The following is a 144,179-nucleotide window of genomic DNA, read 5'->3' as shown; positions in this document are numbered from 1 at the left end:
GCATCTGGGAGGAGAGCCAATTTGAATTATTTTTTCGCGGATGATGCAGTCCTGATCAACAAAACTTAAAAAGGCCTCCAATTAGTATTACAACCTTTGCCACTCATTGTGAACAGATGGAATTGGAGATAAATATCTCCAAAACCAAACACCTGATGTGCAAAAAGTGCAATGAGAAATATCAGTCACAATTAAAGCACTCGGATGTTCTCGGAGTGCGTATCAGTCAGAAAGGCTTATTGTCACATAAACACAAGCTGACACTGTCCAGATATGGATTCTCAGTTAATTCCTTCACTAAGTATTATAGTGGAAAAAAACATGATTGAAGCCCTAGAAATATATTAATGCAAAGGCCGCCCAGTCTGTGGCACTATATGGAGCCGGAATTTGGGTCCATGGTAGCTAATTTCCATTGGAGAGAAGCAAATTTAGAATATTGACAGCACTTTTAATCTCCCAATGACTACGCCAAACTTGCCACTCCTGCTGGAAATAGGAATGCATTCAACAATTTATGAAGCAAAACTAAGGCCTTTACTCTTTTGAAGCAGGTTCTTGACCAGACAATGGCCTGGTCCATTTAGGAAGGCCTGCACTGACTTGCTGTCGCAACCTGGTGCAAACAATTTCTTTTGGTTTGTGTACATATGAAAATTATTTATAGTTATGGACACAGGGGCCGATCTTTGATTTGCAGCCCTCAGAGTCTTATGATTTCAAAAGCAGTGGGGGTAGGTGTCAGCGTTACCAAAATATATGACCAATCCTGCTTAGGTATATGGGAGGTGAAGTTGAGGTGGTGCTGGGTTAGGGTCTGGCGACCAGATGTGTTCAAAGGGAACAGGGGTCATAGGTTCAGGGGACAGCGGCCTGGCAGGAGGGGGTTGCAGCAGGGCTTGCTCTGACATTCTGGTACGAGCACATTTTGTCAGGGCTTGAGACTCGCTACTTGTGAAAAATGTTTACGTGAATTGCCGTGTGGACAGGAGACGGGCTGAGCTGACAGGTGGTGTGGGCTAGCTGTGCGAGTCGCTGGGAGAGTGCGACGTTCTACAGAGGGATATTATAAATAAGGCATTTGGAAGTAAACTAACTGTAACTGTTTTCATTAAAAAAAGTAAATCACTAGAAAGTTTGCGCAGCATTTGTGGATGGCAGCAAACAATTCATTTGCCTTTCAAAAATATTTCAGATGCCACTGTTGTCTGAAGGGCTGTTCGCTCCCATTGGGAGAGAAGGTCAGCGCCTTTAAATTTTGCTTGTGAGCTGAGCACACCCACGCATCATACACAGTATAAGGTTCGATTGTTTTTTGTCCTTGGAAGAAAAGGAGGAATCCGAATGGAATGAATGAAGGGAGGTGTGTAATACCGTCAAATATGATACGGTTCACCATTCCAAAACTGGACAAAGGAACATGTAATTTCATGTTATGAAAATTCGTTGATCTGAACGGACACTCTGCGTTACACTGAGAGAATGGAAATGCTGAATATTTTTTTTTTAAACATTTTTTATTATTTTATAACAACACACCAAACATTACAATAATTAGGACTTCCATGTTCAGGTCTAACAACATAACATTACAAACTGCTTTCTTCAGTCCCGCTCCCTCCCGCCCCCTTAACTTGAGCCATAATGTCCGTATCATCAGCCTGTACGTCCTCAGGCGGGTCCATTGTCCTCATCTTGTCCGTATCATCATCACTGTGATCGGGCTGGGGGGGGCCCACCATGGTGGCCACTAATTGCCTCCATTCGATTCGGGGTCCTACCTCCTCCTCACCTCCCCTGCTGACCGCTTCGAACCAAGCAGCCGTTTCCGCCTCTGCCCACTTCAAGGGGTCAGCCCACCACAACTCAATCCTAGGCATGTGGGCTGCCTTCCAGCACATTGCAATCCTCCTTTTAGCCAGGATGTATGCCAGGTCTTTCATCTTGCTAATGTGCCTCAGATGACGTGGCCTAGGGATACCCCCTAGCATGCATGCCCAGGCTGACTCCACCTCCAGCGTAATGTTTTTTTCTGCCAGGCGTATCTTCAGTTCAGACCAAAACCTACCCACCTCCGGACAAGCCCAGAACATGTGTAACATCCCGGCTTCCTCCTCCCCGCACCTGGGGCATCTCTGAATCGTCTTGCCCCCAAACATAGCAATCTTACTGGGGGTCACATATGCCCTATGTGTGACATATAATTGGATCTGTTCGAGCCTCGCATTCCGGGACACATTCTTATGATATCTCTGGGCTCTATCCCATAACCCATCCGACATAGGCTCTCCCACCTCTTCCTCCCAGATCTGTCTCAATAGGGACAATTCCTTCCCCACCTTGGTGCCAGTAGCTCATATATGCAGGATATCTCGTGACCACCCTCCGAGATGTCATATATCATCTCCATGGTGGCATCCGGTAGTTCTGTGAGCACCACCGCCGGCCACTTTTCTCGCACTCGTTTAACAATTCTGGAGTAGGTTATATGTTGCCCTTTATGCACCCGGTGTCCTCTATCAGTTTCTGGAATTCTAGTGCCTCCCCTTCCTGCCATATGTCTCCCAGAGTGGCCAGGTCCATCAGTTCCCAGTATCTGCGGACCCCTTGTATCAATTGGAGGTCCTCTCTGCATAGCGCCGCCAACGGCACCTGCATAGAAAATGGAGCCGGGTATCCCACCATCTGCCATGCTCTGTGCCCCACCTCACAGCCAAGCGCCAACAGCCTCGCCATCTCTAGTACCTTTGGCTTGGACAACCACACCACCTCTCTAAGGAAGTAGGGAGCCGGTTCCATGCACAACAGCCTGGTTTCAGCTGTTTCTTCCTCAGATAGCCACCTGGCCACATATTGCAGTTGTCCCGCTAAATAATATAACTCAAAATTCGGCAGGTTTATTCTCCCCCTATCGCACGAATTCTGTAATTTCCAAAGAGCCACCTTGTTCCTGGAGTTATACCCCTGCACAAGCTGTGGAGACTAGCAAAGAAGCGCCTAGGGATCACATGCAGGATATTTATGAAGAAGTGTAACATTCTGGGCAGGACTACCATCTTGATTAGAGCAGCTCTCCCCATCATGGCCAGGGGTAGTCTGGACCAGAATCCCATGCTATTTCTGGTGCCTTCAACTGCCTTTACCGTGTTGTGTTTATGTTCTTCTCCTGTCGTGTGGTATATGTCAATTCCGAGATATCGGAACTACTTGGTTCGCCAGGGTATTGGCAATACCGGAAAACCCCTAGGTAGGACAAGTCTATATCTCCCCAGGGGGAACATGCTGGATTTCTTGGGGTTTACTGCTATGCCGGAGAGGGTAGCATATCGTTCCATTACCTCCAGGATGTATTGTATATTCTCTTCCGGGAAGCACAGATACAAGAGTATATCGTCAGCATATAATGAAATAAGATGCGGGCCGCTTGCAGTGTGTATCCCAATTTCCTCGTATTGTTGTCTAAGACAGACAGCCAATGGCTCTAACGCTAATATATACAACATGGGCGACCAGGGGCAGCCCTGTCTGGTACCCCTGCTAAGTTGCCATTTGTCTGAGATCGTGGCACCCATTTTAACCCTTGCAATTGGGGAGCTGTATACCATTTTAACCCACCTAAGATACCACAGCCCTATTCCATAGCCTTCTAAAGTCGCCAACAGCCAGGGCCATCTTACTGAGTCGAAAGCCTTAACTGCGTCAAGCGAGACGATCGCCAGCTCACCCGGGTACTCCTCTGTCTGATCGATAATGTGATGCAGTCTCCTATGGTTATCAGTTATATTCCTACCAGGAACGTAGCCTGTTTGGTCAGGATGTATCATTTTATTAATGACTCGCTTAAGACTGTTTGCCAGCACTGCCGTAAGGATTTTGCTGTCTTGGTTGAGCATCGATAGGGGTCTGTATGACCCACAGTCTCTGCTCGGCTTACTCAGCTTTAAAAGTGGAATGATCACTGCCTCTCGTAGGGACTCTGGCAACCTGCCTTGCTCATACGCCTCATTAAACATAGCCAGCAACAGGGGAAGCAGATCCTGTTTGTAGGTGTTGTAGAATTCGCTTGGGAGCCCATCTGACCACAGAGCCTTACACGTGGGCAGGTGTTGAATCACTAACTCAAGCTCTTCTAATGTGATTGGGGCATCCAGGTCTGCCCGTTCTAAATCATCTAAGGTGGGCAAGCCTATGTCTTCTAGCGTGTCCTGGATTTCTTGGTCTCTTGCTCCGCCTGGGTCCTCATAGAACCGTTTGTAGTATCCCAGGAACTCTTCATTCACTCCCTCCTGGGTATCCAGGACCCAGCCTCCCTCCCCTCTAATTTCCCTGATCGCCGGCCGCAGTTTTCTCGCTCTTATATAGCCAGGCCAGCAACCTTCCCGGTTTGTCTCCCCCCGCATGCTGTCTCCCCACATATTTCTTATAGCTTAATTTACATAACCTGTCCCAGTGTTCACAACTAGCTTGTTGTAGCTGTCTCATCCTGACTCCATCCTCCCTAGAGGTGCCTCCCCTATGCATAATGTCTTCCAACTCTTCCTCCGTTCCCCGCAGCTCTCGTTCTATGCCCCTCTGGAGACCCTCTGGATTTTGACATAGCTACCCTCCGCACTACCACTTTGAATGCCTCCCACACAGTTCCCATAGATCGAACACTGCCAGTATTAATCTCGAAGTACTCTGTGATCTCCTCCCTTAAATCCTCCCAGAATCCCGAATCCTGCAGAGCCTCGGCTCTGAGCTTCCACGTCGGAATCCGCGCTCTAAGGGTTTGGTGTTGCCACTCCAGGACCAAAGGGGAGTGGTCTGAGAGCACCCTGGCCTTATATTCCGCGCTTCTCATCCCAACTACCAGCTCGCCAGCGGTGAACACGTAGTCCAGCCTCGTGTGCAGGTCATGTTTGCCGCATAGTATGAGTATTGCCTATCTGCTGGGTGCAGCTGCCTCCAGACATCTACTAGGTCAAAATCTCTCAGGAGGGCCTTTAGCACTTTTGCAGCCGGGGTGGGTTTGTCTAGCTTACTGTCTGATCTGTCCACCTTAGGATTCAGTACACAATTAAAGTCTCCACCCCATAGGATCAAGCCACCTAATAGAGGACTAATCTTACCATACAGGGTCCGAAAGTAGGCCGCTGTATCCTGGTTGGGGGCGTATAAGTTTACAATACTCACTTCCCGGTTTTCCAGCATCCCCCTCACAACTATCAATCTGCCTTCTGGGTCTCCCGTGGACTGAAGCAATTGGAATGGTACATGAGGTGCTACTCAAGTGATAACTCCTCTTGCGTAGGCCAAGTATGTCGCACCCGCAATGCTCCCCCTCCACTTTCTCTTGACCACCTCCAATTTCTCCCTGGTGGGGTGGGTCTCCTGCAATAATGCTATGTCAATCCTCATCCTTTTCAGGCACATTATAACTTTATTGCACTTCAAGTAACTATTGAGGCCCCTAACGTTCCAGGTAACCACTCTAAGGTGCCCCGACGCCATAGATATGATATCCTGCCCTCCCTCTCCGCCCTCCCCCCTGCCTGATAAGATTTTCATATTGGCTCGTTACTCACCCGCCCCCAACAAACTCCCCCTCCACCCTTTTCCCAACAACAAACCCCCACACACCGCCCCTTCCCTCCCCCCACCGCCCCCAACCCCAACCCCAACAAATGCCCAGCTCCATCCCTGGATCTCAGGCGACCCCGCGTCTGGTTCTGCCTCGGTATGCCGAGGACAGAGGCCCGGCAGGGTGTCAGCAGACTACCGGTAACCTAACCAAGCTACTCTAGATGGGGGTATGAGGACTAGCTCTGCGAGGCTCCCTAGCTGGATAAAAAGTCTCAGTGCTCATGGATCATATCCTTTTCTAATCTGATCATGCCAGCCCATAAGCTACATCTATTGCAATAATGAAGTCCCATAGTCTTAGGCTGCAACACCCTTTAGTGCCCCCTCCACAGATTACTTATCTCTTCCTTCTCCTTCTCCCGTCTGGATGCCCGACTCCTGGGGGCAGCTTTACGTGTCGAGCCACCCCATAGCTTCTTCCGGGGTATCGAAAAACAAGATTCTGTTTTTATGGAACACCTTCAGCTTCGCCGGGTAGAGCAGCATATACTTGCGGCCTGCTTCACGCAATCTTCTCTTCACAGTCCCAAAGTTCATGCGGCTACGTTGTACCAACAGGGTATAATCTGGGTATGCTGTTATATTTGCTGTTCCTCTTTGTATTGTCCTGCCCTTACGAAAGTGTTCAAGGATTTTTTCTCGATCCCGATAGTTCAGGATCTTGGCAATCACCGGCCTAGGGGGGGTGCCTTGGCGGCGGCCTCGTCATTAGAGCACTGTGCGCCCTTTCCACTGCGAACCCCTGGGACAACACTCATCCAGTTATCTCCTGTAGTAGCATAGATTCAATGAACTCTGTAGGGTTGGGTCCCTCGGTCCCCTCCGGCTGGCCAACAATACGGATGTTATTCCTTCCGGCACGTCCCTCCGCCTCCTCCGCCCTGCACTCTAGGTTGCCCATGCGTTGCACTAGGGCGTGAAGGTCTGCTTTATATGTTGCACAGTCCGCTGTGTTCGGGCCCACCTCTTTTTACAGATTCTCTGTGCATTCTGCCAGAGACCTGACATCTTGTCGGAGAAGGTTCACTTCCTCTTGCACTGCCCTGACTTTCAACTCCAGTGCTGCTTTCAATTAGTCATAGCCAGACCTAGTTTGGTCTCCCAGGCTACTTTCAGATCCCCGATTGCCGCAAGGATCTCCTGGTTAGTGCCCAGGGTGATTGCGCTCCCAGCGGGGATTTTGTCTTTACTCTTGGCTCCTTCCGGGCCCGGCGGTGTTCTGGCGTATTCTTCCAGCATGGGTTGCTTGCTCTTCGTTCTTAGTGGTTTGCTGGACATGGCGTCGTGCCAAAGACTTGTGGACAAGCCTCACCTCTCGCCAGGCCCAGCGGGGTTAGACTGCTGTTGGCGCCTCTGCCTGGGCGGGCTGCGCAAGGGGTGTCTGGGAGCTCATTATTAGCTACAGGCGTAGATTGTGTCCCCCCACGTAACAATGTAGCTTCACTCCGATCCTGCCAGCACTCGCCCGTACTGTGGGCCAGCCGAACTAGTCTCCATGTGTCACGCTGGCTGCGGTCTCAAACAGGTCCTCCAGCTCATCTCATATGTCTCTCATGTGTCCCACTCTTTATACCAACTCTCCCGATTCATGCACGCTGGGTGGTTGCGGCTGTTTAAGGTACTTGACTCCAAGAATCAATCAATGCCTATAGACCCCGCAGCATCCTTCTTCGTTCTGGACCTGCCACCATTTTGGGCCCATCAGCTGGCCATTATACTCTCACTTCCACCATGGAGTGGGGGAGTGTGTTCAGCACTTTATTGTGGTGCTGACAGACTAGCTTAGGTGAGGGAACACTAGCAATTCACAGTTTTATCAGGTCACCTCACTGGCCTACTAGAATCCCATTTCAGAAGCTTGCCAGTCCGCTCTCTTCATTTCTCGTTTCTGTAATCACATGCCGGCTTGCTTTGCATCTATTCAGTGCTCCACAGCTGGCATCTGCCTCCGCAGCCTTCTCCCTGTGTGGGGTGCCAGGGCCACTCCTCTGTCCGGGCTGCGGAGTCCAGCTGCCCAATCCCTGCCTTGCATGCGGGCCCAGCACCGGTCGTCCGATCTTCTATCTGCTTCGGTGTTCAGTGCAACCCGGGCCCTTCTCGTGCAGCCTCTGGGCTTCAACCGAATACACGTGTCTACAGGGCCGCAAAGTTTATGGGCGGGAGCTTCGTTGTTCGGCGCCACGTCCCCGGCTCCCGGCAATCCCCTCTGGGACTGGAGTCTACCACTCGCCCCCTCCAGCCCCAGGAAGTCTTGAGTGCTTCTCCACTCGGGCCGCGAGGTCCCGCTGCTCCTGCCGCAACCCGGGTGCGGTCCTACAAACGGCCACCCCTCTGGCCCATGCGGTCTCCGACCTCTTGTTCCTCTGCAATTGGGGCCATCCGGAGCGAATATATGCTCATTCGTGACACGCCGAAGGGTATATATTCACCTTACTCGGCCTGCCCTACGGCCGTTCATGCAATGGGTGCCGCTACTGGTCTACATGTATCTTCTTTGTCCTGAACGACCGCCATTTAGCATTTTCGGGTCTCCGTCCCCGGGAACTTCGCTCGCTCTTATCTGGTGTTCCTTTGGTTGTGTGGGCTCCAGATTATCAGCATCTGCGCTATATGTGTTCATAAGCTAACGCCTATGTTTCCATCTTCCAAGGGCTAGTGCATCTGCACTTTTTCTCCGGATGAATTCAGGATCAACAGGAGCTCCTCCAAGAGCACGTTAGCTCACATGGCCTTCTAGCCACGCCCCAAATGCTGAATATTATGTAAGTTTTACTTTAGATGATTTTATAGACGAACAAGTCTAGGTTTTATTTTCTGACCGTTATTGCTGGCTTACATTGTAATGGGTTGCTGTTTGTAGCATATTGCAACAACACGCAAAAACAACCTGTGTGTACTTGTCTTTGTCCCGGACACATAGGCAGTCCAGCATCTAAATGCATGTAGTCCACATCTGGGTTCCCCCAGGTTCCACCAATGCCAAATTCTACGCTAATATTTCGTTAGAATGCCGTCTATGTTTCCATTGTTTCACGTTTGTGTTCATCATTAGTTTTCACACGGTGCTCAATTAATGGGTAAATTGATAAATGATAATAAAGAACGGCTACTGAGACACATTTCTGTTATGTTTTCCACACAGCTGCATCCTACCTTTCTGCAAATCCAGATACCAGTTGATGGCTTCTTTATCCAGCAGCTGCAGATACACTTAAATGGCTGGATAACTATGGTGCTGTTTTAGGACGATCGCCCCGGGCCGGTATGCCCTTTCGCGGTACCAGTGATCCGGAGCAACCTGACATCGTTTATGGTGACCAAGCGCCAAGCTGATGACCAACCAGTTTGCCCCTTTCACCTTCCAAAGACGTCTCTCCGTCGAATCGCCTGTGCCAAGCACCCCGGCGGCTGGATAGCCAAGCTTCACCACTTTGACTGCGAATAAAAGGAACGCGCCTTTTACCAACAAACTCTCCTGCTGGTTTCATCCCTGTGCAGTGCAACGACTCCACGTTTCCTCCTCGACGAGATCCTCTCTTCCCCTGGTCGAAACAATGAACTGCAACCACTGCCACCACTGGAGCTTCCTCTCTCTTTAAGGTACTGTGTCCTGCCTGGCCTCCCTTTCTTCGGTTTGCCCAAGGTGACCCTTAAATCCTTGGCTTTCCAACTGGGTTGGCCCCAGACCTTCTAACTTTACCTTCTTGAATCGCCCTAACCTCTTTTGAACATTCTGCAAAGACTTTTAGTGCATTTTAAACCTGGGCACATTTCTCTTTGCTCCATTTAAAGTGGGCCTGGCCTATGAACTTTGGCTCTACAGTATATACTGCCTTTATTCCCTTGCTAAGAACTCCAAAAAGTGTTGGGACTTGTTTTATTTCTATGCTCTGCCTTTTTCTCTCCCTCTAACTGAACTATTGGAGTGGCATCAGGTTACGCGCTTACCTCTGTTTTAACAAATCGTGGTGTTTAACTCTGACTTGTCTAAAAGTTATCAAGGGAGGTGTGTATACTTTACCTGACTGTTTTAACTTGCTTCTGATTTTGAGTGCTAGTATATTGCCTAAAGTGTGTTTTAAATAAATAATGATATACTTTTTATACAAAGCTCTGGTCAGTGTTTGTTTGCTCTACTGTGTTTTTAGCCTTATTGTGTATACTCTATATACTGCCCTACTCTTCTTGAGAGAAGTCTGACTGCTCAGCCACAGCTACCAGGTAAATCTGGGTGGTATAGACTGCTACCAATTGGGTTTACTGCTTACTCCTGTAGTCTAATCTTTTTGCAGTGTTCCCCAAGGGAACTGCACAGGATTCTGCCTAACAGTTTCCATCAGGAATCTACCGATTCCAATGACAGGGCCTGGGCATCCCAAAATGGAGGACGCTCAGGGCACCAGTCAATTCAGCACAGAGCTGCCATCAGCCCGTACCCTGCTCTGTGGGCCACCCACAGGTACCCAAAAACATACCCTAGGGACACAGGGTTGCACCCCTACCCATGGGTGCCGTAAGGGTATCCCAAGGGTCTGTTCACCAAACCAAAAGAGAAAGCTGCAGCGCCAGGAGTCGCACATGAACTCCTGCGCGGAAAACACGACAGAACACACGATAAAAAGCAGTAAAGGACAAGGATAAGGAGGCCCTGTCCCTCCGATGCATTTCCACCATCACAGCAACAACTTTAGAACAAAGAAGAGTTTCCGTGGAAGTTAGCAACGTAGGCCTCTCTCATCAGCGCTTGAGCCTGTTCAGATTTCCCCTTCAAACTCGCGGCCTGTGTCTGATGCACTAAATACTGCATGGCTGTGCAGCCCCCCTCCTTCGACTGTGACTGTGACAGTCACTAGACTGTGGCTACTTCATATCTGCAAAATGGCATCTGTTTAAATGCTCGTCTTAATTGAGTACAATATTATAGTTTTGTGGGGACCTTTAGAGTATCCGCCTCCCCCCTGGTGTATGACAGGTCTACCAATGGGACTTGCCTCACCCTAAAGCACCTAGGGGAGTGGGATGAATTTGCTCCCTTCCCAACAAATACAGTGTTGCAATGACAAAGACTGGCAAAGAGGTGTGTAATTTCTGTAATCACTCTATCGCTACTGGAAGTTTCCCCTCGCCCCTTAAGCACTCCCTTGTGAACCGCCCCCCCTCAAGAAGCCGTCTGCCGATCCTACCTGCCCGGCAAACTATCACACAAACTCCAACACCCCTTTCCTGGGCTAATTCTTGGAAAATCTGGCCATCTCCCAACTTACCCTCCACACTGACTATCAGTCTGGCTTCAGAGCTGCCAGAGGCATGGCAACTACTCTCCTGAACACCCGTGAAGATCTGCTTTTTAACCTTGATTCCAGCATTCCTTCTGTCCTTATGCTCCTTGATCTTTCCTCTGCTTTCGACACGGTCAACTATGCCATCCTGATAAATCGACTCTGTGAGAACCTGGGCATCACAGTTCAGGCCCTGGAGTGTCTGACCTCCTTCCTCTTGGAACGCCCCTCCCATGTCCTACCTTGTCCCTTTCTTTCTGCCTCCTCCATCTCTACCTGTAGCATTCCCCAGGGCTCTATCCTCTCACCCTGGTGTTTCAACCTCTACTTGTCCATTTTGGACCACCTGATCTCTAGCTTCTTCTCTATTTTTCAGTGTTATGCGGATGACACACAGCTTCCCTTAAGGCTCCCCACAGCCTCCTCTCCTCTCCTGCTCACTCCTGACTGTCTATCCGCTATTTAGGATTTGTGTGCCTCCAACGATCTCTGCCTTAATGCCACTAAGACAGAGATCCATCTCATTGGGACACCTGCCCTGCTTTCCCTCTCTCACCCTGACTGCCCTCCTTGGGACCTCTTCCTTCACCTTCCTGCGAGGCATAAAACCTTAGTGTCATCTTCGACTCTACTCTCGCTTTCTCTCCTCACATCTCGGACATCGCCAAGAAGTCACACTATAAGCTCACTTTCCCCCAGAAGCTCACTGTCGCCAGAGCCTTGGTTCTCCCTAGGCTGTACTACTGCAACAGCCTCTTTCTCAATCTGCCTTCCTCTACTCTCCACCCTCTGAAACTAAACCAGAACAGGACTGCAAGACCTATGCTTATCCTCAAGCCCAAGGGACCGTATCTCTCCAGCACTGAAATCTCTCCATTGGCTACCGGTGGTTGCAAGGATCAGGTTGAAGACCCTTTGCATTGCCCACAAGGCTTTCTGGGGCCTAGGCCCGCACTACATCCAATGCTCTCTTTGAAAATACATTCCTTCTTGAGCCCTTCACTCAGCTACCTCCTACTCTCTCAGTGTTATACGCTTCTCCAGGCAGGGAGTGGGGGGTAGATCTCTCTCCTCTGCAGGTGCCTCCCTCTTTAATGGCCTCCCTGCCCCTCTCAAACTTGAGCCGGACCACCTGAAGTTCCGCATGCAGCTCAAAATGTTACTCTTCTCCTCTGATTTCTCTCTCTCCCTCCCCTACCTGACCTCCCTGTCTGCTGTACCGATTGGTTGCTTGGCTACCCTGAGAGTCTCACTGGGTACCAGACTCTTTCTTGATCAGTCACCCTTGCACTCACTACCTCTGGACCACCCACGCACTTAGGGGCTGTATCTGTTACGCTCACCTGGTATCCACGGGGATGCCACCCAGCCCTGGTTGGATGATTTGCACTCTTGAACCCTCTCCCGGTCCCTTGGTAAGGCCTCTGGTTAAAGATGGGTCTGCAATATAGGAGATCTGGATTCAATACCAGATTGTCTTTATGTTTTCCCACCTCCATTGGCCTCAACTCCGTCCTCCCCCTTGGGCCTTCTCCTCACCTTAATATTGTAAAAGGTGGATTCTCCGTCCTGCTCCTCATGGCAGGGGCGCATAGATGTGGGGGCCGAGCAGCGACCAAGTTACTTCACTGGTGCAAGCCCCCTGCGGGAATCCGGGCCTGCTGCAACTACGTAGGTTTGCTGCTTTACAGTCTTTATATGCAGTTCTTATGTTCCTCTTAGTTCGAATAATAATGTCTTGCTTCTTTCCTTTTAGGTATGGAAAGGTATTTTGGTGTTGTCATGCAGTTTGAAGATGAGCATGGGCCGGTAGGTGAAAGCGCGGTGTGCGCGATGCTCTCCGGTGAATAATGCGCGATGTGCAGCACTGTTTCACCTTTTATATTGCTAACCTGTGTCTTTTCTCTCCTTGCAGGTCGCGATGTTCCTCCCCGAGCACCGTGATGTTCCAGCGATGATACTGACCTGGAGATGACTACCCAGGTAAGAATTGTGTGGCTTTCTTCGTTACGGAGGATACGTGAGTAACGCCAAAGGCGCCAGGACTGACTCCAAGAAAGTCTTTGATGAGGTTTTAAGGCCTTTGACCTGGCCCTAACTGGAAGGCTGACTAGCCAGTGAGGGTCAGGGGTAAGGGTCATGACAGTATCCCTACAGTCCTTTGTTCTCCTTGCACTACCCAGAGCTGCGCTGCCCTGGCTGCACCTACTAAGAGCATTGCTGCCCTGTTTTTCCCACCCCTCTTGCTAGCACTACTTCCTCCCTTTTCGCTTGAACCTCCCGTTCTCGCACTTGCACGATCTGAATGACACGAGGCCTAGTAAGATTGTTTGTCTTGTCCTCCGTCTGTCTTCACTCCCTTGTCTTCTTATGCCTAGGAACACTTGTGTACAGGCGCGTTATAAATGACTTATCATATCATAAGAGCAAAGCCAAAAGGATGATACAGAGAAGGTGTGAACCACTATATAAAGCCAAGAGGCCAACAAAGAGAAGCCAATTGAAGGTGAATCTGTACACATAGGGATGAATGCTGAAGAAACTGTGTGGGCTGAAGAGCCTAGGGGGTCCTGGTTGCGTGACTTGTGATGGGTGGGCCGTGTGGTTTGACAACTGCACCTAGACCAGTGAGCCCTATATTGTGAAAGCCATCAACATTGTGAAATAAATGGAGCACTGCTAGTGAATTGGTGACGCAAACCAGAAGGAGGGTCAAGTTGACCTAGAATTAAGTTACATTTTGAAAGACTGAAACATACATTGGTTTGCTACGTTGAAGTCTTGGGGAAGGGAACCCTGAGACTTGATGAACTGCAAAGTGCTGCCTTGAGGACTGAGCTTCAAGAAACCTTTTCTTTTGAACTGTGTTGCTTCGAACATGGGGAAGGGAACACCGAGGATTGTGTGGGACTGTTTGAACTTGAGAAAGGTAATCTTGAGACTTTTTATGGAACTTTCTTGAACTTGGGGAAGGGGAGCTGAAGAGGAAGCTAAGAGATGGACGAAGCTCAGAAGCTCAGAACTTCATGTTGCACACCATTTCTTTGATTATTAACATGTTGCTTAGCTTTATTTGTGAGGGCAAGCATTGGTTTTGGACACAGACAGGCCTTTAATTTGAATTCTTGGACTCAGACATTCCTTAGTTTCTTTGAGGTAGGGAAATCTCACCTTAGCATAGAGCAAGTTAGGCCTTCTACCATTCTGCAATTTTATTTAATAAACCATTTTGCTTTGAACTTTGCAACCGTTGTGCTTGTCTTGCTTCATGTTGCCTTCACAGTACCTAGGGAGAAAAGTTAGTTTAGGACAATAGAAATAGTTTTCATTGATCGATGATCTCTAAAGCAGACTGTTCTTCCTAAAATGTTGTATAGAGTTCCTACCCATAGGGCCCTTTGGAAGTGAATTGGGTGATAAAAGCAATAATGTATGCAAATCTGTCAAGACATTGAAGAGAATATGTAATGTTTTCTCCTTTTTCGCTCCCGTTACACAATATTGAGGACCAAATATCTCCTTCCAATGTTTTCATCTAGCAATACATGACATATGAAGCAAGCAATGTTATTTTGTCACCAAGCACGTAACGCTCGCAGGCTGACATTTTTGATTTTTTAAAGAGAGCATGGGGAAATTGACCTCACCTTAAAAATCAATCAGAGTTGTTCTGTTTTAATGTGAATGTATAGATCATATTATATGTTTTTAGTACATTTATGGTAGTAAGGGTAGTGAATATAGCAATGAATTTTTGTAATGCTGTACGAGATGTCTTGTAACATGTGACTTTTATGGTATCTTTTTAAATCAAAATATATTTTTGATGAGAAGGAAACAACAACTGATAGAAGCCTATGCTAGATAAAAATGTGGTGATGGAACAAGTGAGCCAATTGCATGGCGGTAGATATGCTCTGGATTGAGCTATGAGTATAGAGTTCAACTCGTGATCTGGAGGCAAGTCCACAATAAAGTTGAGTGATACTGTATACCACTGTTGAGAACAGTTTTTCTCCTTAGGTTTTTTGTTGTGCACATAAATTGCACATGTTTTTACATACGCTACGTTGTCTTGCCACCGGCACCATTTTCAGGCAGTCAGAAGGACTTTTCCATCCTGAATATAATACAAGTTTACTGTTATAAAATCAATTCAAGGCTTGAGCATGAGACACAAGATCTAGGAAAGACAAAGCAAATCAATGAAAGAGAAGACAGTACATAAAATATATTCAAACAAAAACTATATGTGGGAATCTGCACACAATCAATGCGCTAAGGCTATTTAGATAGTGTCTGCATGAGACTAGATCATAGTGAGGCGTGCATCCTGGCATTCCAAATAAATTAAAGCAATTCAGTCTCTAATGAGCTACTTGAAAGTACAATTCACATTGGCGCACATTTATTACAACCAATTTATTTGGCAAAATGAAAGTGGCAAATAATGCCATGCAATCAGATAAACTAAGAGCCGACACATGTTTCGAGAACATAATTCTCTTCCTCAGGGCTCACATCTACACATCGAAAAAATATACTTTATATTGGTTGAAAATGTCCCAAACAATTATAAGAATGTTTTCTATAAAGCTGTAATTAAGTGATGTTAGTAGTTGTGAAAAGATTATCCACAATCTCAATGTTGGCATCACCCAAATTGTGGTGATGCCAACAAGTTGCCATGTTATAAGGATATCAATAACACATCATTACATAATCCTCACATCACTATATATGTCCATGTAAACATTGAATTAAAAAAATTAAATAAAGAAAAGACACGGGAAGAAGTCAAGCAGAGACAAAGAGAAAAGAAGAAAAGGTAAACAAAGATTAATGTTATTATACTACAATTAAAAATAACTCTATTGCTAACCCGTATTATTGCTACAAATCAAAGAATAACATTTCTGTGTGACTTCCCAAAGCTTTCTTCAACAATCATGCAAGCCGCAAAAAATACCAATATAATAGTACTCATTGTGAAACGAACCCAACCCATGCAAGGTGATGCAGGTTGTGGCAACAGAAATATGACACAGATTATCAGTTCTTGAAGTGGAATGGTTCTGCAGTGCATCAGTGAGAAGGGAAAAATGGTGGGAAGGGGCATGGGTGTCAATTCAATGCTTGAGCACGAGACACAAGATCTAGGGAAGACAAAGCATATCAATGAAAGAGAAGACGAGTACAAACAATATATGATTGCCTGTCAGTTCTTGTAGGCTTCATTTGAACAGTGATGGATACCAAGAGGTTTCTAAGAGCGGACCCAAAGATCGAACCTGTGGAGCTCCATGTCGTCTTGCTTTCAAGGTGAGCACGTTGCCCCTGAGCTATCCTCCTGAGACTACATTATTAATACAGACTTGTATTAGTTTACAAGTCTCAGCAAAGAGAAGCATCTCTGATAACATCAATTAATATCGCAACTGGAGTCATACAGCCTCCTTCCACACATAAAAGCCTGCACCCGTGATAACCAGCGATGTTCCACCATACAAAATGCTCCAAAATTGGTTTTCTTTAAAGTTTCCAATCTCAATGACAAGTGAGGCATATGCCCTACCCTATTGCACCTTCGACAAAGAACATTGTATCAATATATGCCAATTTGTTTACACAGAGTTGTGACACAATATACACATTCGATCTTCATATGGGACGCCTATCCAACTACCCGTATATTTGTATGTGGGTGGAATGTTTAAACGAAGAAAGAGAATCCATTCTCTCATTCTCCCATTGCATAGCTTAAGTAGATAGGAATAGGGGCCATCTTTGGTGAAACCCTGTTGGGTATATTCAAGATACTGTCTTTCTTATTGAGTTTTTGGATCGAATATGCTCTATCCCATGCCCAGATCTTCCTCTTAAGCTGCTCCACCTAATCTGGCATTTCAAGTATCTCCTTTATTGTAAAATGTATGTTATTGCAGTGTTCACAGACATTATTTTGCAAGCACCGTAAAAACGATTAAGAGGATCTGTATGTAATCTAGATGCCATAAGGCCCATTCATGTATTATCGTCAGTCAGTCTGAGTAATAAGGAACAGTAAAGTTTGCATCGCTTTAGTAGCCAATGGGCATGAAGAGAGCAAAAGCCCAATTCGCAACGAAGGGCTTCTACCAGAGTTCCTTTAGGTACATTTAACATTGCTCTAAGGATTTTCCTTTCCAACTTGTCAGAAAATCCAACATATCTCTCTGAAAGTAATTCAAGTCCATATGTTAGTGCAAGTATAATGTTGGTTTGATATAGTTTTATAGCACCTTCCATATTTTTACAGACTGCACTAGTGATTTATCGCTTTATTAAATACCATTTCTTAATAATACGGGGGTGATATAATCACCATAATAGGAGTTGTATTGAGAGGCACTGATCGGAAAGCCTATGATTTTAATTTAGAGGAATGAATGGACAGAATATTTTTGCTAGCATACCTAGCCAATGCATCGATGGTACACTGAAGACCAATTGGTTTATTGTCCTTCAGTATCATATTGTCTGCGCACATTATCCAAGGGATTAAATGTCCTCCAATATGAGGAGGGAAATGTCTCACATAAGCCAAAAAACGAATCAAAGCCAGATGTATACATATTGTATAACAAGGGAGCAAGCACGCATCCCTGTTTTAATCCATCATTAGTCTTGCGCTGATGTGTTAGTTCCCCTTCTTGAGATAGACGTAGTGATACCACTGTATCACTATATGACGCCTTAATAAAGTGAAACAGTACAGGGTCAAGGCCCCATTTTGCAAGTTTACTCCAAAGTTTCTAGTGAGATACTGTGTCCAATGCCTTGGACAAGTCTACATATCATAAGTAAAGATTTCACTTGTGAAAGTTTGTATCCGCAAGTAGATATTGCAACACACAATTATTATGTATTGTACTATGAAACTTCCGGAAGCCAGCTTGACACTTATGCAAATGACCTGTATCTTCTGCCTATTTATTGAGTTTTTTAAAATAAGAATGTAGTAGAAATCTTCACACTGGTGTCGAGCTTCGCTAAAAGTGTATAATTAAATGGTTCATTTTCTCCACCCTTTTTATAAATAGGGTCTAAAATAGATTGCGCCCAGCTATCAGGAATCTGGCCTGATGCTAAAATCTTACCAAACCATTGGGCCAGTATACCGCTCAACAATATGGATTTGATTTAAACACTGCATTTGGCAAAGCGTCAAGGCCAGAAGCCCTAGATGTTTTTAGATTTTTGATTACCACTTCAATATCATCGGCTTCAAATCCTTCTAATATTTTCCATTCAAAGAGACAAGATAAAGATGGTAAATGCCCTATAGTGGAATCATCATATAGAGATCTCAAATGGGTTATCCAAGTTACTTCAGCATTAGGGTTAAGCTCCTGTACAGTAAACCCTGCCATGAAGGACCTTAAAAAAGATCATAACGTTTTATTATTTTTAGCATGTAGAAGATTAAATATAGATTTCCAATTTGCACTATGAAGAGAGCTATGATGTTGTCTGACACAATGTTTGTACTTAGTTGTTAATGTTGTTTAATAGGCAGTGTCTGTCGATTTTGAGAGATCATCACTTCAAAATCCTTGCCCGATCTTTTCGTAGCTCTTTCTTTCTTTGGAATATAGCTATATCAAAGGGACTATGGACTTCCCTGTTAAGTCCCTTATTCGCACAGTGCAATTTTAAGTGGACAAAAAGTTGTAAAGGTGTAATGTTCATGTCCCAATCATGGTCAGTCATCCTACTTATAATCAATGTAAAATCTTAGTGAAGATAAGAATTGAGTCTCTCTATGATAGTGTTTGTCAAACGAATGTGGTTACCCTGATTGTTAAATGCATCCCTTGACCAGTGTTTTCTATATAATTACTTTTGCGGCTTTTCTATAATATAATCCCAGGTCAATACCAAATGGTCACTGAGATTAGTCTGTATAAGGGATATGGAGCTGCAGTGGGGCCAGCTTTCATGGCTAACAAATACATAGTCAATACAAGGAGTACATTTCCGATTAGTCAAAGTATTGTCAATAGTTTGATTGGTTAACCCTTTTAAGTTCAAATATACTAAATGTTACATTTCTAAATATTGTCTCCATTCATTATTTTTCCGAGGTCTCTCTGCAGGTGTTTCTGGTAGAATGAACCATTCAATATTGTCTGAAAAAGAGACTGCTACATCTTTCATATATATATGTTCATTAAAATCCCCAGCGATAATCACTCTCCTCCGTGGGTGATAAGTATCCCAATGGACTAATATTTCTGGTTCTATTTCTCCCTAGGGGGCTTATATATATTTATGAGCAAAACCAGTATTGGAAGATAAAATCTATCATATAAAACTGCAGATAGTACATATGGAGAGGCTTTACCTACTGGCAACATTTCTAAACATAAAGAGACTTTGGCCCTTATAGCCAGGCCACCCATAGGCCGGCTACGCATATTCTGTATAGCTGCACAACAGATCATGTTTTAACCACCAATAAAAAAACTCATCAGTTCCCCAAGTTTTTTCTAACAAAAAACACATTATATGAAGTTAACACTTGTAAACCAATTGGATTTACCAAAAAGGAATTTAAATCATACGAGTTCCAAGAGAACCACCTAATTTGGGCTAATTTCCCAGTCTTTCATGCTTGATTAATATCAAAATATTCAAATGAGTCCAGCATCCAGGGTGTAATATTGCTTTCTACGTCTGTGGACCTTTATTTAGACTTAGCAACAGTTAAATTCAAGTTCAGATGATCTAAAGTGCAAACATCTAAAGAGCAAAGTCTACCGATAGGGAGCTTTTCTGCACACAAATTTAGTTCTGGCCACTGTAAATTAGCACTCTGCTTCCGACAGACTGTAAGCTGATATCCCATCTTTGCTAAATAGCTCTGATGTACACTCAACAAGGCTGCTACAGAAGGTGAGATGAACTCCGCTATGGCCCAATTGGTGGGGCTGTATATTGCAACAGATTTTATGTCACAGCATACTCCAGCCAGGGACTTCTTCCACTGACACTGAAGGTGGCACACATTCAAATGTTTTTTTATTCTTATTTGATTCCTGGATTCTTGGCTTGAGACGGCCCCAACCCGTCTCACACCCACCTTGACAAATACCCTGTGTTGCAGTGGACCAAGCACCAGGCCGGTGTGTAACAATGAATTATTTATTTATTTTTAGAATTCAATGAAACATCAGAGCAAAACACGGTGTGGCAGTACAAATGCAAAAACGTGTAACACAGTTAATTCAACTTTTACCATAAGATACATACACCTTTAATAGGAATGGAAACAAAATCACTTTTCTTCACAATCACAGATCGCACACAGACAAAGCACTCCCCCTGTAACATTTCCGCCAAACACCTGCTGGCTAAATTCTTTGTGGGTGGAAAGCAGTGGCAAGGAGTTAGAAAGAAGAGGGAAAAACCAGATTTAAGATTCAGACCACCAACACAGAATGGGAGGCCAGAAATGAAAATGAAAACCCTAAAAATGAGCAAAATGGCATACTCAGATTTTACTGGTTACTTATAGATCAGTTTACACTTGCGGGAGAATAGCTAGGACAGAGATTTGTGTGGCTGCACTAAAGAGACAAGGAAGCTTACAGGCTACGGAGCAAGGCACCAAAGCAACATGAACACAGGTGAGAAAATCGATTTTGGGAGGAAAACAATGCACACAAAAATCACGCAGCAGAATTGCAATTTCTTATTTTACACATGCTTTAGAATGACAAGCAGTTAAGAAAATGAGCTTATCTGGCAAAATCGGAAATCGTTTTTTAAGGTCAGAGATGCAGGCAAAGAACAGATAGGATGCTGAGAGGAAGGGATGACTCTTTATAGGGTGATGGTATTTTTTTATGGGAAATGCAAGTCGGATTTTTTTAAAGAAAAGCAAAATACACGGGTAAATTTGGTTTTGCTAGCGCAAGGACTAGTTCTACTGAGACTATATTTAAGGACTATAATTCTTAAAGAAAGGCACTTGTCATGAGGTGGTTGAGTTCGAATTGCAACCAGCTCACCATGATTCTCTTGTAGGGGACTTACACAGATAACTGAAAGAATTAGAAAAGAAATATGCTAACAGATATAGACTAACACAGATTCTTCTCGGGAAAGTGTGAACAGAGGATACAGGCAACTCGGAATATGAGTGGGATATTAAAGGGGTTTTAATAGGATGCAAAGGTAAAAGAGCGGGATATGCAGTTTTTGGGTACTGGGTGGTAGGATACTTACAAGGCAAGCTTGAGTTTGGTAATTTGGACAGCCAGCAAGGTCTCTGGACAGCGGGGTCAAGGATCTGGTCACTGGGCAGCGGGGTCAAGAGATCTGGTCACTGGGTCAGCTGGGCTCTCCGAAATGGGATCAGCTGGGCAAGGTCTGGTCACTGTGGACAGCAGGATGGGTCAGCTGGGCAAATGGGATCAGCTGCCTCTCCTCCTTTCTCCCTGTATTGTTGGGTATGCCTGGGTCTGGATGGTCCTGCCTGGATGGACTCAGCTGCCTCTGGATCTGGTTTTGGAGTCTTTGAATCTTGAATATTGAATATCCACGTGTCTCCCTGTCTCCCCTTTATATAGCCAGAGTGACATCATAGAATTTTACAATCTGGGGGAAGTACTCTGGAGTTACACCTATCCTAGGATAGGCCAGGCTACTGGTGTCCCCTCCTCCCTCCGGGGCTGATTAGTTCAGGGGAAGTGACATCATTTTAGGTGTGTGCATTTTATGACTTCTTTTGTCTCACAAGTCTATTTTTTTTTTTACAAAAATGAGTTATGGAGCAAAACTTCAAATCTATACTAGTCAGCATCATAAAAAGCAGATATGCAGATCCCATATTTCACAAGGAATTGGCCAGTCCTAACGCCAATTCTGTGTGATGTTGCATTGCCCTTCGGGACAATTTCGCCATTTTAAGGAGAGAAATAAAATGTAACATTCTGGAAATGGCTAAACATATGCCCAGTACCATTTCACATATTTCCATCAAGTTTGATGTCTGTGCCATGTATACTTCACCCAGAAATGCATTTTCACTGCCATTCCAGTTCCCAGGTGCCAGCAGCCTGCACCAGGTCTCATTTTACTTGTTTAAAAATCACATGAAAACTGTCATAATATCACATTGCTGCTTATTCAGATTGCGGCGATAAATGTCTTAAAGTATAAATGTCCTTTATTGTCAGTGAGGTGGATTTACCAAAGATGTGGGCGGTGCTGCCACCCCACAACCAAATTGACTTCCCCTGGGTCAGCTTAAACACAGGGTTTCCATGTTGCCCTTTGAAGCCAGGCAGTTGGGCTGGGGAAATCACACCTCTTGGTAAAAATGCTGGTTCCCCTTGGGTCCTTTGGTCCTTTTGGTTGAAATGCCGGCCAGTCCGACGAGGCTGCAAACTCCTACACTTTGGCCCTTTCATATGCCCATGGCGGCTGGTTCACTTGTGGGGGTAATTCTTTTCCCATGGAAGGTAGGGCACCTTTGAAGTAAGTGCCTGGGCTAAACTTGTTCTGCTGGATTCAAAGTTATTTTTTTTTATTTCTTTCAACAGAAAGCAAGTCTTTTTGGGAATAAATATAATGTGCATTTTAGGTAGCCATGTCCTTGCAAACCCCCCGCATGCACAATACTGTTTCAATGCGAGCAACACTGTCATTTGTCAGTTCACTTTTAAACAGCATTTTCTGGATTTTCAGAAGAGAATCTTCACATGTATGTTTATTTCAGTTCATTTTGAGTTTACCAATGCGGTTTTTGCAGCAAACAGTTTCTGGTTAATTAACCTTCTGGAGTGCTTTTACAGATGAGGTCAATTTCTGGACACAGAGAGATATATTGCCAAGCATTTCTTTGAAATTGACATGAGAAAAAGAAACACTGCTTTATTTCTTTCATTTACTGCAGTTTGTGCGCAATGGTTTATAGAAAAATAAAACACAAGTCGTGTTTAAATGGAAACCCAATTTCTTTGCCTTTCAAGTGATTTCCCAGTACATCAGCTGTTCTGGAAATGTATTGCCTCACATCTTGCTATGCAGCAGAATTAAAGCATGCCAGGTTGGGTTTCCATGAAGGGCACAACTTTGTGATGTTTTAAAATGAAATCAAGAGCAAATTGCAAAGCCGTCTTGGATGTCATGTGTGCAACTTTAGTATTCAGAGAACAGAACAGCAAATGTGGTGCCGATGTGCACAGAGGTCATTTTCAGATGATTTCAAATGGAGGTAAAACTATGCCGAGCACTTCTTTTGGTGGCATTCTTGTGTTTAGTGCCAGCCACATATAGGCGCCATGGAAAGAAAAGCGCCACCGTTTTCCCGGCTTATTTCCATGCGGTTTTTTGTTTGAAGGGGATTTCGGCAAGGGCCTTAATTGTACCCCACAATATGTCCGGTAGGATAATTTGTGTAATATCCTTTGTATTTATATTACTGAGTGAAGTAATTTCATTAAAAACGCTTGTTAAAAAATGGGGTAGTTGACAGAGGCCAGGTTTCTTCTAGTTTAATCCCTCTCCCCATCATTGGAGCCCTATTGTCTTGTTGAACTAATCTGTGCTCTTGACATTGTTCATCATGTACATTTTGTATAGGCATATTAGAGCACTTAGATAACCTTTGTGAGTTAGCATCCACCTTGTATGGACAAACCGTAGACTCACGTCTCTGCGCTATCAAGGCATTACTGGTCGCTCCCTGCAAAGAAGAGTTAATTTGATGTGGCAAGGATACACCTGCAATCTTGGGGCGCGTATTATTCTGTCCCGATTGTAGCCACCTTCCTAGTGGTCCATGGTGTTCTACTTGCCGTGTTGTACCGTCCGCCAGAATATTAGGAACAATAGTAGTCATTTTACTCATCAGACTGTGTAGTACTACACCAGGTCTCGCCACTGATGCGTTACCGCTCAGCTCATTCGAGAGATCTACTGTATTTGAATCACATACTTTTCCGGATTGTTGTTTTTCTGATATAATTTTTCTTGATGCGTAAGGTAGAGGCCACTTTTCCTCTTTTTGTTCTTTCCTCCTTTCTTAGGCTTGGCCTTGTTACATGAAATATTCAATATGCCTTCAGACTCATTGACCAGCAGTGTCAAGCTATGTGAGTCAATACATCTTTGTTCTGTCCTGTTATCTGTGTTTGATTAATAAGTTCAACGAAAAGACAAGGTACCTCTGTGTCCCAATTTTCAGGATCCATTGTCTGGCTCACAATAGTCTGATCCATTCTGGTTGTCAGTGGCACTTTTTTCCCAATAGCATTTCTGGGTCATCATGCTCAAGATTCTGTTCATAGGCAGTTAAGATGATGTCCACAACCTTAGTCAGGATTGCCTTCAATTTACGCTGTTCTGAATTCAGAGGCGTGCAAAGTATTAATAGGGAATCAATCAAAGCTGCAATCGTGTTCAGAATGGGCTGCACCCGCCTCCCTGGCTAGCGTTGTGAATTTTTAAAGGGGAAAAGTCCCTACTGCATTTATCACTCCATGGTCTACATCTGACTCGCTTTTGTACTCACTGTCACTATCATAGCAGCTGGATGAGCTAGAAGTTGAGACCAGCCTCTGCAGATCTGGAGAGGCTGAACGCTGCATGGCGATCACATTGTCAAATGTGGTAGACGAGTTTAAAATGGCATTCCATTCCACTAGTGCCAGTGAGTTTCTACTCAGACTCATGCAGAGATTAAGTAGTGAGTCGTTATTATCAAAGGTAGTAGGTAGCACGTCAACATGTTCCGTCGACAAAGGGGGAGGCAAAGTAGAAACCTGATTACTCCCTTTCTGTAACTCCTGGGCTGCAGATGGTGTCAGCAATGCTGGGGATGTTAGGGCCCTTGAGCTGTATGCCATGTTGGAATTGGATTCCTCGGGCACCGCCAGCAATTCTGCAGGGTGCCCCACCAACGACGGCGATACGTCAGCCCCGTTAATTCCATCCACCTTCTCCATCATCTGTGCAATTCCAAAATAACCTGTGATTCTGTGGGCAGAAGCACCTTATTTAGAGGTGTTCCCTTCGATTGATCTGGCGGGCTGTCCAATTACGAGGGACACTCACTGGCCCGAAGGAATGCATGGTTTCTTGCCTACTGCTGCATTGTGAAGTCCCATCCTCTGACCCCTATTGGCTACCATTGCAATAAATAGAATTTTTCAGCAATATATTTGAGCTGGTGAAGGATCCAAACTTCCACTCAACCAGTCCGGCAGTAGATATTCTCTTCTGCTCACCCAAATACGAAGCAAGTTCCAAGCTGGAGCGTTTCAATTGCTCAAGGGATCATTACAGCAGCCCCACCAGCCCAAGCAACCACAAGTAACCACTTGTGCACCACTACATGCCCTGTCCCACGCAGGTAGTGGCTATAGGTAGTCTGTGCTGCCGGCTGGATCACTGGGGTTCCTCCTTCAGGCAACACTCTTCCACAAGTACCCACTTGTGCACCACTCCGGTGATCTATTGGATGGCAAAATTGTTTGCAGATTGGGAGTTAAAACTTCTTCTGCAAAATACAGAAGACATAGGGCCTCATTACGGGTCCACGGGTAACCCTGCCCCTACTACTGGTGGGTTGCCACCGGACCCGTAAAAATTAACTGGCGCCTGAATTACCGGTGCCACCGGCTCACTACCAGTCTGGCGGACGGGAAGTCAGGTGCTTTTGCTAACAGTGCTGGTGCTTCCGTGAAGGGTTTGCCTACCGGGACCTCTGCGCCTGGCAGGGTCAGACCTGTCGACTACAGCGGCTACGTCAGGCAAACACGTAGTTTGTCGGTCCGGAAACAAGGGTGTTGGTGATCTTACCGGCACCCTTGTTTCCGGACCGGCAACAATAAAATGAGGCCCATAGTCTTTTTTTTTGTGTTGTGCCAGGACGAAACCTTACTGAAAGGTTGTAGGCAGAGAAGAAGAAGTGACAGCAGCTCTGCTGTGCGCTAGTGCATTTAACGGTGGGAGATGGAGTGGATATGAAGCTTGTGAGCTTCATGTCTGACATTCTGTAGATACTGATTAAAGAGTAGATCTGGACACATGAATTATTGAAAGTCAACTTACCCGACAGCAGAGATACTCTTTGGCTCAGTGCAATAATGAAAATTAAATGTGTCCCAGATGAAAACAGTAATTACGGAGGCCAGGTTAATCTTCTGCTTTTGGAAAGACTGTCAGGTAAGATAGTGGCTGTGTATCGCAGTGAACTCTATAGACTAGGGAGTCTAACAGAGAAAAGCCAATTCAAGATATCCCACCTGAATATCACGGTCCAAACCTTCTCCAGTCAGTAATCTTCCATAGAAAGCTGTGAGTATCTCGTATTTCCCTTTATCTGCATATTGTAAGGATCCCTGCTCATCCATTAAACATGCCATGTTTTGTCTGTTTTCAATAGGCATACGCTATTTGCTTTATTACTCTGTGCATAGTAATATTATTTGGTACGTAATAATGAATTTGCTCTATCTGTAGCTAAAGTTTTTCCCTAGCTAGTCTGAGCTCCATTTAACCTCTCTGTGAATCTTTACGCATGTTATAATTCCTCTTTTTTTGCCTGGGTTTCTAGGCACTCCCTAACATCTATTTTGCCCTTAAGTAGGATGATGGTTTGCTTTCAATTCTCCATGGAGAACCGCCTTTATATTATTCCCATGTGTTCTCCCCTCTGTGATTGTAAAGTGCTCCATTGCTTCCCAAAGCTAGGTCCATGCTCAATAAATACTCTAATAAAGGTGATAATAATAATAATAATAGCAATAATAATTATAATAATCCCACAAAATACAGAGCCAGAAGTCATGTCTGGCTATTTCCATACGAGCAACAGAATCCTTAAGAATGGGGAGGCTACAAGTTCCATTCAGGTTTAGGTTGAGATTGTGCCGTTACAATTTGCAATGAGGCTGTTACATCAGTGTGATAAGAAAACATTCTTGTTTCAATGCTAGACTCTGACGTGATGGAATTAGAGAGGAAGAAAATATGAGGAGGTCAATACAGGAAAAACCTTTGTGTACATGAAATAGTGTATGCCCTTTCGTCCTCATAAATGGCCAAGCCTCAATGAGCCCCAGCTCGCGCAAAACTCTTACAAAACCTGCAGCATTCTTAAACTCCAAAGTGGACGGAGGAATATTTTGTCTGTGGTGGGATTTCGAACTAAATTGAAATCGACACCCAATGCAACCTCCCTTGCAATAAAGGCAATTAGCACCATGAGACGTTTCGTAAAATATTTGCTGGTTACAATACGGAAGATATACAAAGAAAATGGTCCTAAGGTAGGCAAATAGGGTACCCTTCTCGGAATGGGAGAATTTTGTAAATTGAGGGTTAAAATCTTTTTAGTTTAAATTAATTTCGATATGCAGGGCACCATCTTCAATCCTGAAAACTATCGGATTAATGATCATTTTTAATGATGACCGCTTGCTCACTGTGCTTTAGAAAGGCTCATCTTCACCTTAATGAGAATGAGAAGGTCTAACAAGGCCAGAACATGTGTCTGGGGTTGCTGTTGGTACTCTTGTACAGAGGAGAATTGTCTAGCATTTTGGGGTTGGACTGCCTTTGTGGTAGGGACCAGTCTGATACGCAAATATAGATGTCTCCTCTGTAAAGGGTTCAGTGAGCTACAATGTGGTTTCAGACCCTCCTGAGCGAAAGGAATCCCATAGAACAGGGTATTTGACCCATGTTCATTCTCAATAGAGGGGCTCCCACACTCTTGTTTAGTTTGTTTTGTTGTTGTGTTGGAGGCTATACTCCATGTGTTTGGTCCAACTCAACATCTGAATCGTCCAGAATCTTAATAAGGAATTTGAAGAGGTCTTGTACATACAGCATTAAATATGAATCTTGCACTTTTTGGGGATGACTCATTTTCGAATCCTATTTATCCATGCTCTAGTTTAGTCACATTCCTGTTTAAGTTGCAGTGTCAAGGATTTCAATTCCAGAAAATCTGCTCTGTTGGAGACCTCTGAAAGTTCATACCTTAATCACATTTGGCACTTTCTAACTTGTCAACGTGAGAGGCGGCTGCCTTGAATCGTATGTCCACCATTGCCACCCTTTGAACTAAATCTGCACCCTACATTTGGATTTCCATTTTACTCTTGGACAGCAGCATGTCCCTTTTCGTGGCTGATGTTGGCAAATCTTAGCCTACCTCAGGATTCAAGTGGTTCTGAGTCTCTGGCACTAGGTCTGTCTTCCTCGCTGTGTCTTGGACGTGCACAAGGTATAGGATATCTCCTTCTTTAGAGCTCTTAGTCAATTTACATGCCATTCTTCCTCTGTCGAGAAAATAATAGTTTCCTTTTATAAGCTCTAAAATTGCTAAGATCTGTATTGTGTTACACTTCCACCAGGGCCCCACCAGGGCTCAAGTCGAGAGAGAAACCTTACGAATAAGAATGAAACTCCCTGCAAGCCTGCCTTTAGCCAACTATAATGATCAGAGTGGGGGAAAACTATTCTATGGTCAGTCCCAGGCCTGTCAATAGGAAAGTCAGCATAGGGAACATCTGGCTATAATCCAAAGTCAGAGTGGACTAGATAAGTCCAAACTTAGTGTTTCGTTGTCTGTTCCCCCATGATCACTAAATAATTGGCACAATGACCTTGGGCGGCCAAACCCCCTTAAGATAGGAGGTATACAGACTGGTTACAGTGCAGAGTTAGGGAAGACATAACCCATAACCCAGACATTTACTGCTGATTACAAGAGTAACCCTTGTTGTCAAGGAAATTGTTGCAGAACCTCTCTCAGCAGTGCCAGGTCCCCTCAAAGCACTTAGCTCAGAGAAGCCCTCATAGAGCATGTCTGATTTGGTACTCAGTCAGGCCACACACCCCTATTTTATATATATATTTAAAGCTTTCTATTAGACTCCTGCGTATGAGAGAGGCCTGGTTACAATGTATAACCATGTTTTACAATATCCATTTTTCTAAGGAGTGTAATGAGTGCATTTTTGCTGTAGGGTGCATATTTGAAAAACTATGCCCTAGTGGTTTAGGATTGAAGAGAGGGGCGGGGGCTCTGCGCGAAGCAACACTTTCATATTCATGGCGGCTAGGGTAGAACGCAAGGCACAGCATGGTGTGGTTTGGTGTGCCGGAGAGTGCGAGGTAAGTGTAAGACAGGGCCGTACAGGGAGGGGGGAGGATGGAGTGGACAGGGGAAACGTCAAGGAGAGGGAGGGATGATGTAGGTCAGTTGAGTGGTCTTTCTCCAAACTCATGCTTCGTTTATTTGATTCAGCCTAAGTTTGGAGCAACCTGATTGGCTGACGCACCAACCAACAGTAGTTATAATGTGTATATTTTTCAGTATACCAGCGTGGGTGTTTTCTTTGGTTAACTATGTGGAATACCTTCCCAACCAGCCCTACACCCTCGTGGAGTTAACCACGATTGCCCTGCCATAACTACTTTCTGTAGAGAGGTTTAGTTTACATTTTAGGTTGGATTTATGCCTCAACTCGGTTGCACAGCTCTCTACAAAAGGGTTGTGCAGAATTCATTCTAACTAAAATGTATCAGGAACTTGGTTCTCAGTACATTATATTAATATTTTTGGGATTTAACTATGAACCAAGCGCCCAGTTACCTGAAGGTTTGGTGTGCGGTACAAATAAAGAAACTAAACTAAACTAATGCAGGGCAGACTGATGTTCAACTTTGCACACAGAAGGTCAGAAAAGATAAAAGCTTGAATCCAAGGTCTCCACCAGAAATGCCTTTCTCACACAGAATGGTGTGCCCCTGCATTTGATTTGTTGATGTCTGTTCCATACCATCAGTGGCTGAATTTCACCTTCAAAGCATTTCGGCTGTTCCTATGTGGTCGAATTAACATGATGTAACATTTAGGAAAAAATATGCAAACTACAATTCCCAGTGAGGATGAGATAATTGTGAAGACCTCCACTGCCACCATGTACTTTCCTCTGGTGTTCTGATATGCTGGGAGGAACAGTGTCCACACTGTGAGGAAGGTCACCATGCTGAATGTGATGAGCTGGGCCTCGTTGAAGCTGTCAGGCAACTTTCGAGCACGAAATGCAACCAGAAAGCTGGCGAAGGCCAGGAGCCCCATAAATCCTAGGACACACCAGAAGGCTGTGGGGGAGCCCTCGTTACATTCAACCACCACTTTCCCGATCAGGGACTTCATATTCTGTTCCACATAAGGAGGGAAGGAGGCCAACCAGACCACGCAAATCACAGTCTGAACTAGAGTGCAAGCAATGACAATCAAGGCTGGGATCCTTGGGCCAAGGCCACTCATTAAGTTTGTGCCAGGATGGGTGGCATTAAATGCTATCAGGACCAAAATTGTCTTGGCCAGTAAGCAAGAGACGCTCATGACAAAGAGGATGCTGAAGGTGACCTGTCGGAGCAAGCAGGTGATGTTGGTAGGACGTCCCAGGAACAGGAATGTGCTAAGGAGGCAGAGTGACAAGGCAACAAGAAGGAGGCAGCTGAGTCTTCGGTTGTTGGCTTTGACAATTGGCGTTTGACGATGCTTGAAAAAAATGGCTAAGATGGCGATAGGGACAGAGGCACTGGCTGTAGTCATAGTAGCCAGGGTGTAACCCAGGGGCTCTTGGAAGGAGAGGAACTCAATAGATTTGGGAATGCAGCGATCACGATTCTCATTTGACCACTGGTCATCCGGGCACTTGATGCAGTCTGGTGAATCTAGAATAAGAAAGAAACAGACTTGAGAACAGATCAGACGCACTTCCCCATGCTGTTGGTAGCTTAGTAAGTATAGGCAGAACAGAAAGTGGGGGTTGCAAAATCATATCTTGTATTATTGTGCCCTTTCCATCAAAGTCTGATTTGGGAAATGGAAACATGCAATGTAAGTCAGCCAGCATGGCATGTGTGAATGTGCAGTAAACATGTATTACATGGGTGAAGCATTCCAGCTCATCCTGCAGCTGGTATTACCTTTTGTCAAATGCCATTAAAGGGAATGTAACATATTCTCACTCAGAGGACCTCTTGTCCACCCTTAAAAGGAAAGGAGGCAAGATGCTGCCTTTGAAGGTGATTCTTTTTAGCGCTTACGAAGTAATCGGGGGTGGGTGAATCATAGGGATTTTGAAATGGCATAAAGACTGTTGTGTAGTGGAACCTCTGGGGTGTGTCGCCCCTTTAAGGGGTTGGGTCCCTCCCCCATGTATTGCCCTTTTAAGATGGGCCATGATGTCGTCATGGCCCAACCTAATGAAAGGGAGTCCTGCAGGCACGTGCGACACACGGCTGCAGACCCCATGACTAAGTAACCGGTGTGTGTGTCCTTTATTGTGGCCTGCAGGCCCACCCTGAACACAAGGGGCCTGCAGGCCACGGCATCATGGGGCCTTGCACACAGCCAGCCACACGAGCCTGCTGGAGGCAGCAAGGTGAACTGGACATCTACTGAGGCACTGAAGCCTCCCCTGTGCTGGTGTCCCATAGCACTACAGGGGGGGCTGGTACGATGTCCCATGCCAGCTCCACTCCGCAACATTTGGCGACGAGGAAGTGGTCTCTCTCTCAGGAAAGAAAAGGAGAGAGAGAGAAGACCACGAGCACACGAGGTGCAATCAATCTCCACAGGCCTTCAGTACAGCACCCGACCCTCACTGCAGCCAGGATGGACCCGCGCTCCACCGCACGCATGACGGTGATAGCCCGGGGCACCCTGCGGTGAGTTGTATCCTGCGGTGCTCGGCAGAAAGGAGATAAAGTGGAGCGGCCACAGTAGCAAAGGAAGTGGCTGTTCCTGCGAAGAAAGGGATCTCCCCCTTCCCTGGGGCACCCGCCGCAAGCAAGGGAGAAAGGGCCCCGTGCCCGAAGTGAAGGGCGGCATCGGCCGCACAGGAATGGGGGCCGCGCTACGAGGAGGCCGCACGTGTTCTCCCCTCCCATCCAAGAACTGGAAAGAGTGTCCCGCAACCTTTGCCGCAATTGTGAAGAAGCGGGTCGTCGCCCGCCCAGCGGCCAGTGCACCATGACTCCTCAAGTGGCGTGTGCGCCAAGAAGGAAGGCGTCGCGGCATCCGCTGCATAGTGAGGGAAGGCGAGCTACCCACCCCACACCAGCTGTGAAGTGGAGACGGCGCCCGCCACAACCAGGCTATCCCCAGAAGAGGTGTGCGGCCCACCCCCTTTCCACCCCACCGCCAAGCGGAGGAAGCCGGTCCTGCGACCTCTGCCGCAACCAAGAGGAGTTGCCCTTCCCCCACCCGCACGCAGCACCAGGAGTCCCGAAGTGGCGTGCTCGCCACGAAGTTAAAGGAATAAGCAGACTCCGTTTATAGAAGGGGTAAGCTACGCGGCAACTGCCGCACCAAAGGAGTGAGTTGCCCCTCCCCCACCCGCCGTGAAGGAGAAGCGGCGTCCACCGCAACAAGGAAAAGCCCCAGAAGAGGCATTGCTTGCCGGGAGAGAGGTGAGCTGCCCGCCCTCCCCACCTCAGATGGGAAGAAGTGTGTCCTGCGGCTGCAACGAAGAGGAGCTGCTCCTCCCCTACTCAACCCGAAGCGGCTACATATGTGGTATCTGCCGCAGGGATAAGGATCTGCCCCTCCCCCGTGTGCCTGCCACCACCATGGGCCAGGCCAGAGAGGAGAGACAGGGGCACGAGTAACGTTAGGGAAAGCCGCAGCTGCACTGTGGCCATTCTGCCCTGCGGCGGGAAAAGGGGAATGCTCCAGAGCGGAGTGAATAATGAAAGAGGGGCAAGAGAAAGTGGGTGTGCAACGCTGCAATAGATGTGCAACATAAAAGTGACAAGTACGCCACGGCACAAACACCCTGGCACAGGACGCAAGGACAAGGACCTGGGGGGGCGTAGCCCCATGGCCTGGTGCAGGACTCTGCACACCCAAAGCAGCGGTATGTCACCACGACACAATTCAAGGCAACAAGTGGCCTGACACAGAAGCCACCCTGACTGACTGCAGGCACCCTGTCTGAACAACAGGTGGTCTTAACATCGAATCAACAAGGCCCCTGAACAGCCAGCCACTGGTGCTGCCCCGCATGCCACACCATCACAAGACGGTACCAACACCAAGATGCAGCACATCCGGCAGGCACTGGGTTGCAGCTCGGGACGAGTGCTTGTGCGCCCTCCTGTGCCATGGAACGAAATAGACAAGGAAATGGAACAACCTGGACGCCCAGAGGTATGTGGGTCGCTGCCTTGCCCACGTCAAGGGACGGTGCCGATGTGGCCCCTGGCACCGGCCAGGTGCGGCTTTGCCGGCTGGGAACTATATCGTCATTGCATCGGTCTGCAATGGCCGCTCATGGGTGACAAACTGATCTCCAGCAAGTCCTACCGTAGCGTAAAAAAGGGCTCAGTACATTGAGGTTGTGATGCTGTAGACCTGCATAGTATGTACATGCTGAAAGTAGGCTCAGTAGAGGACAGCAATGTGAAGCTGTGCTCCTGCAGGTGGTGGGGATGATCTTTTGGTACCAGGGATTACCAGTGAGCGTCATGCAATGATAGCAGGTCCGCACCCCAGGTTAATAAAGGGTCGATAGTATGCGGTCCATCTGCCAACCGTCCATCGGGGAGGTGCTCCCCCCCTGCCCATCACCGATTAGTGCACCATAACGTGAGTCCAGAGGTGCTAATAGCACGTCCTGTTAAAGATGGTGCCTCACCTCTGAAGTAATCTTGTTCTGCATTGAACAAAAAGGGTGTGGGAAAATTAGGTATGTTATATGACAAGTTTGTGTTTGTTTTTGTTCCCTATGAAAAAGGAGGGATGTTGTGTAGTGGAACCTCTGGGGTGTGTCGCCCCTTTAAGGGGTTGGGTCCCTCCCCCATGTATTGCCCTTTTAAGATGGGCCATGATTTCGTCATGGCCCAACCTAATAAAAGGGAGTCCTGCAGGCACGTGCGACACACGGCTGCGGACACCATGACTAAGTAACTGGTGTGTGTGTCCTTTATTGTGGCCTGCAGGCCCACCCTGAATACAAGGGGCCTGCAGGCCACGGCATCATGGGGCCTCGCACACAGCCAGCACCACGAGCCTGCCGGAGGCAGCAAGGTGAACTGGACATCTACTGAGGCACTGAAGCCTCCCCTCTGCTGGTGTCCCATAGCACTACAGGGGGGGCTGGTACGATGTCCCATGCCAGCTCCACCCCGCAACAAAGACTAGCATTACAGTGGTGTGGGTTGCAGCAGGATTGGTGAGATCTCTCCCAAGTTAATGTCCTGCGCTGTGTGTTAGAGTGCTTAATTTGTTGTAAGTGCCAGTACCCAAACGAGTGTTTGGAGGCTGTCTGGCATCACTCTACGTGGCACCAACACTAGTTCTCAAATTTGAGGAGAGAGACGTTTATTTTTTCACGTGGAATCATGTGACTATGCCATAGTATGTTGTATATTGTCATCTCTCCATTAGTCTCCCTCTAAAGTCTTTCTCATGTCCATGATTCTGATTCCCTCATCTTTCTTCCATCTAACAGTCTTGACCTGCAAATGTCACTGTCTCTTTCTTTCACTTTGTCATTCAGAACATCTAACCCTGAGTATCTCTCTGTTCCCAGCAATTCCCTTTCACCTCCTCAGTTTATTTATTTTTCTTAAATCTATATTGATTGCATAGTATTCAAATGCTCCAATTAATCATTTTATTGTTTGGATCAATTGGGAAATGGCCATGATTTTGCAGATTACTGACATTTTGGCGGTGCCCTATTTCTATAAGGGACACAAAACTAAGGCACAAATACATTGAGAGATTTTTGGAATCTACTTATACCCTAGTACGAGAGAGATGAATGGATATGACTGATGAAAGGAGAACATATTTCTATGAGAAGGGCTTAGAAAAAGTGGGCGAGGGTTGGTGAGGTTAGAGAGAGCAGAGGTAGGGTGGGTAGAGGTAGAGAGAGCATGGTACAGTGGGGGTACAGGGAGTGGGAGTAGGGCGGGTGGGATGGGGTAGCAAGAGCTGAGCTAGGGTTGGTGGGTGGTGGTAGGGTGGGGTTAGAGAGAGCAGGGGTAGGGGGGGTGTTGGTAGAGAGTGAAGTATGGGTAGAGCGTGGGGGAAGGGTGGGTGGGGGTGGAGAGAGCAGGTGTTGGGTGGGTGGGATAGGGAGAGTGGGGAAGGGTGGGTGTCATTAGAGAGTGGAGTATGGGTCGAGAGTGGGGGTAGGGTGGGTGAGAGAGAGAGATTGGGGTTAGCCTGGGTGGGTGGGGTTAGAGTGAGTGAGTGTGGGCCGGTGGGGTAGAGAAAGTGGGGTAGGATGGGTGGGTGTAGAGAGAGTAGGGGATGGGATAGAGTCAGCTACTTTGGCCAGAATTACCTCCAAGTTCCTCTTCCTCGTCCCAGTACTTACGTATGAGGCACCTTGCCTCATAGTTAAGTACCCGAACGAGGAAGAGTGGGACTAGTAGTGATGATTATTACAGGTAACTAACATGGGCATTACCTCCATGTCCCTCTAACTAATCCCAGTAGTTGTGTATGATGTACCATACCACATACACAGTACTGGGACGAGGACGAGTATGATATGATATGATATGATATGATATGGCATTTGTAACGCGCCTATACACAAGTGTTTCAAGGCGCGAGGAGGCAGGGAGGGGGGAACAAGGGGAAGACAGACAACGATCCTACTAGGCCAGGTGTCATTCAGACCACGCAAGTGCAGGGGTAGGGGGAAGGGAAAAAGTGCAAGGGGAAGGGGGAGAGGGGGGAGTGCAGTACAAATAAGTAGACTAGAAATAAAATAATAAATAAATAGGGCCAGCTGGTGGCAAGTTCAAGGTAAGTGCAGACAAGTGCTGGGGGGGGGCTGTAGTGATACAGAGACAGTCCCGCAGTGCAGGGGTTGCCAGGGAGGCAGTGCAAGTGAAGAGTGACTGGGCCCAGGACCGAGGTCGGTGAGAGTGGTCCAGTTGCAGAATCAGTGCAGTTTTGGTGAAGAATTTAGCAGGGGAGAGGGAGAGAGAAAGCAGAAGTGAAGAGGAAGGTTTTGAGGTGCTTCCGGAACCGGAGATGGTTCTCCTTAAGTTTCAGGGAGGCAGGAAGGCTGTTCCAGAGGGAGGCCCCTGCCGCGGAGAGAGATCTACCCCCAACTCGTTGCTTCGAGAAGCGGCTGACCCTGAGGGAGTTGGAGACGGATGAGCGTAGGGCTCGGGAAGGAAGATATTTAGGAAGAGAGAGTTGAAGGTATTTAGGCCCCAGGCCCCAGAAGGCCTTGTGGACAATGCAGAGGGTTTTGAACTTAATCCTCGCAGCCACTGGGAGCCAGTGTAGAGATTTCAGTCCTGGAGAGATACGGTCCCTGGGCTTGAGGCCAAGGACAAGTCTCGCAGTTCTGTTCTGGATGAGTTGCAGAGGGCGGAGAGTGGAGGCAGGCAGATTAAGATAGAGGCTGTTACAGTAGTCCAGCTTCGAGAGAACCAGGGCTCGGGAGACAGTGAGCTTCTGGGGGAAGGAGAGGAAGGGAAGAATACCTCTGAGGAGGTGCAGCTGGTAATGTGACTTCTTAGAGACGTCAGATATATGAGGAGAGAAGGAGAGTGTGGAGTCGAAGATGACCCCGAGGTTTTTTGCCTTGCAGGTAGGAGCAGGAAGAGGGCCAAGAGAGGCCGGCCAGAGAGTAGGGCTAGGAGTAATGAAGATTATATGCAGAAGCAGCCTGGTCACAACAGCGCTAATGCAACATGCCACGCTCAGCATCAAACCCGCATCTGCATGGTGAGGGCGGTCATAGCGGAAATACTCAAGTAGAGGGTGAGGTGGCATTGAAATGGCACGTCCCTCTACTAAATCATGGTCCCAGTCACACTTTGGCTAGATGTGAGAAATACCCATGCTTGGCACGTGAGCATGGCACGAAAAGTAATTACCCATTCATGACCTTCATCAGGGTCGGAACTGGGGCATAAAATTGTCTCAGGCACCAATTAAAAAGTGGCCCACGGTTGCAAATGGCAATTAATTCCTTTTGTGACAGACTGCTTGAGTAGTACCCAATTTGATAAAATGTGATGCAAACTGTGTTTATTCAGTAACAAAGGTCAAAAATACTAGCTGAATTGTGAAGTAACTCATTACACTGGCCCACATTTGGCCAAAAAAGTGGCCCACTGTGACCCAAAAAAGTGGCACACAATAATGTGACCAGATAAAAAGATAAAACGGGACAGGCATAGACATAGAAGTAGGACTACAGTGAACAGTAAACACAAACAGGACTCGGAAAAAACTGGGAACTGCAGCCACCCGCCAAACCAATGCCGGGAAGGGGATTATTAAATTAAATAACTATCAGGACCCCAGGACAGAGGGCGATTTCCCGGGACTGTGCCGGGAAAACTGGTGTTTTATGATATTCTGCACCCCCATGGCAGAATGATGCAGGAGGTGTTCAGAAATCTTCGGGACCGCGCCCAACGATGCCTACAGCCATACACACCGCCTGAAAATGAACATTTTGTGTGGCCATGCTGTTGCCCACCCTCCAACAGCTTTGTTCTTGGGATGTCACCCTACCACACTAGAATTTTGATATTTGGGTATTGCTCTATAGACCAGTCCGAGCCCTGACTTGACCACCGCATGTAAACCCATGGGCGTAGGACATGGGGGGAATAGGGGGAATAAATCCACCCCACAATTTTAAGTGGGGGCGATACAATGGCATTTATCCTCCCCAGTTTCCCCCAGTTTGTGTGTCTCTCTGCTGCACCAGTTTGTGTGTCTGCAGCGTGTCCATGTGCAGTGATGCATGCAAACTTCAGACTCTGAAGTTTGCATGCAGTTGAGATACTGGCGTAACAGGGGCCCCCGCAGCCTCTGCAGTGTGGGGGGGGCCATCCAGCACATGTCCTGGAAGATGCCCCCCTGGAGAAAAAAATGAAAAAACATATTTTTTCAAAAAGTATTTTTTTAAATGTTTCTTTTTGTAGTCACTCTGTATTAAGTCCGAGGGCTCTCCCCACCCCATGACATGGAAGACTCCAGGCTGGAGGCCTCCATGTCATGGGGTGAGGGAGCCTTCAAAAAGAAATCGTATATTTTTGAAGGCACTCTGCCTTCATAAAGAATTTTTTTTTGTTATGGATCAGTCCTTAATGGAAATCATTTCTTTATGACGTTAGAGTGACTTCACAAAGAAACAATTTCTTTTTGAAGTAATAGGGTTCCCCACAACCCCATAACGTGTGCGTGTCTTAGTTAATTATGAAAGGGTGTACACTTAAACGTGTAGGTGGTTGCCTGGGAGCGTGTATGGTGAAAAGGTGTACACTTAAATGTACGGGTGGCTGCTTGGGTGTGCCCGCATGGTGAAAGGGAGCACAATTAAATGTATGTATGGCTGCCTGGGTGTGCCTGTATGGTGAAAGAGTGCACATTTAAATGTATGGATGGCTGGCTGTGGGTGTGGGTGTATGTATATGATGAATGGTGTGTGTGCTTGTGTTCAGGGGCGCAACAAAACCTACATTTCGGGGGCTAATCCTCCAAATATTGGGAGAGGCGCTAACTTCACGGGCGGTGGGGGAGGGGCAAACTTATTTGTGTGTGGGGCATCTAACTTCTTTATGCATTTTAATGATGAGACTATTCTAGTGCAGCTTCAATGTTACATGCAGTTAACTCTCTCCTTTAAGTTTGAAAGTTTGGACTGCTGCGAGAATGAGCGTTCTCCTGTCCCCTCTCTATCCTTCCAATCACTCCCCTGACATGCAAGTACTAAACCCACATCACGATTTCAATTGCCTAAAAAAATGTGGCATTTGAATGCAGGTACTAACAGTGAAATGCTTTACGTTAGTAATTGCTGGGCCCTTGTTAACAGCAAAACCCAGGTGCCGTTTAACATCTGTCTACTGTTCTGTCCGGCAACTGCTCTTAAGGTCCGCTACGTTGAGTGAAAATAGCCCAAAATTTCAGGGGAGTGGGGTGCTGAAGCCCAGTCAACTCAATGGTGTTACGCCACTACTTGTGTTTAATGCATTGATTACTTATTGGTAATCGTCATTATTCCTAGCCCTATTCTTCCTCGTCCCTGTACTTGTGTATGAGGCAGTACTTGTGTATGAGGCACTCTGCCTCATACACAAGTACTGGGATGAGGTAGAGGTACATGGAGGTAATGCCTGACTTAGCTACCGTAATCTTCATTACTCCTAGTCCCACTCTTCCTCATCAGGCCATTTCAGAGGGAGTCACCTGCAAAGGAGAAAGCGCTTCCCCCCACTCTCTGCCTGGAGAAGCGTCTAACCCTCAGAGAGTTGGAGGTATTTGGGGGAAGGGCTCAAGATGGAAGGTATTTTGGAAGAGAGCATTGGATGCAGAAAGTCTTGTGGACAATGCAAAGGGTCTTGAACTTGATCCTTGCAGCCACCGGGAGCCAGTGGGGAGATTCCGGGGCAGGAAAAATACAATCCCTCAGCATGAGGCCAAGGATAAGTCTCTCAGTCCTGTTCTGGATCAGTTGCAGAGTGCGGAGAGTAGAGGAAGGCAGATTGGGAAAGAGATTGTTGCAGTAGTCCAGCCTAGAGTGAAACAGGGCTCTGGAGACAGTGAGCTTCTGGGGGAAAGTGGGAAAGGGAAGAGTCCCTTTAAGGAGGAGCAGCTGGTAGTGGGACTTCTTGGCGACGTCCGAGATGTGAGGAGAGAAATAGAGAGGTTTTTTGCCTCAAAGGAAGGTGAAGGAAGAGGGCCCAAGGTGGGCGGCCAGAGTAAGATAGGGAAAGCAAGGGCAGGTGTCCCAATGAGAATGATCTCGTTTTACTGGCATTAAGGCAGAGATCGCAGGAAGCGCACCAATCCTGAATCGCAGATAGACAGTCAGGAATGAGCAAGAGCGGAGAGGATCCTGAAGGAAAGCTGAGTGTCAACTGCATAACACTGAAAGTTAGAGGAGAAGGTAGAGATCAGGTGGGCCAACGGGGCCAAGTAGAGGTTGAAAAAACTAGGTGAGAGGATAGAGCCCTGGGGAACGCTACAGGTAGAGAGAGAGAGGTGGCAGATAGGAAGGGACCAAGTTGGAAATGGAGGGGCACTCCATGAGGAAGGAGGTCGGCCACTCCAGGGCCTGATCCGTGATGCCCAGGTTCTCACGTAGTTGATTGATCAGGATGGCGTGGTTGACTGTGCCGAAAGTAGAGGAAAGAGCCAGGATAATTAGGATATAAGTAATACTGGAATCAAGGTTAGAGAGCAGATCTTCACAAATGTTTGGCAGAGCAGTTTACGTGCCTCCGGCAGCTCTAGAGCATGACTGATGGTCATGGAGACAACCAACAGATTCAATGTGGCGAGTAAGCTGGGAGATGGCCAGCTTTTCCAAGAGTTTGCCCAGGAAAGGGGTGATGGAGAATGGGCAATAGTTTGCCGGGCAGGTAGGATCGGCAGACAGCTTCTAGAGGAGTGGGTGCATAAGGGAGTGCTTAACGGGAGAGGGAAAGTTCCAGTGGCGAAACAGTGATTTCAGAAATCGGCCAAGGCTGGAGCGAGTGTGTTAATATGGTCCTTGATGGTTCTAGAGGAGCAGGGGAGCACCTGTTTGGACGACACTTTCATAGATCGGACTTGTCTAGAAACCTTGTCAGGTGTTGTCAGAGAGAAAGAGGAGACAGGTGGAGGAGAGGTAGAGATGGCCAAAGGGGGGCAGAGAGAGGAAGAGGGAGAGGAAGAGGAGATAGGGGACAGCATGTCCTGAGTTTTAGCAGAGGCGTGAGAGGTCAGAGCCACACAGAGGGCCTGGGAGGGAACAGGAGGGGTGGAGACTGCAACAGGATTGACCAGTTCCTTGCTGATTTTAAAATGTTTGGCTGTGTTGTTAGAGGTTGCAGAGACCCGGGCACAATGTGTGCTCTCTTCTTGATGAGTGTTATTGCAATTCGGTGCAACTAGTCTTGGTTTGTCTAAATGTGGCCTGACATGCTTTACTGTAATGTTATTATGTGTCTACACTGGTCTACATTGTGCAGCCAGTGGGGCATGTTTTCAATGTGGTATGGAATTTTTAATAGCAAAGCATTAATGTTCCTGTGCACTGTGGGTGACTTGCATGTATTGGATTGGCATTACCCTACAAACCAATCGCAAACACTCTGACTTTTTAGCCATTTTTTTTCAGAAAGTGCGCTGTATATTGCATTAAAACACATATTTATACATTTCTCCTAGTACAGTGTGCAGCATACCCCTTGAGCAGCACATTTGTGCGTATTGTGCAAACGTGATAATCTAGGCAGGCCCAGAGTGTGGCACGACCCGTAATTCATTGCCGAGATGGGGGGCTCCCTCAGCATAGCTCGCATGTGGGGCCCCACATTTTGTGTTATGCCACTGAGTTCAGACAGTCAGCAGCAGCGCCGCGGCCCGGGTATTGGTAATGGTAAACAAACAAGATTCTTAACTCTGCTGCCTGCTGCGCAGCTCGCTCTGTGGGATGTATTTACCCATGCATCTGAGCACTACCTCAAAACTGTGCAGTACTGACATGAAAACATCATGATGGCCAGAGCTTCCCAGAAAATGCACAGGGAAATGCATGAAGAATAGGCTGCCACCCATTTTTGCCGATGTTATGGGCACAGAAGGACACTGCCTAAAACCACCATTGGACTACCCACACAGTAGTCTGAAACCATTGGGAATGGCAATGCTGATTGCCAAAAGCAAACCCATAACTGTTGGGAATTCATTTTCTTAAACCCCAAAAAGGGGTGCAGTACCAGTACTCACCACTATCCAAAAGCCGGCATTTTAAAACAACACCAGATTTTACTTTTTGCAAAACTGAATAAATGAACCCAAAACAGGCCAAAGAAAGACTTACTGAGAGGTGGATAGAATGTAAGTTATATTCTGAAGTGACTTGAAGGTGTATAACAAGACTGGCTTAGCTGTGGATTTCAGCAGTTTAAGTAAATTTGGACTGAAAGACATTAAAAAGCTCAAGGTTTAAGAGAAATGAGTGACCTACTTTGAGTGTCACATAGGTTGCAATTGTTTAAATGTCATAGTTTTAAACTTAGAATCAGCATTCTAGCTGCATATGTAAGAATGTTTAGTTTATTTGAATGCAGAAACTGGGGAACAGAAGTGACATTTTATCTAAAAAAAAAAAAAACTGGCTTAAGGAACTGAACTTTGCCTGGCAACTACCCCCATCAGGAGTGAAACTTGAGTCACAGCTGTGTTCCCAGGCCTAGCTGCCCTTTTGCTGCTCACACCAAAAGGGATATGACACTTCCCTGATTGAATTACCTGGGCTCTGCAGGAAATTGAACAAAGCCCTGTCCTGACTCAGGCAAATGTTTTATTGGCGGGAGTCGTAAATGGAGCTTCCTCTTGGCAGAAGCTGGGAGGGGCAGGGTCTCTGAGCTTGGCAGAAACTGGAAAGACTGGTTTCTGTACCATGTGACCTGAAAAGACACACCTCTATAGCCAGAATATGGTTTTAGAAAAAGATTAATAACTCATAGAGCGGACGTGTGAAAATTCTATAAATGACACCATAATTCTTGTGATTTTTCTGCCCACATTTTAAGAGGTTTTTAGAACCGGTGGCATGTTCAGGGGGGTTTTAGCGGAAAAGAGGATATTACTCAAAATGTGTGCATGTGAAAAATCTGACACTTCATCAACTAATGTCCATACTCCTTGCGCACATGTGTGTAAATTTGGGTCAATGTCCGGAATTGCAAAATCAGTTAAAAAGTGAAATATGTGCCATTTCTGAATGCAAGCCCCCAGGAAGAGCAAAGTTTGGACAGGGTATACCTTCTGTAATGCATGATGGGTGCATATGATTTTAAAACAATATGTACCTCTGCAAATATGTCTTTTGTTATCAAATATAGAATGTGTGCAATTTGACTGGGGAGTGTCCTCTCTGCAAGCCATAAAATGACATCACGCTGACACACACTTCCTTCCCCAATCAAGTGAGAAATTGAAGTTTGACCAATTAGAAGCTGAGAGAGAGGTAGGGTCAGTGATGCTAGAACACACCCACATTCTAAACACATAAAAGCAGACAGACAGGACAGATAGGGAACTTTCAAATCCATTTGCAGCTGGAAGCTCTGCCGGGAAAATCCATACTTTACCTCCATCAATCTCCAGAGAAAGCTGTGCAGAAAGATCCAGACTTTAAATCCCTCAATCTTCAGAATCCAGAGAGAGAGCAGACCCAGATCACTGTGAAGTGCAGAGACCAGAGTCCCGTCTAAAACCTGACCAGATCCATGGCGAGGCCCATTTCACTCAAGAATATAGTGTGAGTACCTACAAAACTGTGCAGAACCAATCTCTTAGTTAAAATAATATAATTCAAAGCTATTTTAATCTAAGTAGAACTGCCTCCTAACTGTCACTTGTCATTTTCTAGTTGCAAGCTGCACTTGTCTTTTTGAACTTTAAAATTTCAAATCTGAAAAACGACCTTTATTTAATCGCTCATATCTCCGCAACCGTTTGTGCTAGAGACTTGCAGTAACTTTCCCCTGAAAGCTGGGAATCGTGGCTTTCCTACGAACCTAGAACCGCATTCCTACCCCCTATAGTTTTGCCGTACTCGTGAAAAACGCACTCGCGAATTTTGCCGCGATTTGCAAATTTCTCCACGTGTGAAAACAGAAGCTTTTTGCTTTCAGTTGCTAAAAATTCGTTTAACCTGCTAGTTACACCCTAGATCCTTGCTAGAGTGAGCCTGAGCTAATATTAACTAGATACCACTCACCCTGAACCTCTAGAGGGAATCAAAAGCATTTTAGCATATTTTTCACTGAATTGCCAGCACATATCAAAGCATTTTGCCTGTGTTTTCAACTTCTGTAGCCTAACCTTGGGGGGGATTGAACTGAATTACATTGATTGCATTTCTGAGAACTGTGTGCTTTCCTCCCATTTCTTTGCATTGCATAAAGAGGGGGGGAGTGAATAGCCAGAGAAAAGTGATTACATTGTTTGGTTGAAATCATATTGAGTATTTTCTGTACTGCATTCATTGAATATTGCATCCACCTGAGCTTACATAAAGCATTCTTTACCACCTTCTTCTTTTGTTCCTATTTACCAGTGTGCTATCTTATCCATTTCATGTCAACTCATTAGTGATTATAAAGAAGTGTGCTAGTGCCAGATTCTCCGTTGTTAATCTTTATCATATCAGATTAAGTGTGATATTCAATTATTAATTTATTATAAGGTGTGATATATATATATCTATTGTTTAAATTATCAAATAAACCTTTTAAACTTGCAAAACAGAACTACTTCTTGGCTCAGTGGGGTCAGGAGGATTCCAAGAGAAGGGTGTTATATAGGGGTAGTCATCCAGAACGCATGAACTGGACATAAAGATATATCAATAAGGGTTTTCATTCAGTATTATAGACTAGGTGTTGACTTAGCTGTAGTGTTGAATTGAATCCTCTTACAAATTGGGGGCTCGGGCCGGACGTTTGGGTTAGATTTACCACTTGTGCAGCTTAATACAGTGTGCTAACTGACGGGATACATACATCCAGTCGGATCACCACGCTGCATTACGCTGTGAAGCATTCCTCAAAAGGGACACTCCAAGAAAAGTTCTGTTCTGCAAAAATAAAATACAAACTTCTGTAAGTCAGGACAGAGACCAATCTCTAGAATGACGACCTTAGTAGACATGAAAATAGCCAGAGAGCACCTCTTACATAAACTATTTGTGAGAGGTGAATGGACTGAACAGGGCCAGGATGCCTGGTTGCAGGCCATCACGCGACAGGTCACTGAAACAGGGTCAGACCTATGGAGAGATCAGGGTCCATTACATGTGGCCCTGAGTGAACTATATATGGCTCCTAAAGCCAAAGATGAACACGACAAGATTGTTAGGATAGCGGCATATTTATATTTATATATGGGAGCCATAAAGAATAAATGTGCTGAAGGCCATGATCTGGCAAAAAGGCAACAGATGGCGTTAGAGAAGGCCCAATCTGATCTGGACTCTTCTGAGCAAAGGCTGCACAGAAGCCAGGAGTCAGAAAATGAGACCAGACAGTACATCACTAAAATAAAGGAGGATATGGATGTGCTGCAAAAGGAAAAGTCAGAACAGGATACCAGATTTCGGGCCTTGCAGAAGGAACACCAAGAAGGTTTGGACTCCCTACTGCAAAGCCAGAAAAAGCTGGAGCAACAACTGGACTTCAACAGGGTATGTGCTGAGCAGGTAGTCACCCTGCAAGGCCACCTAGATAGGGAAAAGGCAGAAAGCAATAAACTGATTCTGAAAGACCTGGATACCCAGGCAGAGTTTGATGAAGAGCGCCGGAAAGCTGGTGCCCTTCAAAGGCAGAGGGACGACCTGGCAGCACAGATGAAGGCTCTCAGTCAGGAAAGAGACACTTTAGGCCAGAAAGTCTGCCACTTAAAAAAGGAAATTGAAGAAAATCACCTGGCCCTCCACGGGCTGGGTGACCTCCAATAAGAAAACCAGAACTTGGTAGAGCACACCAGAAGGGTGGAAGATGCTCTGGCAAGAAAGGAGCAGGCCGGTAGGGATGGGACTCAGGAGGTAAACCTCCTGCAGCAAAGACTGGCCCAGTTCTCCAGGACCAACCAGGAAGCACAGAGGGAAAATGAGGCCCTCTGTCAACACAATGATAGGCTCCAACAACAGGTAGCGATGCAGGAGAGACTGATAGAGTCTAGTAAGGCCTTGACTGAGGAACTGAAAGCACAAATGCAGGCTCTTGCATTGCAACAGGGAGCAGGGGCGGATAGAGATGAGGTCCGCTGGGAAAGAGAGACTCCTGACCATAACCGCAGGAGCCCTAACATCAGGGGCCTTCATCTCCCCCAGTCCCTGGACTCTACCACCCCCATGTCCCCTGGCGCACATGAGCACAGGGCCACAGGGATGGCAGATTACTATCCAGCTAAGAGTATGGGGCTCATAGGCCAGTACCACTCAGGAATGGAGGGGTGGGCATCCGGGTATGGGCACCCAAGTACAGTACAGTTCAATGAGGAACCCCAGGAGAGTAGGCCCATTAAGGGCATCCTGAAAACCTCTGCACAGTTAGGTCAGTGGAGGGGGTATCCATCGAATCCTGGCAGCAAGGAGGAATCTGAAGACTCCTCTGAACTGCGCAGGACACAGGAGACAAGGTCCCCACATTCTGCCAGCCATTCCCAGGCTCGCAGAATCCGGGAAAACCTGGAAGAACAGACGGGAACCTCTGGGAGCAGTGCCTCTGAGTCCGAGGACGAATGGACAAGGGTTACCCGAACCAAAAAGGCCAATAAGGCAAAAAGGGCCGTGCTTAAGGACCCCTTAAAACAGATTAAGGCAATCAGGAGCGTCATCACGCCTTACCATAAGAACGCTAAGTATTCTGTTTGGGAGCACTTAGAGCTGTTTGAGCAAATGATGGAGACTTTCCATTTGAAGGACAGCCAAAGCTGTATTCAATATGTAAAGTGGACCTTCTCCCCGGAATACTCCAGTTTCTTTGCGGGGCTGGAGGACCAAAATCATTTAAGATGGTCCACCTATAAGGCGGCCATCTTGAAACATTTTTCTGTTCACAGAAATCCTCAAGAGGCTCGCAAGGCAGCCTACAATTTGCAATGTGGGGAGGATCAGGCCCCACAAGAATTTGTGCAGGAGTTAAAGCGTGCTTTTGCACAGACCACAAGAAGGGTGCGCACGGATAGCAGAGAATTCATAAATACGTTTTTCCATGCCTTGCCCAAATATATCATGACCCAGCTCGTGAGGGATTTTCACGAGAAAAGATCTTTAGACTGGGTCATTGAACAGGCTACCCGGATCTATGAGGTGCAGAAACCGGTAGATAGCAAAAGTAATGCCCAGAAAAACCCCAAAGCCAACAGCACCCCTGCTGCTGCCAAGGTGGCAGAGGTAAAGGCCACCCCCGTTTTGGATTTGGAGATGGGGGGGCCTAAAAACCTACCTGCACCTAATAATGCTAGGCCCAGAAGGTCCTCGGGCCAGTCACAGACAGGGAGCCAAGGAGGCAGCCCCACAAAGGGGGTCTCTCGCTCTCCTGATTATGTAAGTCCCCGTTACAAGGGAAATCGACCCATCCTGGGTTATGTGTGGACTCCTCCAGCCGAAGGGGGGGGATCCAGCCAAGCACCTAACCCAGGGAACTTCCCTCCCAACTTCCCACAGGAGGGCAGAAATTCTCCAAATCCTGGGCAGAACTTTTTCCCCAGGTATCCACCCAATTTCCAACCCCAAAATCATCCATCCTTCTTTCCCCAATTCCCTGAGCCCAGACAACCTAATCCGGGAGAGGTGAGGCCAAGGGTGGAGGGGTACCCAAATCTTCCCAACCCGGGGTATTACCAGAGGAGGGACAGCTACCCTTCCCGGGATCAGCCCAGGGGAGAAAACAGGGCCCCGTATCAGCCTGAGCGGGTTTCTCAGTTAGAGCGCCAGGTTCAAAACATGGAGCGGGATCTGGGTCACATACTGAGGGCTCAGCAGAACCCTCAGACCGGCATGCCGGCGCAGAACGCACCCAACTCTGGACCTGGTGCCCCAGAACAATGACGGGGGCAGCACCCCGATAACTCACCGGTTCCCAGGGAGGAGGCACAAAGGGAAGGGGGGTGTAAAGCCTTGGAGGAAGCTTCCTTCCTCACTTGTAAACAGCCCCTGGAAACCCAGGAGCCGGAAACAAAATCTCTTGCCCCTGAAAGTCTGCCTCCTAAGGAGCAGAGGGGGGGTAGGAGAAACAAAAGACCCAAACAGACTCAGTTTGAGGTACAGGTCTTCCAATTTGAGGGAGAGGGATCCTCAGAGGATCCTGGGAAAAGGATCTTCTCCTTCAGAGAGGGGGGAACTCCTCCCAAAGAAAAATGGGTCCTTAGGGATGCAAATCCAGACTGGGGAGATGTGGAGACTGAGCTACCGCCGCCCACTATCTCATCCCAGAACCAACAGCAAGAAAATCCCCTGGTTCAAACCCATCCTGGTGACTGCCTCCAAAAAGGGGGGGGCGTCCCAGAACCGGAGCCAGGGGAACCCAAAATGGCTCTGATCTCCATGTGCCAACTTTTTCTTTCAGATTCCCAAGGCTCTCCACAGAATTCTGCCCAAATCTCTTCGCTAGCGATGTCCAAAACCAGAAAGTTAGCCCACCAGTTGTCCAAAAATGTGCATTATCTGTGCCCCCTTGAGGAGAAGGAGGGAAGATACTATGCCCCGGTACAAGTACAGGGGCAGGGTACAATTTCAGCGCTGGTGGACATGGGATCTCAAGCTATCCTTCTGTCCAGAAGGGCCTTTGACGAACTGAATGCAGGAAGGGGAGAGAATTACCAAATTCCTCTCACCTCCCTTCCTGGACAACTGCAGAACTTTGACGGGAAGGAAATTCCCGTCGAGGGGACGGCAGACTTGGACATTAAAATTGGGCGACACAAGTTGAAACACCCGGTCATAGTTGTGACTCCAGAGGGCACCCCTTGTTTACTGGGGAATGACCTCCTGAGAAGGTTGTCACTCCTAATAGATTGTGTAAACAAGGTCCTCTGGACCCAGACTAGCCGACCAATAAAATTAAAGCAGAGTGTCAACCATGTTAGTTTAAACGGCACCTGCCACATGGTTGAACAAAAACCTGACCAAGTAGAATTTCACTTCCAGAATAGCCAAATTCCAGACGTGACAGTAATAGCAGTAGGACAACAGACTGGTGATGGGGGGTCCTCTCTATTTCTGAAAATCAACCTTCCTTCCAGTCTAAAGTGGTACTCCACGCTGGAAGGAAACACTCTGAAATTCTATACTAATCCACAATCAGAAACTACCACTTCTATAGTCCAGGAAGATGTGAAATCAGCTCAGAGCCTGGCTGATATTCAGCAAATTGGAGAGCAGTTGTTCATCCCTGTCCAATTAAATGATGGGAAGGACTCTGTTCTCGCTCGAGTGTGTGTGAACAACGGTAAGAGCTTCATCAGCGAAGCCATGTTCCGCCAACTCCCAAAAGATCCAGCCATTCCCACATTCAAACAGATAGACAAATGGGAAATGGACCTGGAAGCACCTAATTCCAAACAGCTCCTGCCAAGCAGGTGTATGCTCAAAATCTCCATTGGCAACAAGAGCATAGTCCATAATTGTTGGGTCGTGCGAGATGTCACTGCCGCCTTTTACTTAGGCAGTGACATTCTCAATCGCTTTGCCATTAGTTTGGACCTAATAAACTTCAAAGCTTGGTCCCGATTAGCGGATAATCCCATGGGCTTTGATGATCCAGAAAAAGCATTTAGGTCAGCTCAATTGCTACCTTATGCAGTTGAAATTCAGGTTAAAGAGGAAGTCACCATCCCAGAAAGGACCCGACAATTCTCCCTGGAAGTGAAAGTTAAAAGAGGACAATATTTGCAAAACCCTGATGCTTACATACATCTAAATGCTTCTCTCCAACAGAAAGGGTTAGGGGTAAACCCAACACCATTAGTCAACATAGAACATGACACCATTCTAATAGAGGTGGATAACAGCGACTTAAAGAGTATTACTCTAGCCGCAGGCACCATTATTGGAATGGCGGTTGATGACCGACATTTTTCCATCGACTTAGTAAATGAACTGTTAGGACCAATCCCCAAGGACTGTTTTGACAGTGACAGTGATGACAATACAACACCAGACAGGATTTTTACCCGGCATGGGGGGGAACTTCCTGGTGTACACTTCCTGCCCCTATGGTAAGAAAGATGTGACTTGTGACTTCAGGAGGGATGAGGTGATTTTCCAGGTCCATGAGGGCTGCCTTTCCCACCTGAAGCCTCCAGTCCAAATCAGCGCTCTGACCAGGGACTTCTCCACCCAGCTGGAGGAGGCCGCGGAGATAGCCAAACCAGAAGTCTTTCCAGGCTTCAGGCAGATGGTGGAAGAGAGAGTCAACCTAGCTGATGCCTGTGTGACTCTGGAACAAAAGCAAAAGTTGAAACAAGTTTTCTTGGATTTCCAAGATCTCTTTGCGGTAGACTCATATGACTGTGGTCGCACTGACATCCACACAACAACAATCCCCATGGACCCTGGCATGACTCCAGTGTTTGTGAAGCAATATCGCTTGCCTCTCGCATCCATGGAGTCCCTTACTGAAATAATTAAGAACCTTGAGTCCCGGGGAATAATCCGTCCAGTCCACAGCACCTTCAATAATCCGGTGCTGGGAATATTGAAGCCAAACGGCCAGTGGAGACTCTGCGCCGACCTCAGGGAGCTCAACAAACGGGTCCATACTTCCCGATGGCCTCTGCCCTACATTGACCAAGGGCTGGCCCAGATCCAGGGGTCACAGGTATTCACAGCAATAGACCTGACCAATGGATACTGGACTGTGCCTGTCAGTAGGGAGGACCAATACAAGCTGGCTTTTACCTTTGGGGGCCAACAGTATACATGGACCCGGACGCCCTTTGGATACCTTAACTCCGGTAATGAGTTCAATATTTTCCTACATAAGGCCATGCCCGACCTGGGTGCGAGGGGTAACCTGGCTTATGTAGATGATGTCCTCATCAAAAGTTCATCTGTGGAGGAACACATAGCGGAGATCCGTTATGTTCTGACGCAGTTGAGGGCCGCCGGAGCAAAACTTTCCTTTCAGAAAGCACAGTGGTGTAGAACCCGTGTTAATTTCTTGGGGCATGAGATTACTCCTCAGGGTCTCTGTCCCCAGGAAAAGAAAGTGGAAGCACTTCAGAAACTGAAAGACCCCACAACTCTGCGGGAACTAAGGAGCCTCCTTGGACTGACTAATTACAGCAGAAAGTTCATTGAGGGCTACGCAGAGATTACCAGACCCCTGATTCATCTCCTGAAGGGGGGGGTCAAGTGGGAATGGGGTCCAGAACAAGTCGAGGCAGTAAAACAACTCAAAAGAAGCCTCTCACAAGCGCCTTGCCTAGCTTACCCTGTCAGAAACAAGGAGTTCTTCCTGGAGACAGGGTTCTCTAATACGTGCTTGATGGCAGTATTATACCAAAAGCATGACAAGGTCAATAAAGTAATCTCCTATGCGAGCAAAACTTTATCCTCTGTGGAGGAAAAATTCAACGATTGTGAGAAGGCACTCCTGGCAACGGTGTGGGCATTGAAGAATTACCGCCCGTTTATCCAGGGGGAACACATCATAGTGGAGACTCCACACCAGCCTCTGCAATATCTCCAAAGTGACAGAATCCGGGCCGGAAATTTGAGTAATTCCCGAATTACTTCCTGGATTCTGTCAATGCAAGGCTTTCCTGTGGAGGTCAGATATGGCCAAAACAAGAAGAGTCCACTCGCGCAAGGTCTGGCTGACTTGCATGATTGTGCCAGAGAAAACTGTCTCGAGGACGAAAGTCTAAAAATCAAGGACAACACGGAGGCATACCTTAATTCCCCACACAAAGTCTTTGAAGAGGACAAGTGTGAGGGAATGCCCACTGTCTATGTGGATGGATGCTCTTACCATGTTGACAACAACGGGGAGAAAGAACTGGTGGCTGGCGTAGGGAATGCATGGGTGAATGAGTCCCCAGAACCCTCCGCTGGATACAAAATTGGTCCCCGAAGTAGTCAGGTGGCAGAATTGATGGCTGTGCATCAGGCCATCCTCACTGCTGTCCAGCATCAACTCCACGAACTGGTCATAATCACAGATTCGGATTATGTACGGAACGGGTTCGTGGAGCACCTGGTTAATTGGAAAACCAGAGGCATGTTATGTGCTAACAACAAACCCTTGAAACATGGGAAGTTGATCCAAAACATTGATGATCTGGTCACCTCGAATGAGATGACCATTTATTGGAAAAAGATCAAGGGTCATTCCAAAGTAGAGGGACCAGACAAAACTGGAAATGACTTAGCTGATCAGCTGGCCAAAACCGGGGCCATCCAAGGGGATCTAATTGAGATTGAGTCCCTGTTGGGGGAGATCCAGGTCACTGCTATCACTAGGTCCCAGACAAATGCTCACAACGACCTTTCAATTGCACAATGGAGTAAGGAGACCCCTGATGCTGATTTGATTACCGCTCAGAAGGGGGATCCAATTATTGGTAAATTTTACCAGCACCTTGAGGACCCTGAGAACTTTCCCCTGACGGATACCAATTACATTGGGAAAGAGGACCTAAGAGTGTTGATGAAATGTCCAAAAATGTTCCGAATCCAAGACGGTTTGCTGGTAAGGAAATCCAAAGCTGGCCACGATCAGTGGGTGGTTCCTACCTCATTCCGAAGCCTGATGTTAAGTCACGCCCATGATGCGGCCACCGCCGGTCATAGGGGGTTTCACACAACATTGGAAATCTTAAGAGAGGTTGCATACTGGCCACATATGGGGCAGGACCTCGACCAATACTTGAAGGGTTGTCTTGTGTGTGCACAATTTCAGCCATCATCCCTCACGCACCGTGCGCCTCTCCAAAAGCGGGGGATGACACTGCCATGGTCAGATTTACAAATCGACTTTGTAGGCCCCGTGATTCGCTCGGCTAGGGGGAATAAGTACATGTTGACTGTGACATGCTTGTTTACCAAGTGGGTGGAATGTCTCCCAGCCCCAAATTGCAAGGCAGAAACTGCAGCTGCCTTGATGATTAACCACATCTTTTCCCGTTTTGGTCTACCTCAAAGGATTGAGTCAGACAGAGGTAGCCACTTCACCAGTGAAGTAATGACAAAGATGTGGGAGATATTGGGGGTCAAGAGAAAGCTGCATATTGCTTATAGACCAGCTTCTTCTGGGGCAGTAGAGAGATACAACCGGACAATTGTGAGCATCTTAAAAAAAGTTTGTGGCAGATTCTGGGCCAAGTTGGGATATCCGATTACCTCTGGCCCTAAAGGCCATCAGATCTACCCCTTCATCTGCTACCAAAATGTCACCATTTGAGTTGATGACTGGGCGCAAGATGGTGCTTCCTCAGCATTTGCTCTACAGGACCCAAGAGCAGACACTGATAAATGCCTCCACTACTCATGAGTATGTGGAGAATTTAAGGAAACACCTCCAACATGCTTTTGCTTACGCTCAGCGGAATCTAGAAAGATCGGCTGATAGCATGAAGACCCACTATGACCTGAAGACTTCCAGGAAGGAATATCAGGTGGGGGACCGGGTCTATCTATACAACTTCCAAAGGAACCAGGCCAAGCAGCGCAAATTTATGCCTACATGGAAGGGACCCTTTGAGATCATCGACAAAATCTCCCCTGTGGCCTACAAAATCCACATCCTCAAAGGTCCTTTGGCAGCGGGGGAAGACAAGTGGGTCCACATAAACCAGCTGAAATGTTGCCATCCCAGGCACCCTCTGCAACAACTGGAGGAATCCTCTGGAATCCTAGCGGGTACTGTCTCAGACTAATTCAGTTCCAACTATAAAACATACCACATCTAGTCTCTAAAATATTGTGATTTGCATGAAACTGTCTCTTAGTTATACTGTTTTTTTTTTTTCAAAATGTAATGTTTCGTTATGATGAAATGCATATGCTGCCCCACTATATCAATGGTGGGGGAAAAATGTCTATGGATAGGTATTGCCGCTCTTCCTTTGTCGTCCTAGGAGAAAGAAAACCTGGAGACGGGACAAGGAGGACGATCCGGAGACCGGGAGCAGAGACGCAACGGGCCCGGGGTACCGCCCAATTTTCCCATCAGGACCGGCGAGGAGAACCGATCGATCCGACCGGATGGAGAAAAAGATGCTGAACTGTGCCATCTATTGGAAGAAGATGAGGAAGCATCCCAGATCTTGCGAGTCCCATCAGTGAAACCGAATGGCCATCGCAAGAGGGGGGCTTGTGGGATGTATTTACCCATGCATCCGAGCACTACCTCAAAACTGTGCAGTACTGACATGAAAACATCATGATGGCCAGAGCTTCCCAGAAAATGCACAGGGAAATGCATGAAGAATAGGCTGCCACCCATTTTTGCCGATGTTATGGGCACAGAAGGACACTGCCTAAAACCACCATTGGACTACCCACACAGTAGTCTGAAACCATTGGGAATGGCAATGCTGATTGCCAAAAGCAAACCCATAACTGTTGGGAATTCATTTTCTTAAATCCCAAAAAGGGGTGCAGTACCAGTACTCACCACTATCCAAAAGCCGGCATTTTAAAACAACACCAGATTTTACTTTTTGCAAAACTGAATAAATGAACCCAAAACAGGCCAAAGAAAGACTTACTGAGAGGTGGATACAATGTAAGTTATATTCTGAAGTGACTTGAAGGTGTATAACAAGACTGGCTTAGCTGTGGATTTCAGCAGTTTAAGTAAATTTGGACTGAAAGACATTAAAAATCTCAAGGTTTAAGAGAAATGAGTGACCTACTTTGAGTGTCACATAGGTTGCAATTGTTTAAATGTCATAGTTTTAAACTTAGAATCAGCATTCTAGCTGCATATGTAAAAATGTTTAGTTTATTTGAATGCAGAAACTGGGGAACAGAAGTGACATTTTATCTAAAAAAAAAAAAACTGGCTTAAGGAACTGAACTTTGCCTGGCAACTACCCCCATCAGGAGTGAAACTTGAGTCACAGCTGTGTTCCCAGGCCTAGCTGCCCTTTTGCTGCTCACACCAAAAGGGATATGACACTTCCCTGATTGAATTACCTGGGCTCTGCAGGAAATTGAACAAAGCCCTGTCCTGACTCAGGCAAATGTTTTATTGGCGGGAGTCGTAAATGGAGCTTCCTCTTGGCAGAAGCTGGGAGGGGCAGGGTCTCTGAGCTTGGCAGAAACTGGAAAGACTGGTTTCTGTACCATGTGACCTGAAAAGACACACCTCTATAGCCAGAATATGGTTTTAGAAAAAGATGAATAACTCATAGAGCGGACGTGTGAAAATTGTATAAATGACACCATAATTCTTGTGATTTTTCTGCCCACATTTTAAGAGGTTTTTAGAACCGGTGGCATGTTCAGGGGGGTTTTAGCGGAAAAGAGGATATTACTCAAAATGTGTGCATGTGAAAAATCTGACACTTCATCAACTAATGTCCATACTCCTTGCGCACATGTGTGTAAATTTGGGTCAATGTCCGGAATTGCAAAATCAGTTAAAAAGTGAAATATGTGCCATTTCTGAATGCAAGCCCCCAGGAAGAGCAAAGTTTGGACAGGGTATACCTCCTGTAATGCATGATGGGTGCATATGATTTTAAAACAATATGTACCTCTGCAAATATGTCTTTTGTTATCAAATATAGAATGTGTGCAATTTGACTGGCGAGTGTCCTCTCTGCAAGCCATAAAATGACATCACGCTGACACACACTTCCTTCCCCAATCAAGTGAGAAATGGAAGTTTGAACAATTAGAAGCTGAGAGAGAGGTAGGGTCAGTGATGCTAGAACACACCCACATTCTAAACACATAAAAGCAGACAGACAGGACAGATAGGGAACTTTCAAATCCATTTGCAGCTGGAAGCTCTGCCGGGAAAATCCATACTTTACCTCCATCAATCTCCAGAGAAAGCTGTGCAGAAAGATCCAGACTTTAAATCCCTCAATCTTCAGAATCCAGAGAGAGAGCAGACCCAGATCACTGTGAAGTGCAGAGACCAGAGTCCCGTCTAAAACCTGACCAGATCCATGGCGAGGCCCATTTCAATCAAGAATATAGTGTGAGTACCTACAAAACTGTGCAGAACCAATCTCTTAGTTAAAATAATATAATTCAAAGCTATTTTAATCTAAGTAGAACTGCCTCCTAACTGTCACTTGTCATTTTCTAGTTGCAAGCTGCACTTGTCTTTTTGAACTTTAAAATTTCAAATCTGAAAAACGACCTTTATTTAATCGCTCATATCTCCGCAACCAGTAACTTTCCCCTGAAAGCTGAGAATCGTGGCTTTCCTACGAACCTAGAACCGCATTCCTACCCCCTATAGTTTTGCCGTACTCGTGAAAAACGCACTCGCGAATTTTGCCGCGATTTGCAAATTTCTCCACGTGTGAAAACAGAAGCTTTTTGCTTTCAGTTGCTAAAAATTCGTTTAACCTGCTAGTTACACCCTAGATCCTTGCTAGAGTGAGCCTGAGCTAATATTAACTAGATACCACTCACACTGAACCTCTAGAGGGAATCAAAAGCATTTTAGCATACTTTTCACTGAATTGCCAGCACATATCAAAGCATTTTGCCTGTGTTTTCAACTTCTGTAGCCTAACCTTGGGGGGGATTGAACTGAATTACATTGATTGCATTTCTGAGAACTGTGTGCTTTTCTCCCATTTCCTTGCATTGCATAAAGAGGGGGGGAGTGAATAGCCAGAGAAAAGTGATTACATTGTTTGGTTGAAATCATATTGAGTATTTTCTGTACTGCATTCATTGAATATTGCATCCACCTGAGCTTACATAAAGCATTCTTTACCACCTTCTTCTTTTGTTCCTATTTACCAGTGTGCTATCTTATCCATTTCATGTCAACTCATTAGTGATTATAAAGAAGTGTGCTAGTGCCAGATTCTCCGTTGTTAATCTTTATCATATCAGATTAAGTGTGATATTCAATTATTAATTTATTATAAGGTGTGATATATATATCTATTGTTTAAATTATCAAATAAACCTTTTAAACTTGCAAAACAGAACTACTTCTTGGCTCAGTGGGGTCAGGAGGATTCCAAGAGAGGGGTGTTATATAGGGGTAGTCATCCAGAACGCATGAACTGGACATAAAGATATATCAATAAGGGTTTTCATTCATTATTATAGACTAGGCGTTGACTTAGCTGTAGTGTTGAATTGAATCCTCTTACAGCTCATGCGTTACCCCCCTGCGCCTGCCGCCTACGTATTTGGAGCGTCACGTGCCCAGGCCGGCATACTGCACGTGCCCCTGCAAGTGCACAGCCTCAGCTTCAGAAGCCACTAGCCAGGCACGACGCGTGCTCCTGACTACTGACAGCGTGAGAGAAGTGTGACACTGCCGACTCGACCTGCTGGACTGGAGTCCTGAGGAGAGACCTCACACTTACTCAGCCTACTAAGTAAGGTAGGTCAAGTCAAAGTGGCCCCTGGCAGGTATGTTTTCGTGCAGGGGTGCCACAGCAATGCAACGCTGCCTGTTTAGTCAATGTTTAGAATTCAGGAAAGCCAGCAAGTCCTCTTAATTCGTCCCACTTGTTAATTAATTTGCACGCAATAAATTGTAACACTTCCCCGGCTTTCCTGTTGGCACCTTTAAATCTGCATACACTGCTGATGGCACTGAGCGGGGCAAAAGGGGGAGTTTGTGCTTCACAGTTTCTCACCACACGAACCTGCGCTGCTCGTTCACACGCCGTGGGTCTAAGCAAAAGACCGTGCACAGCTGTGAAGTGCCCCCCTGCACACCCATGTCCTGTCTGACACCCTGGGAGGTGCAGTGCAGGCCGGGGCGGCATCGGGTGTTGGGGGAGGAGGATTTACTTAGAGGGAATGAACGAGCGACTGTCATATTTAATACACTGCACGTGTTAACTGTATAAATAATATATTTATACAGTTAACACGCATGGCACGTTGAAGTTGAAGGAGTTGCTAGTGCTTCCTCAGTGTGGGCCCGGCCCATGCAGCCTTGTATGCCCCCCGTGGGCTGGCGGCATATTTGCCAACATTCTGTGACCAAAAAGTCTAAGTTGTAGGATATTTTAAGTTTAAAAAATAATACTTAGCATACAATAACATCACAAGAAATCACAAACCATACATTGTTGGCACCACTCAAGCATTCTAAAATGCACACCCCATCAAACAACACAACATGGAGAGATGTTGAAATGTTTACAATGTATAATTTTGAATGGTAAATGAATACTACATTTAATTACCCACCTTCACAGAAGGTAATCACACAGAGCTGGTAGGCAGAGTTTACCACTCCTCTGTAGCATCAGCCCGGGTAGTACATATTTATTACTGCAGTGGAGGTGGAACACTGAACAACATGGAGAGAGATACCCTCCTCAGTCTGATAGGCAGATGCTGTGTGATGGTGGTACGCTCTGCCACTTGCTTTTACTGGTGGTTCATCTAAGGTCTGTCCCTGCAAGAGTGCAGAGCATAGTCATGTAGCTGTCAGGTCAGTGGATTGATCTGAGCCCATCACTCAAATGTATCACTTTTCCACCCACCGCACAGGCAGATTAATTGCCTTAGAGTCACATAAATTACCTTCCACTATAAAAAACAGTAGGATCTGTCACCCAAATAAATAAATATAATAATAAATAATTAGGCTTTTATATAGCGCTACAAACCCTCAGGTATCCGAGCGCTGCTTATTATTACCCACGGTGTGTGGTGCTCATTTATCGACCTCGGAAGGATGAAAGGCTGAGTTTGGCCCCGCCGGGATTCGAACCTGCGTTAACAGACTCTGCACGGGTGTCAAAGCGAGCGCTCTACTCGTTGTGCCACTTGACCTGTAGGCAGTAGGATTTCTTAAAAAGCAGTAGCTCGCCTACTGCCTAAATCAGTAGGGTTGACAAGTATGAGGCGGTACACAGGCCCAAAACTGCTGTCAGTCTGGGACCATGCTGTTTGCGCAAAAGTTGAGGGGCAGCCATTCCAGTCCTCTTATACCCTGCCAGCCTCCAAAGAACACATCTATGCTATCTTTGTCTTGCCCTTTAGGCACAGTTCAGAAAAACAAACATGTTTCTGCGCAGAGCCTGCACCTACACGACCGCACCAGCATTGCACTGCAATCAGCTGAATCTTGCTAGCTGCATGTCCCTGACTGTGTCTGGTTGTAGCATTACTGCGCTTCTTGTTAGGAATGTTTTGAGTTTTGAATTTGAATCCAAACTTATCTCATTACAAGGGGGCAGTGTCTTTGCCCCCAGACTCACTGCCACCCCTGTTACATCTATCCAGCAGACATGGGCATAAAAGCTTCTTCACAAGACCACCTCAACCCTCCTCCCCCTACAACGCGCCCCAGGGAAGAACATCTTTCTTCCCAATTCAACAATGTCAACCTAATAATGTGCACTCAACAAGTATTGACCCCCACACACTCAAACATAAACACTAGCAAATATTGTAATTTTAAACTGAGGTTCCAAAAATAGGTTGCACACATGTTAAACCAGAACATTGTACTCAAACTGTGTGTCATAAAGGGTATCGCCCCATCACTGCGCACCCCAAAATGTTGAATTTCCACAGCCCCATTTCACTGTATACATATATATATATATATGGGGGTGGGTGGGTAAAGTTAATAATAAATGTGAGCGGTTATGGGGGGGAAGGCTGCACAGGGTCTCCTCCACATACATATGCAGTGAAATGGGGTCAAACAAAAATGTCTGCCTTTTGGTGATGCACAGTAAAAAAAAGCGTAGTGATCACATAAAGTTAAAGACGTTAATACAAATTTCTGGTTGAATGCACCACTTTGTTGATAACTTTTACGTTACTTACCTTCATGCAATGTGTCTAATACATCAAACACATCAAACATATTTCAAAAAATATTCTTAAACCACAACAAATGTCATGGTACTACAGTTAGTCTTTTTGGGACACATTTTAAGTAACTCAAAAGTTCTCAATAAAGCGGTGCATTCAGCCTGGAATTTCCACTTATATACATGGATAACGCGCCCAATGTGATACAATAAAGGAAATGCTGTGCAGTGTGAGTGTCCAGCAACAATCAGTAGTACTACAGTGCTAATACTAACAAGGGAGACAGTGACCGTGACCTGGCCAGTATGAGCAGCAACCACCCGTGTCTTCTCTCTCATGAGTGGGGGTCAGCATTGATGGGCAACAGTAGTTTGTTACCCTTCTACACCAACTTCTGCTTGGTGAGTCGCTTGGTCACTCAGGTGAACTTTAATCTAATTTCTGTTGTTCAGACATTTCCATTAAGTCAATTACTTTTGCAACAGTGCAGCCCTTCTCAGCTTCTAGCCCACTATGCAGGTGCATTGAATCACAAAAGGCCTAATCCGGGGTATTGCTTGCAGAGCCCATTTGGATGACTCTTACTCTGCCGACGTTTCATATTGGTGCTTTCCTGTCCTGTGTCGCGTTCCTATGCCTCAATTCTTTCAGCAATCCAGTGAACCCTAGCCCTCTTTCCTGGGCAGGTTGCGGACGGTTCCCTGTTTATAATTAAAGTGCAGGTGCCAAGACCTTACAGGGAGGTAGGAGTTTGTGCTACCTCTGCGCAAGACCCACAGGAGATCCTCACAGCAAAACTCTCATCATCTCGCCCATAGAATAAAGCAACACATTCCTGTTGGGTCCTCTCTACCCCCAATATGCTCTTCTCGATACAATCACACTCACAGTGCCGCCACACTGGTTGTTTTTCACAGGCTTTCACTCACAACTCAACTTCTCTACACAATGTTCTACATCATAATTAAGCCCTCCCCATCAAGAAGACATCGCCAGTAGCCTAACAATCTAACTGCGCCTTGGCTACCATTCCACTGAAAGCTATGCCCAAGTCAGGCTGGAAATCTCTAGGTGTAAGAAAGAGAAGACACGCAAAGCCCGTTTTAACTGTATGACCAAGGATTTAGCGTGCTCTCCCCAGTTCCGTCAGACATTGGGACAGCAAAGTGAAAAAAGGGTAAAAAGGGTGCAGAGGACAGAAAAAGAGAGGAGCAAGGGAGGGGAGAGATGGGAACAATAAGGCAGGGCAGATGAAAGATAAGGATGGTTTGCAGCACGGGGTGACCAGTGTGTGCAGAGGAGAGAGGGGTGCAGGAAAGACCAGAACACAGGAGAAGCCAGGAATGGTGGGTGGACACCCAATCTTTTTGGGATGAGCTTTGCTCAGGCCATGAATGCCTTTTGACCGGAAGTGGTAACATTTTTATGTGAACTGAGCCTTCTGAAGTGAGACGCCAAATTGAAGGATTGCGTACTCTAAACTGCTTTTCTTTTTCTTAATTTTCTTCTGTTTTCTCTTGTTTTCTCTTGTTTTATACAGTGATGATATATGTGATTTAATATGTACTGCTATTTTAATTTTGGGAAAAGTCGAGTTCTTTGACTAAAATACAATAAATAAATTTAAAAAAGCAAAGTCCCAAGGTGTCCCCTATCCTCCCAAGATTTTATGAGTCTCCTACGCCCCTGTGTAAACCTACCACGAGGCTAAGCAGAAACGGCACACAACGAACAAAAACACTTTTTACTAATATTTACAGCATCAAAAATTAGGGATTAGATCGGGATTTTCGTAAACACTGATCCTAGAGCACACAATCCAATTATCATAAATCACCCAAACAGGGTGAATATGAAAATCCAACCTACACCCTTGTGCTCAAACACACCAGAATAGATCTCCTAGTGCCGACAAGCTTGCCAATGTACACAAACCTGGCTACCCACTTTGAAAAAGCTTCAATTTCACTCCCAGCAGCATGCTCCCACCAGCTGTTTGTTTTTGTTGCTGTGCGCTAATACTATCAATGGCTATCACCCGCCAGAAGCCGACCCATACACCTAATACGCTCATGTAGCACCAGCAATAAGGTTGCAGACAGCACCACCCTTCAAACATTTTACACTGCCCGTTATCTCAAGTTACTGAAATCATGAAAGGAGCCACTACTTATTCCTCTTTTCCACAGTGGATGAATAATAAGGACGTGGACGGTGTAATATTTACTATTTATAGAGTTCTCTCTTGTGACTATTGGGCAAGCTTTGCATTCAAACCACTGGTGCCATGACTACAAAACTCCAGCGTCTCTATTCTTCAACCTTGGATGGATGTAGTGGAAACTTAAGGGTCATTTCGGACATATCTCTACCACACTATCTACCAAGCGTTTAACTGAAATGCACCATGCTGCTGCCATGCCTGCAGCCATTTGCTTTCAACCCCGTGTTCGTGTCTGAAAGTTGTCTTCAGGTTACACAATAACAAAGGGAACGCTCGTATGATTGACGAAGAGGTGGCACAGCTTTACTTGGGAAACTTCAGAGAAGCCTTGCCATAGAAAATGGCTCTTTCCAACCAGAAATACTGGGAAGACTATGGAAGACCCAGTAGCCCACCGGTAGTACTAGTGAGATAGTGGGGAACTACGGTCCTGTCTCCGCCGCCCGATATCCCGGTGTTACCGGGATATTATGGGTGGCGGAGATGCCGGTAATTCCCCATTGCCATGTCTCCATGGGATGGGGATGCCGCAGCCAGAGACACCAGTGATATCAGGGCCTGTGATTGTGGCAATTGTCTGCAAGTAGGGGCTTGATCTACCAGCAAGACAGGCCTGCTGGTAGATCACAGCCCCTACCGGTATACTTGGAGGCGGTACACATTGTTACCGGCACCTTATTTCCAGACTGGCCAGCTCGTAATACTGAGTCATCACCAGAGACTTTGCGCCGGAAAAGTTCAAATAAAAAGCTTATGAATGAGGTAAAGGGGGCAAATTAGTAGATGGAGGTCCTGGGCATCTGCAACCTCTCTTCCCAACCTGGAACCTCTCACACCGGCGCTAGTCCTTCCTTGGATTAGCCCCATCCATCCAGTGTCAATGGTTGTCTTGTTGAGAAAATCGGTGAGTAAACACAGCTGTTTACTCATCTAAATAGACTGGAAACTCTTCCAGGAGGGGCTGCTTCCAGAGATGGCTCTGCTCACACTGACAGGGTTGCTTCTCTGAGGGATCCTCCTACTGTTCCCACTTTGTCCTCCATCATAATATCACAGCCTTCACCTCCATTCACTAAGAAAATGATCTGCATAAGGCGAAAGGTGTTCCACAGGATGTGGCCAGATGATACGCAGCCAGGCATGCAAAGGCTGCTGGGACACAGCCATCATGTGTATGCTAATAGAATTCGCTTCAGTCGGAATTTAAATGCCTTCATCCTATTGTCACATTTTAGAAATCAGCCCATTTAGAGGACCTGCCCAAAGGGTTAATAGGCTTGCTGACAAATCGTCAGGCAGGCTTGGCCATGCATAGGAGGCTGCCTTAATTACGAGTTCAGCTTGTTTACATAGGGAGCTGCATCCTTTTTGCGCAATAAACACATCACAAGCGAGGTGGCATTTATAATCCGCCAAAACAGGGAAGTGAGAAAACAAGACAGATGTTTCTCCTCTGCTGTCACTCTCAACCACATCGATGCTCACGGTGATGAAATGGCGGAAGCACAGCCCTCCTGGAAACAAATCAAGGCCCGGCCACTGCTTCGTGGACCAGTTGCCATGCCAACGCAAGCCTACTCCTGAAGTCCACTTTCTCTCCCCTTATGCTCTAAAAGTACCAATGTTTTGGAATAAGCGTGCAACCAAATACGGCAAAACCAAAAAATAAGGGACACAAAAATACATGTATTTGAAATTTACTTTGGAGAAATTCAGACAATAAGAAGTAGTAACAAAGTTGTGCTTATGCACCACCCATCTAAGGGCAGACCACTTGTAGGAAGTGTGGTTTCTCAGGGTGGAATGCAGATGTAGGCAATCATGCTTGCCATACAACTAGGAAGTGCACTTTAGATAACCAGTTGCGATAGGCGCATTTATAAGCAAATGTAAAAGGATCTTGGTGGCTTTATTACTTACATTTTCTTAAAAGCCATTTTGTTGGTATCATTTGAAGTTCATTTCAATAGATGAAACATTCAAAATGCATGAATCTGTAAACAGCGACAATGTTTTGTCTTGTTATGGTTGCGTGTGCCCACCAAGAAATCCCAGAAAAACAGAGAGAAAAAGGTGGGATTTTGGGTAAGGGGATTTTTATTGGTACTGTGAGGAATTCGACCATCGTCCGCACGGGGAGAGTGCGCTCACCTGGGCTTTTTGATTTTTTGATAAATGAAAATTAATAATGAGAGATCAACCTCCAAGGATTGTGTGAGGCCATTCCGCACACAGTTCATCTGCTTCCCGCACAAAATGCATAGTCGCATGTTCTCCGGGAAGACACAGCCTACAGGCACTGTCTTCCCCTGTCATATTCAGCTGGAATGTGACAGCCCTGAATACACCAAAGCATCTTCAGAAGGGGGAAGGCACACCTTCCTCCAGCCATGAGTAGCCTAATTTAAATATCAAAGGCTCCATGGATCTTCATTTCCATTGTCTTCTGCTGGTGGCAGTGCATACTAATGAAAGATAATTGAAGAAAGCCTGAAGAGGCTTGGTTGCCGGAATAAGACAACAGGAAAGGTGGGACTAACAGCCCTTTGGTATGCAATGTGTCAACTTGAAGCTAGTTCCCACCCCTCTGTATGAAAGGCAGTGAAATGCATGTCTGGGTCCACTATTTACCGTAGGCAAACCCCTGCAGAGCTGACCCCTTTCAGAGGGAGAAGTATGCGGTTTTGGGGAGACAGGAAGTCTGGTCCCAGCACAAACTTCAAGGGAACCCTGCACTTTAATCAAGAGTTACAGAGGGTTCAGTTGACCAGAGAGGCACTTTAATCTACAACGGACAAGGAGATGGGTGGCACTTAGGTGTAAGTTGTCGCCCCCTTGTCTGTCCTGTTGCAGAGCACTCTCGTCCTGACCTCATGCATAACAGAAGATTCTTGGCGGGGACCCAGGATTTGTTCATTAAGTTAGGCTTAACCTGCACCAATCACTGGGATCCATTTGGCTTTAAAAGAGGGCTGAACCCCTCACTTGGCAGATCATCTGAAGACTTTGAAAGGAGTAAGCAGAAGGACTCAATTGGACCTGAGCTGAAGGTACAGTCTACCGTACATCTTCCGCCAGTGAACAAAGGTCTAGAGTTCCAAGAGGCAAGCAAGATCCCTCCCCTAAACATCTCCCAGGGTACAGAGGGAGATACCGGACTCAGAGGATCCGTCCAGCAGCTCCAGAACTGGTACCCATCCAGCACACAGCGTGACCTGCTAGGTTCTACCAGCAAGCTTCCTAGGTGGGAATTGCCGGAGAGCCTCTAAACAAAGGACAAGGCTGCTGCCTGCAATCACTCTCCTGAGATTTGGGCCGGCCGCTTGGAAGGACACGAGCCCTGCGAAGAAGCTAGGAGGAGTGCCATACAAGCATCATCAGCGTCCATCTTTTAAGGACATTTTCGAGACAGTCGAGTCCTCAAACCGCATCCGGCTGCACCGCTGACTTTTGTCACGCAGCAGTCACAAGAGCCATCCAAGCCGCCTCAATCAGCATTCCATATCCGCCAACCAGCACAGAGACGATTCTTGGACCGAGCCGCTGCACCAGACAGCCTGTAGACATCCGTCCAGCTTTGCTTGCTGAACTGCCTGCCGCCTGGTACCCGCAGCTGTCTCCCGCCACTAACTCTGTCTGAAGGTCTGCAAATCGCCCTGGAACCACCTTGATGCTGTCGAGCACCAAGAACTTCTTCAGCAACAGGTACATTGTGGTTCTGCCTCCCTAGTGCTTCTCCAAAAGCCCATAGAGACAGTTACGACCCTTTGCCCCTTGGTGCTGAAACCAAAAACCTTGAACAGTAAGACTGATTACTTTACCAACTACCCTCCTGTCAGTATCCAGAGTGCATCCCATTCCTTTGTGAAACTGTCCATCCTCTGTGTTCTTTTACAGGGTGGGTTGTATTTTGTAGTGTGCTAGAACTGTCTGTTGTAGTAATAATAAAGTAGATTTCTTTTTATTTTTTTACTATGTGCTTTAGCTTTGATTAAGCCTTTCACATCTTAGTCATATGTCATAGTTTCATACATATTTCATCTCTTTTATGTAACTTATACAAAAATAGAACTGATAGAAAAAATGAAAATGAAAAGTATATAAAATTATTTTAGCATCCTAAATTATAACTACCTGCTATTTGTCAAGCATTAGCATTGCGTGATTACAATTGTAGTCTATCCAGGAACATTATGTCTAAAGAAATGGTCTTTACGTGGTTCATCCAAGTTTTTACATTGAGTCAATAGGTGCTCCCGAGTTTCGCAGCTATCTTTTTCATTACAAAACCTGCAGTTTGTTGGTAATTCTAGCTGTTTATTGCATCTAGCAAGTAGATATCTGGCAGGCCACAGGTTAAATCGTACACTCATTATTGGAGCACAATATCTTGGATCCGGGAATTTCAAAAGATATTTCGATATCTGATCTCTTCTTTGAGGGAGGAGACAGGAGTTCATGTATCTTATATGATCTCCACTGCAACATTGTATTTATCCAATCGTTCTCCCAGATCTTTCTTTTTGCTTTGTCCGGTTTCTTTACAAATGTTTCTCTAGAGATATTAAGCCTCATTGCGAGTTTGGAGGCAGCCAATAAGGGCATGGCGGCCTCCATACTCGGTTCCGGGTTCCCTGAATGGGGAAATACCGGGCCATTCCGACATTGGAGGGCCCGGAATTTCCCCCTTCAGGGAACCCGGACCATCCCCATCCCCAATAGAGCCCCCATAGGGCTCAATGGGAATAGGGAGCATGCTAACAATGAGCCCGTTAATGACGGGCCCATTGTTAGCATGCTGGACCGCTCGCAGGACCCGCTAAGGACGTCTGGTAAAACCAGGTGTCCAGAGCACTCCTGCGAGGGGACCTCGTAATAGGGCGGAAAGGGGTTAACGGCTCCGGCACCTTTACCGGCGCCGTTAACCCCTTACTGCCCACCTCGTAATGAGGCCCATTGGCTTTTTCAAGAAGTGTTTCACAAATTTCTCTCCAGTTACTCATCTGTTTGCACGTCTCATTCATTAGAGATATTATTGGGATCAAGGTGTTGTTGTATTTGTGCAGCATCAAGCATTTCCTGTTTAGTGATAGAGTATTCCACCAGACTCGACATTTTAGAGAAGATAAGCCCAGTTCATATCTGATGATTGATATCGGTAGCTAATAGGAACTGGTAATAAAGCTTTCCAATAGAGGCCCTCAATGTAGTCCCAGTTAGGTTGATGTTGAGGCATTTTTGATTCAGCTCCATATGTCACCGTCAGTACTACTATAAGCAATGGGCTGAATGAATATTTCCCATATTTTGCTTGAAGGATTTTGCCTTAAGATGATAGCAGTTTCCTTTTATGTTTCATTTCATGTTGGTATGGTGTGTCACTTTTATTGTTATAAATATTGACTCTGAGATATTTATATTCCGGTACAGATGTGAAGTGAGTTTGATTTATTAACCATTTCTTTCTGAGCTCCTCAGTGATCCTTTTTTGCTTTCTATTCTCATGATATTCGTTTTTGTAGTGTTTATTTCGAGCTTATTTAGGTCTGCGTATTTCTGTAAGGCTGTTAGCTGGCGTTGGTGGCCAATCGGTGTCTGGTCTATCATCACCAGATCATCAGCGTAAAGAAGGCAAGAGATCTGTTGCTTTCCTAGTTTCAGTGGATAGGTGTTTGGTGCTTTTAGATGGAAACTGATGTTGCTGATATAGAAATTGAAGAGTGGCAGCGAGTATACACCCTTGCTTTAGGCCACGAAACATCATTATAGGTTGTGATAGGTGGCCTGTTTCATCCAACCTAACTCTGATGGTGGTATTCGTATACAATTGCATAATTGCATTTAAGATTTAAGTCGGACATCCAGCTGTTTTCAATTTCTCCCATAGTTTTGTGCCCTATATTGAATCGAACGCTTGTTTGAAGTCCACAAACGCTATATGCAGTGGTATCTGGGAGAAACAAACTTGTTCTTTTAACGCTGATAATATTTTAAGGATGGTTGCAGTTACTAATCCTGATATAAAACCTGATTGGTGCTAGTCAGTCTTTTTATCAGTTTTTAGCAATTTTTCAAATCTCTTAATAAGAGTCTTGCATAGATCTTCCCAAAAGAGTCCAGTAGTGCGCGTGGTCTGTAGTTTGTCAGGTCGGTTCTTTCTCCTTTTTTGAATATTGGGGTCAGGATAGACTGCTGCCAAGAGTTAGGAATCCTGCCAGTAAGATCAACTGTGTTAATGATATTGAGAAATACATTGGCCCATTGATCCAGATGTTTTTTTATTGTTGCATTGGATAGACCGTCCGAGGCTGGGGCGTGAGAGGAGCTCAGCTTCTTTAGTTGATATAGCTTTTAGCATATTCTCGTTGTTTGTTTGTTTCCTTTGTGTGATCAGTTGTTTCACAAAGTTTTTATATTTTAATGTTATTTTTTTTTGTTTCTTTTGAGCGGGTATCGTTGGTTAATTTCCTAATTTTGCACTTCATGTCTGCTTTTAATGATCTTATATTGGTGTCTTTTACTTGTTTGTGCACAAATTCAGCCCAATGATGTTTTTGCGATTGCTCTTGAAACAACGCCAGAAAATAATTGTATGGTAAATATGTATCTGTGGGATTCTCCTTTGTTATATGCATGGTCTCTTTAGTTATTTTTGATTTAGTGATTCTATTTTAGTAGATGTCCATTTGACCTTATTTCTTCCATTGTTTAAGGATATTTTTCCAGTGTATGCTGGGTTAACACAAAGTTGGATTGGTCACGCCATGAAGTTTCCAACATGTTGTGATCACTACATGTTGTATCAATGATTCTGAAATGATGTACATTTTTTAGATCTCGTGATGATATGCATATATAATCTATTATGGATTCTGCTCCTTTTCTTTTCCATGTAGCTCTCAGATTCTTATCACCTGAGATAGTTCCATTCATGGTGGTGAAATTTCTCTCATTCATTAGTTTTATCCAGCTCTTGCTTTTTGCTGTTAATTGTTTATTTTCGTCTAGGCATCTCGTGTTTAGATTAGCAACGATTATGGTCGTATTGTGCAGCTGTTCAGATTCTATAATATTTAGCATATCAGTCACCTGCTCAATAAATTTTGTATCTGTTATTAGACCAGGTTTCCAGTATAGATTAAGTATTGCAATTGAGGGATTTAATGGGTGATTTTTTCCATCAAACTCGAGTTTAAGTAATTGTATACAAGGGTTAGGAGTGAGCCATGGGGATAATTTACCACCCGAGTTTAAACGTAGGGCAGCTAGTAATCCTGCTTTATGCAAGGGCTCCAGCAGATCTCATAATTGGGAATTGTTGGTTGTGACGTGATCCAGGCTTCTTGCAATAAGATCAGGTTATAATTGTCTAGAGGCTGTTCAAGATTTCTTTTCAGCAAATGGATAAAGCCTCTGGTGTTCCAGACTAGCATTTTGAATAGGTCATTAGGAATGTTGTTTAAGCTCTAATGATTACTCATATGATTCATTTTTTCAATAGCTTTTGGGAGCCAAGACCAGTTGGTCACAGAAGACTTCTCTTCTCAGGTTTCCTCTTGTGCCTTCGCAATGTATGCGTAGTGGGTGTTTCATCGTATGCCTATTGTGGTTTGGTTCTTGTTTGTGGTTCGGTCTCTCATTGCTCTCTCTTGCAGTTGTATAGGACCGCTTAGTGGTAAGGACTATTCCCAAGAGTGCTAGAGACTCTTTACTGCTCCATATGCGTTCCTTTTTACGATTTGCGACGGGATGTTTAGTGTTGCGGTATCCATCCTTTTTTGAGTTCTTGCTATAGATAGCTTCAATATCTCGGGATTCTATTTGTTTTAGCTCAGTAGTAGCCCAAAAGCTTGTTAATAAGGTAGTCCTACTGGGATATGGATCATTCCTTGCTCTATCTAGCATGGTTATAGTCAGTATGTCAGATCGGCTCAATGTGTTAGGCTTGTTTATTACATCAGGTGTTCGTAATGTTCTTTCATCATCCTCTGTAGGTGTATCGGGCATATTCACCGTTACCATTTTAGCATTTGTATTTTGGGATTTTGAGGATGAGGCCTCGCTCAGATGTGTTTTTTCTTTATTCATTTCAGCATCTTGCTCTTTCGGTTGGATAACCATTTTAGTGATCTTCGAGCTTTGATGGGTAGATACAGGTTTAGTTGAGGTGTGATTTGTGTGCTCACTATTTGTTTTTGGTTCAACTCTAAAAAGCTTTGCGACTTCGGATGAGAGATAATTTTTTTGAGGTCTCTCTATTCTCCTCTCTGTCAGTTCTTGTGTTCCGTTACTTTCCTCATCAGTTACATTTATTATGATCTTATTTTCTTCATTTTCATATTTTGATGTAAACAAGTAGGTAGATATATTTAACATAATTTCTTCTGTGGTAGTTATGTCAAGGTTGACATCATCTTGCTCCAGAGGTGGATTGACATTTTGTGTGTTCGAGTCAATCTTGCTCTTCTGTTGATAAATATTAATTTGCATTATATTCTCAGGGATTATAGGGGCTGTTTGATTATTCACAAACCTTTTGGATCTTGAGGTAAACATTTTTGGAATATTTTTTATATTTTTTTTGGTTGAGGCTTACTTTGCACTTTTTCATTATTGCTTTTTCCTTTTTTGGCAGGAGAATAACTCAAACATTGATTCAGTTGTATTTTCCATTGTTTCTATGATATAATTAGGATAATTTATGGTTTTGCTTTCAGTTGTTTCCTAGCCGGAACTCAATGTATGTTTTTTGGCTGTCTTTATTGGTTGAATTGGTGTTATTGAGTTATTATTAGGCCATATGCTGTTTGTTGTTTTGCTTAAGTCGATATTAGTATCGCGTGTGTCACTATCAAGCTTTTTTGTTTGCAACTGATAGCATTTAGCTATTAGATCTTGTGTAGTGGTAGCTCGTGAAGGAGTTTCTCTATGTTCACATACAAGATTAATAGCTGGTTTAATGGATCTATTTTGCTGGCTATTATTTGTGATATCAGTATTTGATGTTGCATTTTTTTTTGAAGGGTCTCAAATAGTTTGGTCAAGCCGTATAGACCAGTATTCATTGAAGAATGAGTTATTTCATATGCCAGATTATAGGCTTCTTTAAGCCAAACAAAGGCATTTGCGTGGGTTTGACAAATGAGGGTTCAGAGAAACTAGATGTGTTGTCAAATGAAGCACTTGCATTTGGGTATAAGATGGGTGAGTGAGGTAAATCTGCATGATGAATTGCAGAAGTTCCGAATTGCGTTTTACGAACAACTTGTCAGAGTTTACTTTTGTTTGATGCCATGCTCAGTGATTCATTTGCCGGGGAAGATTTCATGTTCCTATTTTCACAGTTAGATAAATCATTAGGGTTATTTTCCTTAGAGGTCGCAGAATTTCCATTTGGCTCAGGAGAGCCGGTTTCAGGTTTCTATGAATGCAGTTTGGTATGTTCACATCAAGCTGTTCACTACTCAGGAACTTGTTTTTTATTATTTCCGAGTATAATGGAATACAGGCCTTTGTCACTCCTAGACGTCCTGGGAAAATGTATGCGATAATCCTATTAATGAGATTGAAACAGTGGCTCCAGATGTCAAAGAATTTCGACAACAGACAGGCTGGTTTTGTTAAAGAAGTGGGGTGCAACTTAAACCTACTGATATTGGGCCTTCTAAAAAATGGTCAGGGCATAAAAACAAATACTATACATGGCAAGTATAAACCTGCAACAAGCTTTCAACACCATAGAGCGCCCAGATTTATGGAAGAAACTGGAAGACAAAGGATACCCGAATGACCTGTTGGCAGCGATTAGTCACAGGAACAAGTATGAGTGTTAAGCTGGACTGTCATGGAACCCTTACAAAGAAAATTGAAACTTTAAAGGGTTTAAAACAAGGATTACCGCTTGCTCCAACCCTATTTAATTTCTTTATAGAAGATCTGAAAAGAATTCTGAAAGATAAAATTACTTTTGCACCAGAAATGAAAGGAACTGAGGTTGGCTGGCTATTATATGCAGACGGCGTAGTTATTTTGGATCTCACCAAGATTGGGCTACAAAGGAAACTAGATATTCTTCAAAAATATGTGGAGAAAAATGGCTTGAAAATAAACGCTGATAAGTCTGAGATCATGATATTGGGGGAGGAGAGAGGAGAAAGAAAAAAGAAAGAAAGCTGGTGGCGTAATGGGAAACGCTTAGTCCCAGTCAGAGAACTAAAATACCTGGGTGTAATGCTAAGTACGACATAGGGTGAAAATGCCTGGATAGACTGCCTAAAGTTTAAAGTCAAAAGTTTTACAGCACCAGGAAGGGCGATTGATAGACGGTATGGAAAGTTGTCCCTCCAACCAACTATAACCTTCTACAAGCAAAAGGTAACACATGTCCTTACCTTTGGGGCTGAGGCCTGTCTGGGCCTAAAACGTGATCTCTGGGATGTTTTGGAAGGTTTCTTTTGGTAACGTATTCTACATCTACCATTGGCAGTCCCTTTAGCAGTCATCAGGCATGAACTGGGCCTAACATCACTACATGCAAAAGTAGTCTGGAACTTTTTTACTCTTTTTCGTAAAATACATTTGGGAAATTGTCCTCCTCAATTTGAGGTTATTAGGATGAGAGACTCTGATCCTAAGGATTCGGGGCCTAGATTTGTGGAAAGAGGAGTGTACTCTACTACTCAAGAATTGAGATACATCTACCGAAAACTTGTGTGAAAATCCGAACCTGCTAAAAAGGATTCTATGGGCTGACGATTGGCATATAACTGAGGAAAAAAAAGCAAAGTCAGTTACCCATACTCTTTCGAGATCAAACCACGGGCTTCTGAACGTGACTCCAGAATATCTGAAAAAATGTCCTCACAATAAACAAAGAGTCCTGTTTCTGAGATTTGGGCTCAACGTATTACATAACAGAACCACTCTTAAAATATGACAAGCACTTGGAGTCAAGCAAATGTCGTTTTTGTGATTCGCAACCAGAATCCCTGAAACACTGGACCCTGTTCTGCCCATCCATAAAAGATCTGAGAACAATTCATTTATATGGGAAAATTGGAGAGTTAGTGGGTTGTGATGCGGAGAAATGGTGGGATCTGGTGTATGGTGGACAAAATCAGAGAGTTAATTTTGCCACGATTAAATTCCTTGCGGCTGTTTTAAAAAACTGAGGGAGCAGGAGGGGACACAATCGTGAACAGAAAGACTTCTATAAACTATAGGCTGCTAAAGAAATGATGGGAGGGGGGATTTTATGGACAAAGGAAAGGGAGTTTTTGAGTTTTTTGTTTTTCTCTTTTTCTTTGCTTCTCTTTGCTTTTTTCGCGGGTATATTCTTCTCTTTGGGGATACTCGTGGAAAGTAAGTGAACGTTTGTAATAAACTGAATACACTTAATAATAATAATTTTTAAAAATTGAATTTGTTCAAATGTGTTTTCATTATGGGCTTAGCCATCATGTGAGTTTCATTAGTAGAAACGTTTGGTTCCAAATGAAAGCAGTCAATTTCTCTCATAGAGGGGAGTGCAAAAATAGTTTGTGTTTGACATGTCAGCATGCGATATTTGGGATTCTTTGTCTATTACTGACATTGCTCTCTCCTTATCATGGTCGAATTCTTGCATTTGTCCTTTAGCTAAAAGGGCCCTTTTTTCCGATGTCATTTCCTTAATGTGGTTTGCCTGGGTCATCGGGAACCACCATTGGCGAAAGTCCGTCGTTAGCGATTTCAAGCGTGTCAGTTTCAAGTTTGCTCTTTTGGATCTCTTTTCGTTATCCTTCGGGAACAGGTAGCGTCGAGGAGTTTGAAAGCGGTATATGTTTGGTTTTCTCGTGTTCCAGGATGTTAGTAGGCATATCGGTTTTTAATGTGTATGCAGTCATTTCTGTGGTGCGCCTTGTATAATCACCAAGTGTGTGCTACTCGTCAATGGATAGCGCTGCCCACTGAACAGTGGAACAGCACTTGTTACAAGCACTCAGCTAGAAGAGCGCGCGCACGTCTATTTATGGGGTAGCTGGGTAAAGAGGCAGGGCCTCATGCTGTAGATAAAGAAAACTGCAATTTAGTGTCTTTAAACAAAAACTTTGTAGCAGTTCTTGGATTTACAGTATCAGCAAGTTCAAAACAGTATTAGTCACGGACCAAACAATGTAGCGAGCTGTATTTTCTCCACAATGGATTGCAACGAGGCTGACAAGAGCACAGCGGACCACGGCGGAACAGCACTGTTAAAAACACTCAGCTAGAAGCGCTGTAGCTATTTGTATAGAACCTTGACTGGACAGTCCCTTATATCATTGGGTAATCATTGTATTTAAGCTGTGTTGCAACTAACCAACGATCCACGACCTTGGGGAGATAAGCTTGCCATTCCGGCCACATTACCAAAATTGGACAAAGAGGTCTTATAATTCACTTTTATTCCAATCTGTCCGGGTCCCTTCTTGTGTACTAGAGGTGTGGGGTTGACTAATGCTTTAGAAACCGATATTCATCCCTGGACCACTGGTGCCCCGGAAGTTGATTCGTCACAGACCCACAGGACCAGTGGAAAGGAGACAGTGCAGCCTGGAAGCCATGTGTATTTTCTTGGAAATCTATAAAGACAAATGACCTAGGGATCGATGAAGGGAATGTTATAGGTATTTAATTAGTGGAAAGCAGCCCACCTCGATGTAAGCAAGTGAAGCAAATATCTAAAACAAGATTTTGGCATTTCACATTGTACACGTTTGCAGGGGATTATTGCAAACTAACTTTTAACAAAATAGAAAAATAAATCAACTGTTAGGTAATATTTAAAAAGAAATACGGTAGTAACCCGTGCGACTAACAATACAAAATAACATCTTCGTATCACACACCACAAATAGTTCACTTTTGGGTTTAACCAGCAGAGGCTGTTATTGCTCAACTGGAATGGGTCCCATTTATCAACCGTGGAAATGGTTAATGTCGAGGTAAGCCTGCGAGCTTACATTGATCTATCGGCAGCAGGCTTAATAACCGATTGAAACTTAGAAAGGTAAAATAGGTTTCAAATAGAGTCGAGATGGCTGATTGGGATTCAAAGGCTGCCTGAAAACATTACCAAGAGGTGCTGTCTGGGTCTTAAACACGAGAGGTTTTGCTTTGGCATCAAGAACACAGCAGAAACGCACAAATGCCTCTTCAGGCAGGACCTCAGTACATGTTCTGCTCAGTGTTCCTTCAACCCCACCATTTCTCTTATATAAGCATAGGGAGCTACTTCCCAGCTTCTGCCCTTTAAGGAGAAATGTCTGAAGCCTTGAGCAACACTGGTCCATTCTTTCAGCTGTCTTGTTCCCTCTACATTATAAGTGCTATTGCTGTAGCATATGTCCCAGGGCTGAACCTCGGACAACACCAGCTGCAGTGAACAATAAAGAACTTCCAGATATGTGGCTAGACCAGCTAAGGAGCCATGCCCACCTGGTGAAGGTATGGCATAGACGCAAACTAGAAAGGTAGGCTTAGGGCACTGTGACCTAGCACACACCAGGCAACTGCACTTCCGGCCTGGACCTCACAAGTGCCACCACTGCTTTGAACGGAAGGTGTGGCAGCAGCACTGATAATTCATAGTTAGAGCGATACACACCAGTGCCAAGTAACAATGCTGCTGTGGTCAAGGAGGATTCTCTTAGTTTTAGTCCAGGAAAGAGTATCATGCCCACAAGAAGGCGAGGAAGGTCAGACGTTCCAGAAGGCAGAGCGTGGTATACTGCAGCTGCTGTTGTCAGCTAACACTTCTGCTGCTATCTACCTCTACAGTTTAGTCTGCTGAACCTTTCATCAGAGATACCACTCGATTCCTTCTTTGCTGGAGCTCTGTTGCAGAATACTGGTATTAAAAGGTATGAATTCATATGTTTTGATAAATATCTTTGTGACGTGCTAATGTTACAACTGATTTTAATGTGATTGGAATCTGTGTTTCTGAGATCTGTAATAATCCATGCTGTAACTGTGCATGTGGCAATACCACTGTGTAAAGATATGCAGAAAATAAATGAGCTAGCAGACTTTCCCCAAAACATTACTTTTTGTGCGTACATCAAAATGAGTGTGTTAAGTGGGATACTTGAGGCTCACCAGTCTGGTTGGAAACCTCTCCCTCAGAGCACTGGATGCAGTCATAGCAGCAGACTCCTTGACCATCTCGAGTGGATTTCCTGAAGCCTGCAGTGCACATTTCACTGCATGATGACTGGGGGATCTAGGGAAAGAGACAAACGTAGCTTTCAATTTTTATATCTGTCTGTATATTAGCACAAATATGTGGGGTGTCAGCCAATCAGGATGCTCTTAACACGGGCCATTTTCACCCTGGGGGGTCGGTGGGGGGCAATCGGGAGGCTCAGAGAGCAGGCTGTACTGTATTGTACAAGCCATCGTTCTGAGTAGCCTGGGCAGGCAGCGCCCCCTTCCCTTCCCCGCTCCCCCTTTACAACTTTCCCACACAGGTGCTAATGGTGTCTTTTTTTATTCCTAGAAAAAAAAGAAACATACCTTTGTTGCGTGCCCCGGGCCTACGCAGTGCTGCTGCCAGCCCAGTCAGTTTTCCATGCTGATGACAGCATGGTCATCAACATGGAAAAAAGACTTCCCTGTAAGCAGCACTGCGCTGCACCAAGAAGCAGACCAAATGTACGTTTCTTTCTTTTAAAAAAAAATAAAACCCTCCATTAGCACCCGTGTAGGTAACTACATGCATCTAATAGCGATATTAGCCTCAGTTTGCCGACCTTCGGTAATGGCACTGCTGCCCTCGTTAAGGGACCCTCGCTTCGCTCTAGTCCTTAACTTGGGCGGCGGGCCATTACCGACTGGGTCGTCCCGCCGCCTCGGTTAATATCGGCTCATTATAACACTGTACCACTCTCCTGAGCTGCCTTTTTTGCTGCCTTTGGCCTTGTGCCCCGTCCCTCCACCGATTTCTCCCTCCCACTACAACTCGAAGAGATAGCACCATGCGGTGCTAACAGCATCAAGTACCTGTTTGCGGTCTGGCCATTGGCGGTAACTGCCCAAAGACTTGGGCTTGGACTAATAGGCCGCTATTGCTAAAATCTGCTTGCGAAACAGGTTCTTCATGCTACATTAATTTGGCATAAGTAGTTCCTTTAGTTAAGAAATAGATTAGAATAAATGTTGCAGCCTAGGCGTTGCAAAGGAATACACAATCCTTTTTCATACCATTGAAAGCCTAGATTAATTCTCAGTAATCATCACTACTCAGAGTGATACACTTCCTCACCACATTCACATAGTATTGAGGCAGAGTTACCCAGAGCCACCCAGAACAGAAACCCTACACAAGGCAAATCCTTGTTTACAAATAAAACAGAGTTATTATATGTTGTGACTTAAGCCCCTCCTGGCTCGTGCCAAAGTTACATGTCACCAAGTTAATAAAAAAAGGCACGCACTTCTGTCCAAGCACCAGTTTAATCCAGAACAATGAGTCCTTGGGCCTATTTCATGGAATGATTTGCGTAGAAAATAGTGAGCTTGCACGCCAGTTTGTGTATTTATGGAACAAAAGGCGCAGGGCTTACCAGGGACTTGCGAGGAATCCGCGCTGGTCCAACACATCACTGTGACACCACGAACGCCTTGTGCGAGACTCGTAGCGAAGGGGCCTTGGGTACTGCGCAGTCACCAAAGAAGGGTGCAGAACACAGGGAATGGGGAACAACAGAACAACAAACGAAAATATGGGCGTAACGGAATTGAACAGGTCTCGCCGGCGAGCGGTATAATACGTGCAAATCCTGAAACATGTACGCCACGCGATCAGGGCGGATACGTCAACGTGCACAGAAACAAATGCATAAAAAGCATGCGCGATCAACAACGTGCGTATACAGCTACGATGAATGTACCATTTGTCGCAGCAGTGATCGTGGGACACCGCAGGAGGAAGAGTATGGCCAGATTTTTCTACCTAGGACGAGCCTTTTTGGGATGCCTGATGACCAGGTCTATGGCAGGTGTAGGTTTCCACCTCATATGATATTAAACCTGGTCACGGAGTGGGAGGATGACCTTACATCACCCACCCTGTACGCCAAAGCACTGAGCCCCTTGGAAAAGGTGCTCAATGGTCTGCATTTATTGGCCACAGGGTCATTTCAACTGACAACTGCCATAGTTGGGGGCATTTCACAGCCCACGCAGTTACGCTGCCCACACCAGGTGTTGGCAATAATGACTGCACGCCCCTCAGTCCGCAGGCACATCTACATGCCCAGAACACAGAAAGGCAGGCCGTGGTCCAGGATTTTTATGGGGTGGCACACTTCCCTAGAGTGCTTGGTGCCATCGATTGCACCCATGTGGCTCTACATCCACCTAGGGTGACAGAGCACATATATCGCAATCGCAAGCACTGGCATTCCATCAACTTGCAGGTTGTATGTGATGCCGAGAGTATCATTACTTCTGTGTATGCAAACTATCCAGGGTCCGCCCATGATAGTTTCATATTCAGAATGTCACCCCTACACCGTGCCCTGGAAGCTGTGAGGCATGACAACACATGGCTCATTGGTGAGTATAAATGCCTGTGCACATGCATGGATGTCGCACAAACACACAAATACACGCCAATGACAAACCTTTCGCCTGTACAGGGGACAGTGCCTACCCTCTGAGCACCTACATAATGAGGCCAATACAGAACCCTGCCACGCCACCCCAGGTAAGATACAACACAGTCCATATTGCAACTCGGGAGCGCACATTCGGTGTGCTCATATCACAGTGATGGGGACTGGGGAGGGGGAATCCCATGTGGAGGGGGCTGCCTGCAGGGTGGAGTCACGGGTGATGGGGGCTTGGTCTGTCCCATGCAGAGGGGGCTGCCTGCAGGTTGGGGGAACAGGTGATGGGGGCTGGGGTATCCCATGTGGAGGGGGATGCCTGCAGGGTGAGGCACAGGTGATGGGGGCTGAGATGTGGGTGTCCCGTCAGGAGGGGACTGCTTGCCGCGGATTATGCAGTTACACAATTTAGTTGGGGTGTGGCCGAGGATTGCAAGGTGTTTTCGTGCGATTTTGCTGGTTTGCGGCCAGGTATCATGCAGTGTTTTTGCACAATTTTGCTGGGGTGCGGCCAGAGATCGCGGGTTGTTTTTGTGTGATTATGCTGGGGTGCGGCTGGGTTTTGTGAGGTGTTTTCACGTGATTTTGCTGGAGTGTGGCCGGGGAATGTGGGGTGTTTTTGCACGATAGCGCTGGGGTGCGGCCAGGAATTGTGAGGTGTTTACGCGCGATTATGTTGGGGTGCGGCCGGGTATCGTGGGGTGTTTTTGCACGATTATGCTGGGGTGCTGCCCGGAATTGCGAGGTGTTTACGCTCCATTAAACTGGGGTGCGACCAGGGATCGCTGGGTGTTTTCATGCGATTACGCTGGGGTGCGGCTGGGAATTGCGAGTTGTTTACACCCGATTAGTCTGGGGTGCGACGGGGATCGAGGGGTGATTTCACGGGATTACGCTGGGGTGCGTCCGGGGATTGAAAGGTGTTTTCGTGCGATTTGGCTGGGGTGCGGCTGGGGATTGCGAGGTGTTTTCGCATTAATTGGCTGGGTGGAGGCCGGGGATCGCAGGGTGTTTTCACGCGATGTCGCTAGAGGGGATGTATGCTGGCCCTGGGATGGCGCGGAGGCATGCGCCATTTTAGGCATTTCACTTGCTTTTTACTGCGCATGGGAGCGTTACTAACGCAGCTTGCTATTTCTTGCGCTACGGCTACTGATGCCTCTGGAAATCCATGAATATGCATGCCGTGCAAACATTTCTCTGCCACGGTGGCGCAGACTCCTCGTCGGCGCGTGGACCTTGCGCCTTTTCTGCGCTAGATTGTATGAGTCGGGCCCCTTGTGTTTTGGGTGGGCCCCGGGGTTTCCCTCCAGGCCCGGGCCTCCTCTCGGAACCTGCAACAATATGACAACATGATAACTGACGACGAGGGTGGGATGCGGCCCGTTGCCTATCTCGAGGTCCGGGCCACTGCCTGCCCCTGCCGCGCTGCCGGCGCCGCAATGCTCACTCCCATATGGGGACATTGGCGCAAGGCTCCTGGGTGCTCCATGAGGGGGGGAGTTTGCAGGCAGCGTGGCGCTGCCGGCAGCAGGGCACTTGGACGTCTCCGTTGCGGCCCTTTCATAATATTAAAGTCTGCCGACTGAGGAAGATCTCGACAACACAGCCCATGTGCCGTCGCGAGTACGGACTTCCACCCAAGTGACTGAAGAAGCAGAAGCAGTAACCTCTGCAGCCCTTTTCATAATGTCAAAGTCTCCCAACTGGGTGAGCCCTCGATCGCGCAGCCCATGTGCCGCAGTGAGGACGCACACATGACGGGGGGAGCGATGGTCCATGTGGCCTGCCAGCTGTACTAAAGGAACCGTCTTGCTCCGGACCCTTCCGCCTAGGGGAGCATGGACTTGGCACGGCGTACCGCTGCCTCTCTTCGCTTGTGTTGGGGGGGAGCCTCCTTGCCGCTACAAGTACTAAGACAACTCCCGAATGGGGGAGTCTGATAACGGTGCAGCGCCGAACACACTGCAAGTGAAAGAAAAAATATATAAACGAAGCGCAGACTCTCGCCTTGCGGGTGGAAGGAGAGAGGGTGATGCCGTGACGACGATGCCGCCAAAATAGTTTTAACTAGTTATAACTTTCATCCGGGAGTAAAGAGCAGGGGCGCCTCCAAAGGGTGGCCAAGGGGGGCCACGGCCACCCTTATAGAAAGGCTGGCCCCCCTATTGGCCACCCCCGTGAAAAAGCAACAAAAATATTTTTTTTTCGCACTGAACTGTGCATGGACATTAACATGCCCAGTTCAGTGCGAAAAAAAGGATTTATTTTTTCCTTTTTTGCTGTGTCCCACAGCCTTTGATGGTCTGGGGCAAGAGAATGAATTAAGGCATAAAAAATGTATGCCAAGAACATATAGCCTGCAGGGCGGGAGTCGTTGCAACGTGTGTCCCACTGTATTCAATGCGTGTGTGTGGCCCATGTGTTGGGCAGTGCCGAGTGGCTCCAGGTTGCCTCTGTCTGTTTCTCTGGGGTTGGCAGACGTCACACCCATGTAGCAGCGTGCAGGCACCATGTCCAGAGCAGCAGACCACACAATAGATGTTTTGACCAGCTCCCAGAGGCACAGCAGTTACCCTGCACCCATCTATGTCTGCGGTGCTGGTGCACACACAGTCAGCGCCCCCACCGCCACTTCTCTTTTCTCGGCTACAACAGAGCCTATCCTGTGAGTGGCTCAATCAACTCCTTCTGTTTTGCCTTTTGGCTCTGGTGAGAAATGTTGCACTTTATTTCCCTTCCTTGCTTTAAGCTGAAGCCTAAATTGAATTACCTCAAGGCTGCCAAGCTCAAATTACAGGCGGTCCTGCAAGCGGCTAAGCAGGGGAGAGACAGCACTCCTGTGTATGGACAGGGGCGCCTCCAAAGGGTGGCCAAGGGGGGCCATGGCCACCCTTATAGAAAGGCTGGCCCCCCTATTGGCCACCCCCGTGAAAAAGCAACAAAAATATTTTTTTTTTCGCACTGAACTGTGCATGGACATTAACATGCCCAGTTCAGTGCGAAAAAAAGGATTTATTTTTTCCTTTTTTGCTGTGTCCCACAGCCTTTGATGGTCTGGGGCAAGAGAATGAATTAAGGCATAAAAAATGTATGCCAAGAACATATAGCCTGCAGGGCGGGAGTCGTTGCAACGTGTGTCCCACTGTATTCAATGCGTGTGTGTGGCCCATGTGTTGGGCAGTGCCGAGTGGCTCCAGGTTGCCTCTGTCTGTTTCTCTGGGGTTGGCAGACGTCACACCCATGTAGCAGCGTGCAGGCACCATGTCCAGAGCAGCAGACCACACAATAGATGTTTTGACCAGCTCCCAGAGGCACAGCAGTTACCCTGCACCCATCTATGTCTGCGGTGCTGGTGCACACACAGTCAGCGCCCCCACCGTCACTTCTCTTTTCTCGGCTACAACAGAGCCTATCCTGTGAGTGGCTCAATCAACTCCTTCTGTTTTGCCTTTTGGCTCTGGTGAGAAATGTTGCACTTTATTTCCCTTCCTTGCTTTAAGCTGAAGCCTAAATTGAATTACCTCAAGGCTGCCAAGCTCAAATTACAGGCGGTCCTGCAAGCGGCTAAGCAGGGGAGAGACAGCACTCCTGTGTATGGATGTAGGGGCGGTGGGACGCGTCCTCTAATTGGCCAGCTCCAGGTGCCGGTGGCTTGCCTGGGCAGGTCCCCAAATGTGAGCCCAAGACAGGGGAGTGAGCCAGAAGCATGCGTTCCCCTATCCGCAGAGTGGTGCATTTCTTTGCACGCACCTAAGAAAGACAGCCCGGCAGACAGCAGCAGCAGGGGCCATGCAGGAACCGATGCAGGTAGCCCACAGCCAGCCTCACCTCCACACTACGGATCTCATCACTTTAAGGGGAGCCCATAAGCCACACTGCTGGCAAGCTAGCAGAGGTGCATTCCCATGACCTTGCTACCCAGGGCCAGGCCAGTTATACAGCTGCATTTCACTGCAGATATATCCCAGAGCCATTAAAATTAAAGCAAGCCATCTTAAATGTAACGCCACCATTCACTGGCAATGCATGGAGTCAAAGCGCCAGTGGAAAGGCAATTGCATCTCTTCAAGCCCAAAGTGAAACAGGAACATCATTAGAGAGCTGTGGAAGGGAATCCACTGCATTATGGAAATCATAATGTATTATGTATTTATACTGGGCCCCTTACTGCAACAATAGTCTCACCTAGCCGAGGCTCCTCCCGCGCTGGTGTATTGTGCCCACACGGCAGAGAAGCAGGTTATCACAAGTGCGGGTCAGGGAGGTAAAGAGAAACTCATGTGGTGTGCCCAAGGCTGTCAGTGGTACTGCATGCAAAGGAGACCTGGGCTGCAACGCTGAGAGATGATTCCACCAGGCAGGCAAGAAGCACACTTCAGAGCTGAGAGGTAAGCAGAGTGTGTCTGGAGATACAGTCTGAAGAACAAGAGTATTCCTAAGAAAGTCTAACTTTTAAATTGCCTGGGTTTTTTATGCACACTGACAGGTGGTGACTTTACCTAGGTTGGGTTCTCAGTGAAACAGAAAATAATAAAGGAAAGATGTGTTGCTCAAATTTACAAGTAACATTCTTAAAACTAAATTGGGGACGACAGAAGAGCTGCCATTTCAGAAACTGAAAATAAGCCTTTTGGTAGACCCTCATTTTACCATCAACCTGTCTTCCCTAAGATTCCTTTGTGGAGACCAATGTGTAAAATGTACTGGGTGTATTCCCATCATAAATGCAGTCCGAAGACAAGATACATCTAGTATTCTATTTCTACATAAGTCAAACCCTGCTGAGTGCACCATATTTGATAGGCATGTTGGCAATTAAAAACTTGTGAGTGAGGATTTAGAGGATTCTCTGGCTATGATATGATATATGATATTTTAGCTGTATCGCGCTCATACACAAGTGTTTCCGAGCGCGACAAGGCAAGGGAGGGGAACAAGGGAAGACAAAACAACGATCTTACTAGGCCCAGTGACACTGAGTACGCGCAAGTGCAGGGTGGAGCGTAGGGGGGGGGAAAGTGCAAGGGAGATGGGAAAAGTGGAAAGGGCTGAGCAAGGGGTACAACAATACAAAAGGTAGTGCAGCCAGCAAGGTGGCAGGTGCAGGTGGTAGGCGGGTTCTCAGTAAATGTTTGGTCCCTTACAATCAATGTGCTCCTTTAATTTAAAACTGTATATTTGACTTTTCAAGTCAAAGTTGAACAACTATTCTATTTGAAGAACAATAAATTGCCCAACATGCATATACACATCACATATTCCTTACATAGCACAAGCAGGATTGTGAAACTCAAAATGTGAACCGTACTGGTATTAGTGTAAGCGCATCCGGTACATTAATTAGTTAACAGTTAAATAATCAATGGAATTATATCAATATGCAATTTCTTAACTCTCATATATACATAGTTTTCAACTGGACTATATGCTGCATCGGCATAATAGATTTCCTGAAATTCAGTTATGTGTTTGTTTTGGTGTGCCACCCCAAGATTTCCTTTGGCCTCATCAGGCCACCCCTATAAAACATTTCTGGGGGCGCCACTGGTAAAGAGGGCAAGTGATTAACGCTGCATGCAGCCTGACTCACTCAGCCAACACCCCCGCCCTTCTTATGGGGGGTCACCAAAGAGCACTGCCATTCAGCCCCATTGCAGAAGGGTCTCCGCATGTGGTGAAGCTGCAGGAGCACCGGGGATCTTCCAGCATGACCCTAACCAACCACCACAGGACTCCTGTCTGGGGAATAAAAGAGGACAGCCTGCCACCCACCACAAGTAATGCCTGCCTGGAGGAGCCTCATTGCTGCCGGCCCACTACCATCCATGCCAGCCACCTGGCTGCTTGCTGGCCAACCATCATGCGAGCCCTGACCCAACTGCTGCACTCCACCGAGAGTGTGCTCATGCGAAGGGGCATATCTGGAGGTGAATGACACTCTGACACCCCAACGGCCACGCAAACACCCAAGACGACCACAAGATACGAAGTCTGCGGGAGGGAGCGACAGAGAATGATGGGTACTGGAAACTGCTGTCCTGCACCTCTTTTGGTGCTTAAAGTGGACCCTGTGAGAGTACCTGACCAATGCCCGTAGCTGCCCCTTCACATAGACACCCCAGCCTGCGGAAGCCCAGATGTGGCACCGTACGCTGCCTGCTGCTGCTCTGACCTGGATAAGCCTGAACGTGGCTAACGGACCACTCCTTGCCACCATTGTATGAACTACAGCCGACGTGGCCCCCGGTGACCCCAGGTGCGGCTTTTTCCCGGCTTGCCCCAAATGCAAGGACTAATAAAAGTGTAACCACAGATCTGATAGTAATGTGTATGTATTTAGAGTTCATACAAATATTTGCCATGCACGCACACAACCTTTCATCGAGGGTTGCATCTTGTTGTTGTTTGAACATCTACCATTGGCATGGGATGTTGTGACTTAAGCCCCTCCTGCGCTTGTGCCAAGGTCACGTGGGTGGTGACACGTGGTACACGTGTCACAAGTTAATAAGAGGCATGCATGGCTGCCCGTGCACCATTGAATGCAGACTAATGAGTCCTTGTGTTGTGTGTGGGCTCTGGGGTTTCATTCCAGGCTCCTTCCTCCTCCCGGAATCTGTGACAATATAACATTATGCTCCTCTCCCAAATGGGTACTAGCTCATTGCTCCTCTTCCTCGTCCTATGCCTAGATTATTGAGGATCTAGCAAACCTCCAGACTTTGATTAAAAACAAAAAGAATTCTCATGATGCTGTTAGGCATTTTTGAATGCGTATTAAAATCAAACATCAAATTTTCTGGAACTAGGTTCCCGAAGAATGAAAGACCAAAAGGTACTCTCATTAATATCCATATTGGGAGAAAAGAAGGGGAGGGTTTAAACACTTGAGGTATGGTTTGACGCATACCAAGGCACCCAAATCCACTAATCTGACGGTTTAAGGATTGCAATTTAAACAAAGAGCTGAATTGATAGTCACTTTAGGGGGACCTTAGACAGCGGCAAAATGGTTCTACTTGTTTTCCTCTAAAGACGAGGGTGATATCTCAAAGGGGAAGAAGAGTGTCAAAATATGTTAACGTTCAATTTTAATCTTGGATTGACATCACAGCTATATTACAGAAGTCATGCCATCACAAGGGGATGTTATGCAGAGTTTCCGTTGGCCTATAACTGCAGAAGTTATGGCAGCCCAGCTAGGCATTTAAGAATACAACCATTTTAAGTTTTATCTGAATTCAAGCCTTTTTATTCACAACTTTGACAGTGACAGCTCAGGTCATTTTACGGGCTGGCGTGTATTTCCTTAAATTGGTTGCAAATGTTGATAGAAAAACCAAGGTAAAAATAAGGACGTATTAAAGGTTAGGCATCCAGAGAAGGGCTGTGTCCAAAGGAAGAAACACGGTCACCTTGGAGAGTGGATGGGCCATGAAGGCGGAGGCTGCCATTTCTCCTTGAAATTTTAGACCCTGTGTTAGTGGCAACAGACCTTGCCGTCGAGGTCGGAGCTTCTGAGACATCTGAATAGGAAGAAATAGCCTTCCGAGGATGATATTGCATGTGGTTCTGAGAAAATCCATTTGATTTATTTATTGTTGTTTTTGGTTCATAAGAACCTCTACAACAGTAAAACATTTACATTAATCATCACAAATATACTTCAATTTTCCAGTGATCTACTTACATTATTCATTTACAAGGTCTCTGCGTCAAGACAACTACTGGTAATAAAATTACTTTCATTCTCGCTGTGTTGTCAATCGCATAACAGTTTTCTACAGTTGAACTCGCTTACCATATTTACATCAACTAGCTCCTTAGATGTTAGACTTTCATTGTATTCAGATAGGACCTCTTCTGATGGACTAGTCAACCATGACTGGTCAGGAGTCTCTGTACATGCTGTGTTATTAGCAGAACTATTTCAAGTGAATGAGCCAATTGTCCGGATGGGGATGGACATGTATACCATCTGAGCGTAGAAGCACCAGAAATAGGTTTAATAGGCTGGTAAAGAATTGAGGTGTGGTCTTTAGATCAAATGACAGAACCTAAAATTGATCATAAGGCCCTGCTACCATGAACCACAGAAGCCTTTGCTTGGCTTGTAGGATCGGGATATGGAAGTAGGCATCTTGCAGGTCTAAACAGACCCTGAACTCTCCAGTCTTCTTGAATAATTGCCTTTGATCTTCAATTGAAGACAACACTTCTGTGACTCTACTGCTACATATATGTGAGAAGCCCCTCCTCTTATCCCAGCTACCCGATAAAACCTTGGGCACGCGCGCTTCTGCGCTCCTGGCTGAGTGCTTTGGCGAGTGCTGTTTTGCCCGGATACTCTGTTGGACTATCACCGCAATCTTCTTGAATAATTGCCTTTGATCTCCAATTGAAGACAACGCTTCTGTGACTCTACTGCTACATCATCCAGTACGCTAACTGATTGAATACAAACCATTATTTTTGACTTTAAAGCATTGCCTAACGCTAAAACACAGTTTTTGATTACTTGCAGTGAGAAGTCCCTCCTCTTTTCCCAGCACCCGATAAAATCTTGGCCAAGTGCTTCTGCTCTCGCGCTTCTGGGTGAGTGCTTTGCTGAGTGCTGTTCTGCTGTTCAGATGAGCAACTGACAGCATTCGCTGGCACTCGTCCTTGGACATACCCTAACAATCTCTTGATTTACTGCTTCATACTATTATTCATATTATTATCCCTTAGACATCGGGTAAGGTATAATGTCCACCTACAGGTTGAAAACAGCCATGCCCATGAATGTGACAAATCTCATTGAAGCAGCGCATGCTAAAGCTGACAGAGGAGAGGAACGCCTCAACCACCGCCATAAGACACCTAAGATTGCACGTTCCAAGTCAATGAGAACGGGCATTAGAAACATGTGGCCCATGACAAATAAAGATCAAAATCAACTAACAGCAATGGCGTTGACAGCTGCAGACAACAATGGCACTATCAATGCCCAGTAAAGAGAGCCACAACGGCCATAGATTCAGACTCTCACACCTGTTACCATCAGCACTGAAAACGCACAGCCAATACAAGTTGCAGATAAGGAACTATTGATGTGTCGGACACAGAACTAAAGCGGTTTGCATCAACCTGACTGATCAAGTGATGACTGCATCATTAACAAAGGCGGACGCTATGATTCACGTGGAATATTCCACAAACATCACAAAACTATATCCAGAGACAGTAAAAAATACTGGGAATCCACTAGCAATTGAAAACCAAAACAAAACATCAAAATCATTCACTGATAGCAATTAATCATCTGAAAAAGATACATTAAACACAGTAATGGAAACACAATTTGTGCCAAACAGCAATAGAGAATTCAATCCATACCAATCCCCGATAATGCACCCTACATCCCCCAACCAGGCATTAAATCCAACTGCTTCATCTGCCATGTGATTCATAAGACCTACCCCTAGACCATCTTTTGGCTTAAAGCATCTTCCCATACCTGCCTATGAGATCACACTGGCAGCTATGAACAATGGGGTATTCTCTATTACAAAACTATACAAGCACTCTAATTCCATCAATCACGATCATCCCAATATGCTCAATCCCTCAGAAGCGGTCATCTCCACTGCACTCATAGAAAATGTTTAAGAAGAAATAGAATGTAAGGATGAAGCAATCACCTCTGGGATTGTAATATCATCTAATGAACATATTGAACATCAAAACTCTATATTCATAATATGCCTAAACCTAAAAAGTAAATGAAAAGCCACACGAAATAAAGTGAGCATCGATCAAAACAAAAATGAAAAGAAAACTAAATATGTAACAGCAAAAAAAAATCTAGTGTTAAGGGAGAAAAAGAATTCATCAACGGATTGACTACTCCTCCCCCTCCCAAGACCACTAACATATCCATCCAACCACCTAAACCAATAGCAAATTCAGGAGAAGAAACAAATGGGGTAACCAAATCACCTACGAATAAAGAGGCACAACCAACTAATGATACCTTGCGGTCAAAAGACGATGAGACAAATGACATGCTGAACTACTCGAGGTTCTCCATCAGTTCACTCCCTGAAATGAACAAAAATGATACGTCCAAACAGGATATATCCATCGCCATAATGAAAGCTTGATCAAGAGATCACAGCTGAAATAATTTCACTTATCTAACACTAGAACAGAGACAATAACTGCTCTACAAAAACTCTAAAACGGAGAAAGACAAAGCCCAGTAAAACATTCACTATGATAGAAACAAACATACTAGAGAACATAAGAATGATCATGATAACAACAAACATTTTGACATGCCTGATCGCCAACAAACCCAAAATATTACAGACCTCAAGATCCTTACCCCAAACGAACTACACTACTGGCGTTGTTTGGAATTAATTCTAACCTCAAAGAAATTCGAACTCAGGACATCGAAGCTTTGTTTGTTTGTTTGTTTATTATATTTTTATAGCGCACCTGACCCAGGGGTACCTGAGCACTTTAGAAAAATAGTTACATAATGGTTACATGTACATGGTAAACAGGTTGGCAGGGGAAAGTAAAACAGCATACAAAACATAACATTAACAATTTGACTGAGATACTATGAGCATGCAGGTAAGATGCAAGCATGATTGTAACTACATACAGCCGGTTACCAGTATCAGCAAACCAGATTGTCAGGTGTAAGTTGGCAGTTAAGATAGTTTTTGCTGAGAATCCAGGCGATAACTCTACTCCTGAAATTGTCAAAGGATTGTAGGGTTCTGATGTTAGGTGGGAGGGAGTTCCATAATTGGGAGGCCAATACTGGAAAGCTGGATCCGCCGGTTCTTTTGAGGTTATATCTTGGGACCATAAGACAAGCAGTTTCAGTGGATATGGTGATATGGGTAGATGGTCTCTGGGTGAATTTTTCCGGTAAGGTAAGGGGGGACTGTGTTGTGCAACGCTTTGTAGGGGAGACATAATATTTTGAGTTCAATCTTATCGTTTATGGAAAGCCATTTATGTTGTTTTCTTATTGCAGAAATGTGTTCAATTCTAGGTATATTGAGGGCAGCTCTGAGTGCATTATTCTGCAGAGTTTGAAGTTTTTTGATTACAGCTTTGTTCGCGCCTAAATATAGCCTGTTGCAATAGTCGAGTTTAGATCCTATAAGAGCTCAGGATAGTGTGAGGCAGCTTTCTGCAGAGAGCATGGGTCTCCATGCTCTTATCAGTTTGCCTGTGTAGGCAGTAGCTGAAGTGGTCATATTTATTTGTGTGTTGAGATTGGATGTGACATCGAAGTAGAAGCCAAGTGTTTTTACTGCTTTAGCGATGGAGATGTTATTCCCATCTATGTTAAATATGTTATAGTTGGGGCTTAATTTGTTTAGATTGGCAGTGGAGCCCACTAGTAAGAGTTCGGTTTTATCATCATTCAGGCATAGGCCATGAACTGCCATCCATGCCTGAATGATGGTGTAGATTTCATTTACATGGCATACGTCAGTGTCGTACTTGCTTATGAGAAGTAGGAGTATCTGGGTGTCATCTGCTTAGTTGGTGTAGGTGACACCCAGACGATCCAGAACATCGAATAGTGGCTTTGTAAAAATGTTATACAAAGTGGGCGAAACGCAGGAACCTTGGGGTACTCTGCAGGTTATGGGGTCAGCCGCTGCGATGGGTGAGAAGACTCGTATGGTTCTGTTGTTAAGGAACGATTGAATCCACGTAATAGCGGATTTAGAGAAATGAGTGGCAGATGCCAGGCGATCACAGAGTACCTTGTGATCAACCAAGTCAAACGCTTCTTATCGATCCAGTAGGAACAAGACAGCGAGTTTACCTTTATCCTTAAGGTCATCAGTTTGGATTTTTAAATCAACAAAAACCGTTTCAGTCCCATGTTGAGGTCTGAGACCAGATTGCCGAGATCCCAAGAGTTTGTTAGTCTCGAGGTAGTCCTGAATTTGGATGTGTGCACACCAGATTTTTTCCTTCAGGCAAGTGTCCTTAGGTAGGATCGGTGTCTCCATTTCTCATAGAATGGTGAAGAATTCTTTAGTGCTAGAACCTGCTTGCTTTATCCTCTAGGTGTCGCGTTTAGTACGGATAATCTCTGATTTGTAGTTAGCAGAGATGGCAATTAGGTTAGTTTTGTTCTCTGGTGAGGATGTAAGTTTCCAGAGAGTTTCGAGTTTTCTTTTTTCCAGGCGGAGCTCTTTTAGCTCAAGGGTGAACCATGAGTTCACATGGGCTTTTGGTTTCCCTTTGCACAGTTTGAGTGGAGCTACTGAGTCTACAGCTTTGAGCATGGAGGAATTATAGGTGTCTACAGGGACGGGGGGTCATTAGTGTTAGGTAGTGCATTGAGGGTTGGGATAAGTAGGGGCATAATTGCCTCTGCTGTTATGTTGTATTTATTTCTGGTAGGTCATGGCGGTACAATAGGACATGTTATGTTGTAAATGGTGTCCCTGTTGAGCTTGAATGTGATGAAATAGTGGTCAGTCCAACTTTGTAGTATGATGTCATTTACTGAGCTGATGCAGTTTAAATCAACTACCCAGTCGAGGGTCCTTCCTTTCTCATGGGTAGGTTGGGTAATTTTTTGGGTGAATCCGTGTTTAACCACGGTATTGGCTAGTGTGGTTGCGGAGAGGTTGTTAGGGTGATTGTATCCTAGGTTGAGGGCACCTAAGATGAGGGCTTGCGAGGTGGGTTTTATATTGTCAGAGAGTAGGGCCATTAGATCCTCATCGGAGGTGCCTAGCGGCCCGGGAGGTCTGTAGATTAAGTGGATAGTGGTGGTGCTTTTATGTGAGGTCTGGAGTTTGGCTGAAAGGATTTCGCTTGAGGAGAGTGGTGGTGAGGGAGTTAATCTCAGGTCGAGTGTGTTTCTGAAGATGAAGGCAATGTCTCCTCCTCTGTTTGTAGGTCTGTCAGCTCTGATAATGGAGTAGATTTCTGGGATAGCTAGTGACGATGAAGGGCCTGCTGCTGCGTGCAACCAGGATTCTGTTACTGCAAGGAGATCCAAGTTATTGGATAGTATGGGGCCGGCTACATCGGTCGCGTGGGCCACTAGAGACCTTGCATTTATTAAGGCTCCTTTGAGTGGTTGTGTAGGATTGATGGGCACGGGGTTGTCAGCTTTGGCTTGTTTTGGAGATTTCTGTAAACTATGGTGGGCATGGTTAGTGTTCGGGAGATCTTTAGGACTATGGAGTTTAGGGTGGGCGGGTTGATAGTGGGAAAAAAGCATGGTACAGAGTCTTCAATTTCTAAGCTTCAAGCTGGGGCAGATGGATGGCAGGAATGGCGATCGGTTCGTAGTGCTCATAGTAAAGCTCCTAATCCTCCTGATAGAGGCGTGGTTGGGTGTCAGTACTTTATTGAGTATTGTCGTTTCTATGTGTAGTTTAGGTAAGAAGGTAGTAGGTTTTATATTAGCGTCTAGTGTGAACGTGTTTAGTGCAGGTAGGAATGAGGTGGCCTTGATTCTATGCTCCATAACTTTAGTGGGGAACATATTGATATTCAACTGAAGTTCTATCAGAGTGCACTAGTGGGCGAATATGATGCAAAGGGAGAGGATTAGGGGTTTGGAGGAAGTGATATGCATAGTGCTCAATGAACACAGAGGTCTTGATACAGGCCCAATAAGGTGGGAGCTTATCTAGGCTAGAGTTAGCATGGACTGGACTTGCATGAGTACAGTAGTTGGCGCATTAAAAAAAATGGGTTGGTATAAGAGTGTGATCACTTAAGCTGAGACATTCACTAAATAGGCTAATACAAAGTAAATTTGCTCGGTTAGAGCAATCAGTACATAGGCTAGTCTAGCATAAATTCACAGATTGAAACAGTAACAGTAAAGATAGGTTAAATTACAGGTTAAGTCAGTAGCAGTAAAAGAGGCTAGTTCATCATATGGAGACTAGAGCTGATATGCCTGAACTAGTCTGAGATATGTTCACTTGAGCTAGACATTCGGTACCTAGGGCACCTCGGGAAGCTGTATACATAACAAAGAATAAAAGGATGGACACAGCAACCCTGTCAATGCTGTCACTAATCGTGAAGCAAATAATATGGAAAGCAAAGGAAAAGCTATCAAATCAAGGATTCAACGTTTCAGTCATAAAAGAACGTGAAAGTGAGACCGAAGCCCACAGGAGTAAACGTACACATGAAAACACCTACTTGTTACATCCCCAAGATCCCAAAGCTTTCCTTGTCAAATGTCGAGGATCCACTGGACGATTAGAAAGGGAAGCCCACTTTGAAGGAGAAACAAAATGGTCATGGTTGAAACAAGCATTTAAAGAAACTACTAATCGCCAGAAGGAATAATGTTTAATCGCATCTGAGCCTCAAGCATTACGAACAGCCATATGGAACACTCATGGATTTACACACCTCATGTAACCCAGTAAAACTCACCAACTAGATATATAGAACCTAATATTACTGCAGGAAACCTGGATAACCATGCAACCAACATTACCGAGCTATGAAATATACTGTATCCCTGCTATAAAACAAGCTAAAGGAAGGCCTATGGCAGGACTTCTTGCAGCAGTAAAAATAAACACAATGTGAAAACGAACTCCATGGCTTTCCCCTCACCCATGCATACAGCTACTCAAATTAGAATGTAACAATAAATTACATCCTTTGACTATATGCACGGCCATCATCAACATCTACTTGAATCCTGCCCTTCTAACTGATGATGAATTATTCGGTTAAATAACCACTTGTCTTGATATGATTGCAAGAGAATCACTAATACAAACAACAATAATTGCAGGCGACTTTAATGTACAAATGCTATCCCAAACTACCAAATCGATCGCTTTGAAAGCCTAGAGATGGATGCACCTTATGGCTGATGGAAATATGATTCTGCTTAATGGAAATATATAGAGTGACATTCCCCCATTCTCAGCATGGAAAAGAAATCAATTGCAAGCTATATTGGATTAAGTATATATGTCAAATAACTCCATAAACTTCGTAAAAAGATTTTCAGTCATTAAAACGGAAGAAAGTGACCATAACATCCTAGAAATAATATTCATGCCCACTCCCCAGGCCCTGAGACAGTACTACAAATATGCCCTAACAAATATGCCCTAACTGAGGGGCAGGAATCGAATCAAATGGACTGTCCCCAAACTAGAAAACCTATTGAGCAGATTGCATTCTGTGACACCGTCTAAAGACGTCTTAAAAAACTTGCAAGATCTATTTACTGATAGCTTATCCTTTTTTTTCCATAAACCCTCCCCCATCCATCGACCGATATTCTCTGCAACACATACATATGATCCGGTCATTAAGAATAGAAAGTCAAAGAAAAGACAACATTTAAAGAACATAAAAGCTGCCACGATTGAAGAGTACAGAAAAAAGGCTAGTAATATATGCACAAAATATAAAACTTTATAACTCAAAGGGAAAATGAAGAAATGATTCAATTCTAACAACGAAATCTAGTGCTCAAGTATGGAGCCTACTAAAAGAAGGGGCTAAAACAGCAACATCATCACACTTATTGAACACCATAAATGAGTCGGAATGGGTATCCCACTATACTGCTCTCTTCGCTGATGATAGCGTATCTCTTTCCATTCCATCTCTGAGCAAAAACCATGTAAATAGACTCTATTGACATCACAGACATTTGACTGCAAATGAAAAAATTAAGCACAACAAGAGCTCCGGACGCAGACAGCATATTAAATGTGACCATCAAAGCCCACCCAGAATTATGGTCTGAAATCCTGCTTGCAATCTATCGAAATATAGACAGAATGGGTATCATACCAACATCGTGGAAACAAGCCATACTTTTTTTAAAAAACATTTTTATTTGTATTTTCAACACAAAACCTTACAACAACCATATAAACAACAACCCACACAACACATTTCTACTGGCACTTACATGTTGGAGTTTTATTATGTCTTATCTGCTCAATTCACGGCAGGGACCCATTTCCTCCATCAGTGATGCTCCCATGCGTTGTTGTGCAATCCACCTGGGTGTGAGTGGGCCGGTCTCCTCTCAATTCTCGGCCCGGCCACCTAACTCGCTCATGCTGCCTCTCTCATTGCTTCCGAACAGTTCCTGGACGAGAGCGTTCCAAGCTAATATCTTAGCTCCACTATTGCCTTCTCCCCTCTGCGTCGCCCTTGTCCACACTGATGTTTTAGGCCATTGCCCATTTATTCAGGTCTGCCCACCACCCCTCCATCGAGGGTCTCGTGCCTGTATTCCACGCCATTGCTATGCAGCGTTTTGCCAGAATTGTCATCAGGTCTTTCATTTTCACCAAGTGTGTTCTTTGTTTACCTCCTCTCGGGAACAGGCCCAGCAGATAGGAGGCCACAGACCACGCCTCCATCTGGATACCTCCCTTGAGCGCTCTTTCCCTGATAGTGTCCCAAAAGTTTGTTATTCTCGGGCATGACCAGAACATATGCACCATATCTTCCAGCTCCTCTGCACAGCGTGGGCAGGTATGCTCTGTGTATGAGAAAGAGCTGTATCTGTCTAAACCTTGCGTTCCTGGTCACTTTCTTTGGATATGAGAGGGCCCTGTGCCATTCCTCATCTGTGAAGAGTTTTGAAGTTCTTCCTCCATTTCACTCATGCTCTTAATTCTTTCCTGTTGTTGGCTCCTAGTAGTTGTTCGTAGAGCCTGGACACTGTGTGTCCCCCGTCAGGACGTCGTACCATGAGTTCAATGCCTCCTCTGTATCATCATCCTCCGGCAGGGTATCCCCCCTTTTTCTTATCATCCGGACCATATTATTATACACTATGAATTGGCCCTTGTGTATGCCCTGTTCTTCCACCAGGGTCTGGAAGTCTACCCAATGTCCATTTTTCCACAGGTCTCCTATTTGGGCTACCCCCTTGTCCTCCCACTGTGTTCAGAATGTTGCCAAGTTTGTGATGCGAACATCAACAAGTCCCGCTAGAGGAATTTGCTTTGAGCAGGGGTCTCTAATATCATGGAGTTTACATGCTCTTTTCCATAGGGCCCGGCCAACTTAACCATATTGGGGAGAGCCTTGGCCATGGCTGTGTCCATCCATAGGAGCTCTCTCAGGTAGTATCGCTGCAATGACGATCAGAATAGTATAGAGTCTATGGATATGTCCTCGCCCAGCCAATGCACTACGAACTGGAGTTGAGCTGCCAAGTAATACCGCTCAAAGTCTGGGAGCCTGATTACCCCCCATTCGTAATCTCTTTGTAGTGTGGTCAGTGCTACCCTGTTTGTTTAATTTTTTAAAGAACGTCCCAGGGATGTTGTAAGGAATTTTAGCGAAGTAATACAGAAGGCGGGGTAGGACTGTCATCTTCAACATGGTCGCCGTCCCTCTTATCCCGATTGATATTTGGTGTACCCCGCCCTCTATCACAATTCCTGTGTCCTTGTACTCCGCCCTTAGGAAGGCTGCAAATTGTTCCAGGGCCAAGATATACAACATCAGGGACAGCAGGCATCCCTGCTTCGTCCCCCGTGCTATGCTCCACTCCCCCAAAACATGTCTGCCCGTCTTCACCCTCGCCTTTGGATCCTTGTATAGAAGCTTAATCCAACGTAGGAACCCTTAAGCCTATCCCAAAGTGGCGAGCACTCCCATAAGCCAGTCCCAGTTCACTGAGTCGAATGCCTTTACGGCATCCAACGATGCCAATGCGCTTCCCCCCCTGCCTGATTCGTGTTGTCTATGACGTAGTGGAGTCTGCAGAGATTCCACATTGTATTCCTTGACGGTACATACCCTATTTGGGCTGGATGCACGAGCGTGGGTGTAAACCTTTGAGCTGGTTGGCCAGTGCCGCTGTAAGGATCTTGGAATCCTGATTTATACAGGAGATTGGTCTGTAGGACCCACACTCCAGAGGCGATTTCCCTGGTTTTAGTATCGGTACTATTACCGATTCAGACATGCTACTCGGTAGTCTACCTCTCTCATATGCTTCCCACAGTGTCCCCAACAGTCTCGGGGTCAGGGTATCCTTGTATTTCTTGTAGAATTCACCTGGTAACCCATCAGGCCCAGGGATTTTCTGGTCGGGAGCTGGGCTATGATCGCCAACAGCTCCTCTAATGTTAGGGGCGCATCTAACATCCGGACCTGTTCCTCCGTTAGTCAGGGAAGTGCGATTTCCACCATGGCATCAGCTAAATCTCCGTCTTCAGCATCCTGGACCCGGGAATATAGTTTCTCATCGAATCTCGAGAAAACTGTCTTAATGCCTTCCTGGGTCCTAATCACCTCTCCCCGTTCGTCTTTAATTGCGTTTATTGGCTCTCGCTTGCTCTCAGGCCAGGAGGCTACTGGGCTTGTCCCCTTCCGCATGCAGCCTCTGTATATATTTCCCGTAATCCAGCTTCCTCAGCCTCTCCCAGATTGCCACCCCCTTCTGCCTCATGGTAGTGAAATATCCCGATTCTGTTCCCATCTCACCCGCTCATGCTTCCGCCCTTTCAATTTCTCTTTCTACTCCCTCTAGTTCAGCCAACATCTTCCCCTTGAGACCTCCCGTCTTTCCTATTGCTGCTCCTCTAACCACCACCTTGAGTGCCTCCCAGAACATTCCGGTGCTATCCACACTCCCTACGTTATGTTCGAAATAGTCATCTATCGTGCTCTGGATGTGCTCCTGGAACTCCCCATCCAACAATGCCTCCGCCCTCAATCTCCATGTGGGTATGGGGGCTCTCCTGTATATATGTGCCCATGCCGCCCTTAGCGGTGCATGATCGCATAGTGTTCGTGCATGAATGTGTGCCCCGGTAAATTCTCCCAGTGTCTCCTTGCCTGTGAACAAATTATCTATTCGGGTGAATGTCCCGTGTGGGGCGCTATAGTGAGTGTTTGCCCTACTGTCCCCATGTACCTTCCTACAGACGTCCTTCAACTCGAGCTGCTCCAATATTTTCCATAGCTCTCTGGCCGGCGGCACTGGTTTCTTATCCTTAGTGTCCGACCTATCCATCCGGGGGTCCAGCGTACAATTGAAGTCACCAGCCCAGATGACTGACACGTCCCTGTACATGGCTAGTCGGGGCATGAGTGTCCTGGAGAATTCTGTTGCATCGTGGTTGGGGGCATACGTATTCAGCAGGCACACCTCCTGATTTTCCAGCATATCCTGTATGATCAAGACTATGCCCTCCTCATCTCTTTCTTGTTTTATGAGCTGGAACGGGATCCCCGGGACAATCCATGTCAACACTTCCTTGCGTAGTTCAAGTATGTTGAACTGTATACTTGGTCTCCCCACTTCTTGGCTAGCTTTGCTTGTTTTTCCACCATCAGGTGCGTCTCCTGTAGCATTGCTATGTGGGACTTTACCTTATTTAACCAGGCGTAGATCCTCAGTCTCTTGACGTACGCATTTAATCCCGGACATTCCATGTGGCTACATTTTATACATGCTGGCCCATGTATTTGCTGTATCCATTGGCCCCTCTCATTCCAATGGGCTCACGAGCTGTTGTTCATGTAATGTCCAGTGCTACTGGGCCTGCCCCTATCTTCCCCAACCCATTGGGATGGGGATGGTCCTTCCTCTCCCTGGTGGCCTCCTCTCGTTTCTGTTCTGTGCGGGCCCTCGTGCCCGGTCTATCTCTCTGGTTCTCTTTATATGGACATAGCTCTGTCCGCTCTTTCTCTGCTCCTCTGCCGTGTTCTGGTCGTTTCATTCTTCTTCCTCCTCTAGTGCCTTTTCCTAATCTAACTAACCATTCAACTCCTACAACTATAAACAAACGCCCAGCCTCCCCCTCCCTGCTCAGGCTCCACCACTTTCGAGGTGCTCCTCTCCCTCCCATGGGTGCACTCGTTGTGGCGTGGTGCCTTAAAACTGGCATCATAAGTTCTATTCTTCTGCGGGATCGCTTGTCTGGGACTTGGCGGCCTGCTTCAGGGCCTGTGGGCCCCCGCTTCTAACTAACTGCTGGTTCAATTCTCTGTTCCGTTACACATTTATCCGGTGCGCTTCTTCTTGGGTCATCGGGGGGGTTCCTGTTGTCTCGCTCATCTCTCAGTTGCGGGATCCCTTGCTAGTCCATCCATTCTTGGGCCTCTGTCGTAGTCTCGAAGAAGTATGTCCTACCGTTATGTAGGACTTTCAATTTGGCCGGGTATAACAGCATGAATCGTACCTTGGCCGCCCTGAGGTGCTCCTTTGTTGGCCAAAATTGTGCTATGCGCTTTTGCACTTGCGCCGTACAGCCCGGGTACATAGTTATTCTGGCTGCATTTCTTGTTATGACCCCATCCTCTCTCGAAAATGCCAAGGTCTTTTCTCTGTCCTTAAAGTTCATGATCTTTGCTATCATGGGTCTTGGGGGCGTCTCTGGCCGAGGCTTCCTGGTTAGAGCCCTATGCGCTCTCTCTACTACGAAACCCTGGGACAGGTTCCCCGCTCCTCCCTCTTAAATCCGTAGGTTCTCTATACATCCTGTAGGGTCCCTGCCTTCTTCTCCCTCCGGCAGCCCCACTATGCACACTTTATTACGCCTGGCCCTTCCTTCTGCATCTTCTGCCCTCTACTCCAGGGTTCGTATCCGGTCTAGCGTCTCTGTCATTTGGCTCTGGGTGGCGGTTATGTTTACTGTATTGGTTTGCACCTGCTGTTCTGCGGTGCCGACCCTTTCTGCCAGGTTCTTCACATCTTGCCGTAGAAGGCCTACATCCACTATCACTGCATACATTTTGAATTCGAGTGAAGTTTTCAGCGCCACGATGGCCTCCAGAACATGTCTCTCTTCTTTCCCCTTCTCAGTCTGTGCAGTTTCCGTTCTGCTGGAACCTGCTTCTGGTGCCTCCAACTGGGGCGCTGCTGTTTTACGGGCAAACGCCTCCATACTTGTTTGTTTTCCTTTCCCCACCTTCTGCTTTTCTGACATGTCTGTGTTGGGGGGTGCCTAGTTTTTTGCGTTGGGCCCAGTCTTGCCTCCTTCCTGTCGCTGTGCGGCCTCCTGTCCCCGTGTGTTTATGCCTTTGTCCGTGTCTCTAATGCAGTGCTCTCTCTATTCCTACTTGCGGATGATTGAGCCAGGGAAGTGGATTTTGGCCTCCCACGTAATATTTGTTTAATGCCTAGCGCTGCAGCCTCTTGCTTGTCTCACCGATGGCTGCATAGTGCAAGCTCCTTTAGTACAGCAAGGTGAGCCCCCGCGCTCCTGTGCATCTGTGGCTCAACTCACCTTGTCCACCACAGCCATTGTTGAGAGTTGGGAGCTACTGTGCCCTGGCAGAGTTATGTGCTCCCTTTCTACCTTCTCTCAGGCTAGTGTGCCAGGGACTTGCCTTCCAGCGCCATCCTACAGCCGATGCCAGCGACCGTTTTTTGCCCCTGGCAGTGATTTCGTTTTTAGGTCTCTGCTAGCCTGTTTCACTCATGCCACCTGTTCCCAGTGCCTTCCCCAAGATATGCTTGGGGGTTGTGTAGGTTGGTGGGTTGTGCCCTCCCACGTGTTTATGAGCTCTTCCCCTTTGATTTTGGGAGGTCCTCTGGTGTGGTACTGTTTGTGCGCCTCCACCCGTCTCCTGCCGTTGCCTGCGCTCGCCCCGTTCCGGGTCAGCCGGCTGATCAACTGCGTGCACAGATGGCAGTCCATTCTGTGTATTCTGCAGGCCTCAGTCCTAGGCTACGGCCTGCAGCTCTTCCGTGGATTGCAGAGGGTGTTGGCAGACCTGCCGCATCACAGCTGCTATGGTGTCCCCACTCGGGTGTCCCTCGCTCCCCGGGGTCCAGCTTGCGCCTCTCAGGGTACGCCGAGAATCACCACCTTGAGTGGCCCATTTTGCTATTGCCCCAGGCTTCCAGCGTCTTCCCCGGGATGAGATTATGGGCCGTATGGGTGGATGGGTTATGCCCTCCCATGTAGCAGCTCTTGATAATTCACTGGCTTTTCTCCCCCTGGTTCGAGGTGATCCTCCAGTACGGAGTCCAACCATGGGCCCCAGCCCATGTGCCTCAGTTTGCCACCCGCTACAGCCAACAGTCATCCCGTTCTGGGTCTGCCTACTGGGAGCTGTCCCTGTAGATGTTAGGCTGTCTGATGAGATTTTGCAGATCCCGGCTCCCGCTATGGCCCTGCAGCTCCTTCGTGTGTTTCGGGCTGCTGGCAGCGGGCCTACCTCCTCGTAATTCGTGTGAAGATGCCCCCTCGTTCCTGGTTTCTTAGGGTCCATCCCTGGCCTCCCAGGGTGCGCCCAGCATCCAGTTCTGTTCATGAGAGGCAGTAGGCTCTGTCTTCCTCGCATGTCCCCTTCATGTGGCCTGGCCTACGCGCCAGCTCCAGAGCTGCCAGGGTGAGACCCCCACCTCTCCAGCGCAGCTCTCCTTCACAGCCTCTGGTGGACTCACCGCTGAGGGCTCTCGCTCCCGCGGACCACTCCGGTGCTCCGTCCGGTTACATCCGCTGCTTGAGGACTCCGGATGGGAGCCCCCTCCGCCAGGGCCAATGGGTCTCCCGCGTGGCTGTGGTGCCTGCTGCTGTCCGCTTCCCTCCGTCTCTCGTGGCAGCCGGGTCTCCCACTGAGGTCCCAAGGTGGTGTCAGGCACTCCGATCGGTGCCACACGAGTCACTCAACGGTGATATCTCGCTCATGCTTTGGGATGCATCCCTCGTACTCACAGCTGCTCATCCCACACCACCTTCATTGCCTCTGTGTGGCTCATGCGATCTCGGGCAGACGTGCCCGCCATTTTGTGTGCCTGCCCGGAAGTCGCCCTGGTGCCTCTCCTGGACGAGCCCCGGTCCGATTTCTGCTGGGATTTCTGTCGGCCACCCCTCAGTCCTTCGTACACCCTTCTGCCTCTTCTCGCTTGGATATTCCACGGATTACTCCAGCTACAAGGATCTAATGGCGGATCAAGCGGGAGCTCCTCAAGTTCGCTCCTCAATGCATGGCCGCCAAGCCACGCCCGAAAACAAACAATCCATACTTATACCTATTTACAAAAAGGGAGACCGCTCGAAACCAATTAACTACCGATCCCTTGCGCTACTTGACACAACTGAGAAAATATATGCTAGATTGCCATTAAGAGACCTGACAAGCTGGCTAAAAGCAAAGAATATGCTTGACCACCATCAATCGTGCTTCATTAGTGGAATAGGCAAGGCACCTAATCCACTCATCATATCTGCACTGAAAAATGAACCAACAGTCAAAAAACAACCACTATATCTTGCCTTCATTGATTTCAGGCAAGCGTTTGACTCAATATCACGATCCTTATTATGGAAAAAATTTGAATCATTTGAATGTCCACCTTACATTTTGAACCTTTTACAACAATTCTACAGTGAAACGCCATTCGGATAAAAATTAACAACAAAGGACTTCTTTCCACCATTATCAAGACACAACATGGATTGGAGCAGGCATGCACTCTTACGTCCACCCTGTTCAATTTCTTCATAAAAGATATTGGGAAAAAACTTGATGAAGTCAGAAACTTTCCACCAAAGTTGGGTAACCATCGATAGCATGGCTTCTCTACGACCACGATCTCATTTTGCTGGACCAAGCTCCTATTGGTTTTAAAAGATTACTTTATATATTAAAGATTGAAACATCAAACACAATAAAAAAACATGATTTAAATGGGTCCTTAGCAACATTCTTCTGACAATTACACATGAATATAAATATCTAGGAGTAAATGTAAATGGCAACAAAGTAGAGGCCCCGTATAAAGCACAAATGAAACTTAAAATAACAACCCTATGTTCTCAAGCATCCCATGTCCACCGCAAATATGGCAAATACACCTGCCTGCCCGTTCGCACATTTTACAAACAAAAAGTCATCCCAGCCCTAACCTACGGAGAACAATCCAAATACTTGAAAGACCAGCCTAAATGGGATTACCTAGAAGGTTTTTTGGGAAAAGAATACTATCATTGCCCAAATGTTTTCCAATCTCAGTAATAAAATATGAACTGGGGCTGATCTCTCTGAAGCCTGTTGTTCATTGGAACTGACTGTCTCTCTATAGAAATTGCCTAATGAAAGAAGAATTTAAAACAACCATCATACAACCCTTATCACAAGCCCTTTAAAATAGCTCCAAAATCAAGATAAACACTTGCAAAAACCTGGAAAAACCTGTACACTGAAAATATGGAGATAGCTAATATAGATGTTTATACATTGATATCAAATCCTCAACGAGCCAAGTGAAAAATGTGGTACAAGGTTTGGGCCAACACCGGAGAGATATGTAAAAAATACAAATTATACAAACATGGGATTTTTATCCCTAAAATGATCAATCAGATACCGAAATATTTACAAAGATTACCTAACGCGGCCTATCGATCGATCGATCGATCGCAAATAATGAGATTACACTTCAACCTATATGATATGATATGATATGGTATTTGTAACGCGCCTATACACAAGTGTTTCAAGGCGCGACGAGGCAGGGAAGGAGGGAAACAAGGGGAAGACAGACAAACGATCCTACTAGGCCAGGTGTCATTCAGATCGCGCAAGTGCAGAGGTAAGGGGAAAAGGAGAAAGTGCAGGGGGAGGAGGTGGGGGGGAAGTGCAGTACAAGGTAAGTAGCGTAATAAAATAATAAATAATAAATAAAAGGGCCAGCTGGTGGCAAGTGCGAGGTAAGTGCAGAGCAAGTGCTGGGAAGGGGGCTGTAGGGATACAGTGACAGTCCCACAGTGCAGGGGGAGCCAGGGAGGCAGTGCAAGTGGAGAGTGGCTGGGCCCTGGACCGAGGTCACTGAGAGTGGCCCAGATGCAGGTTTAGTGCAGAATTCAGTGGGGAGTTAAGCAGGTTTAGCAGGGGAGAGGGAGAGAGAAGGCAGAAGCGAAGAGGAAGGTTTTGAGGTGCTTCCGGAACCGGAGATGGTTCTCCTCGAGTTTCAGGGAGGCAGGAAGGCTGTTCCAGAGGGAGGACCTATGGCTGACTAGAGCCGTACCAGCGTAAAGACAAAAAGAATGTAACAACATAACCGTATGCAGATTTGGTGGCACATATGACGAGGTAGAAACTCTGGAACATCTAATTGTACAATGCCCAGCGCTCCTGGAATTAAGAAAAGAACACTTTCATAAGTTTCTTTACACTTATTGCACCTTAACTCTTGACACAATAATGTGAATGATCTTGAGTGCACAATATGTGTCCTTAAGGATAGCTACAATCAATTTCCTTTAAAAATTACAATTATGATAAAAACAAGAAGTGCATACCAAGTCTCCTAACCGGCAGATGAAAAACATGAGATTTGAAATTATCCTCTCTTTCACCTGATTTTGGCGCACCTTATGCCAATATCTTAATGAAGCTGAATTACAGATTCAATTGCATGAGATAGAAATATCTCAAATCAAACCCATGTAAACGAATACAATTTTATGTGAAAATGTATATTTCTTTTATATGAAAAGGTGCATTTTAGCTCAATTGAAATCATATATGTTGTTACGGCAAGTATTGTTATATTTGAAAAGTTGTAATAACAACTACAACAAATAATAAAAAAAATAAAGAAAGATATAGCCATTGTACATTTGTTGATATTCTTCAGGTTCATGTTTTGGCAAAACCCACCTGAAGACCTCTCCACCAAACAGAGCAAATAATATAAACCAGTAGTCTTCTCCCACAACAGGGCAGAAATAATTGCAAGGTTTTGGATTTCCTGGAGTACGTGAGAGAAGGCTTTTACGTAATTCCTGGAAACAACATTTCCAAGAGAAACATAATAGCAGGAGTATCCATGACCTTGATTGCATAGCCATTGCAGATAACGTCCAGAACCCTTTTGCCAGAGAATGGACGTGCCAATACCTGGTACTATTTTTGAACTCAGTCCCCTATTTTCCCATTTCTAGAAGAGCTGACAGTAACCTGAGGTAGTCAGGACTGCTATTCAGGCTGTTGTGGGGTCACCCTAGGAGACTTTGGAGTTGGACCATGTCAAAGTTGATAGTACTTTCATTTTGTATGAGCTGTGGTTGAACATGGATGGAGCTAAGCTACAACCATAACAGAAGATGCCATGGCAGCCATGTTAGGGGAGATGGTGCAGAGAGAACGCAAATTGTTTGGCACACATAAGGAAGCCCATAAGGCTGTGCATATGTTATACTATGATCTGTCCACGGACCAGGAAGGCCCTGTTTCCCAGCTCCACCACCTGAGAATGCTTCATCTGAGAACCAGAACAAGAATAGGGTGGGCACTAGGTGCCAGATCAGGCTGTGTTCATAGGATGGAAAGATTCACTAAATACTTCAGTCTTATCACGTGGGTAGGCTGACGGGAATAGTACAGTGCTTGAATGGTGCTATTGTCATGGTCATGAAGTCAGGGGCACAGGCATGCAGGGGCCGCATGCACAGGAGACCTGGGTGGACACAGTCTTGGTGCCTTTGGCGCCAGGCTCATGAACAAAAGTAAACAAGAACATCCATTTAACACCAAAAGACTTTTATTATGGACATAGCACTTCAGATGCATTAACCTTGACCATTCCATCCATTAAGCAGGATGCATTAACCTTGAACATTCCATCCAGTAAGCAGCCCCAAGTGTATCCTTGGGTGTGGCTGCTAATGGATTGCCTTTGCACGTGCTCACTCTCTAGGAGTGGCAGGGTGCTGCTTCCTGCCAGCATACTTACCAACTGGGGGAAGCTGGTCTTACCTGTACATCTCTTCGGCATACCAAGTATTCATCTTTACACTTTCCAGAATGCCGAAATCTTCATCTTGACACTGCAACATGACACGCTCCATCAACGAGAGCAGCGCCTGCAAAGAAAAAACAGAAGACAAGGTTAGACATCGAAAAAAACAGTCAGTTTAAGGTTGCACTTCACCATACTTTCCCTTAAACCATCACTTACCTGCTGTCGAGCATTGCGGTTGCATCCATCTTCCATTCGGTCGCGTCTCGCGTCTCACAGCTGCATTGAGGCCGTATTTCCATCTAAGGGAAGAAAACAGAAGAGGGACATTATTGCAGGCATAAAAAGGAGCAACATACACAGACATTAAAGAGAACGAACAGCATCACAAGAGCTCAAGAAAGACTTACCAATCATAAGGGGAAGCATAGTCGCAGCTGGACTGGACTAATCCTTATCAGGGATCCGTGAAGGAACTAGATCCCATTCAACACACCCCTGCCAGAAGTAGCAGGGCCGAGAGCTTATTTTCCATCATTCACAGGTGAGCTTTATGGGCTGGCGTATGCTCACAGAAACCATACTTTGGGTGAAGGGTTCGAGAGGTACAACCATCACAGATCGGCACACTCACACACTCTTATCTCCACGCAGGAGTAGTATCACCACATACCACCACTCACAGCTTTTCTATTGGGGAAAGCTCTGAAGGGGGTGATTCAAGTTCAGGGAGGGCTGCAACCATGCCCCAACGCCTCTGCAGAGACCAGGTGAGGGTAACAGAACGCGAAGCCTCTAATACTCTCTGCATGGGCATTATGGAAACTTGAGAAACAGATCAGTTAGCCCTCTTACTAGGGAAATTGCAGGCTGAAGTACATGCTTCAAGACAGGAAACCAATGTATTACGTAGGGATCTTATTGTAACTCGAGAACAAACTGACGAATTGGCAAGACAAATGCTACAAGCACAAGCCGGACAGGTCCCACTGCCTGGAGTGACCCATTATTCTCATTCTTCCACACCACAACAATCAACAACGGTTCAGGTGGTTCTTCCAGGAGCAGTGCCTCTAGCCCCTCCCGAACGCTTCATCGGCGACCCAAACAAGTTTTCTGTATTTATAAACAAATGTCCCCTTCATTTCTTATGCAGACCAGGAGCCTTTCCTAATGACCAAGCCAGTGGCGTTTGTACTCTCGTATTTAGGAGGTAGTGCGGCGGACAGGTCTATACCTTTGTTAAATCAAGATGACCCTTTACTCCGGAACTTTGGGAATTTCCAACATGAGATGGAGAATTTGTTTGCCCGTCATACTCATGGACAAGCTCTGGACAACGAGTTGTTGTCACTCAGACAAGGGAGTCAAGCTCTATTAACCTATATTGCAACCTTCAATCGTCTCATAGCCCAGACCAACTGGGCAGAAGAGAAGAGGACTACACTCTTTTACCAAGGGTTACGTGGAGAATTTAAGGATGTGTTGGCACAAGTGGTGAATCCCCCTAAGAGGTGTGCAGACTAGATGACCTGACGGTGCAACTCGATCATAGGTTGCAGAATCGGAAAATGGATGGAGCTAGATCGGAGGGACGGTCAGTTTACATACGACCTCGTGAGAATCAGACTAAACCACATGAACAGTCTCAGCAATGCAAATTGGTGGATTACGAAGTCCCCTTACCAAAGCAGAAAGGGGAAAAAAGCAGACAACAATAGCTTTGCTTATATTGTGAACAAGCAGGTCACTTCCTCTGTCATTGCCCGGTAAAACCACCCAAGAAAACGGTTGGGGCAACAGACAAAACTGATGAAGAAGAAGAACAGAACTCGGGAAACGCCAATGCCCGGCAAGTGTAGGGGTCCGCTTGTTGAGCATGAAAAAGGAATCCGTACAGACCTCACATCTATTCCTTCCAGTGCTTTTGGTGAATCACAAGCAACCATCAAAAATACATGCCTTGGAGGCATATATTGATTGTGGAGCTGTGGGTAACTACATTGACCAAGATTTGGCTCTCCGAATAGGCCTTCCTCTCCGACAGAAGCAGAAATTGGAAAACGTCACTGCTGTGGATGGTTCTCAGCTATCATCCAGCCCCATGACACAATACACAGAGAAAGTAAAGCTTCTGTGTCAAGACAGGCCTCAAGAGGACATTACTTTTGATCTCATCGGTGCTCCTCAGTTCCAGAAGATATTGGGAATGCCCTGGCTGGAGACCCACAATCCTAAGATATACTGTCGAAAGCGAGTTCTGACATTTCCTCATGATTGTGCCGACACATGTTACAAAAAAGATGACACCAATCTGAAACCGAAGAAAGGAATCGTGTTGGGTCTCATCAGCTCCTTACAGCTTGAATACCAAGATTACCAGGATGTCTTCATAAAAGAGCAAGCCAACGCTCTGCCCCCGCACAGACCCTACGATTGAAAAATAGATCTTGTACCCGGAGCCCAGATCCCTTGCAGGCAAATTTATGCTCTTACAGAACAGGAAAATCAGCACCTGGCGAACGGTTTCATTCGCCCGTCCAAGTCACCTGCCCCTCGCCCTTATTCTTCGTGCCTAAAAAGGAGGGGGATTTAAGAACTTGCATCAACTACAGAGCCATCAATCAGATCACAGTAAAACATCTATATACTTTACCACTTCTACCAGAGCTCCTGGACCAAGTGAAACATGCTCAAATCTACACAAAACTGGATTTAAGAGGAGCATACCATCTTGTAAGAGTAAAAGAGGGAGACGAGTGGAAAACAGCCTTCCGCACGAAGTACGGCCTCTTTGAATACCAGGTCATGCCCTTCGGGCTATGCAATGCCCCAGCAGCGTTCTAATTCTTTATGAATGATGTACTCCGTGAACTACTGGACGTTTGTGCTCTTGTTTACATTGACGACATTCTTATCTACTCAAATTCCATGGAAGAACATGTAGGACATGTCCAGCCAGTCTTAAAGAAGCTTCGACAACATCAATTGTATGCCAAGTTGGAAAAATGTTTTTTCCATGTAACCGAGGTTGAGTTTCTCGGTTTCATGCTCACACCACAAGGCGTCCATATGGATACATGAAAGGTGGATGCAATCCTCCAGTGGCCCTCACGAAAGGAGTGCAAAGCATGCACGGATTCGCCAACTTTTATCGTCGGTTTATACCTGGGTTTTCACAAATTGTACATCCAATTACCTCCTTGCTAAAGAAAAATCAAAAGTTCCATTGGTCGACAGAAGCTGAAGAAGCCTTCCAGAAGTTGAAACTAGCATTCACTACAGCACCAGTCCTTCAACACCCACAACCAGACCTACCTTACATAGTTGAGACAGATGCTTCAAAAATACCCATGGGAGCAGTATTGTCACAACGAGACCCTGAAATAGGACAACTACACCCCATCGCATTCTGGTCCCGTAATTTTCAGCCCCTGAGTTGAACTACGCCATCACAGATAATGAATTACTGGCGATTAAAGCAGCATTCAATGCCTGGAGACATTACCTGCTTGGGATGAGAAATACGGTCACTGTCATCATGGACCACTGTAACTTGCAATACTTGAAAACCGCCAAAGCACAATCCTCGCGTCAATTTCATTGGGCTCCCTTTTTCGCAGAATATGATTTTATTATCACTTATAGACCAGGAGTACGCAATGGGAAAGCGGACGCTCTGTCATGCAGGACTGAAGAAAAAGAGGCTTTTACAGCATCTGACTCCGTGGCCATAATTCCTGAGGAAAGGATTCAAACCAGAATAGCTTCCACCACGTGCATGGATGACCAAAGAACCAGTTTGCAATCCCCGATGGATCAATCAACACAACAGGAATGGCTGTTAAAAGGTGACCAGTACACCATCGAAGACAATCTACCGTATTTCCAAGGGCAGCGTTTATATGTCTAAGACCAAGAACTGCAAAAGCAAATCATCACAAATTACCACGATTCATTAGTGGAAGGACACCCAGGAATAGCCAAAACTCAGGCTAAGGTAAAACAAAACTACTGGTGGCCAACCTGGCGAAAAGACATTGCCCAATTTATTGAAACCTGCGTTGTCTGTGCACAACAGAAGTCTCATAAACAGAACCCCGCTGGCTTACTACATCCCCTACCAGTACCTCCAGCACTTTGGCATCCCTGTCCAAGGACTTCATCACGGATCTTACACCTTACAATAGATACAACACCATATTAGTCGTTGTGGATTTATTCTCCAAAATGGCCTATTTCATCCCTTTGAAGGGACTTCAACTGTGTCAACTCTCGCTTCCATGTTCCTAGAGCAAATCGTTCGATTGCATGGATTTCCATCAATATTAGTATCTGATCGTGGAACTCAATTTGTTTCTGCCTTTTGGAGAAAGTGTTATACGATTGCCAAAATCAATCTCCTGTTGTACGCAAGCCATCACCCTCAAACTGATGGCAAACTGAATGAACCAACCAAACTTTAGAGCAATATCTAAGGTGTATGTTGCAACAGTCCGAGGATTCTTGAAAAAAAATATACTCTGGATAGCTGAGTATGCATACAACAACTCAGTTCACACAAGCACAGGGTAAACTCCATTCTACACTGTGCAAGGAAGACATCTGAGGACATCAGTATTTGATCCACCCGATAGCCTGGAGATGCCAGCCATAAAAAACTTGCATAAAACCATCTCTCAGGTTCTTAAGGAGGCAAAAGAGCATCTGACCAAGGCTAAGGAAATATGCAAATAACAAGTGGGGTCCTGGGAGACTCTCTGCCAGACATGAGTCCTGGTTTCCCCTTCTGCAATGGCTTGGAAGGTGAAGAACAATGGTCTGGAGTGTGTCCAGAGCAATGCCAGTGGTTAAGATTCATTCTAAACCTTCCAGCCCTCACCTCTTTGTTTTTGCTTTGTCACCTCGAGTGGGACGGGTATGCCCAGACATCGGTCCCATGCCTGCTGGGCCTAGAGACCCAAGCTACTCCTCACTGATGAGGCCCAACAAGGCCGAACATGTTTGGGGATGCTTGTGGTCTCGTGCAGAAGGGATGTGACTTAGCAGTTCGGGCTGGACTACCTCTTTTGGGGTGGGACCACGCCTGATTTGCATATGGTCTTTTCCCTTCTGTAATGGCTTGGCAGGAAAAGAATGATGGTCTGGAGGGTGTCCAGAGCATTGCCAGTGGTTAAGATTCATTCTAAACCTTCCAGCCATCACCTCTTTGTTTTTGCTTTGTCACCCCTAGTGGGACGGGTATGCCCAGAGGTGGGTCCCGTGCCTGCTGGGCATAGAGACCCAAGCTACTCCTCACTGATGAGGCCCAACAAGGCCGAAACATGTTTGGGGATGCTTGTGGTCTCGTGCAGAAGGGATGTGACTTAGCAGTTTGGGCTGGACTGCCCCTTTTGGGGTGGGGTCAAGCCTGACTTGCATATGGTCTTTCCCCTTATGTAATGGCTTGGCAGGCAAAGTACGATGGTTTGGAGGGTGCCCAGAGCAATGCCAGTGGTTAAGATTCATTCTAAACCTTCCGCCAATCACCTCTTTGTTTTTGCTTTGTCACCCCGAGTGGGACGGGTATGCCCATTCGTGGGTCCCGTGCCTGCTGGACCTAGAGACCTAAGCTACTCCTCACTGATGAGGCCCAACAAGGCCAAAACATTTTTGGGGATGCTTGTGGTCTCGTGCAGAAGGGATGTGAGTTAGCAGTTTGGGCTGGACTGCCCCTTTTGGGGTGGGGTCAAGCCTGATTTGCATATGGTCTTTCCCCTTCTGTAATGGCTTGGCAGACGAAGAACGATGGTCTGGAGGGCGCACAGTGCAATGCCAGTGGTTAAGATTCATTCTAAACCTTCCAGCCATCACCTCTTTGTTTTTGCTTTGTCACCCCGCGTGGGACGGGTATGCCTCTTTGTTTTTGCCAAGGCGAAGAAAGACAAAAACTGTATGCTGATCGACATCGGAAGGAAGCTCCCGCCTACCAGATGGAGAAAAGGTGTGGTTAGCATCCAAATATATTCCACTGAATGGGCCAAGAGCTTTCCGCCTAAGATACCTGGGACCCTATACTATAAAGTCCATAATCAATACTGTCGCCATGAAATTGGAGTTCCCATCTCACATGAAAATTCACCCTGTATTTCATGTCTCTCTCCTCAAACCAATGAAATCCAATAGACGGCATAGTTCTCCGCCAGAGCCCGAAGTAATAGATGGAGAACCAGAATATGAAGTCAAATCCATCCTGGATTTCAAGGTTGTTTGATCAAAATTGTATTACCTAATTGACTGGAAAGGTTACGCACCTCAAGACCGAACTTGGGAACTCAGTGAACATGTCCATGCTCTGCGTTTAATCAGACAGTTCCATCACAATAATCCCACCAAACCAGGACCGGGAGGACAACCACCCTTGGGAAGGGCCTTGAGGGGGAGTGCTGTCATTGTCATGAAGTCAGGGGCACAGGCATGCAGGGGTCGCATGCACAGGAGACCTGGGTGGACACTGTCCTAGCGCCCTTGGCGCCAGGCTCATGAACAAAAGTAAACAAGAACATCCATTTAACACCAAAAGACTTTTATTATGGACATAGCACTTCAGATGCATTAACCTTGAACATTCCATCCATTAAGCAGGATGCATTACCTTGAACATTCCATCCATTAAGCAGCCCCAAATGTATTCTTGGGTGTGGCTGCTAATAGATTGCCTTCGCATGTGCTCACTCTCTAGGAGTGGCAGGGTGTGGCTGGTAGGCCAGCCCTAATGGGCGTGCCCACGATCTCAGCTATGTAAGCTGCCCCGCTCCTCAAGACAGATGCTTCGCGTTATTCTGCACTTGCAAGTAGCGTAACGCTCACTGTTGCCTGAGGTCAGACTTACCTTTGAAGATCCTGGTTCCTGGACATCCTGATTCCTGCCAGCATACTTACCAACTGGGGGAAGCTGTTCTTACCTGTACATTTCTTCGGCGAACCAAGTATTCATCTTTACACTTTCCGGAACGCCGAAATCTTCATCTTGATACCGCAGCGCGACAAGCTCCATCGTCAAACGCAGCGCATGCAAGGACAACAAGGAGACAAGATTAGACATTGAAAAAACAGTTGGTTTAAGGTTGCGCTTCACCATACTTCGCACTTTCCCTTAAACCATCACTTACCTGCTGTCGAGCATTGCGGTTGCATCCATCTTCCATCCGGCCGCGTCTAGCGTCTCACAGCTGCATTGAGGCCGCATTTCCATCTAAGGGGAGAAAACAGAAGAGAGACATTATTGCGGACATAAATAGGAGCAACATATACAGACATTAAAGAGAACGAACAGCATCACAAGAGCTCAAGAAAGACTTACCAGTCATATGGAGAAGCATAGTCGCAGCTGGACTGGACTAATCCTTATCAGGGATCAGTGAAGGAACTAGATTCCATTTGATGCGCCCCTGCCAGAAGTAGCCGGACGGAGAGCTTATCTTCCATCATTCACAGGTGAGCTTTATGGGCCGGCGTATGCTTACAGAAACTGTACTTTGGGGTGAAGGGTTCGAGAGGTACAACAATCACAGATTGGCGCACTCACACACCTTTATCTCCACGCAGGAGCAGTATCACCACGTACCACCGCTCACAGCTTTTCTACTGGGGGAAAGGCCGGAAGGGGGTGATTCAAGTTCAGGGAGGGCTGCAACTGTGCCCCAACGCCTCAGCAGAGACCAGGTGAGCGTTACAGTTATAGATCCATGCCATTCAAGGCCAGAGGATGTGTAATTAGGACGTCCATTGATAATGTAACTGACTAAATGTATCATGCTGTCCTTCCTGCATAAGACTCATTGTGTAACACCCTGAAAAAACACAAGGGTTTCTGTGTTCAGAGGACACTTTTTTGAGATGAGGATACAATGCCAGTTTCACTGCTAATTTCTGCACAACTGCGTGGAAACAGACGTTTTCTCTACCTTTGCTGCTTGGTTCCCTGTTGGATTATTTGGTGATGGGCTCCAGGATTTATAAATTGGTGCCATCAAGCATCAGAATTCTCCATGTCTAGTTTAGATGTCAAAAGAAGTAGTGCACAGCTTTGTTTCAAACCCTTTGTGCACGCAAAGGAAAGGTATGAGCCCTAATTGAAATCTCTAAGGGGTTTCGAAGCAGACCTGCCCTTGAAGATAGGTGCTTCTCCTTGGCTTCAGGAAAGACTCCATAATTAAAATGTAGGCATAACTTGTATACAGGGGGTGTAAAAGAATGAAAGTGTATGCTTATTAATGATTGGGAGTAGAATTAAAAAGTAAATCCTCATAACACAACACATGAGTAAGGACAATATAAGAGGATTACTGGGATGTAGCCATTGGGGAAAAGAAGCAGAGGGTGTGAGCCAATAGCATTGTCAGGTAAAATTAATTAAGGGTCTGTCGTACGATGGTGGAAAAATATAAAACACAGTTTCTAAAGGAAATTGGTAGCAAATGGATACAAATGGGAATATAACAGGGATTAAAAGCACTTAATTTGAAATGGGTACAAACAAATCTAGAGAGCTGAGTTTCTGTTATCAGGGCACAGAAGCATCTTTTATGTACTTAAATTACCGACCAGAGACCTGTACATATCTGTAAAATTTGAGCTCCATAAGTAAAGTGGATAGATAGTGACAGACAATTTCAGGTAGGTAGAAGAGTTGACTTAATAAAACTCTTTAATTTAAGGAGCACCTTAGAACAAAAAGGGAAAAAGATAAAGCCACAGGAGTGGAGTCACGTTCACCGGCTCAGATAACAACATTATATCCACAATAAGCAGAGACAGAAAAGGATGATGAGGACAAAGATAGGAACATGGAAGATATTACTGATAGATTAGGATGCATGAGGACAAGCTGCTCCAGAACAAGTGAAAGCAATGACACAACCACACAAACACAATGGCAAAGCTCCCAGTGACTGCAACCCCAGGATGCTGAAAGAGCAATTACGCCATACCAAGCCAAAGTTCCTGCCAGGAAACCAGTGAGCATGTCCACCATAAGCTGTTCCCATATCCACGCAGGTAGCAGTTGCAGTGCCCAAACTCTTTAATTACATTCCCCACTGAGACAGCGACCAGGATTGTGTGCTGATGGTACTGGTGTCCTGGTAACAATTCATGCCCCATGGACAGCTGAGAGTGTGAGGAATTTGTGTAACAAATTCCCGAATGTAAGAGGTGAACGAGCAAAGTTAACGGAGGGATTGAGGACTGTGATTTGGTGCTATATTTATTCACGGTTGATATAATTCTGCTCATGAGACTGATTATGCACGCAGAGGTACACACGCATTTGGTTCAAGGGAGTTGCTGGCCTAATGGAGCTATGAAGAATTGTGCTCCATTGATTCAGGTTTGGGATGCATTGATAGAGAAGATTGCCATTGTCTGCACACAGAGGACCAATTGTAGCAAGATCAGTCATTGCAAGCAAAACAGAGACGCAAGCACTGCTGATTATTGAGATTGTTTGAAACACTTGTGTATGAGCGCGATACAAATAAAATATCATATCCTATTATATCATTGTGACTACGCAGCTTTCTGGTACAAAAATGCTGGATGAAACAGTTATCTTCAGCGAGCTGTAGAACTCTCAAATAATGTAATTATTCCCCCAGCAAGACAACACTCGACAGACTAAATTGGACCAATTTCCTATAAACACCACACAACCCTTTCCCAGATTACCTTAATATTCTCAGAGCCTGAAGCAGGATGAAGAATTTCAACAATAATAAATCCACTGTTATATCAAGGAATACTACAAGTCAATTCAATACACCAATCCTACCCATAAGGAAACATAGCCATGAGGTTTATAGATTTGTCCAACATATAGGAGAAATAAGTGCTGTTGTTATATTATCTTTTTCTGCAGTTCCTAATACGGTGTCTATATTGTCATGCAGACCACCCATGCCCACTTATTTCACCATTGTTGATGCAGTCTTCTTTTCCATCCCAGAACACCCATATTGTCAATACCTTTTCACTTTTATGCATCCGGGTGGCAACATGTGTTTACCCGTTTACCACAGGGGGAAAAAGTAAGCCAAAACCTCTTTTCGCAACACAACACAACACAACAGATAATTTAAAAAAGATCTCAATGATATTAAATTCCCAGGAAGTTCGACATTGATACAATATGTACGACTTGTTGACTTGTTGATCGCCCCACCCTCTCACGAAAAGTGCAAACAAGACAGGTTGTCAGTATTAATCAACTTCCAATCAAACGTTACAGCTGTATAAGTAGACAATACTTTATTTTTGGCATGATATATCAGCAGAAAGCAATAATTTAAGAAATGGAATTAAAGCAATTTTAAAACTCTGTTGCCAAGTGAGAACGCTAGTGTAGTCAGCAGTGTGGCCATACTTGCCAGTTGGATCTGGTGACCATGATGCCATCTTTCATTGTTAGTGCTTCTGGCTCTTCCCACATCTCACCTGGCTCTACAATAACTGTAGTGGTGCACACAGCTTGTGCGCATTGTCAAGTGTGAACGCAAGTGGTCAGCAGAGTGATTATATTTGCCAATTGGATCTGGTGACTGTAATGCAATCTTTGATTGTCTGTGCTTCTGGCTCCTCCCACACACACCTGGCTCTACAATAACATTCAACAGTCGACTGTCGGCTTGAGGCTTCCATCAGAAGGTTGCGTTAAGACTGTTTATGCAATTTGCCCACTGCTGCTTTGTTTGCATCATTTAACCAGCTAACTTGCACTTTTAAGAGTAACAGCAAAAATGCCATCTACAAACAAACCCTGTAACCTATTGAATGCGACATGTACTCGGCCTTCACAAGCACCACCTATAATTAAGCACAGAACCAAAGGGTACGCACAGAGCGTAATTGTATAAGTCATGTAGTAGTCAAGCAGATAAGCAACAAAGGCCTCGAACATGGGAAAATTACAGACTTGTCTCTTCCTCAGCAAACTACTGCGCTCTGTGGACTTATTCTGGACGCTAATTTAGAGAAAGACATACCCATTCCTTCCTCCTCAAGTTAGCATTTCACTAATGCTGCCGCCAATTGACAATAATGTTAAATCTTTACTAAATGTAGTGTCCCATGTCTATGTCTAGTTTGGCTAATGTAAAGGACCCTGTCCTCTGTTTATACTGAGCGCCCACGCTCACGTTGGTAGGTGGGGTTACAAGGCTAATATTTCGGTTAAGCAGTGTCATTAAAGAAGAAAGGATCTACGCTGCCTTTTCTCTGTGTCGTTATTACGCAGCACCCCTCTTCCATGCTAGTTAGATCATTACAATGGCGACAAGGATTTAGACTCTGTACATTCTGTGGAATGCCGCATCATTAATCACACTGTTTCCAGTGGTCTTCTGACGCCCCGCAACACAGTGCATTCGGCACTACTGCAAGGCTCTCAGTCTGCCTGTGATGTAAGGGGCCTACATCTAATGTGCTGCAAAGGACACATGTGTTCCAGACTCCAGTGTCGCACAACAAGTAAGGCCTGCATGTGCGATCGCAATCACCGCTGTGGCTTGCTACATCTGAGAAATCTTATTTCTGCCTGCTACATTTGGAATATCATGTTTTCAGCTGTGCATACCGTGCCACATCTACAGTGTGCACCACACTAATTTCCTGCACTACGCCACCACCCAGACAGCGCAGCAGGACGACAGGTGCCTCAATTGTGAACTTATATTTCCATCCAGTGTGCCATCATCATGTCTGAGGATGAGGCTGTGGGTAGCTCATCCACCCAAGCATCCCCCACCCTGTGCCTGCACTGCATAACAGGGCAGAAAGCTGCCATGAATCCCGCCAACTACAGGCGGTCCCGGCTTTTGACATCACAGACACCAGCTCCAAGAACTTCACATATATATTGACGCAACGGGGTGAGGGAAGAATGCCGCCTCAGAGGAATTCTAATGCAACCGCTAGGCCTGATAGTGCGTGACGTATTTGAAATGCCAGAAAACACCTCCACCACCACTTTTCAGGGCATCATAGACTCTCTGAACAACTATTTTGCGCCACTACGAAATGTAGATTATGAACGGCACATCTTTCACACATCCACGCAAGAGAAAGGGGAAACGCTAGACAATTTTGTCATGAGACTTCACAAAAGAGTGAAATATTGAAATATTGTGATTTGGAACACTAGTCAATAGAAGAGACACTTAAATTGCAATTAATTGCTGGCTGTGAGTCAGCCGAGTTTCGTAAGAAACTACTGCAGAGGACCAGATCCTTAGAAGAAATATTACAACTAGCCAGGGCAGACATGGCACTCTCAATGCAGTCTGAATCCCAGGGAAACACAAACATTATGCAGACATCATCCATCGCGCCTTTATGCCAGATCTGAGTGTCTGAGAGGGAAAATAGCAAAGAACTTAAGATGTACTACCGGTGCGGTTACAACTTCTCTCATATTTGCCCATGCCCAGCAGTCAGTCATAATTGTGACAAATGCGGGGCAGAGAATCATTTTCAATCGATATGCAAGAACGTAAAATATTTCCAAAGGGCTACAAACTACAGCGAACATAGTAGGAGACGAGACAGCTCCCACTCCAGACAGCCAAGATCTCCCTCCAGCAGAAGTCCACGGTCGCCAAGTAGAAGGAGGGAATCTTCACATAGAACCCCGCAACAGAGAGACAGAAAGGACAACTCTCGACAAAGAGGATCACCGGAGGACACAAAGAGAACATCAACAAGGCACAAAGTGCGATACATACAAGGCTCGCCAAGACGCCACAATGACTCTGACTCCTCATCTAGTGGCGACCACAAGTGAGGATACGTACATGCGATAGACAACAAGATAGCAACATAATACAGCACGACATTATTATTACAGTTGAATGGCAGCACTTGGGAATTTCTGATCGACACAGGGGCAACTGTGAATGTGGTCAACGAAGGAACTTATCACGGTCTCAAATGCAAGAGAGCTCTGATACCGGCTGACAGTGATATCTAGCCATACGGCACGAATACACCCCCAAAGTGCAAAGGCATGTTCAGAGTCACATGCACATACAAGGACAAACAGCAATGATGATATATGTGGTGAAAGGCGAGGTACCAGGCGGAAGCATCCTCAGCTTTAAGTCCGCCCTACAAATGGGACTACTACATATAATGTACCACATTATGACGGCCTACACAACAAGTCCAAAAGACATGATGATCAAAATGTTCACAACCCTTTTCAAAGGACTAGCCCGACTTAAAGGAAAGCAAATCAAACTGCATGGACATCAAACCCATTGCACAACATTACAGAGGAATTCCGCTAAACATTTAAAAGCAAGTTGAGGACGAGATACAATCACTCCTCAATAAAGACATTATAGAACATTCAACTGGGCCCACACCCTGGGTATCACCCATCGTCCCAGTCCCAAAGAAAGAGAACGGGAAAAGCATCTGCATCTGCGTGGACATGAGGGCACCCAACATGGCCATTGAGAGAAAGAGACATGAGTCCCGAGAATGACTGACATGATGCACCTACTGCATGGAACGAAAATCTTCTCAAAATTTAATCTTAGTCAAGGTTACCACCAGCTTCAATTAAACCCAGACTCCCGCTATATAACCATGTTCTCCACACATCTAGGTCTATTTCGCTATAAGCAACTCAGCTTTGGGGTGTCCTCCGCCACAGAGACTTTCCAAAACGAGATACACCAAATAATGAAGCACATCCCGCAATGCCTCAATTAAATCAACAACATTCTAGTGTTCAGTGCGCCTCAAGAAGCTCAGGGCGACACACTGTATCAAGTATGTATGGCACTGGAAGAAGTCAATCTGACCTTAATTGTTGAGAAATGCGAACTCAGCAAGACAACGCTTAATTCTTTGGACAAATTTTCTTGCAGGAAGGACTACAACTTGACCCAGACAAAATCCAAGCGCTTGATGAGGCGCCTACGCCCCAGACAACATCAGCTGTCCATTCATTTCTAGGAATGGCCAGCTATCGTACATGGTACATACAGGAGTTAGCATCCATCAGTACAGCACTACGACATCTCACAGGAAAAGGGCAAGAATTTGTGTGGTCGAATGACTGCAAGGATGCCTTCCAAGAAATCAAACAACGGGTTGCATAGGCCTCGTGTATGGCATACTTTTATCCGGATCTTGAAACAGAACTGACTGTAGATGCAAGCCCAGTTGGGCTAGGAGCAATCCTTGCTCAATTCAAACCAAGCTCTCCCTCATTGGCATCATGCTGCATTGTAGCCTACGCATGCCCCACTCTGTCTCCAATGGAATGTGCATTCACGCAGCCTGAAAAAGAGAGTCTAGCGGTAGTCTGGGCATGTGAGCACTACCATTTATTTCTTTACCCGATGAAATTCACTATCATCATGGCTCTAACAACTATTTATGGAAAATCAACAGCAAAAATGCCTCCCTGCGTTGCAAGATTGGGACTTCGCCTGCAAGAATATTCTTTCACGATATTGAATTGCCCTGGGAAAGACAACAACCCGGCTGACTTCCTATCGAGATATCCCCTCCCTGCGCAAGATGAATTACAGTTCCTCAAAGCGGACCAATTTATCAACTATATTATCAGCAACGCACTGAGCTCCTCAACAGCATGTGCCAGGACTCAGTGCTCATGAAAGTCAAAGAGAGAGTCTCCTCTGGGAGATAGCATGAATCGAAACAGGAAGAGGGAGTCTTCTCAGACATGGAACTGAAACAACTCAAAATATTTCATCTCCTGAAACAGGGTGATCAACATGGCACACACTGTCTACCAAAAGACAAACATGGACAAAGGTATGGTGTCCCCCAGATGGATACAAAAGTTGAGAAGATTCTATTCCCCCAGATGGATACAAAAGTTGAGAAGATTTTAGGAAGCTGCCGGATATGCAATTCCCAGAACCCCTCAAAATGACTGTGATGCCGCCTCAAGTATGGACCGAGGTAGCGGTTGACATGTTTGAGCCCCGGTCAAAGGGCAAGTACGTCCTAGTCATCATGGACGAGATGTCAATATTCCCTGAAATACACCCAATACTCTCCACGGCAGTGCATGCTGTCATTCCAGCATTGGACAAAACGTTTGAAGACTACGGAATCCGAACCATCGTAAAATCCGATAATGGCCCGCCATTTAGCCGACACAAGTTTAAAATGTTTGCTGAACACCTAGGTATCTAGCATCAGAAGGTAACCCCTGTATGGCCACAAGCAAATGGCACTGTAGAATGGTTTATGACCAATTTAAAGTGCACCCAACAAGTGTGTCCCATTACAAAGGGTTCATTTATGCAAGCAATTTGCACTGTCCTCAGAGACTATTGAAACATCACTCATAGCTCCACAGGAGTGTGCTCCTCCGAAATCATTTTTGGCAGAATCGTAAGAACCAACATCTCACACCTGCCCACCAGTGAGGTGCATGCTGATGCAGAACTGAAAGCGAGAGAAAAAGACAAGAAAAGCAAAGAACGAATGAAACTGTATGCTGATGCAAGAAGGAAGGCAAAGGAGCCAGAGGTGCACATAGGGGATCAAGTGCTGGTGCGTCAGACACAAGGATCAAAAGAGGGGCCTGCTTTGAATCCACAGCCCATGACAGTAACCCACCTCAAAGGATCCAAGATAACAGCAGAAAGTCCAAATGGCACCATCACCCGAAATTCCTCTTTCTTCAAATGAATAGGAAAAGAAGCAACATAGGAGAGTGAGGAATGCGACCTCTCCGGGGATTGTTCAGACAGCTTTTCACATTTTATGGATGGCGATGTAGACACTGACAACAGAATATATCACTGCATGGACCTGTGGAGGGATTTATCTCAACTGACCTCAGCTTATATCTCCTACAATATATGTGGAGGTGAGTGGAGGTGTGGGCAACTAGGTATACCGTTGCTTTTACACAATTGTAGTGTTTATTAAAAGAAATATGGATGACAAGATGAATGTATAGGTTTTACAGGAGTATTTATGTGTTTTTATGTACGTGGAGTGGTTCATATCAGTCTACGCCAAAGATATAACGTCTTTGTTCAACGTCCTGAAGAAGGTCAAGCATTTGAGGGCTGCACTTGTAGTGCCTGCAAAAAGACTGAAACATATGTCAATGATAAGATACTGCTCAAAATGATATTGACCAGTGAATAGCACTTGTATCTATGCGAGGGTTTGAAAAAATGTATAACAAACCTTATAACAGTGTCTAAAAATGTACAATGTCACTGATGAACTGAAAAGAGCTTTTGCTGTTAAAGTGTATAATTTGGGAATAGAAGACTGACTGAGATTAGTATGTGCTTGAGTTGTATTGTGAATGGGAATAGATGATTGATGATCAATGGTTATTAGAAATTGGTAAATGAATTTGGAGAATTGTTTTAAAACATATAGGCCCTCATTACGAGGTTGAGGTAACCGTGCTGCATTTAGCGGCATGGTTGCCTCCTTACTGCATACCAGGCCCGGGTTCCTCAAATGAGGACTTACCGGCCCATGCCAACCTTGGCGGGCCCGGTAATTCCTCGTCCGAGGAACCCGGACCCGGTCCATCCCCGTTCCCATTCGAGCCCCCATAGGGCTCAATAAGAATGGGGAAGGAGCTAACAACGGGCCCGTTTATAACTGTTAGCTCCCAGGTCTCCTCGCGGGACCCAGTAAGGACGGCTGGTTCAGAACTCGTAATAGGGCGGAATGGGTTTACCGGCACAATCACCGGTGCCGGTAAACCCATTACGCCAACCTTGTAATGAGGGCCATAGAGTTGTTTGTATTAAATTGAATAAAGATTATTTTTAGAATAAACTGAAAGAGATTCTAGCTTGTCATCCTGTACTCGCTGGTTCAAACCCCATATAGTCTGTTGATATTTGCCTGAAAAAACAGTGTTTGATTAACAGGTAACCCCTTATATTTATGTACTGGGATGTGAATAATGACACAAAGCATGGCATGAGAAGTAAATGCAAAAGTAGTACCTGGCCAACTCCTGCACCAATGTACAGCACAGGGAGCATGCACATGTTGGACACCCCTGGACGGACATGCCGACAAACACGTACAGAAGCAATACTAACCACACACATGACGGCAGGTACTACAATACATCAGGCATGATCCAAAGCAATTACAAATCAAGTGCCACATTGCAGCACACATCAGCCCTGCCAGTGCCACAGCCATATACCCATGTACACCAAACCCACAATGCTGACCCACTGCCTTCAGAGGTGTAGGAAAGGGTGATAGGCAACCTCGTATGCCACATGCACGAGAGAAATACACATCCACAAGCCAGCCACCAGGAGCACATGTCACTGAAAGACATATCATGTAACATCTGCGGCATCGTAACAGGGTGCATGTGAAGCCAAAACAATGCATGATACTAGTGAAACAGCATCCACAGACACTGTACAGGGACATGCCATGGGATGAAGCCCCATATTCATGCACATGATGTCTATTGCCCTGATACTGTGTAAGTACACTCCCACACATTTCACCATGACTAATGTCTGTCCCTCTCCCCATGCAGGCGACTCTGGATACCCACAGCTGGCTTGGCTAATGACCCCTGTGCATGATCCACGAATGCTGCACCACATAGCCTAAAAAACCACGCACACAGCAGGACCCATGTGTGCATTGAACGCACCTTTGGACACGCATGTTTTCGCTGCCTAGACCGTACAGGTGGGGCCCTTATATACGCCCGAAAGAATGTAGGAAGAAAAGTGCTTTCTACATAAGGAGGAATCTACCCCTACCCCCTGACGTGGACATGCTAACCCCAGATGATGATGACGATGAAGTGCCTGAGGCAGGGGCCAGAGCAGGCAGCATCAGAGGTGATGTGAGGGATGGGAGACTGGCTGGCCAGGCACTGGTGGACAATGTTCTTTAAGACATTTCCCTGGCACAAGCCATGCACTACTGTGTGACAATCACTTCTGTAAATAAACTCCACAATGACACAATCAGGAATGTCCACGCATGAAGTTAAACAGTTTTAATTATATGATGTGCCCAAACTATCCTCCCTCCCACCTCTCACCACCAACTCCCCTGCACACTATCCCCCTTCCCTCCTCCAACCACCAACTCCCGGCATGGCCACTTATGGCAATAAGTATATTGATGTTTACAACTGTGGCCTCTTTTCCCCCCCTTCCTCCCTCCGGTGATCTTGGGCGAAGATGGTGCTAGGACTGATGCCTCGGTGTGCTCTGCTGAGACTCCACTGTGGGAGTCGTAGAACTGGAAGTGATGGAGCCTGGCCCCCCCGATCTGCTGGTGTGTCAACTCGTTGCTCTGGCGGAGGGCCTCTGCCAGTGCAGAGACACCTTCCATCATCTCCCTGACCCTCTGGGCGTATATTGTCAGGGCGGCCATACTGGCAGTTGTCTCAGCCACGTTCTTCGTGATGGGCCGCACAATCCAGCGGTTGGCCCCTTGTATGCTGTCACATATGGCCTGCAGGTGTTCAGAGTGTGTGTGCCCTATTACCTCCATCTTGTAATGTCTCCACTCCATTTCATCCAGCATCTTCAGCACTGTGCTGCTTGTTGGTGTGTGCCATATGGGAGGGGGGCAGTGCAGTTCCACTGGACTGTTTTCAGGGGAGCCATAAAAAGGAGTGTCAATGTCGGCTGTGGTGTTTGAACATGCCGACGAGGGGTGTCTGGGGACTGAGCATGCTGGCGGCAGTGAGGGATTTCAGGTGCTGTTGAACACTAACAGCAGTGAGGGCTTTCAGGAGTTGATGTATGCTGGCGGCAGCAAGTGCACCTAGGGGTTTGTGACCCTTCTGTATGTGGTGACCGGGCTGATATTCCCCAGTGTTTCCACAGTCGCCCCACCTGGAGATGTGGCCTCCGTGTGAGACCCTCCAGTTGCGGGAGTGTATGCAGAGGCCCTTGCAGTGGGTCTGGTGGGCTGTGGAGTGGATGAGGCCTGGCCCTGCTGGGTTGAGGGGTCTCATGGCGGGACATCCGCTTTCCCGTAGCCTGTCTGCACCTTTGCGGGGTGGTGGTGGTGATGGCGGACCTTAAGGGCCTGGATGCATCCCTGCCCTCTCGTCCTCCTCGGATGCCTCTGGCGATACATGAGTGCCTGTAGGGAACATAGGAAATGTTGTCAGGTATGGTTCCCCGACGTGTGTTGGCATACAAGACACATTCACTATGGTACAGAGTGGGACCACACACATTTGGGCAGATGGGCATGGTTGGTCTGGGGAGATTGCATGTGGGCCCAGCATGATGGGGATGGTTGCAGCAATGAGTGTGTGACACATGCCCAGTTGGTCTTTGGACTGTGTGTGTGTGGGGAGGGCAGGGTGCCCATGCTGGGGCAGCTGATGTTTGGCATGCATGCTTGTGGTCCTTCATGTCCCCACATCCCCTCCCTGGGTTGCACTCAGCTTGTGGGGGTACTGAGGTATGGGGCACTGCTGTGCAGCCAGCAGGGTTGCACTATGCAGCCAGCAGGGTTGCACTATGGTGTGCAGTGATTGGGTAGCAGAGCCCATGTCGGTGTAGGGCGACTTGTACTTCACTGTGTTTTGTCTGCCATGCCAGCATGGGATAGCACAACTGGGCTTGCGACATGCTGGTGTGACTGCTGCGCGGTATCATGGTTGCCCACGTACCACAATCCCACAGGCACAGGGTGCACCAGCAGAGGTGTGGTGTACATGACACTTGGATAGGTCACTTGCCACCCCTTTCCACTGCTGTAACACACAGGGGCGCCCTTGGTGCCCTGCCACATGGCTGATGTGGTTGGTGGCTGATGTGCCACACCCTCACTCCACACTGTTGGAAGGCCCAGCTTCTGGGTCTGCTGACATGTGTTTCTGTCCACTGGGGCATCTTATGCTAGACTGTTATTTGTGCATGCACTTGTGCTGGGGGTGCTTACTCACCTTCTGCCTCCTGGCACCGCCCTCTACACCTCCAACTCCCTCTATTCCCTCCATATCCAGCACCGTGCTGCAATTTTCCTCCCAGGCAGGGAGGACCAGTGACTCCACAATTTATCCTCCAGTCGACAGTGACTCCTGGCTGTGTTGGGACAGCAGTCCACACACCCTGACCCTGTGGCTGTTGCAGCATTTAGGATAGTCCTCCCCGTCACGGGGTACGCTGGCCAGAGCTATCAGTTTCTGGCTGATGGCGTGCCACATGGCTGTCCTGCGCTGTGCAGATGTTTTGCGTTGCCTGGTGCCATATGGATCATCATTGTGAGCAACAACCTCATCGGTCACTAGCACAAGCCTCCCTCACTAAACATAAGTTTCCTAAGTCTATTTTCAGCCTCCTTGCCCCTGATCCTCTCCTCAGACATTGTGGCTTGTTTCCAGTACTGGATGGCTGCAGGAAGTGGAGATATTTGATGGATTGTGTTCTTCATAATGGCTGCTGCAATGCTTCCCGTTCCGGCTATGATGCAACGTTGGATCCAATGCCTGAACACGGTTGAAAGAGGCCTGAATACAAGCATCGAATGGAATTTGTTCATCCACCGATGACAGTTTGTTCCATAGTTAGTTTAACTGAGATAGGTAGTCTGATGTATCCATACATTAACATGTTTAACAGAGTGTATCTTATGAACAAAATAACAGAAGGGCCTTCAGGATACAGCCATAAGCCTCAGATGTACACATTGTCATAGACAAGACTGGCGGGTACAAAAACAGCGAGACTCCCCTGGTTTAAATGAGATGGTCTCTTATTCATCTACTCTCCCTTTTTCAGAGCTGCCAGAGCGCCAGGTGACCACTCCGGTGGTGATAGTGTGTGGTACAAGTATCCTTTAACATTAACATACTCTCAACATGTCTTTTGAAGATCCCTGACTCACCACTGGCAGCCATATTCGAAAGGTCTTTTAATGTCAAGGTCTCGGCTCCGTTTTACAAATGCTGTAAATTGATCCAGTATACAATACAAAAATAATAATAAGATCTATTATTGAATAGATATGCATTGATTGTGTATGAAAAGTTAAATGTTACATAATAGGACCTAATACATTAGAAATGTCAATATTCATCTCTAAAAGTGTAGGATAGTTGTGAAATACTAGAAGTCACAGTGTAGGGTCTGAATGGCCAATAAAATTGGTCTATGCAAGAAGTCGCATCTTCAAGTTTTCTAGGTTGACACGTTTCTTGCACATAAAGATGAATAGAGTACTTGACATATGCCAGAAAACCCCCTTTTTGTAAACACACGCGTACTTTGAGTAATGATAATTTGTTAGCTGAGGTACGGCGGTGTCATACAGCACGCATACATCAGAGGAAGCTAATTTCCTCATTAATTCATACAGTTTGTGTATGAATAACAAACAAAAAATGGCTACCGGATTTTCGGAAGAGAAGTTCGTGAGCAACATGGAAAAAGGGCGTCACACTGTTGCAGAGGCAACCACGTTACAACAGCATTAAGAATATCGAGTCCGCCGAGCACAGCACTGCACACGCTGTAACACAGAGGATTTTTAAGTAAGTGTACCCCCACAATGCATTTTTCGTCTGAGCTATGCCCGCCTCGCTCACTAACGGCGCCTCGCTGCACACATAGATCCAATTTGATGTAAAATACGACATCCCTGCTTGCTCGATTCTCTTGACGATGCAAGCACGTCTGCCCTATCTTTCTGTACCCCATATAGCACAACAGTAAAGAAGGGCGCCGCATACGTTACAACGCAGGGTTTGCCACATTTTATAGCCATAGATAACTGCCTCTGCCTGCATGTTGAGCCATAGTGTATCTTCCCACTCAATCAGATGCTTTTCCTTAAGCCTTGCCTTTTTAAAAGAAATTCTGTGATGATTATTTACAAATAGCTCATCCTCTCATGCATCTACAGAACAATGGTTTATAAATATAGTGCATTTGACAATGCCCTTCTCTTCACAGCACACATGAAGAGAATCAGAAGCTAGAAGGATCCAAAGTGAACTGAACACACATCCCTTGTCTTCAATCTGAATAAGTGACCTAAGGTCAGTAACAAGCAACATAGAAAGTGCAATTTTTTGCACAATAGTAGTACTTGTCAGACTATATAATGAGACATAATTGTCTCTGTTCTCCAGGTTCCAAAAAAAGAATCTAGGAAATATCCATTCAGGAACATGTGTCCGTTAGAACAGAATGGACACACCACTTGAACCACTTCCCCATGTGTCAAAATAACCTGCAGGTCAGTAGTTACCTCCATCAGGATTTCAAATTAGTAAGTGCACTTCTTTTTATTGCTTGTCTTGTTTTACTACAGGGATCTCAAAGTGAAAGGGTTAGATTATTGGATTAGTTCCATGAACAAAATTACTCACCGTCCTGATGAAGGACTCAAGATATTAAAATAGGTTATCGCCTGGATGTGGGGATCACAGTGGAAAGGGAAGAAACATGTTGTGGCGACAACATTTCATAGATAACATCCCTAAGCAGGAAACAGCCATTTTTTGTATTACCTGGAGGTTATTGCCTGCCTTGGAAGAATACTGTGTGTACAACAAATTTCATCCAGTTACATTAAATATCCTGGTACACCAGATTATCTACCTCTGCATTTTCCCAAAAGCATGCCTATCCAGATCTACTATGTATAAACTATTTAATTATGTTTCTCAGGTGATAAAATCACATCTTTACTAATCCCACACTATTTGAAGTGTTCCTATGTTTGAAGGTATTTTTTTTTTTTTTTTGCGATTTTTGAGAAATTGTTTAATGAACTATTAAGTATTTAAAACGAGAAGGGTAAACGTTGCACAGTGCAGCATTGATTCCAACATCTGCAGTGTTTCTTTGAAAGGTACCACGAGGCCTGCACAGAAGAGGGAGGGGTAGCTGTACACTCTGCTTCTTGTTTATACTGTTCAGATGTCCACGATACTTGATTTTTCAGATTCTCCACATTTGTAAGTGCTGAATGCAGTTCGAAAAGGCAATTCTTGGTAACCTTTGGCTTCCCTTCCCTGGCTCCTATCAGCCTACCGACATCCAAGACGTTCCCTCCTGTCTTCTACCTCAGTCACCTTGACCTACTGGGATAGGGCGAATCGTAGACATTGACTCATTATTCATCCTTCATCGCTGACACCAGTCTTTCATAATCAATTGTTTACCCCTGGCCTGGATAGCAGAGATTTCCTCAGATGGCAGGAGGATAGTCTCCAGGCCTTGGAAAATCTATGTGATGGGGGACCCCCCTCACCTTTGAACAGTGTAGAACAACTTTTGGATTACAGTAATCTAAGAGAGTTCATTACACACAATTGAGGCACTGGCTGTCCCATCCCAAAACCAGGGGGAGGGGAGTGATCTTCGACCTTATCAAGAAGCTGGCATCGTTCAATCTTTCTTGAATAGGGAATTCAACATATATATGCTTTTTGTGACAGACATGGGGGTAGAGCTGGAGGCTTATATGAGGAGCTGGGAAAAGGATTTGGGTCGCTGTTAGGGAGAATTCTCTCTTTAGGCTGAATTTCCTAACCTAGTGAGTCCCCCAGCAGCTTTGCTGGATTTCTGGAGTTTGTTTTTTTCTCCTGCCAACAGTGAGACTCTTTTTCTCCCACTCTTGGATATGATTTATGGTGTTCCTTTGACTGTTAATGTGTTTTATGGGCTATGGGGTCCTTTACTCCATAGGGTCTCATGTGTTTTTACTATGTGTGTTACACAGCACCCTCCGTGCAGTGACATAGGGGTGTCATAGTGACACCTCACCATAGACTCCATACCCTGGGACTGACTACTGTCTCCCAGGGCATGTAAAGTCACCATTGGCTTTACTAGTCCCACATTATTAACAGAAACCAGTACAAACCATCATATTGTGGACGTACTGGTCGGGGCAATTCGATTGCCCCGGGGTCTGTTAGTCGAGGGGCACGTCTCCATCCCCCCTGATCGAGTTTTGGCTGGTGGCAGTGCATACTACTTTTTGTATTCGACCGCAAATATATCCGTATGGGATTTTCCCATTGTTCGAGGCTACCAACTTTAATTATTTAATTCTCATAGCCTCGAACATACCGCCGGTTTATTTAATTAATATTAATTCGCCGGTTGGTATTTTTTGCCAGGACTCGATTCTAAAATGGCGTTTGTGTTCTCTTCTGTGACTCCAACCCAAGTCGAGCCCTTTGTTCCACCTTTTGGCGGGCTTCTCCACAGAAGCCTCCAAAAGTGGTGCCACTCTGTCTGGGTACCACAGGGGCTGTGGGAGGGGGTTTAGGCACCCTGGACTGAGTTAGCTTGGTAACTCAAGTCGCACTCTTGTGTGATTGGCCCAAGTGGTGAGCCGGCCGGCTCACCACTTAGCATGTTTGATTGACAGCTAGGCTGAGTGAATGGGGGTGTGCTGCATAAAAGCAGGGCTTTGGGCACTGGAACTACAGAAGTCGCCACAGGACCTGAGAATCCGACGAGGGAGAAGCTGAGCCGACCTACCACAACGACACCACCGGTGGAGCCCTGCGGAACCGACTCACCACTTCCCGACGACAGAGAAGATCTCCCGGCTGGAGAGGCTTCTTCCCCTGACTGGTGGGCACAACCAGTTTACCTTGTTCTCTTCGCACCCCAGCCCGGCTTGTGGTCGAATTGCCCGTGCCAAGCACCCTGGCAACCGGATAGCCACTTACCACTGGAAGGCGAACTAAAGGACCGCTCCTTTTACCTGAGAAACTCCGCGGCTGGTTTCTTCCATGGCAGTGCAACAGAATCCTGTCTTCCTCTCTGACGAGATCCTCTCTTCCCCCGGACGAAGCACCGACTTGCATCCGCTGCCAGGAACAACTGCCCCCGCTGGAGTGTTCTCACCACTTTAAGGTACCGTGTCCACCAGGCCTCCCTTTCTAAAGATTGCTACAAGGTAATAATAACCCCTTAACCTTCTGGACTGGGCTGGCCGCCTTTACCTTCTAACTGGTCCCTTTCTTTTGGTCCAACTCTTTTTTTGCAAGACTCTTGTGCACTGCAACCGTGTGACCTTGGACACATTTCGTTTGATCCTCTTAAAGTGGATCCGGCCTATTGAACTCTAACTTCACGGTTTTACTTTGCCTTCCTCTCTTGTTGTGTTCTTGAAAAAGTGTTGGGATCTGTTTCAATTTATTCTCTGCTTTTCTCTCCCTTTAAGAAAACGAATTATTAGAGTGCCATCTGCGTTAAGCGCTCAACGCTGTCTGAAAATAAGTGGGGCTTTACTTAAGACTTGTCTAATATTCTTCTAAGGGAGTGTATATCTTTTAGTGACTGTGTTTTTGAATTGCTTACTATTAGTGCCTGAGTGTTTTTCTAGATGTGGTTTTAAATAAATAATTATATCTCTTTTACACCAAGCCCTGGTCAGTGTTTACTTGTTCTACTGTGTTCTTTTGACCTATTGTGAATACTCTGTATACTGCCTAACTCTTCTTGAGTGAAGTCTGACTGCTCAGCCACAGCTACCAAGTGAATCTGTGTGGTACAGACTGCTACCAAGTGGGTTTACTGCCAAACACCTGTAGTCTTAAATCTTTTGCAGTGGTCCCAGAGGGAACTGCACAGGTTTCTGCCTAACAGTCGCATGATCCCAATCACATTGTGGGACGCTATGTGGAGGAGGGCCTCTACATCATCCATATTTACCACCATATTGCAGAACTCTTGCAAAATACTCTGATGCTGGTATCTTACACCTGTTCCCTTACATGCTATATATCCACTGGTTTCTTCGAGCTGGTGGAGATGTGCTGAGGTTGGAGCCATGGGGCATATATGGTGGAATTGCCCCATCATTAAACCCTACTAGGCTGCTATTATTACTCTAATTCAGCAAATTGTGGGCCATCGGCTTACCCTGGTGATTTTATTAGGCGACGTGGACAATCAGGAGGTCTTTACCATTGGGGCCCCTCATTCAGTACTATCTAACCACATGCTCACTGCAGCTAAACTGTCCATCGCCCAACATTGGAGGAAGGCAGAAGCCACTTCGTTCAATATGTGCTGGGTGAAAATTTGGTACTTCTGTGCCATGGAAAATATCAAAGCCACCCTCTCTGATTCTTTTGTTAAAAATAGATGAATATGGGACACTTTTGTAACCTTCGTAACTTCGGATGATTATAGCCCATGTATCCCCCATCAATGGAAAATCTTTTTTGTTATTGTAACTCAGAGACACTACAGGTGGAGTGGACGGACGCTATCCTGAGGACCAATGTCTTGTGTTATGGGTTTTGATTGCTGTGCGCCTACCCTGTTGCGTATTTATTTTGGCAGTCATAAGAGCTTGGACGGCCCCTGTCATTGTTTGAATTTATTACCTTTTCTCCTACTCCTCTACTTGTATACACACCAGAATGGATTATATGTATGTAATAATGTTTTTGCTATACCTCTTGATTGTTACTTGTTTGTTTGATTAGGCTTGTTGTTTTTGCCTTTATTTGATATTTTGCAAAAAAAATCATTAAATATACAGTTAAAAAACAAACAAAAAGAAACCTGGTCTAGATCCTAACTGTCCTGCCAACTTTCGCCCTGTCTCTCTTCTACCACACTATTCCAAAATCCTAGCTACTCACAACTCTGGGACCCTCTTGAATCTGTCTTTCGACCTTTGCATTTTACAGCGACAACTCTCCTCAATGTCAGCATTTTCATCTCTTCCACTTGGCATGCAAACCTTTCATCTATTCTTATTCTTCTCAACCTCTCTGCTGCCCACAATACTGCTGACCAGTCTGACCTCTCTACATTATCTCTCCTTGACATCAGAGATATGATCCTCATTTGGTTTGCTTTATACCTTGCGCCAGACACTTTCAGGTGCCCTGGAACAGCCTTAACTCCCCACTCACCCCCCTTACTGCTGTCTTTGGCCCACCTCTTTTCACTCTCTATACTTCAGCTCTTGGTACCCTGATCTCCTCTTAAAGCTTCACCTATCAACCCTTTGCTGATGACACTCAGATCTTCTTCTCCTTTCACTCCTTATCTGACGAGCTGTTGTTACCTACTTCCCATCCAAACAGGCTATCTCTTCAGGCTATTTCTTCCTCTCCCCATCCTCTTCTCTCCTGACTACCTTCCTTACTCTGCTTCCGCTCTTAACCTTGGAGTTATTTTCGACCCATATCCAAATCTTGGAGTTATTTTCGACCCATATCCAAATCTTCCACTGCAGCCAGACTCAACCTTTTCAATATCAGAGAAATCTGCCATCTTCTTCCTTCCAATACTGCTTATCAGCTAATCTCCTCCTTAGTCCTTTCTAGATCTGACTACTATACCAGTCTCCTCTATGGCCTTCCCAACTATGCTTTTTCACCTCTGGACAAAGTCCTCAACTTCATAGCCTGCACCTTTTTCAACCTTTCTCGCCTTACCTCTATCTCTTCTGCCCATCGCCAGATTGGCTGACTATCTATGAAAGAAAGGGCCAACTATAAACAACTTCTCATCATCTTCAAAACTACCTTGCTCATCTCACTCACTACTCTCCTCCTTGCTCATTAAGATCATACTCAGCTCGTCTCCTTACCACCACTCAAGCCCCCTTTGCTCCGTCTCATTTCCAGTCTCTATCACTCCCCCACTCTGGAATGCTCTTCCTTTCACTCTCTGTACTACTCCGATTCTACCACTATTTAAATTTAAATCCAACCTCAAAGCTCTCCTTCTTTGAGAAGAACCTGTTTATAGCACACTATGCTACTGCATCGCCCCGTTTTTCCTCTCTTCCTACCCTTCATGGACAACCCGAAAGCACTTTTTCGTCACCCCTACATGCTTTAGTTTAGCACTTCCTCCACCATTCCCCACCTCCACCATCCCATTCCTATGTCATTCTGTCCTATTCTCATACCTGGTTTATGTTTCCGCCTTGTCCTGGAACAGCTGGTCTTCTAGTAACATTCTCTCAACCCATTATGAAGGGCCACATCCTCTGCTCTGTTATCATTGGTAAATTCTGTAAGCGTTTTTGTATGTAAAAGGCTTTCTTTTTTATTTTTTTATTTTTTTATTTTATTTTTTTTGGTTTGATTAAACCTTTAAAAGGAAAACAGAACACATGACAAATCACAAGGAAACACACTATGGGCCTCATTACAACCCAGGCGTTAAGGGTTTAACCCTATGGGGCAAAAATGGGAATGGTGAAGGGTAAATGGGGAATGGGGATTTACCGCCCACTCACCTTGGAATGGGGTGGTAAATCCGCCATCCACAATGGTGTAAACAGAGTTTACACCATGGTGGTAAAGTAGGGAATTTACCGCCTGGGTTGTAATGAGGCCCAATGTCTCCATCTTTCTAGTGTCTCTTCATCGTATGATCAGCAACTAATCATCATTTTGCTGGTAATTATCCTTGGGTTATTTTTATGAGGAGAAAGTGTAAGTCTCAAACAGTTACTGGTTACTGAATTATTTTCTCCGCATCTAAGCGTTCTTTTAGGACTCGAAGGAACATCACCAATGCAAATATCACTTGTCTGTTTGATACATCAAACAGAGCTTTCCACCACTCTTCTGCCGTCAGAGTTTGGTGCTTGCTGATAATTGGATCGAAGATAGTTGTTCTGTGTTGAAGGAACGTAGGGCAAAACATTGTCAAGTGTTTCAAACTCTCCTTGAGAGCACCACAGAATCTGCATGTTAGAGACAAATCAGCAAATTGCGTCCAGGTGCTTAGGCGTTCCTTGGTTGCCATTATGTTGAGCCTGAAATGCATGTAAAGAGCTCTCGAATGGTGATCTGGAAAGCAAGTCAGATAGGTTTGCAGCTGACCGTAAGCTCTTGCTTCTCCAGGTACTTCTGTCATCAATTTTGCTTTCTGCCTTAGATCACAGGTGTTGATCTAGTCTGCTCTCCACAATTTAATCTTGGCTAACTCTGGGTTGTCAATCAGAGTTTGTAGAGTAATATCGTACTGTTCCAAGACATCAAGACAGTGTGTATTCCATTTTGAGAGGATTGTGTACGTTTTTCCCAGATCCGGTTTGTGTAGTATACGGATCTGTGGCACTGGAACCTTTAGCATCGTTTTTCTGAATAGGCTCAACAAATTCCACACAACTCTTGCTTGTATTGAAATATATCCCAATTACATCTTATGCAGACCGTTGATGATCCGTTGGGCAACTGTAGCACTCGTGTCCAAAAGATGTTTTCAAGGGAGTTCCATAATGAGTCTGGACATCCAAAAGCATTTTCCACGTCTTAGATGAGGGCTGGGATAGCTTTTTGTTGGAGGAAAGTGATAGTTGGCTTCAATGAGAATTTCCCATATTTAAGGCTATCGGTCTATAGTTTTTTGGGTTCCTTCTGTCCCCTCTTTTGAATATAGGAACAATCACAGCGCTCTTCCATGATTTTGGGGTGGCTCAGCATTTGATTATTCTGTCAAACAAGGTAACACAGAAGTCAGCCCATTGGTCGGGGGGGACGCTTGATGGTGTAATTCGTTTTTTGCTTTGCATTCCAACTGGCGACATTTACTTTTAGAAACCTCAGCCCATGGTGAATCGTTCCTACTTGCGCTAATCTTCATACCCAAATAAGTGGTGTTTTTCACAATCTTCACTTGTTCATTGGCAAGGTACCAGTTGCATTTTCTTCTGTTCCTTTGGTTTCTTGTTAATTTTTTGAAAATTAGTATTTCGCATTTTTGTTTGTGTATGTTCAACCCATTCGCTGTTTCATAGGTTTCAAGGATGGTGAGCTTCCGCTGGAGACCTATAGGTGTGAGGTCAATTAAGATAAGGTCATCTGCATATACCAGCTAGTAGATATGAGAATTATGGATTCTCACTGTAAACACATTGCACCCTTAAAGATGTTGTTGATGTCCGATATAAAAAGACTTTGGTGTTAGCCCTGTGGGCTTCCATTTTCAGCAGGTTTAGGAGTAGCAGGTTCATTCCACACCCTACCCCCTTTACAAAGCCTGCTTGTCTTTGGTCCACATGGTTCGACTCTTTGGACCATTTTAGTAATTTTTGTTGGAGGAGGGTAGCATAGATTTCCCCAACACGTCGAGCAAGGCTATCAGTCTATAGTTTTTTGGGTTCCTTCTGCCCCCTTTTTTGAAAATAGGAACAATCACAGCGCTCTTCCATGATTTTGGGGTGGCGCAGCACTTGATTATTCTGTCAAACAAGGTAACACAGAAGTCAGCCCATTGGTCGGCGGGACGCTTGATGGTGTAATTCGTTAGGCCGTCTGGGCCAGGGCTTGAGAGGCATTCATGCCTTTAATTGTTTGGAGGATGTCATCTCTCTCAAACACTAGGTCCCAGTGAGTGAAGGTTGGTGCTTTCCATGCCTCAGTTACTTCATCTTTACAAAAAAGGTTGGTGTAAAACCACAGCCACTCTGTTTCCAAAACTGAGTTTGACTGTAATGCATTTTGTGGGGCTAAATTGTTATTTATCAGCCTCCAGAAGTCAGCAGTGTTTTTGACAGCGATTTTCGACGACATTAGTTCAGAGTCGTTTTGGAGCATGATAGCCTTATGCGACTTGATCCAATTCTTATAAGTTTGTCTAATTAATCTTTTGCATTCATAGATGTTAGCATTGGGCGTTCTTTCAGGCTTTTCTTAGGTCATGTCGCAGCGATCTTTTCCGTTGTAAAACCTCTAGATCGAATGTATGCTTTGGAGCAAAGTCCACATGTCTTAGGATGTTTTTACGTTCTTTGAATTGAGACAGCAGATGTTTGTATTCAACGGATAACAATGTCGATTGAAAGTCTGATGTGATTGTGGTTACCTCATCATCTTGTAGATGTAGACAAAGCCTACACGCACCAGTTCTCACATCGTGTGGCCAAGATTCTTGTTCTCGTTGGGTGTAGTATTTGAAGTTTAGCTTCACCATATCGTGATCACTGTGATTCATTTTAATGACTTTGAGGTGAGTGGTCCTTGTGTGGATATTTTCTGAAACAAATATGTAGTCCAGTATCGAGCTTTGTCCAAGTCTACACCAAGTAGCTTGTGCTGGGATGTCACCGGTTGTAAAAGACTTTCCTGTGATTTTGATGAATACATTTTTTTTAAAAATGTGTAACTAATACATGGAAGAAGATATAATGATGGTATTGCTAAAAAGCTAATTGGCAAACAGGGCTTATCGTGGGACCACATAACTAATTCATAATACTTAGCAGCCAAAAAAAGGTATCATGACTATGTTAAGAGAGGTTTCCATTATATAATTCCTATCAAGTACATTTTAAGCGATAACGATTCACAACTGTGTAGATTCCAGATGCGTTTAAGATTTAATTTGTCTCTATCTTTGGTTATCACTGGTTCTAGGGGAAAAAAACACTATGAGTCGAGAATGTGTTGAATATGTTTTACTGAAGTTGAAACAACTCATCATTTAATTTCTTACCAGTTTGTACAAGGCTGGCTTTGATACATTTGTGTGTGACATTAGCCAAATCTAAAACGATCAGTTTTGGTCATTTATCATTTCGGCGAACTCATGATACTCTCCAATGCTGTTTTGCATAAAGGCTGCATTCGTACATGACTGGAACAGAGAGAAGCTTTCTAGATACACCGGATAGATTCTCTCATCTCCGGAGAGATGAATGAAGAACTGAATCTGCATTGCTTTTTATATCTGTTGGTTATGGTTATCTGTTGGTTATGATTGATTTGACTGATCAGCATGTTCATCTATTGCAGCTTCCTTAATAAAGACACCTGGTTCTGGATGCTATTCATTTTTGGGAGCTAGATTTCTCTTGATGCTATACATATGTGGCACTACTACCTAATGTATTGTGACCATCTGTCTATACTTACATCATGCAAGTTAGCTTGTATAATCTTTTTAGGGTTACAATAATGGTGTCTTTGTTACAGGATCCATTATCGCCTGTTTGTATATTAGTTCACTACCAGTGGTTTGAGACTGATATCTACATTAGGCTTTTCGGCCAGTGATATTTCTTTTACTGGATCTAGTTTTTTCTTTACGTAGTGCATATGTAGAACTACAAGCTAATGTATTGGGACTTGTCTGGTTTTCTTTTGGTACCTCTAATATTCTTTTGATTTTACGTACAGACTCATTATGTATGATTTATTATTATGTTTGTTGGAACCGTGTTAATGTTATCGCTGACCTGAGATTTGTCATTTTTTATTTTTGTACTTGTTCACTACCATTACTTTGAGAGTAACATTGACAGTTGGCCCATTAGTCTTTTAACTTCCTTTTCCTATGCGTATCTTTTCATATTTTCCATCATTCCTCAGCTTTTGTTCTTTTTATGACCTCCATATTAAATGTGCCTTCCCCCTACTCCCTCGCCTTTCACCCCCTTGCTTCCTCTCCTTTCACCCATGCTATATATCACTTTCTTACATTCTAATCCATAATAATGGGCTCACAGTTGTGATGATGTCATCATGTAATTTGGTCATGCCATGCATGTTTGTTTATGACGTACAGTCTTGTTACTTTATTAGTGTTCGTGTGACATTGTTGTTCAGTGTTCAGCAGGAGCTATACTTGTATGCACCTCCAGCTTCTCCCTTTACGGAGGTAAGATAACAGAAGAACCCTTTTGAACCACGGTAGGAGTTTTCACTATACATGCTGTTCCCATTACACGTTATTTATATGAATGCAGACATATATTTTACAGCACTGATTTTGAAGAGTGTTGATGATGTATTCAACGATCTGAAACAAGATTCTCCCATTGTTTTACACAAGCTACTCTCAACATTTCTTCAGATATGCCTTACTTACCTTTTTGGATACATCGTCTCCTTATTTCGCACATTATTTCTCTTTTTCCTTCTTTCTCCTTTCTGGTTTTCTTCCTTTTTAATATTACAGATCATAGGCTGCTTTAGCATCATTGGTGGTTTCTATTTTTCCATTTGAACACAGGCCAGGTGTGGTGGTACTTTCTGTTTTGTATTGGTCTCATAGCAATATCTTTTTTGCAACTTGTGACACATTTTTTTGTTTTTTTGTTTCCTCTTTTTTATATGTTTGTGTGTTGTATAATACAGATTTCGCACTGAAAAAGAACCCTTAAAGCACAAAAAGCATTGGCCATTGTTGTCTGCATGTATATTTGAATAAATAGTTATTGTTTCCCCCACCCAGCTGTCTAAAGCTGATGTAACTTTAAAAAAAAACAGTATTTAGCCTTGGTACTTTTTAACGTATGGCAATAATACAGCATCATGGCCAGTAAGAAGGTGTGCAGCAATCACCGCAGGTACACTCCCCGGTCCGATTTCAACAGATTAACTGGAACATTATGTGTGAAGAAGTGCAAATGACCTGAATGACCTATTTAGATCAATTAATTATGACGTCAACCATCAGTCCTTGCTGAGAGCACTGATGGAAGATTCAGAATTATCTGCAAGGCTGTAGCCTCTGAGGTATTTCCCAGGATCCACTGCACCCCTAGTGCTTCTTTTTCGAAGGTTGAGTAATTCCATTCAGATTGTTTAAAAACCCACGAAGCAAACACAATCTTGAACCTGGTTAAGAACACCACTGAGGCCCACATTGCTGGCATCCACAGTGATCACATTGATTGCTGTGTTTTTGAAATGTTGAGGGTCAGTGCCTTCATAGCACTTGTTTTCATTTCATTTAGTACCTTCTGGGATAGTTCTGACCATGCGACAGTACATTGTTCTTCATGAGGCTCCTCATATTTTGTGTTATGTCTTTAAATTGTTGAACAACTTTTTAATAGTATTCCACCATTCCCAAAAAGGAAAGTAACTGTTTCTTGTTGTTCTGTGGGGTCCTACCAAAAATAGTCTTTACCAGTTCCTTCTTATCCCATCACAATGTATAAAATGGCCCAGATAAAGTACTTCTGAAACTTTCATTCTGTACTTTTGTATTTTGAGTGTTAGACCTTTTTCTTGGATCATTTGCCAAACACACAGTAATTTCCCATCATATTCAGCCATTGTAGTTATGAGAATATTGTCTTGGAAATAGTAGACACCAACCAGCCCACCAAAGAACCAAAGAGTTTCTGCATCAACCACTGGAAGACAACCGCTGTGGAAACTAGTACAAAAGGCATGCATGTAAATCTAAGTGTTCCTAGAGGTGTCACAAATGACGTCAGATGCCTGGAATCTTCATCTAATACGATTTGATGGTAGGCTGATGACAGGTCTAAGGTCATGAAATATTTTGCTGGCTTCATGTTTGTCAACATCTCATTAATGCTTGGTAAGGGATGGCTATTGATCCAGATGTTAGCATTTAAGTCCCTATGGTCTACACACATCTTGATAGCATTGTCAGCTTTACAAAATATCACTATTGGAGCAAACCACTCAGATGACTCAATGTGTTCTATGATATCTCCCTACCACAGTTTTTATAGTTCTTATTTCAAAGCATCCTTATTTCCTATTGGTATATTGCTCACTTTATGCACAATAGTCTTGGATCCCTTCTTTATGATGACACAATGTTTGAACCCCTTGAGTCTCCCAATCCTGTTATTGAAAACATTCAGGAATGCTTTATCTAGCCCCTCTTTGCATGATAAGTCTTGGGTGGCGATTACAAATATCAGGCTTTATTCACCAGGATGTATTTTAATCTGTAAGGCTGCTTGTTCCTCCCAACCAATCATGGATGACCCATTCTCAGCTATAAACAACTTGCAAAAGGTGCATCTGACCTTGAACTTCAGGTAGACCCACTTGTACCCCGATGGTGAAGGGGCTTTTCCATAACCTGTGGCTCATATGTTCACAGATCTCAGGACATCTATGTGTCCCCCTAGCTCACCCATATAAGTGAAAATATCTGCAATCGTGTATGGTGGCCCCATGTGGCTATATGGGCCTCATTACGAGTCCGGCGGTAACCTGCCGGTTTTTCAGGCTCGGTTACCGCCAGACTCGTATTACCATTCCGCCTCTGTGATTCCCGGAATTACCGGGGCATTACAACCCCGGTGACCCGGGAATTCCTGAGGCAGAATTCGGTAAATCCCCATTCCCATGGAGTCCCATAGGATGGTGCCGGTGTTTCCACGTCTGCCTGCAGGCGGGCGGTGTTAAACCCGCCAAGTAAGACCTGGTGGGAATGACACCTCCGCCTGCAGGACTCGAGATCAGCCGGTATGGAAACAACGCTGGCAGCGGGTTTAACGCCACCGTTATTTCCATACCGGGTGACTCGTAATGAGGCCCTATGTCTTTATAACAAATAATTTAATAACGAATGCACATATAACGAAAATGTTATAACGACAAAACTTAAGGAATTAGTTTTTTCTTTTTTCTTTTATTTTTGGTGGGGTGCCTCCCCAAACTCCAATTTCCCACCCCAACCATTTCCCCACAAAATGTAACCCTTTACCCCACCCCCACATACATTTTCATTGTTTTTTGTCATATAATTTTTCGTTATATACTCATTCTACATAACATTTTCATTATGAAGACTCTATACTAACCCTGTGTCAACCATCATGTCTAGTGGAATGTCTAGTGATTTCCATATGCTCCGATTGCCCCTTCTTCTTATTAGTATTTCTGGTCAAAATGAAATCTGGGCCATTCCCTTCCTCTACTATAGTTAGTAAACTGCTGGCTCCAACTATCTCTTCAAGAGCATTAATGGTTTACCTGCCCTTGTCTCTGGTGTTTTTGCATGCTCTTTCATAGTGACCAATCATGCCACATTTGAAACACTCTGCACGTATTGCTGGGCATTCTCTATCTCCATTATAAAGTCTGATGTGCCCACACCTGTAACATTTGGATTGTGGCTGTGTAGTTTGTGCATTGCGATTGACAGGTTTATTGTTACCATCTTTATCATTGGGGGTTTGTTTTGGATCTCACTTCAGAACTCTGGCCCTTTTTAATTTGAGCAAATACTACAAACTCATTATCAATTTACGGTTCCACTTCTATCATTTTTACTTCATGGGTGGCACTATCCTGCTGAAAAAACGAGGGTATTTGACCTTCCATAGTTTCTGTTTGATGTCGGGGGTCTGCCGTGTGCAGCACAAGTTGATCTCTTATGTACCCGTTGGCTATCTCAGTGAATTAGCATGTCACAATCAAGCCTCTCAAGGCTTCTATGTAATTGTCCACTTATTCTCCTTTGTTTTGTTTCCTGGTGAAGAAATAATATCTCTCCATCACTACGTTGGTTTTGTTGCTGAAGTGCTTTTCCAATTTTGCGATGGCTGTTTCATATTTCTTGGACGAGGATTTGGAGGAAGAGTCCCCGGGCCCTTCCTGAATAGTGAGGTCTGGTAGTGTGTGAAAGATCCTTAGACCCTCCACCCCTAAACAATTCAGTAATGAGGCTTGAATTAAGTCATGATTATATTTGCCCCCTTTGATATACTTGAAACTTTAAACCAGTATATCCTTTTCTTCCATGGCACTGGGGGATCTCCCGGGGTGGCTAAAAACAGGTGTGGGACTGTATGTTCTGAATGGTGGAACATTCCTACTGTATTTCCTTCTTGTTAAGTCACAGACATTCAGGCCGTAGTACCCACTTGAAGTCACTTGCGGTGGCTGCTGCATGTCACAAATGGAGGCCTTCAATCTTCAGAGCTTCACTTCCCTTGAAGTCACATTGCCAACACTGCCGATACCTTGTTGCACTCTCAGTAGAAAGACAATGCGTCACCACAGTGTTGGTTTCTTTCTTCTAAACGCTCCATGAGCATAACACACCAGTCGCCGGCAATGTGCACAACTGTCCTAGCATTGGCAGTGCTTGAGCTAGTCCCAGCAGTGTTTGAGTAGGTGCTCATGCGACCCTGAGGGGCATCGGCCTCCCCTCCAGCTGCACTGGGCCTACTTCCGCGCCTTTCCTGTGTCATGACCCTTGCCCCCTGGCGCTCACTGGCAAGTCAGCCTTCCAGTTAGGGCCAGGTCAAAGGCCTTAAAACCTCATCCAAGACTCTCTTGGAGTCAGTCCTGGCGCCTTTGGCGCCCGCTCATAACCATCATGAAGACCAACATTACAATGGGACTATTTACTTGGGACCAACATGGAGGCACACATAGCTCAGTTACAATGAACTGAGCTATGCGGTCTAATCTTTTGGGTGTGGCAGGCCTGGGACTACTTTACCTGAACTACTTTGGGTGTAGCAGGCCTGGGACTATTTTACCTGGACTACTTTACCTGAGACTATTTAAACCGCACCCAAACAGTAGAACATGTTTTGCGTTATTCTGCTGTGGGCAGCGTAACGCTTACCGTGTCCAGTTCTTTGATGCCAGCTTACCTGAAACCAAGGAGCTGCAGAGAGAGAAATAACACTACGAAACTTACCTGGAACAGTATCCTGTCTTCAATACATCGCCGACTTCGGTTCCACTGACCTGAATGTACGAAATCCATCATCCGGCACCGCATGCATCCTGGAATACCATAACTTGGAAAGAGGAGAAAGAAAGACAGCATTAGTAAGCGTTTACTCACGTTTCCTTCCGAATGAAGAAAGCCATACAATTCTTACCTGGGTAGTCATCTCTTGGTCAGTATCATTGCTGGAACATTACGGTGCTCGGCGAGGAACATCGTAACCTGCAAGGAGAGAAAAGACACAGGTTAGCAATATAAAAGGCGAAACAGCACCGTGCATCGCGCAATATTCACCGGACGCATCGCGCAAACCGCGCTTTCGCCTACCGGCCCATTCTCATCTTCAAACTGCATGACAACACCAAAATACCTTTCCATACCTAAAAAGAAAGAAGCAAGACATTATTATTCAAACTAAGAGGAACATAAGAACTGCATATAAAGACTCTAAAGCATCAAACCTACGGAGTCGCAGCAGGCCTGGATTCCCACAGGGGGGCTTGCACCAGTGAAGTAACTTGGTTGCTGCTCGGCCCCCACATCTATGCGCCCCTGCCACGAGGAGCAGGACGGAGAATCCACCTTTTACAATATTAAGGTGAGGAGAAGGCCCAAGGGGGAGGAAGGAGTTGAGGCCAAGGGAGGTGGGAAAACATAAAGACAATCTGGTATTGAATCCAGCTCTCCTATATTGCAGACCCATCTTTAACCAGAGTCCTTACCAAGGGACCGGGAGAGGGTTCGAGAGTGCAAATCATCCAACCATGGCTGGGTGGCGTCCCCGTGGATACCAGGTGAGCGTAACACCCTGGGCAACCCACCTGCTGCTATGATGCGCACGCGCAGAGCCTCTTCACCGGGCAGGGTCACTCACATCCTCACTGGATGCCTTCTCCACAACCCATGAGGTCCTGTGCTGTCTGCCTCCTCGTCGCCAAATATGTTGTGGCGGTCACAAATGAGACTCCAGACGTCTAGGGTTCCATTATCTCTATCTATTGCAAGGAATCCCAGCCAGCCACAGCAATGCAGCAGCTGCTTTCTTACCAGTCTCCCTAAGCGAACCATAACAATTCCAACTGTCTTGTTTTGGAACTCCAAAATGGTGGGTTCCAGAACATACAGTGATACACATCACAAAAGCTACCCAGGGTTTCCATTTTTTATTCTAAATCGCAGAGCACATGTTCCTTGTACTTCATTCCACCTTTCAGTGGCACAACTTGTAAACAGGTTTTTCACAAAATACTTTTCACTGCTATCTGGAATTTAATTAATTCTTGGGAGATTTGTCTGGATAATTTGGGGTAATTGTACTCAATTTTGGTTTAGCTCTTAAAGGCCCATGGCAGGACATCAACCGGCTTCATGCAGCACTCCAAGGTATGCTTTCCCCTTCAGTCTCCATATCTGCTTTCAAATTCCCTCTCAGGTAATCTGAATCTGTTTTGGGAAAGGCCTCTTGATTCAGTACCAACTGGAAACTCTAAAATGTCTACTTAAGGAGACTTCCCATCAGTTACTTCCAGTTGACATCGCTATCAGATTTTCTCCTGTCGGCCCTTCCCTCTTGTATTTCTGCTTTCCTTAAACTCTTCTTCTTCGTATGTGTTTGAGTTTAAATTCCCACTAAATCCGATCGCCACTGTATCATTTGACACATCATTACTGGATTGAACATAGCCTGTGATACGTTCCCTTCATTTGCTCACACCCACTAGGACACGCATCCTGGCTTCTCTTG

The 144,179-nt window shown here is 45.6% G+C and overlaps 1 protein-coding gene across 1 annotated transcript; it reads right to left on the bottom strand.

Annotated features, from left to right (window-relative positions):
• Positions 1–29,754: 29,754 nt before the first annotated feature.
• Positions 29,755–97,472, bottom strand: LOC138473089 (vomeronasal type-2 receptor 26-like). The gene is made up of 3 exons (XM_069611623.1): positions 97,221–97,472; positions 75,774–75,897; positions 29,755–30,659 (listed from the first exon to the last, which is right to left on the bottom strand). Exons 1-3 carry the CDS (start codon positions 97,470–97,472, stop codon positions 29,755–29,757), a joined length of 1,281 nt encoding a protein of 426 aa, XP_069467724.1.
• Between the last annotated feature and the right edge of the window lie 46,707 nt (positions 97,473–144,179).

This window comes from Ambystoma mexicanum, chromosome 1p (genome assembly GCF_040938575.1).
Source record: "Ambystoma mexicanum isolate Mex_15411 chromosome 1p, UKY_AmexF1_1, whole genome shotgun sequence".
In the NCBI taxonomy this organism is placed as follows: Eukaryota; Metazoa; Chordata; class Amphibia; order Caudata; family Ambystomatidae; genus Ambystoma; species Ambystoma mexicanum.
This window is presented reverse-complemented; position numbering and strand designations above follow the sequence as displayed.

Excerpts from the sequence above, each read along its gene's own strand:
- LOC138473089 (XM_069611623.1), bottom strand. The coding sequence starts at position 97,472 with ATGCTGGAAAATCAGGAGGTGTGCCTGCTGAATACGTATGCCCCCAAC. Across the intron at positions 75,898-97,220 it reads TGAAGGACGTCTGTAGGAAG|ATCCCCCAGTCATCATGCAG; the intron begins GTACATGGGGAC and ends CTCTTTCCCTAG. Across the intron at positions 30,660-75,773 it reads AGAGGTTTCCAACCAGACTG|ATTCACCAGACTGCATCAAG; the intron begins GTGAGCCTCAAG and ends TTCTTATTCTAG.